At 41.2% G+C, this 144,179-nt stretch overlaps 1 protein-coding gene across 1 annotated transcript; it reads left to right on the top strand.

Annotated features, from left to right (window-relative positions):
* The first annotated feature begins 74,017 nt into the window (after nt 1-74,017).
* On the top strand, nt 74,018-132,495 carry LOC127574658 (receptor-interacting serine/threonine-protein kinase 2-like). Its single transcript, XM_052023875.1, is given in 12 exon segments — nt 74,018-76,062; nt 98,125-98,173; nt 98,175-98,279; nt 99,352-99,507; nt 102,996-103,153; nt 110,476-110,525; nt 111,811-111,972; nt 118,887-118,972; nt 119,847-119,927; nt 122,910-123,072; nt 124,479-124,679; nt 126,151-132,495. Coding segments are annotated over 12 exon segments (1,761 nt in total). The 5' UTR covers nt 74,018-75,871; the 3' UTR covers nt 126,510-132,495.
* Nucleotides 132,496-144,179: the final 11,684 nt, after the last annotated feature.

Here is a 144,179-nt window from a genome sequence, read left to right as displayed (position 1 = left end):
CTGTAGGCATGTTGTCTATGTGTCTTTTTCTGATGATGTTTGTCCCCCTGGGCTGAGCCACGTCCTTCCATAGAGGTTGGTATTGCCTGACTTGATGTGGTCCGTTAAAATAAAACTGTGATTGAATTGATTTGTCACTGAGCTCTCTACCTTTGTTACATCAGCAATCCAGGCATCCCAATTCTGATTTACAGAGCAGCATGTCAATGCACGGCCACAAAATATGGCAAGAACTCCCAATTGTGGATTATTGTAGGAAAGGGTCTTTATGGGTAAAGTGTATACACAGATCTATGGTCAAAGGACTGGAAGGATACAGGGTAGATCATCCCAGCTCCTTGGGGCAGTTAGAAATACAAAGAAAGTGAACACCTAGGTTACAAAGGGGAGCCTGTCACCAACACATACTGCATATGATAACAGACACTATACCTGTCAGTACTTGTGTGATGCTGGTAGTTAAAGCCATCTTCTTAAATCTTGGTCTTTCCAATACCTGTCAGGTGATGTCTGCTTCTATTTATACTCAACGTAATTTTAGATTTGTGATTGATATTCTGTTTTCATGGCCATCAATATACATGTAACAAACTAATGGGAAAGACAGAAGTTTTTTTTCATAAACGGGAGCTCTCCCAAAGTTCAGGATGTTATCTTGTGGCCTGGTGTACTATTCTATATAGTTCTATTTATATAGTCTTCATGAATATGAGAATTTTGAATGTGAATATCAGATATTAGATGTTTAATTGTTAACCTTTAAAGGGTGTGGCAAAGTGGTGGTTAAACTTCTGGATCATTGATCCGGGCATGGGTTTGAATCCGACCATTACATTCAAGCATATGAATACACCTGGAGTTAATGAGAAAGGCAATAACCATGAAACTACTGGATTCCCGTAAAAACCTTTCTGTCTTGTTATTGTCCTTCAGGTAAGGAAATATAACATCCTTACCCAGTTCAAGTTAAAGTTCATGTTTGTTTTTTGTCGTAGGCATGTATACACAGGGTTTAAATGTCATGAAAATTTTCTTTTTGCAACAGCAGAACAGTACGTTACAAGATGAGGATAAACATAAGTTAACATAAATTAAATTAACATAAACTGGACATCACTTACACGTGCAAAATAAACAACAAAATAAACATAATGACACTAGTGAAAGATTGAGATAGAGATAAAATATATAGTCTGAGGTGGTGTTAAAGTTTTTCAGCTCAGTTCAAGAACCTGATGGCAGTGGGGAAGAAGCTGTTGTTGAACCTTGAAATGTGGGTCTTCAGGTTCCGGTACCTCCTGACTGATGGCAGCATTGAGAAGAGGGTGGCCAATATGTGATTTTGGACCCAGCAATGTGATTTACTTTTAACTGACTTCAATTCAAGCACAATTAGGGATAGACAATAAATCCTAGCATTGGCAGCGACGTCTATATTCTGTGAAGAAATAAATTGGATACAATTGAGGATACAATTGAGCCTACTCAAACATTCTGAGGCAGAACAAAGATTGGATGGATGCCTGTCAAGTGATCAACCTTACTTACCTCTTCTGTCAATAGTGACTTACACCATACAATATCTCCACAGCCCTGCATGGTCAAATAAAATCAATAAAGTGGTGTCTACTAAGCACTACTAAGGTCAAACATTCATAAATTCATACATTACTAGCTCTTGTAAAACTTAGTCTCCAGGAAATCCCACAATGGAGCATCTGTTCTGTCAATCTAGCAAACTCTGGTCTGTTTCCTCCTCTATCTGCACTCCCACTCTTTTCCATATGGTATAATGTTGGCTAAGGTCATTTAAATGTTATCTTTTTCCAACTGTCAGAATGTCACATGATGTTGTGTTCGTAGTACCAATGGCTACTATGAGCCAGTTGGAGATATATGAAGCCTAAGGTTTTTGTTCCCAATGATACAAGCACTGTCATCACTTCATCAAACCAAGCAAGTCGTGTAGCAGATTTTTCAGATGTAGAAGCAAAATTTGTGATGTTTACTGATTCTGACTCTTGAAAATATTGTCAGAATAATAGTTGTTTCATTTTGTGTTCTCAATCTGGTAGGTGGTTTTGCAAAATATTACTCTGAGTGTGAATATGTTGCAGCTCTAAAGGCAGGAAGATGATGAGGAAGATGGATTAAGGAAGTGTCCAACATTTCAACAGCTGCTCCTACGGGATAGCACCAAACATTCACTGCAAATATTCTGAGAGAAAGCCTGCACAGAGTCTCCCCTTTGGCTGCAAATCTCATCTTCCTTATCTGATTATTTTCTAATGCAGAGGGAATATAACCACAGAAGTCCTGGCAGTATGCATAAAACCAGCAATGCAGGGGCATAAAGCTGTGCCTAAGGTACCATAGAACCATAGAACCATAGAACCATACAGCACAAAACAGGCCCTTCGGCCCACCATGTTGTGCCGTTCATCAAACCACCCTCACACTACCTAACCCTTTCCTCCTGCATATCCCCCCATCCCACACTCCTCCATATGCCTATCCAACAAGTTCTTGAACCTGTCCAATGTATCTGCCTCCACCACCACCCCAGGCAGTGTATTCCATGCACCAACCACTCTCTGGGTGAAAAACCTCCCCCTGACATCTCCCCTGAACCTTAAAGCCATGTCCTTTCATCTTGAGCATTGGTGCCCTGGAAAGGAGGTGCTGACTGTCTACTCTATCTATTCCTCTCTATATTTTATATGCCTTCTATCATGTCTCCTCTCATCCTCCTCCTTTCCAGTGAATAAAGCCCTAGCACCTTAAGTCTCTCCTCATATTCAATACTCTCTAATCCAGGCAGCATCCTGGTAAATCTCCTCTGCACCATCTCCAATGCCTCCACATCCTTCCTATAATGTGGCGACCAGAACTGAACACAGTATTCTAAGTGTGGCCTAACTAGAGTTTTGTAAAGCTGCATCATTACTTCGCGGCTCTTAAACTCAATCCCGCAATTTATGAAAGCCAACATCCCATTGGCCTTCTTAACTGCTCTTTCCACCTGTGAGGCAACTTTCAATGAACTGTGAATATGAACCCCCAGATCCCTCTGCTCCTCCACACTGCCAAGTACCTTGCCATTTACCCTGTACTCTGCCCTGGAGTTTGTCCTTCCAAAGTGTACCACCTCACACTTCTCCAGATTGAACTCCATCTGCCACTTGTCAGCCCAGCTCTGCATCCTATCAATATCCCTCTGTAAGCTCTGACAGCCCTCCACACTATCCACAACACCGCCTAACTTAGTGTCGTCTGCAAACTTACTAACCCAGCCCTCCACCCCCTCATCTAAATCATCTATAAATATCACAAAAAGTAGAGGTCCCAGAACTGATCCCTGCGGGACACCACTAGTCACTGCCTTCCAATCCGAGGGCACTCCTTCCACCACAACCCTCTGCTTTCTACATGCAAGCCAATTCCTAATCCACACAGCCAAGCTTCCTTGGATCCCTTGGCCTCTGACCTTCTGAAGAAGCCTACCATGAGGAACCTTATCAAACGCCTTACAAAAATCCATGTAAACCACATCCACCGCACTGCCCTCATCAATCTTCCTGGTCACCTCCTCAAAGAACTCTATCAGGCTTGTGAGGCAAGATCTTCCCTTCACAAAGCCATGCTGGCTGTCCCTAATCAGTCCATTATTCTCTAGGTGTTCATAAATCCTATCCCTTAGAATCCTTTCTAACAGCTTACCCACCACAGATGTGAGACTCACCGGTCTATAATTCCCTGGCCTATCCCTATTACATTTTTTGAACAAGGGGACAACATTCTCAACCCTCCAATCCTCTGGCACCATCCCCATGGACAACAAGGACTCAAAGATCCTTACCAGCGGTTCAACAATCTCCTCCCTAGCCTCTTGAAGCAGCCTGGGGAAAATCCCATCAGGCCCCGGAGATTTATCTGTCTTAATATTATTTAACAACTTCAACGCATCCTCTCTCTTGATATCTACAACCTCGAGAACATTACCCCTACCAGCACTCCCTTCTGCGTCATCAAGACCCCTCTCCCTGGTGAATACCGAAGAGAAGTACTCATTCAGAACTTCTCCCACTTCCGCCGCCTCCAGGCAAATTCTTCCACCTTTGTCCTTAATCGGACCTACCTTTACCCTAGCCATCCTCCTACCCTTCACGTACTTGAAAAAGGCCTTGGGATTTTCCTTAACCCTACTAGCCAACGCCTTTTCATGTTCCCTTCTAGCTCTCCTCAGCCCTTTCTTAAGTTCCTTCCTCGCTACCCTATATTCCTCATGGGCCCTGTCTGAACCTTGCTGCTTATACCTCACGTATGCTATCTTCTTCTCCCTAACAAGTTGTTCCACCTCTCTCATCACCCACGGTTCCTTCACCCTGCCATTCCTTCTCTGCCTCACCAGGACGTATTTATCCCTAACATCCTGCATAAGATCCCTGAACATCGACTACATCTCCATGGTACATTTTCCTTCAAAAAGGACATCCCAATTTACACTCCCAAGTTCTCTCCTTATAGCCACATAGTTCGCCCTTCCCCAATTAAAAATCCTCTTGTCCTCTCTGCACCTGTCCCTGTCCATGACAATTTTAAAGGTTATGGAGCAATGGTCACTGTCCCCCAAATGCTCACCCACCAATAGATCCTTCACCTGTCCCGGTTCATTTCCTAAAACTAGATCTAACATGGCATTCCCTCTAGTCGGCCTGTCGACATACTGCGTCAGGAATCCCTCCTGGACACATTTAACAAATTCCGTCCCATCTAAACCTTTGGCACTAAGCAGGTTCCAGTCTATATTTGGGAAGTTGAAGTCTCCCATTATAACAACCCTGTTATTTTTGCTTCTCTCCAAACACTGCCTGCCAATCTGCTCCTCTATATCTCTACTGCTACCGGGGGGCCTATAGAATACTCCTAGTAGAGTAACTGTTCCTTTCTTGTTCCTTAATTCCACCCATACGGACTCTAGAGATGATCCTTCTACAACATCCATCTTTTCCACAGCCGTAACAGTGTCCCTGACCAGCATCACCACCCCTCCTCCTCTTCTCCCCCCTTCCCTATCCCTCTTAAAACACCGAAAACCAGGAATATTCAATATCCACTCCTCTCCTGACTTCAGCCACGTCTCAGTAATAGCCACAATATCATAGTCCGCCATACTTATCCAAGCCCTCAGTTCATCCCCCTTATTCCTGACACTTCTTGCATTTAAGTAAACACACTTCAATCCATCTACCTTACTACTTTTACAGCCTGTATTCTGCTTCTCCTTCCCCAAAGCCTCTCTACCTGTTTGATCTAACTTTTCCCCATCCCGTTCTTCCTCTAACCTACTCCTCCGGTTCCCTTCCCCCTCACAAACTAGTTTAAACCATCCCGAACCACCCTACCAAATCTCACCGCAAGGATATTGGCCCCCTTCTGGTTCGGGTGTAACCCATCCTCTCTGTACAGGTCCCACCTTCCCGAGAAGAGATCCCAATGATCCAGAAATCTAAAACCCTCCCTCCTGCACCAGCTTCTCAGCCACGCATTTATCTGCCACCTCCTCCTATTCCTGCCTTCACTATCACGTGGCACTGGCAGCAATCCCGAGATTGCTACCCTTGGGGTCCTGTTCCTCAATTTTCTGCCTAGCTCCCTGAACTCACTCTTCAGGACCTCATCCCCCTTCCTACCTATGTCATTGGTGCCAACATGGACCACAACTTCTGGCTGCTCTCCCTCCCGCTCAAGAATCCTGTGGACCCGATCAGTGACATCCCAGACCCTGGCACCTGGGAGGCAACATACCATCCGGGATTCACGCTCACTGCCACAGAACCTCCTATCTGTTTCCCTGACTATCGAGTCCCCTATCACTACCGCATGTCTCTTTCCCACCCTTCCCTTCTGAGCAGCAGTACCAGTCCCAGTGCCAGAGACCTGGTAACTGCAGCTAGGCCCCTGCAGGTCATCCCCCTCAACAGCTTCCAAGGCAGAAAACTTGTTACTGAGGGGAACAGCCTCCGGGGTTCCCTGCTCTATCTGCCTGCCTGACTTCTTCTTCCTCTTCCCTCCCCTGACAGTCACCATTGTACTAACAATGAGTCTCCATGTCTGTGTGTAATGTGATGTCCCATTGCATTTTCTGTGAAATAATGCCTTATTACATTTTATCATTATTAGGCAAGTTTTTAGTAAAATGAGATGTGTTCATTACATTGTAAAACAAATGCAGTGAACCAAAAATAGAATTTATGATTGCATTTTATATGGCTATTTTGAAACTAAGTTTTATTTTAATACTTATCTGCAGCAGTAAATTTTAGTTACTGAAAGAAAACACTGAATAAAGAATTTTTTGACTGAGCATTTTGTTAGTTTACTTGGCTACCCCTCAGATGGTTAACAAAGTGATATATTATTAAGTCTAATTAATCAAGTTCCGTTGCTCCACTGTCAATTATTTTCACTCATCTTTACCACTGTGAAGCTGACAAGGCATTTTCACAGCATAGGACATGGCTGACATGGATATCCTGCCATCACGATGAATATTGCAAGGAAGTCTAGAGATACTAGTCTGACAGCAAGCTAATAATGAAACCTCGCAGGATGCTTGCATTCTTATTTCTTCTATATACGCACTACCTGGGAGGAGCACAAGGTAAGATATTGCATATCATATGCAGTGCCCCAGTGTAAAGATAAACATCACTGTGAAACACAGGAACTACATGTACTCATCAAGCAATTAACTGAATGCACCACATGTATAGTTGTGATTTGGACAGGAGGTATAATGCATTCCCTACATAGAGGAACTGACAATACAGACTTGCATCCTACTTGATGTTAATGTAGCATTTTAATTCCCCAGCTAACCTTCATCATTTACGTGCAATGTTTAATGATGCACTAAATCCAATTCCAGCAACAAAAAGTTCAATGATACTAATATCAAGGACAGGACACTACCTCTGCTGCATCACTGTCACAGAAGGGATAGCATGCAGTGAGTTTCTGAGCATGGCACATTTGCAAATAAATTAGTTAGCAAGCCAGTAACAATGTTGTGAACAACACCATCCAGCGTTTTCATTCCAGAAGTATTCCCACTAACAATAATAAAAAGCTATGAAATTTAAACACACCCAATAGAATGGCTCTCTCTTCAGGTACTGAACAATATTCTACATCCCATGTTATTCTTTAATAGGTTCATGTTTTCAACTCATTTGCAGGGAGGTTATGCTGGATCTTTCTAGAACATTGACCACAATCTAAATATTGTGCCCAATTCTGGTTTTCATACCTGAGGAAGTATATGAAGGTCCTGCAGGGGTTGTACAAAATATGTACTGGGGTGAGGGAGTTTATCTACAGTGCTAGACTGAGTAAAGTGGAGTTGTTCTTCATGGAGCAAAGAGATTGAGAGATTTGAGAGAAGTGGCCAAGATCATGGTGGGTTTGGACAGAGCTAAATTCAACATTAAACAAAATGATTGCCCACCAGCAAAATTTATAAAGGTCCTGGAAGGTTTGACACAGGATTAGTTCTTCCCTCTGCTGGTGGGAATTTTTTTTGGATTTTTGTTATGCTTGGTTAATGATTGTATAGTCTACAGAGAGTCATTTAGCTGCTGGGGAAGTATCAGCAAGATTCCTCCCTATAGACTACTCTGCTTTAGCAAGTTAGTCCCTTAAGTGGGTGGCCTGGAGGGGCTTCTTTTGGAAAACAACCTTAACTGGGAAAATGAAAGGAAGCCATGTGAACAAAGCTAAGCTGTTAGAAAAATGTGAGGTGGGAAGGAAAGCTTCATAGCTGGTCTGCAGGCAATATTAGGAAGCAACACTCCTACATCAACATCAGTAAGGTGAATCCATGAAATTCTTTCTCACTACAACAGTGATTGTGGTTGAAATCTGCCAATGTCTTGCCACATCGGTAATGCCAATTTTAAAGGACAATTAGAACAGAATTGTGCATCTGCATTTGGATTATCTTTCTCCTTCTGGGCTCCTGCTGGAGATATAAGTACTCTGCTGTGCACTGTAGCAGAGGAGATATCACTGGAACTCATGATAGGCAGAAACAATTAAATCTCAGTCTCACTTTCCAGAGACAAGCAGGCAGAGTGTGCACAAGATTTTGCTCACATTGCTGTTTCCCCATGGTGTATGTGCCATTAGCTACAGACACACTTATCGTCTTGAATGTGCCTTGCTGAACTCAGCAATTTCCATAACCAAAAATTATTACACTCTCTCATAATCACAGGAGACACATAATGCAGTCAAATGTATGTTATTCAGGCAGCAACACAATTACTTTATTGTTTGCTCTCAGTGCAACATGTGCTTCACCCGCAACAGCTAAACAAAGGGTGACTATTAGGGTTGACAGTAATGCACTCTTGGCATGGCTCATGGCTTTGGCTCAGAAGTGAGATATACCTGCACAGCAAGCCCACAATGAAAGTCGTGCTCCCACAAGCAATATTTCTATTTCTTGAACTGATCAGAGCAGCACAGCAAATTTCATTTAATGGTTTACAGTAGTACGCTGCATGCAGCACAATCTTACCATTTTGAGGAGACAGTCCTTGCTATCAGGGAGGAAGCGTTGGGCAGCAGGTTCCTGGATGGTGGGAAGAAAAGAAGTGAAAAGACAGATGTTGCATCTGCATAGGAACCTCTTCCCTTCCCACCACCCAGGGATCCAAGCAGTCCTTCCAGGTAAAACAGCGATTCACTTGCACTTCTTCCAATCCAGTGTGCTGCATTCAATGTTCAGTCTTCACAACATGGCCTCCTCTACAATGGGGATAAACAAACATTGATTGGGTGATCACTTTGTGGAACACTTGCATTAAATCCCCAGAAGTGGCCCTGAGCTTTTGGTTGCCTACCACTAATTCACCATCCCATTCTCACTCTGACCATTTTTCTGTGGCCTCCTCCACTGTTACAAAAAGGACCAATGCAAGTGTGAAGAACAAACTTTATCATCCATCCTGAAACTTTTCAGTCTTCCAGATTCAATACCAATTTCAACTTTAGGTAGCTTACTTTTTTTTGGTGTGTAGCAGAACTGGAAATTTCAGCTTGTCTCAGCCTGGCCTGCTGGGCATGTCCTATAGCCTCACTATTAACAACACATTACAAAAAGAAGCATATTGCGTTTGTAGCTGCTCCCATTAACCCATTTGATCCCATCCTATCAGAAACATTCCCTTTGATTCACCCATCCATCCCTCTGAAAACTAACCTCCTTTACTGATGAAGGATCTCAGATCTGAAGCATTAACTGCTTCCCTTCACACAGATACTACCTGACCTGCTCTGTGTTTCCCACATTTTGATTTCAGATTTCATATTTTCAGGCTGGACTCTCCATGATCAAATACTTTATGGGTGTTAGCAGTAACTTCAGTACAGCTCCTCTCTGACCAACAGTGTCACAATCCATACTATTTCTCTGTTATTGACCAACAAATTGCCGTTCCTCTGTGACTGACCATCACATCATTCTATCATGAACACCACCAAAATAAGTACTCAAAAAGGAACATTCCAATTCAGTTTTATAGCCTTATTCATTACATATAACTTATAAAAATGTACTAAGTAGCTTCATTTCCAGAGATCCTGTCTTTTGCATGTCTTTGCCTAACTTAATGCTCCTACAAGTTACTTCTCCAGTGGAGGTGGTGTGAAAGATGGAAGGCATATGACCAGTTCAAGGAACAGCAGATGATCTTGCTGGGTGACTTCAGCAGCAAGCCAGCTTCGGGCTGTCATATCCCACTCATTGAAGTAGTTGGTATCGATATTGGTATCGGTATTGGTTTTTTATTGTCACTTGTACTGAGGTACAGTGAAAAACTTGTCTTGTATACCGTTCATACAGATCAATTCATTACACAGTGCATTGAGGGAGGACAGGGTAAAAACAGTAAGAGAATACAGAATAAATTGTGACAGCTACAGGGAAGTGCATTGCAGGTGTTATGGACTCAGTGAAAGTCCCTTTAAGATAGAGAGTGTGTGTGTATGTGTGTGTGGGGCGTGCTTACGTCAATAGAAGATAAAGGACGTAATGACGTTGTTGAAGAAGTAAGAAGAAGAAGAAGGAGAGAGAGAGAAGGGAGAGAGACACCAGCCTGCTTGTTTTCTCTATCGATGGATGAGAAACAATAACTGTGTTTGCCACTGAAATCCATGTATGGAAGTTGGAAGTAATCCGGTGGAGTTCACTTTGTTGCTGACCTGTAGAAGGAAACAGGTATTTGTATGTGGACGACCACGGTTCGGATGCTTTTCGGGGTGAGGAAGTCACTACCGAGTAAACACTGAAGTGTCGTTTGGGTTCCATCGTGGAACATTTGGATTTCGTATGTACTCTCTCTATGTTTTTCTACATCTACATCTTATCTTCAGACAACGGTGGTTGTTGAAGAAGCCCTTGCTCATGTTTCACCTTATGGTTTGCGGAACTGAACTTTAAGAACCATTCCGGAACTGGAAGTTTTGGACTTTGTCACACACACACACGAAGAGTTTAGTTTTGGGGTTAACGTTCGAGGTTTAACATTTTTGAATTCTAACATACTAACATTTTTACTTTTATTTTACGTATTATCATAAGTAGTGATTAATAAAATAGTTTTTAACACTGAATCATGCTCAGTGTGTTTCTTTTGTTGCTGGTTCGTGACACAGGTCGACAATAAGGGTGCAAGGTCATAACAAGGTAGTTTGTGATGTCAAAAGTCCATCTTACCATATAAGGGAACAGTTCAATAGTCTTGTAACAGCAGGATAGAAGCTGTCCTTGAGCCTGAAGGTATGTGCCCTCAGGCTCCTGTATCTTCCGCCTGTTTGGAGAGGGGAGGAGACAGAATGAACCGAGTGGGTGGGGTCTTTGATTATTCTGGCTGCTTCACCAAGGCAGTGAGAGGTATAGACAGAAACCAGCCCCCCCTTCACGAAGCTGGTTTCTGTGATGTGCTGAGCTGTGTCCACAGCTCTCCGCAGTTTCTTGTGGTCCCAAGCAGAGCAGTTGCCATACCAATCCGTGATGCATCCAGATAGGATGTTTTCTATGGTGCATCGATAAAAGTTGGTGAGTGTCAAAAGGGACATGCCAAATTTATTTAGCCTCCTGAGGAAGTAGAGGCGCTGGTGAGCTTTCTTGGCCACAGTGTCTACGTGGTTGGACCAGGACAGGCTATTGATGATATTTACTCCAAGGAACTGGAAGCTCTCAACCCTCTCGCCATCAACACCATTGATGTAGACAGGTGCATGCACACTGCCCCCCCTTTTTGAAATCAATGACCAGCTCTTTTGTTTTGCTGACATTGAGGGAAAAGGTTGTTGTCATGACACCATGCCACTAGGCTCTCTATTTCCTTCCTGTACTCTGACTCATCATTATTTGAGATGCGCCCCACTATGGTGGTATCATCTGCAAACTCGTAGATGGAGTTAGAGCAGAATCTGGCCATGCAGCCATGAGTGTATAGGGAGTAGAGTAGAGGGCTGAGGACGCAGCCTTGTGGGGCACCAATGTTGACAATAATCTTGCTGGAGGTGTTGCTGCCTATCCCACTGATTGTGGTCTGTTGGTCAAAAAGTCAAGGATCCAGTTACGAGGAAGGTGTTGAGTCCTAGTCTCGGGGTTTGGTGATGAGTTAGCTTGGAATTATAGTATTGAGGGCGGAGCTGTAGTCAATAAACAATGGTCTAACGTAGGTGCCTTTACTGTCCAAATGCTCCAGAGATGAGTGTAGGGCCAGGGAGATGGTGTCCACTGTAGACCTGTTTCGGCAGTAGGTGAATTGCAATGGGTCAAGGTTTTCCGGAAGGCTTGAGTTAACGTGTGCCAAGACCAGCCTCTCGAAGCACTTCATGATGGTGGATGTCAGAGCCACTGGTCGGTAGTCATTATGGCAAATGAGCTTGTTTTTTAGGTACTGGGATGATAGTGGTCTTCTTAAAACAGGTGGGAACCTCAGATTGAAGCAGGGAGAGGTTAAATATGTCTGCAAATGCCCCCGCCAGCTGATCAGCACAAGATCTGAGCAGTCGGCCAGGGACACCATCTGGGCCAGATGCTTTCCTTGGGTTCACTCTCCAGAAGACTGATATTACGTCCTCGATGGTGACCACAGGTTCAGGTTCATTGGAGGCTGTTGGAGTGGGTGATGGCAAACCAATCCCCTTCTGTTCAAAACGCACATAGGATGTGTTAAGCTCATCAAGAAGGGATGCACTGCTGTTGACGATGCTGCCCAACTTCGTTTTGTAGCCTGTTATAGTATGTAAGCCCTGCCACAACTGATGGCTGGTCTGAGACTATATTTTGAAATTGTATTGTCTCTTGGCATCTCTGAAAGCTTTCTGGAGGTCGTATCTCAATTTCTTGTGAAGGTCAGTGTCACCTGATTGGAATGCAGCAGTCCTCGACTTCAGTAGGGAGTGGATATCCCGGTTCATCATGGTTTCCAGTTTGGGAACACCCGGATTGTCCTCTTTGGTACACAGTCCTCAACACACTTGTTGTGTGGCTGTGATAAGGCTGTGATGGTGGTGACATACTCATCAAGGCTGGCAGCTGAGTCTTTGAACATGGACCAGTCCACCAACTCAAAGCAGTTGCGTAGAAGCTCATCTATTTCCTCGGATCAGCACTACATGACTCTCTGTACTGGATCCTCCCGTTTCAGTTTCTGTTTGTATGCAGGGAGGAGAAGCACAGCCTGGTGGTCTGATTTCCCAAAGTGAGGGAGAGAGTGGTGGCTCAGAAGACATCGTTGATGGTCGTATAGCAGTGGTCAAGGACGTTAGGGCCTCTGGTGGAGCAGGAGATGTGCTGGTAGTACTTTGGTATCACACGCTTGAGGTTGGCCTGGTTGAAGTCACCTGAAATAAAGAAGAAGCCCTCAGGGTATCCTGTTTCAAGGCTGTTGACCACAGAGCATAGCTCATTGAGTGAAGGTTTCATGTCCATCTGTGGTGGGATGTAGACTGCCATCAGGATAGCTGAAGTGAACTCCTGTGGCAGGTAGAATGGTTGACACTTCACCGTTAAATATTCCAGGCTGAGTGAGCAGGAGCTCACCAGGACCGTCATGTCCGAGCACCATGAGTTATTGATTAAGAAGCAGACCCCTCTGCCTCTAACTTTGCCTGAGGATGCCATACAGTCCATTCAGTGGATTGAGAAGCCCTCAGGTTGTATGGCACAGTCAGGTGAAGTAGGTGTAAGCCACGTTTCGGTGAGACATAGCACACAGCAGTCCCTCAGTTCTCTTTGGTAAGTCATTCTTGCCCTTAGTTCATCAGCTGTGTTCTCAATGGCCTGGACGTTAGCTAGTAGTATGCTGGGGAGGGGGTGCCTTGTACCCATGCTGTTTCAGCCTCACCTGCAGCCCAGCCCTCTTACCGCGCTTCCGAGGTAAGTGGCTGCGACTCATCGGTACTGAAGTGGAGCCACCTGGTAAGTGATCGCTTAAGGACAGACCTGAAAGACCTGGAGTGGATCACCTGGACTGGAAGGTAAGTGATTTTATTCTGGGCGGACCTTGAAGACCTGGAGCGGATTTACCTGAACTGGAAGATAAGACACTGCTTGTGAATAGACTTGGAAGACCTGGAATGTATTCAGCTGGCCTGTGAGGTAAGTTGTTGTTCCCATACAGGTCTGAAGGTCCTGAAGAGGAGTGGTCTGCTCAGCAGATAAGTGGGGGCGTCTACGGTGTCCTTGGTGTCAGGAGTCAGCCCTGTGTGTGGTCGGGCTTCCAATCTGGAGGGATCCTGGTGTCAGGCCCTGGCATCGGGCATCCTAACAGGTCAGGCCCCTTGTCGGGTTGGGCCTTAGGACGCAGCATCCACTGGTCGGCCCCCGTGTTGGATTGGACCTCGGGACTCGGCCTTCGCTGGTCAAGCCCCATGTCGGGTCGGGCCTCAGGACTCGGCCTCCACTGGTCAGACCCCATGTCGAGTTTGGCCTCGGGACTCGACCTCCACTGGTCGGGCCTCAAGATGGGTCAGGACACGGCGGTCAGCGTCGGATACTCCCATTAGTTGGTTCTTCACTCCCGTCCTCGGGTCTCAGTGTCGGGTGCTCCAGTGGGGTCCGGGAGTTGGTTCTCAGTGGTGGGGGCTCCATGAGGTCGGCTTTTCACCCTGCGCAGGCTTCCACATGAGTGGGCCTGTCCTAGGCCTCACTGGTCATTTCCATCTGGGTCCGAGAGTCAGGTCAGTTTATCAGTCAATCCTGGAGGTTGGAAGATCGCCAGCCCTGTAAGAAGATTTAAAAGAATATTATTAGTCATACTGTAGTATGAAAGGCCAGGGGTCCGATGACAGTGATGACTCTACTGATCCCCATGCTCGGATGATAGCATTGCCCATCAGGTCGGAAGCTACACCACTGTCAATCAAGGGTCCGGCTCCACCCCACTCATTAAATAGCACACCTGAGGATTGGCTCATAACCCACCTTTGTTCTTGACCCTGAATCATTGGCTTGTTTCACCTGAGCGGGCTCCACCCCGCTACAGCCCTATAAAAGATGGTACACGTGGGGTCTCTTCCTCTTTTCCGATTGCTGCTGGGGTTGAGACCTCAGGTGAGAGGGTACACTTCCACAGGGGCTAGGAGCATCCTGAGTAGATTCCCAGTAGCGTAGAGCTGTTGTTTGTCCCGATTCAGGGGGTCCAGACAACGTATTTGTTCGTTCCCTGATCATTTGTACTAGTTCGTTGTGTGTGTGTGTGTGTGTGTGTGTGTGTGTGTGTGTGTGTGTGTGTGTGTGTGTGTGTGTGAGAGTGTGTGTGCACTTCACCCCTGTTGCGACTCCCCCCACGTTTCGTGATCACCCTGGTGCGAGTGCGCAAGGGTGCATTTGTTCCTTCATATTCTATTCCCACGTCGGTCTTTGTGAATAAAATCCTCCTTTTAAAGCACAAAGTCTGTGTGTCCAGATACCTTTATCTTTAAGATACCAAAAGAACCTTTCTCATAACACATACTTAATGACATAGAATTTAGATTTAAAAGGGTAGAATGATTATAGTAAAAGTAATGAGTAGATCTGCAGAGAGCAGCTTGCAACGAGTCACCATGCTCCAGTGCCATCTTGCAATAGTTCCTGTTGGAAAGTAGTCGCTGCACACATGGACAAATGAGCATTCAAGACACCTGCACTGGAGCAGGAGCTATAGGCAATAGCTTCAGCTGGCCCTCTTTTCTACCTAGACTCTATATATCTCTCCAATGAGTTACCTTGGCACCTGTTTACCTACCAATTATATTTTTATTTACATACGTCAAATACTTTTTTAGTACAGTCTTGAAATCCATTCCCTATTTAGTTTACTTTATCAACTCAGATAACATAATTTATTATGATATTTACTTATTATTTGATATGATTAGAAATTTGTAATTCATTAACCAGATTATTTTTAAGTATTTCTTTATCTATTTACCCCTTTACTTTGGAATACTCAGTACTCCTCCTCGGAACTTACTGTTCTGTTACTTCCACGAATGTGAAGTCACTTTCTCAAATTCTTTCATTCAAGATTCTACAGTTCTGCCAATTTTGCTGTGATGGTTCATTTTAACTCTCCTTCGGCTTCTCTTGCCGTGAGCCATGCTTTCTTTGTTTCTGAATATCATTACCCCTTCTTGATAAGAGGAAAGATCTGAATTTATTCAAAAAGTCCATGAGTTTGATCGTCTTGATTCAAAAAATTATCACTACATAAGACTATTAGGGATAATTGCTTGTAATTGCTTTAGATAAATTAATTGCTATGGTTTCTCATGATAAAACAGCCAGTTGCATGTATAAGTAATTGGAAGTGCAAACCAGCAGTAACGAAAACAGCAGCATTGGTGGTGTTGATTGCACCATTTAATTGTGAATTTGTCTAAATTATGTTCACACTTTAAAATTTATTCAAATTAATGCACAAACTTACTCTTTCAAATTTGCTCGTACTGCATCTTTAAAAATACATGAGATGATTCCTAAGGTACTTAGTGTTATTTGCCTCATTCATTTCTTGTGGTAATAAATTCCAGATTCCAACAGTCCTTCAGTAAAGAAGGAAATAAATTCCATTGCAGTTTCGTCCAGTGGCATTTAAGAGGCATTTAGATAGACACATGAACAAGAAGAAAATGGAGTGATATGGATCATGTGCAGGCAGATGCGATTAGTTTCATTTGGCATCGTAGTCAGCACAGACATTGTGGGCTGAAGGGCATTTTCTGTGCTGTACTGTTCTATGTTCTATCTTATATGTTCTAATGTAACATATGTATGCATGAGGCTACAAGCCAAGACCTAATTCTGGTGGACGTGAGTCTCTGCAGTAAAAATTCCACTTCTATCTTCCCCCTCCAACATTAAGTTGAGATGCTTAATGGCCCAAAAGGCAATGTCATTACCATGATTGAGACAGGGTCAAGATTGTATCTATAGGACAGAGATAAGTTCCATCCTGCTTTACAATTGTGGTGGGGCAGAAGACAAAGCAAATCCTCCAACTTCATCTTACTGTCTTGTTTTAACAACTTCTGCTGGTTTCTCTTTCTATAATTATTTCGCTCCAAGTCAACAATACGGCTGCCTGTCAGGTAGGAAAACAACAGTGGAGAAGAGGTTAGAAGTCAGACATCTTAGTAAATGTGTTAAAAATAAAAATGTTTTTGCAACGAAAGTACATGGCTTCCTTGAATGATTTTAGTGAATGAAACCACTTCCTGGGATTGAGTCAGTCAATTTTCTCTGGATCCAATCCTGAAGCAATTGAGAATAGCGGGGGTGGAGATGGATTTGGCTCGGGTGTGAGAATCTTAAAATTTTTGCCTGTTCACCCACTTGACTTAAAGTCAACTCAAGTTGAGTTTATTGTCATATGCACAAGTACAGTGATGTACAGGTACAATTAAAAACTTGCTTGCAGTAGCATCACAGACACGTTGTGTAAAACAAGACATTAGTGCCAAAAAAAAACACAATCAGAGACAAGTTCATCTTAGTGCAAAAGGTGGTCCTTAGTGTTCCGTTGCCTTGGAAGTTAAAATTCCACTTATTTGTGCCTTCTTACTGAACTTCAGTTTGTAATTTTCTTTATCAGTGGCATGAATGCACTTCCCTTTATCAGCTTTTCTAGTGAATCATTAAAATTGGGTGACAGACAGTCTAAATACCACATGCAACAAGATATAGGGCTCACACATAAAGGTTTAAGTGAAAGTCCACAGCCTGGCCATATCCACTCCCAAAGGTGGCGGATTATTAAGCAACTTACTGGTGGAAGAGGTTCTACAAATATTCCCATTCTCGATAATGACAGCCAAACATTTACATGCAAAACTCAAGCCAAAATGCCTGTAGCCTTCTTTGACCAGAAAGGTAGACTAGAGCTGTGTTCTCGGACTTCCTCTGAGCTTGCTACTTTGCAATAAACCCCACAGCAATGTACTGTATGTTGTCCTCCTGGTCTGTACACTAGGGCAAAGAAGATGAAAAAATGTAACCACTGAAGAAAAACTGGATAAGACACTGAGTCTGACTAAATCTTATTTTTTTTTCATTTGGTGTTATGCTCATAGCTCCCAGATTGAGATCCACCTGCATTATTGATTATCATCATGATCATTGCCATTATGTAATGTAGAGAGATTAGAAACTACTTAGCTGCACACTAAAATAAAAACTGGAAGTGCTAGAAATACTCAGCATGCCAGGCAGCATTTATGGAGAGAGAAAAAGACTAATTTTTCAGGCCAATGACCTGAAACAAATCTGTTTTGTGCCTGTCTACATTAATATATCTCATGCCTTGTGTGAAGAATATTTAACAGTGCCATGAGAATGTAAAGTAAAACTAATTGAAAAACCACCAAACGTGTATCTAAAATATTGGGGTTAAAATAATAGTTGTTGAAATGGGATTGACAACTGTTTCACAAAGCATCTATTGGAGAACAGTAGCAGTAACAATGGTTGTGGTGATTATCTTTGCATGAAACCTTCAGAGGTATTTCTCACAGTAATGTTGGGAGAAATACTGTCTTTAAAACATGCCCATGACAGTTACAATGACACCTGTCAGGAAACTGAAACAATGGATTTACATCTTTGGTAGAGACTAGCAATAGTAAAAACAGCTGTTATGGATTTGAATGGAAATTGTTTATCTTTTCATGAAAAATGGGAATTTATGTAATCGGTTCTTAAATTCAGTGTCCTTAAATTTTCCTAAAAAAGTTTAATCATGTCAGGAATACTGGGCTGCATTTCACATGCAAACATATGAACGAATGAATTAGGAACACCAGGAGGTCACTCAGTGCCTTAAGTCTGCTCCACCATTTAATGGGACCTCAACTCCTCATCTCTGTCTATCCATGGTAATCTTTCACTGCCTTCCTTATCAAGTATTTATTTTTCTCTGCCTTAAAAATATTCATATACTCTGCTTCCACCATCCATTGAGGAAAAGAATTCCAAAGACTCTCAACCCTCTGAGAGAAAAAGATCTGCCTCAGGTTAGTCTAAAATGGACCTTATTTTTAAAGCTAGTTCTAGATACAGCCACAAACAAGAAGCATCCTCTCCACATCCATCGTGTCAAGACCCCTCTGGATTTTACAAGTTTTAATTTAGTTCCTTCTCATTCTTCTAAACACTTGCAGGTATATGCCTAGACTGCCCAATCTTTCCTCAAAAGACAATCTACCCATTTCAGCTGCTGGTCTAGTAAACTTTCTCTGGACTACTTCCAATGCATTACCATCCTTCCTAAAATAAGGAGACCAATATTGTAAACAGTACTCCAGATGAGGTCTCACCAGTGTCCTTTATAACTGAAGCATAACCTCACTACTTCTATATTCAAGTCCCTTACCAACAAACAATGATATTCTTTTAACTTCCTTAATTACACGCTGTACCTGTATGCCAGCCTTTTATGCATTGGAATACCAAGATCCCTCTGCACCTCAGAGATCTGCAATCTCTCAATGATTAGATAATGCTTCTTTTTCCTGCCAAAATGTAAAATCACACATTTTCCCACACAATACTCCATCTGCCAGATCTTTACCTACTCACTGAACTTCTCTTTTTTGTTCCTTGTGTCTCTACACAACTTACTTTCTGATCTGTCTTTATATCATCAGCAAATTTAGCATCCATTCCTTGGTGGCTTGAAGCAAGCCATTTATATATGTTATAAGAATTTGTAAGCACAACAGCAATCTCTGTGGCAGACCATTTATTACATCTTGCCAACCAGAAATGAACCATTTAAATCTACTTTCTATTTCTCAAATAGTGCTATACCTTTGTGCATTAGTCAAGTGAATTTTTATCTAAAGCCAGGTCACTAAAGGCAACCAGAAAATTTAATATGCATTCCAGCAAATTCAGTCCAATTTCTCAATTTCTGAATGGGTAGGATGCACACATCTATATAAGCTTCCAAGCATGTACAGTGACATTAAGCAGCATTCAACATGCTTGAGAAACAAAGGACTGCAGATGCTGGAATCTCGATGAAAAACACAATGATGTTGGAGGAACTCAGGAGGCCAGGCAGCATCCGTGGAGAAAAGCAGGCGGTCAACATTTCGGGTCAGGACACTTCTTGAGGACAGAAGATAGGTAAAGGGGAAGTCCAATATTTAAGAGGGAAAAGCAGAGCAGTGATAGGTGGACAAAAGAGGGGAGGCGGGGTGGGCACAAGGTGGTGATAGGTAGATGCAGGTAAGAGATAGTGATAGGCAGGTGCAGGGGAGGAGGGGAGAGCAGATCCACCAGTGGATGGGTCAAAGGTAAGGAGGAATAAAAGGGGGGGCAGGGTGTAAAAAAGAGAGATAGGGTGGGAAAGGGAAGAAAAGAAGAGGCATGGTTGGGGGTTTGGTGTGGAGGGTGGTGATGTGGAGATGACAAAATGGGAGAATTCAATGTTCATGCCATTAGGCTGCAAGATTCTAAGTCAGAAAATGAGGTGCTGGTCCTCCAGTTTGCACTTGGAATTTTCCTGGCAGTGGAAGAGGCCGAGGACTGACATATCAGTGATAGTGTGGGAGAGGGAGTTGAAGTGACTGGCGACAGGGAGATGCAGATCACGTTTAAGGACCGAAGACAGGTGTTCTGCGAAACGGTAACCTAGTCTGCATTTGGTCTCACTAGGGAGTCATGGAGAGAGCGGTCCCTGCAAAGAGCAGAAAGGGGTGGGGAGGGGAAGATTTCCTTGGTGGTGGGGTCCTGTTGGAGATGGCGGAAGTGGCAGAGAATGATGTGTTGCATACGTAGGCTGGTGAGATGAAATGTGAGGACAAAGGGGACCCTATCCCTGTTGGGTTTGGGAGGGTTGGGGGTGAGAGCAGAGGTGCAGGAAATGGCATAAATACGGATGTGAGCTCTCTCGACCAAAGTAAAGGGGAAGCCATGGTTGGTAAAGAAGTTGGACATCTCAGATGTCCTGGAGTGGAAAGCCTCTTCCTGGGAGCAGATGTGGCAGAGGCAGAGAAATTGAGAAAAAGGGATAGCGTCCTTGCAAGAGACAGGGTGAGAGGAGCTGTAATCGAGGTAGCTGTGGTGTCAGTGGGTTTGTAGAAGATGTCGGTGGATCAGGAATCTCCTGAGATGGAGATGCAAAGTTTGAGGAAGGAGAGAGAGGTGTCAGAGATAGTTCAACTGAATTGGAGAGCAGGGTGAAAATTTGTGGCAAAATTTATGAAACTATCGAGTTCTGCATGGGTGCAAGAGGTGGCACCAATGCAGTCATCAATATAGCGGAGAAGGTGTTGAGGAATGGGGCCGGACTAGGCTTGGAACAGAGGCTGTTCAACATAGCCAACGAAGAGGCAGGCATAGCTGGGACCCATGCGAATGCCCATAGCAACACCCTTGATCTGTAGAAAGTGAGAGGAATCGAAAGTGAAGTGTATTTAGAGTGAGGACAAGTTCAGCCAGGTGGAGGAGAGTGTTAATGGAAGAGGACTGGTTCTGTCTCTGGTCAAGAAAGAAGCAGAGGGCAGTGAAGCCGTCATGATGGGGGATGGAGGTATGTAGGGACTGTACGTCCATGGTGAAGATGAGGTTGTGCATGCCAGAGAACTTAAAGCTATGGAAGAGTTGAAGAGCATGTGATGTGTCATGGACATAGGTGGGAAGGGACTGGACCGGGGGGACAGGATAGTGTCCAGGTATGAGGATCCGAGCTCCACGGGGCAGGAGCATGCGGAGACAATAGGTCTACTGGGACAGTCCACCTTATGGATTTTGGAGTGGAGATAGAAGTGGGCTGTTGTAGGTTGCAAGACTATCATGTTGATAGCTGTGAGGTGGATATCTCCCGAGGTAGAGGTCAATGATGGTGCAGGAGATAATGTCCTGGTGGTCCTCGATGGGGTCATGGTCCAGGAGTAAGTAGAAGGAAGTGTCCGACAGTTGATGTCTGGCCTCTGCAAGGTAGCGGTCAGTATGCCAGACTACCACGGCACCACCTTTGTTGGCTGGTTTGATGACTATGTCAGGGTTGGTATGGAGGAAGTGGAGGGTGGAGTGTTCAGAACGGGTGAGGTTGGAGTGGCTGAGGAGAGCAGAGAAGTCAAGACAGTTGATGTCGTGCCATTAGTTGGCTATGAATAAGTCCAGGGAAGGTAACAGGCCCGGTGGGTGAGTCCAGGTGGAAGAAGAGGGCTGGAGGCAGGAGAACGGGTCATAAGAAGGGGGAGAGGACTTCTTACTAAAGAGGAAGGCACAGACGGGGAAGTGAAAGTGGCAGAAAAATAGATCAGCACCGTGCCGGGCTTGGATCTGTTCTCCCCTCCTTCCCCGCACCTGCCTATCACTATCTCTTACCTGCATCTACCTATCACCACCCTGTGCCCACTCTGCCTCCCCTCTTTTATCCACCTATCACTGCTCTGCTTTTCCTTCCTATATATTGGGCTTCCCCTTTTCCTATTTTCAGTCCTGAAGAAGGGTCCTGACCCGAAACGTTGACCGCCTGCTTTTCTCCACGGATGCTGCCTGGCCTGCTGAGTTCCTCCAGCATCATCGTGTTTTTCATTCAACATACTTAACTATGAAAGCAAATAGAATTCTTTCCAGCTTTTTGTTGGTACCAGCTTTCAGTCTTTTTATTCATTTTGATTAGCGACAAGGTTAAAGTGACAACATAATATTCTTTAATTGCACTGTCTGATGTGCAAGTACCTAATTATTTTATTGTCAAATGCAGAATTCTAAATAAGGCTAGATGCCTGTTTGTTTAGCCATTGTCTGACAAACAAGGTGTTTCATACAAATGTTATTTATATGTTGATGATTTCAGTATAATTTGGTGGGTTTTGAACAACAATAATGGCTTTCCTCCTTCACAGTCTGCTGCTTTATCAAAATCTGCATTCAAGTCTAGTCAAACTCTTCATTGAACCACATTGTCTGAGCTGCTTCTATTGTGAAATAAAAACAGACAATGCTGGAAACGCATCAAGTAGCATCTATAGAAATAGAAACAGTGTTAACATTTCAGGTTGAAGACCCTTGCCATGAACTGGGAAAGAGAAAATATTAGTTTGAATTTGCAGAGAGGGTTGGGGAAGGGTGGAAAAGACAAAAAGGAATATCTGATAATTTGAGGCCAGAGTTACTGTGGTGATAAACTGTTGATGAAGCCATCTGATTCTGTAGCGATTCAGTTTAAGCTTTGAGCTGAATCAATTTATCCTTCAATAATCATGGCTATAATTGCTAGAATATATAGTTATTGTTGATTGAGTCCATTAGGAAACAAATTTGAAAGTAATAAAGTGAAGGACAGTTCAAGATCCAGGGTAATTTTGCTGTTATCTGTGAATCATCTATATGGATGATTAGCATCTTCCTGCTTGCGAAAATTTAGGAGTATACAACATCAGAAAGAACTTTTCATTTATATAACTCATTTTATATTGCCAGGTCCTCTCTAAACATTTCTATGGTAATTATTACTTTCAAAGTGCAGTCACTTGATTAGCAGGCAGATGCAGCAGTCAATTCCTCTACAGTAAAATAAATTATTAACCATTTATTAAGAACAGGAAATGCTGGAAACACTCAGCAAGTAAGACAACACCTGCTGAGTGTTTTCCAGCATTTTCTGTTTTAATTTCAGATTTCCAGAATCAGCAGTTTTTAATTTTTATGAAATGACTTCCTGCACTGTAGAAAAATTAAGATCCTTTTGGTGATATGCTTGAGGAAATATTGCTGATCCTTATATCGTAAGAACCCCATGCTCCCCTTTAACCAATGCTTCACAGCCACCGGATCAGGCAGATGGAGGACAAATTTTGTTTCAAGCTATTCTACACTTCTGTAGTTTGTGTTGAATTGATACTTTGGTAATCTGGACCTTTAATCAGTAATTAAAAGAATTATGTACCAGACTCCATTTTGATATAGAACATCAGCTGCAAAACACCAGAGTAAATTGGACCATCATTGTGAAAGTATCCATGCTGTAGGCCTTGCTGGAAAGACCATTATATATTAGGCAGTCTATATGGTGTAGGAAATTCTGTTAATGTAGATTATCGCAGAATGGTTGGTTGTGAAGATATGGATGCATATTCATTTCATGCCAAATATCAGCTTAAAATGGACCTGGCTTTTCTCAAATCATCAGTAAAAATCATCAAGTTCTTCTTGTTACTTTCCAGTGGTCATTCTGAAATTGATGATGTCTGAGATTTGGAAGTAATTCAGCCTCTGAGAAGAAAATTACATGTGGCACGGAATGACTGAATGAAAGTTGAAGACAACTTATTACATTACAAAGGAAGACATTTTCCCACATTTATTATTCAGTTTTCGGACAATTATTTCTTTTCCAAAAGCTATTTTTTCTCTCAGTAGGCATAAAAAAAATCATTATAATCAGAAATGTAATGGAGTTTCAAAGTTGGTTGTAATCCAGGGGAAAAAAATTAGGTGTAAATGAAATGCAAAAATTGCAGATGCTGGAAATCTGAAATAAAAGGAAAAGAAAATGCTGGAAACACTCAGCAGGTCAAGCATATGCAATTAGGTCCACCCTTGCCCCTTTTCCAGTAGAACTATCTAATGCTAACTCAGGAAGCTCCCTTAGATGTACTTTAAAAATTCTACCCCCTCTAAGCCTTTTATACTAAAGCAATCTCTGAATCTCTCACTGAAGCTTTTCCTTCCTCTTTTTTACACTCCCAAGTCTCCACCAGGGCTTTTATTCTCTCATCAATTTGAATACTTAGCCTTCGTCCCCATGAGGACAAACTCATGTCTTTGCTGGATATTGACCATATCAGCATGGGGTATTGCAGGATTAGGGTGGGTGTTTGAAAGGTAACTGCAAAGTGTGCAGAGTGGCAGAGATGGGAGGATGCACATTGTCTTTCTGAGAGAGAAAAGGCTGTAGTATGGGGAGCTACCACTACTAGCCTCACAGATGGTACTTCAGTGGTCTTAATAATCTGTCAGAGAAATATTACTCGGCTGATTGACACTCTGCAGGCTGCTTTGTATTCTGTCATAAAGACAAGAATTTGACTATGCATGGCAGCATTTAGACACTTAGTGGCTACCACATAGTCTGCATTGGAAGCTGAGACATCAGCCATTGGGTGCAGCATCATATTTGAGTCCGAAAGTTTGAGGTTGGAGATGGCTCCAAGAACAGGCTCCAAGCTCTGCACAAATCCCTATACCAAATAGCTTCCTGATGCTTCCACCACATCTGACATCACACATAGGATTTCTTGCAGACTTTCCAATGCACCAAACACTTGGTGTGTAGATCTATCAGTCTTACTCTAATGAGAGGTCAGTGACCCAAAATGTTTGCACTGTTTCTCAGATGATGCCTGACCTGCTGAGTATTTCCAGCATTCTCCACTTTTATATCACCCTCTATCTGCAGCCAGGTCCACTGAAGTTCTCGTCTCTGTCCTCTGCAGTAGAATTCCTATATCCTCATCCTTCACATGTACTATTCCTACTTCTCTGATTAGTGTGCCAGTGCTTAGAATCTCACCACTTATTAAAGAAACACAGTGTCTGAATCTGCATTGTAGTATGAAAGAGAAATCAATTTATAGGTTATCTCTGTCATCACTATATTAATTATCTTTATTTGCTGTTGAGCCTGTTTGGATTCATTAAGTACCTGTAAAGAAAAAGATACATAGGTGATATTGCGCTGATGAGAGTGGAGAAACAATAGATGCTTACATAAACCTTCTGACTGAATGCAGCTTGTAAGTCAGAAGAGATTATGGGATGCAAGAGAAGTGGTTGTAAAATGAGGATGCCTTCAATGGCTTCAGTACAGCTCTGGCCATACACTCAGTAATGGGGACTCCTATAATCGCTAGTGCTACCACTTACATGGATGCTTTGAATATTCAGGCAAGCCTCTCCAGTCTGAGTAGTTTCTGTAGTCTTTGATTATATGCCATCTTGTTCTGCAAAACGTGGACAATGTGTGTTGTGCAATATATTTGGGTCAAATAACTGTAATGGTTACATAACTGGCAGCATAAGGATCATCTTGACTTCTATCCTGATGCAAAGTCTTGACCCGAAACAGTGCCTTTCCCTCTGCCTCCACAGATGCTGCCTGACCAGCTGAGTTCCTTCAGCAGTTTGTTTTTCGCAGCATGTGCAAGTTATGAGAGTGTGGATAAAGCTTGCAGCATTGCTAAGTGTGTATAGGTGGAGTAGAATATAAGTATGTTAGGTGTGAATTCTGAATGATAGAAATTATTCTTAACTGAGTTACGTAGATGTAGTGAATTCTGAGACTAATGGTATGATTGGTAGGATGTGGCCTTTTGGAATATGTTTACTGCCCTTGACCACTTATGTGACGTTCTTGAACATATTACTTTGTTGCATGCAGTTCTTCAGGACTTGACTCTTGTCATTGACTCCAGGGCAACCAGTTCCCATTATCTTCTTCAGTGTGTACCTGAACAGCCTGCAACCCCCTGACATTCAGAGCATATCACTTACTATGCACCCCTCCCATCAAGGCCTCCAGAACAGCATCTCTAAATTTTGAAGGGCAGCTTCACCAATTTTGTGCCATTCCTTAGCTTCCCAGGTCATACTTACTTGTAAATTGTCTGCCAGCATCTTTTGTGGCCACATGGTACCTCCCCTTTAAGTGATCCAGATTAGGTATAAACAATTCTAACTGGCTTTAGCTGCAGCACTAATGATATTGATGCCAAAATTATTACAATTAGCAAGCAGAAAAATAGTTGGCATGCTGCCACCTTTGCAATCAATGGGCGTTGGTTAATCTCAGAACACAATTCCTGTATCTATTTTTGGGGACTATCAAATTTTGTCCCCAGTGAAACTTAAAAGTGCTTAAAAGGATCGTTGCTCTTTGAGAAATAAATTTCACTATAGAAGCCCTATGCCCATTAGAATAATGGAAATCAATGCACTCTTTGTCAGAAGGGAAATCAAATTTATTTATGAATCTCATCTACTCCTGGTCCTGTTTAAGTAAACAAACAATAAAATGCTACAGAGCTGTATGGTTTCTCAAATGTTTCATTTTGTAAATGAAACCTACAGTATCTTGAATTCTGCAATAATAATATAACAGTTTCAGTCAAGTACATGGTGAATTTGTGTTATAATTTTATTACATTGTGAGGAATTATTTGCAAGTTCACATAGCAAGTAATTGGTATCAGGAATTCTTTTATTCTTTTGTTCCACTGCTACCAATAACATTGCTGTGCCACTGTCTCAAATTACTTTAAAACTACCCTGCACTGGATAAGTGACCAGTATAGAATATATACTTCGGTTATAACTTTAATCATAAGAATGGATTCTCTGACATGGATACCTCTGGAATGGAAAATCTGTGATGAAGGCCTTTTTGCCAAATGATTGGACTGGTTGGCTCCCTATATCTTCTTGGTTTGTCTTCATTGCCCTCTCAGTGTATTCACACACAGATGGAGTGGGCTATTGCAGCAATTTAACAGAGATTTCCTTTCCTTTGCTGTACCTCCTGCATTCAAGTCTTCAGAACTTATTCATTTAAAGAGGAATCTTTCCCTGCATTATCTTCTTTGTATTGCATCCTTGACCAAAGAATATCACCATTCTGAGGCAAGTATTGATCTTTAAGCGTAACAGCAAACTGCAGTTACTGGAAAACTAAAGAAGCATTGACCTGAAAGGTTTGTCTTTCCACAGGTGCTTCCTGACCTGCTGCATGTTTCTGTCTTTTCCTTATTTTTTTTTCAGATCTTTAAGATGGGGCTGTCCAGAACCCGTGTGCACAGTTTTGGAATAAGGGGTTGGATGTCCATTTAAGATGATGCGGAGGAATTTTTCTTCTCTCCCATGGTCATGAACTCTTTGGAATTCCCTATTCCAGGGAACTGCGGAGGCAGAGTTATTGAATATGTTCAGGCCAGATAAAGAGGGAAAGTGGTGTTGAGGTCTGGATTGGATCAACTATGATACTGAATGGCAGAACAGGATTGAGGAGATGATTAGCCTGCTCATGCTTTTGTTTCCTATTTTTCTATGTTCTTTATTTTGTTCTAATAGATTTACATCTGGGCAGGCAATTTCTTCTACCAAATCATCACCCATACAAGAAAAATAAATATTTAACCACTCGGCTTTAACTGCCTCATAAAAACCATGCTCTGTGGCGGTGCCCCGACTTCCTCTAAACTTAGAATCCCCTGGAGACGTACTAGGTGCCCAGCCATGAGCTCAAAGAGCAGGAGACTGCCTACTGATTATCACTTAGCCTCCTCTCTAAGCCAAGTAATCTTAATCCTCTGTTGAACTGTAGTTGGAAGGAGGACGGAGAGCAGTAGGGGTACAGGATGTACTCTAGCTGCAGGACTTCAATGCCCATCACCAAGGGTGGTTGGGGTAGACACTTGCCCAGATATGTCCTTCCACCAAAAGTGGGTGAGATCCGATCCAGTTAATTGCCTTCTAATCAGTGTATATTAATCATCAGCAAAGTGAGGGAAAAACTTCATTGACAAAACTGTCAAGCAACACCTGCCAATAATGTGCTCACCAATTCACCATAGAACCATAGAACCATACAACACAAAACAGGCCCTTTGGCCCACCATGTTGTGCCGTCCACCAAACCACCCTCACACTATCTAACCCTTTCCTCCCGCATATCCCTCTATCTCACATTCCTCCATATGCCTATCCAACAAACTCTTGAACCTGTCCAATGTATCTGCCTCCACCACCACCCCAGGTAGTGCATTCCATGCACCAACCACTCTCTGGGTGAAAAACCTCCCCCTGACATCTCCCCTGAACCTCCCACCCATAACCCTAAAGCAATGCCCTCTTGTCTTGAGCATTGGTGCCCTGGGAAGGAGGCGCTGACTGTCTACTCTATCTATTCCTCTCTATATTTTATATACCTCTATCATGTCTCCTCTCATCCTCCTCCTTTCCAGTGAATAAAGCCCTAGCACCTTAAGTCTCTCCTCATATTCCATACGCTCTAATCCAGGCAGCATCCTGGTAAATCTCCTCTGCATCCTCTCCAACACCTCCACATCCAGAGTTTTGTAAAGCTGCATCATCACTTCGTGGCTCTTAAACTCAATCCTGCGATTTAAGAAAGCTAACATCCCATTGGCCTTCTTAACTGCTCTATCCACCTGTGAGACAACTTTCAGTGAACTGTGAATATGAACCCCCAGATCCCTCTGCTCCTCTACACTGCCAAGTACCTTACCATTTACCCTGTACTCTGCCCTGGAGTTTGTCCTTCCAAAGTGTACCATCTCACACTTCTCCGGATTGAACTCCATCTGCCACTTGTCAGCCCAGCTCTGCACCCTATCAATATCCCTCTGTAAGCTCCAACAGCCCTCCACACTATCCACAACACTGCCGATCCTAGTGTCGTCCACAAACTTACTAACCCAGCCTTCCACCCCCTCATCTAAGTCATCTATAAATATCACAAAAAGTAGAGGTCCCAGAACTGATCCCTGCGGGACACCGCTAGTTACTGCCCTCCAATCCGAGGGCACTCCTTCCACCACAACCCTCTGCTTTCTACAGGCAAGTCCATTCCTAATCCATACAGCCAAGCTTCCCTGGATCCCTTGGTCTCTGACCTTCTGAAGAAGCCTACCATGAGGAACCTTATCAAACGCCTTACTAAAATCCATATAGACCACATCCACCGCACTACCCTCATCAATCTTCCTCGTCACCTCCTTAAAGAACTCTATCAGGCTTGTGAGGCAAGATCTTCCCTTCACAAAGCCATGCTGGCTGTCCCTAATCAGTCCATGATTCTCTAGGTGTTCATAGATCCTATCCCTTAGAATCCTTTCTAACAGTTTACCCACCACAGACGTGAGACTCACCGGTCTGTAATTCCCTGGATTATCCCTACTACCTTTTTTGAACAAGGGGACAACATTCGCCACCCTCCAATCCTCCGGCACCGTCCCCGTGGGCAACGAGGACTCAAAGATCCTTACCAGCGGTTCAACAATCTCCTCCCTCGCCTCTCGAAGCAGCCTGGGGAAAATCCTGTCAGGCCCCAGAGATTTATCTGTCTTGATATTATTTAACAACTTCAACACATCCTCTCTCTTGATATCTACAACCTCGAGAACATTACCCCTACCAGCACTCCCTTCCGCTTCATCAAGACTCCTCTCCCTGGTGAATACTGAAGAGAAGTACTCATTGAGAACTTCTCCCACTTCCGCCGCCTCCAGGCACATTTTCCCACCTTTGTCTTTAATCGGACCTACCTTTACCCTAGCCATCCTCCTGCCCTTCACGTACTTGAAAAAGGCCTTGGGATTTTCCTTAACCCTACTAGCCAACGCCTTTTCATGTCCCCTTCTAGCTCTCCTCAGCCCTTTCTTAAGTTCCTTCCTCGCTACTCTATATTCCTCACGGGCCCTTCTGAACCTTGCTGCTTATACCTTATGTATGCTACCTTCTTGTCCCTGACTAGTTGTTCCACCTCTCTTGTCACCCACGGTTCCTTCACCCTGCCATTCCTTCTCTGCCTCACCGGGACATATTTATCCCTAACATCCTGCATAAGATCCCTGAACATTGACCACATCTCCATGGTACATTTCCCTTCAAAAAGGACATCCCAATTTACACTTCCAAGTTCTCTCCTTATAACCTCATAGTTCGCCCTTCCCCAATTAAATATATTCTTGTCCTCTCCTGTCCCTGTCCATGACAATTTTAAAGGTTATGGAGCAATGGTCACTGTCCCAGGAACATGATCACTCAGTTCCTGACCTCATTCTGGCTTTGGTCTGAATAAGGAGGAAAAGCTTAATTTCAAATGTGTGATGACAGTCATAGTCCTTTATGTCAAGGTAGCATTTAACTGAGTCTGCTGAGCAGAAGTCCGGGTAAAACAGATGTGAATGGGAACCAAAGGGAAAAATTTCCACTGGTTGGAACCATACTTTGCATAAGAGATGTTGGTTGTGTTTGCTGGAGGTCAATCATCGCACCCCCCAAGAAATTCCAGCAGGATTTCCTAAGGAAGTTTTAGATACTGAACCATCTTCAGCTGCTTTATCAATAACCTTCATTCCACAATAAGAATGGAAGTGGGGCTATTTGCTGATGATTGTACAGTATTCAGTTCCATTTGCAACTCCTAAGATAATGGAGCAGTCGATGCTTGTGTGAAGTACGACAATAGCAACCTTTGCAGAGGGGCTAATAAATGGCAAGTAATATTCAAGCCAGGTAATGGCTATCTCCAACAAAAGTGAGTCGAACAATCTCCCCTCCTTGTTCAATGTCATTACCTTTGCGAAACCTCTCACTAACAACGTCCTGAGGGTCACCAGTAACCAGATCATTAACTGACCAGGAGGTTTCAAAGGATGTGTATTTTGTGGCAAGTAACTAACCCCAAAATCTTCACAACATGAACAAGACACAAGTCAAAGGAATACTCTTCATTTGCCTGAATGATTGCAGCTCCAGCAACTGCCATGTTGTTTGCCACCAGTACAAAGCAGCTCCTGTCGTGGATTAAACCGAGATTCGAGATTGACCAGGAGATGCAGAAGATTCTTCAAGAAGTTAAAACTTTATTTGCAAACAAAAGCTGTGACACTCAGAGAGCTAGTCACTGAGTGCCCCTGAACAAAGGCTTACAGCTCTTTTTATGGCCCCTTCTTAGTGTACTTGGCATAATCAATCATGTCAGTTTCAGCAGCAGTGATATCAAGTTACAGACCCCCACTTCTCATCCCCCTGCATTCCACCAGTTATGTTCACAAGTGTTCCTCTAGTATACTCACACCATGCTTGTACTTTGCTACAGTTATCTTCCAGTCTAATTACTACATGCAATTACTACATGCCTTAGTACCAACATCAGTACCAGGCACTGCTCTAATTACAATATACCTTTCCTACCCTAATTACAACATACTCTGATTATTTCTGCAATTCAGACATCGGTACCAGACACAGGGTCACGCTAAGGTTGTCATGCTTGGTCACCCGTGAGTTATCTGACCCTTTCCGTGCGTGGACTTTCCCTTCGATGAAGAAGGAGCCGGCGGCATCTTAGGCACAGAACAGATTATGGATAAACATGTGTGCAGCCTCTATTTTCTGTATATTCTATACTCCATGACTGCAGCCTACAAACTACTCTAAACACTCACTCCATCCACCAAAGCCTCACCATAGCTGCACTGAACATCACCCACAAAATGCATTGCAACAACTCCTCAAGACTTCTTTGACATCACTTCCCAAATCCAAAACCTCTACCACCTGCAGGATAAGGGCAGTAGGCTCATGGGAACAACAAACAATCTGCTGGAGGAACTTGGTGGGTCAAGCAGCATCTGTAGGGGGAAAAATTGTCAATGTTTTGGGACAAAACCCTGCATCAGGACTGGGAACTCAGTTTCCCTTCCATAACATACTCCATCACAACTTGGAAATATATCAGTTTTCCTTCATTATTGCTGGATTTAAATCCTTGAACCCCCAAGCAAAAATGCTGAGAAGATTTGCCCCAGGGGTGCGAGAAGGTGACCCACCATCAAGTTTTCAATGGCAATAAGGAATGGATAATAAATTCAGGCCCATATTCTGCAAACAAATAAAAAATATCCTAAAACTAATATTGCCAAAGAAATGTTAAATAAATATTTAACAGGTTACTTTCCAGGCTTCCTCTGGTCCTCAATTCTCTTCTGGTGAGAAACTCTCTCCATCATCACGGCATAACGTACATATCTTAAAGCAAACCCTGCCAGCTTTGGACAGATATGTATGTTGTCAGAGGAGGAAAGCAGATAAAAATAATTATGTACTAGCTGCTGGTGACTCCTTGAGAAATTATAACAGACCAAACTAATACCATTGGCTAAAATCACTCCACTATTAATTATAAGTTTATTATTTTACAGATATCAGCACAGACTAGCAACATCTGCAAGATGACTGGCAAGCAGTGTGTCCAGCACAATATTGATATGTTCTATGTCCTTGTGATCACAGCATACCACCAAAACTACTGTTCCTGAAAGTGAATGCAAGAGTTACTGATTTTTTTGTGTGTGCTGTTAAATGTAGTAACATAGCAGACCAAGCTATCAGTACTGGTGCAAATGACAAAAAATGTTGTGAATTAATTTTTTAACCAAATTGCACATAATTAAATCTATTACAACATTAAAATTGACACATTGTCTGAAAATGAACTATTTTCATCAGCAGGCCAGAGGATGGCAGAGGCCTGTGCTTCAACTGATTTGTGATGTTATCATGGGTAAGTGCAACAATAACTCTCTGGCAGTTGGAAAATGTCCTTTAAAGAAGCAAAACTCGACAGTTCAACTGTTATACCCATGTGACTGCATTTTTTATCCAAAACATTAACTTAATTTTTAGATGAGCAGCATATAAAAGAGCTCTGCTTGTACCTCTGCCAGAACATCATCCTGACACTTTGTTAATTCAGTCATCCAAGGACAGATACAATGACGAGCTGCATTTGTCCCTGTACTTAATGGTGAATGACTGAATGGGCTGTTTATATGATACTACCCTAAAACAAAGTTTTAATTTTCAACACCAAAAAATAAATTAAGGATGCAATGTAAAACATTGGAGAATAAGGGTTCAGCTTTCTACATGTTGATGGCACACTCAAACCAAAAGACCTAAACTACAGGTGTAACACATCCATTTTCTATACGAGTTATTCCAAATTTCTCGGAAAGGTATACACCATGGAAACAGGCCCTTTGGCCCATCAAGTCTGTGCCTATCATCAAGTGCCAATTTGCACTAATTCAACACTTGACCCATTTTATTCTCTCTACATTCCCATCAATTCTTTACCAAGATTTTACCACTCACCTACACATTTGGGACAATTTACAGTGGCCAATTAACCTTCAAATTTGCACATCCTTGGGACATGTGAGGAAGCCGGTGCACCCAGAGGAAACTCACTTGGTCATATGCAAATTCCACACTGATAGCACTGGAGGTCAGGATTGAACCCAGATCATTGGAGCAGTGAGACCGCAGCTCTTTTAATCGCAACACTGAGCTGCCCCATTTCTGTAAACTTTCTCCTAATCTCCATTCATAACTTTGATAAGAGCTTACTGGAATCCCAGCAAAATAATACAAGCAACTGAAAACAATTATTTTATTAATTCCTCAGCAGTCTCCTATATGATCGGGAGGTACTGAGCAAACTGCAGGATCAATCGCTTTATATGTGCTATTAGAAGACTGGTGTAGAAAATAGTATGTGGAGAAGATGGAGAAGGAAGACAAAGACATGAGGAACATTGGTAAAGGGGGAGCTGTGAGGAAAAGTGGTGAGGAGAATGTTGAACAGATGAGGTAAGGGGAGGTGAGAGGGAGGTGAGAAGAGAAAGGAGAAGCAGAGGAAGAGAATGGAAAGGAATAGGAAAAGAAAGGGGGGGTTGATATATTAAGAATGATGAAGGAAAGTAGAGTGGGAAAAGGGATCTTTCTAATATCCCATTTCTGTTAGTTTTTCCACTCTGACTCCACATGCTCTTGTCGAAGTCTCCTCCTCCCTTTTCCTGTCCTACTCTTCAACTTCTGCTTATCATTCAGATCCCCTCTCTCCTACATTTTCTTCTTACCCCTTCTACTCTCATTCATTCCTTTCTAGTGATACCTACCAGTGAAAAAAGCTTTGACACTTCTGGTAAAGACATAATTGGGCTTCATTGTGATGTTACTAGTTGTTCAATATTGTTCAATAGGTTGTCAATCTGTGTTCAACCCAAGGAAGAATTCAGTGAGATATCAGGGAGCTACCTTCAATGTGGAACTACATATCTGCATGGATCAATGTTTTCAAGTGAGGGAAGGAGGAAATTAGGCATGGAAGGGTTGAAAATAAACCTTGTGCAAGGGTAATGACAATTTCAAGGTGTCCATCTAACATATTAGATTTAAAAGCCATCCAGATGATTTGCCAAGATTAAAGTGAAATGTAGGTCACCTAGAGCATACAGAATGTTATTATTGAAGGATCAGCTTGTGCCAAATCTGCTCCTACCAAGCCAAAGAGCGTATGTAATTTAGGTAAATGGATCTGATCCATCAAAATAATGAATTGCAATTAAATGACAGTGTGTAGATACGTGACCTAAACTGGTTCCAGGTTAATATTTGTTCAAAAATGAACCCCATAAATGAACACACACTGGGGGTAATTTTGACTCGGATGAGCACAGGTGTCTAAAGTCTGTTTGACGAATTCATCCACGAGAGTAATTTTCTGTGCACATCTTTTCACTCTGCCCATTATATTGTCTTTTGCTAGTTCAGCATTCTCTCCAAATTGTTGCTATTTCACTCCTGCCTTTTTCTTCTTGGTTTTCATTTCAGGCTGCTTCAATCCCTCCTCTTCTCTGTAATGCTCTCAGCTTCAAATTAATGATTCCAGAGTCTAACCTGTAAAATCTCTCAGGTTCTTCTCCCTGCCAAGCTATCTCAGAGATTAAAAAAACAAGCCACTACATGGTCTCAACTATCCCTTTGCCTCCACAGATGCTGCCTGACCTGCTGAGTTACTCCAGCAGCTTGTTTTATGCTCCAGATCCCAGCATCTGCAGTTTCTTGCATCTCAGAGAATACTTCCCAGTGTGATTGGTAATGGAAACAATATGTTGTTTCATCCCTTATTCAGATTTTGATCAACCAGTGATGAATTTCCAGAGATTTTATTCAGATGTTTCAAATTTGTAATTGTCTTTACCATCTATCTAAGTTATATCGTGGCTCCACATTAAGAGAAAAAGTTGCTAAAGTATTCATGTTGTGGAAAAAAGAAATTGTGTTCATGGAAGGTGTTTGTTGAAGATGTCGCTTATAGTTCCAGAGTTCCATTTATGTGCCTCTGAGCCAAACAAATGGAACATGCTGGCAATTCGAGTGAGACTTTTGCAGCAATAAAATGTCAACCTACAGGATTCTGACCTTGCCAGTGTTGAATAATTGCTTAGCTAGTACTTCCTTTGTACTATGAATATGTCAGTAGCATAACAAAGTACAGATCTTATTCAGACCAGAATGAAGCAAAATCAGCTTTTGAAATATTTATTTGGAATAACACATCTTCCTGTTCCTCCACACTGCACCACTGATTCCTTAACCATTGCTGTCAGCAATACTGTGTTGAACATTAAAAAAGAAAATTGCTCATGTCAAATAATCATTGTTGAAAGTAATGTTGTTGAAGAAGATGTTAAATTATAGGAAACACAAAGTTATTATAATTGTAAGGCTACCTTTTAAGTTTTTTCCTGTACAAGTTAAAATGACAAGAATTTGTATTATTTAAATAATTGTTGTTTCTGAGGAAAGGAACATACTTTGATTGATTAAACACCTAACACTACAATCATTACCTGATAAAATCTGAAGCATAATGTTTAATTTACATTATTTTGCAGCTAATGCACAGGAAGGTCAAGTAAAAATATTTGTAATTGTGAATGGAATCAAGAAGTATCTTCTGTTGCTGATGCAATAATAACCAATAATATGCAATATAAAGTGGCCTATCCCATTGAAATGTCTGAAAATGTTACTTCTGAAGTGAAGTAAACGAGGACAAAAACAACAACATTGTACTGCAAATAGTTTGATGACCTTTCATTTTGGCTAATGGATTTCTGATGCATTCAGTGTTTCTTGTATTGTATTGTGATATCACATGACTCACTCAGATCAAGTAACAGTCCAACCTTAACTGAAACTGCAAGCATGGAACAATGATGTTACAGTGATTAAGCATGTGGCATTGATCTTAGGTGATAAAGCCCACCATCTTTAAAATAAATTATTCCCATAATTCGATGGACTCCAGAATTATATTCCTGAACTTTAAGCAGTCTATCTTAAAGCACGAAGAGAGCACACCTGAAAGATTTCTTTGTTTTCTGCTTTTATTTTTGTCACCTTACTACGTATCCCTAAATGTTATTTGGCACCCTGATGTGTGAACACACACACACACACACACACACACACACACACACACACACACACACACACACACACACACACACACACACACACACACACACACACACACCTTGTTTTGCTGCTGGTGTAATTGGTTCTTTCACACATAGTTAGAACTATTACAGACCTCACAGCCACGTTTCACAGCTTGCATACTCTGCTAGCTATTCAACCATGACACTCACATGAACCCAAACACTTGGCGTAACACTCTTCCTTGCAGTATGTGGTCATGCAAAGCTGGAAGTGGCAGCAGTCAACCAGCAGGGGGCAGATGTAATTGCAAACCCTTACTCTAATCAGGAGATTATGTTTGCTGAAATTGAAGTGGCTCCTGTTAAATCTGCAACTCCTGTAAAGGATGAAGCTATGAAGGACGACAGTATCCTCATGCCTAACACTCTTCCTCAAATCACATCACCTTCCCATAATTTCCACTAATTTACAGTTGCAGATGGTGTCATGTCGCCTTCCCCTTCCTACTTTCCCCATCCTCTCTCCCTTCTCCTTAACCCTACCCTTATAATTTTTTCTTTTTCAGACAGGTAAGAAGTGGCACCTGTTCAGGCACTGATGAAAGAACAAAGAAACAATGAAGGTGAAAACTATCATCATTCAAAGTTACACTTGCAGCCACTAGTTCAGATAATAATGTCTAATTTTCCAGTACATCAGAGGCAGGAAGTGCACCCGGTGAGACACCAGAAACTAATGGTTAACAGGACGAAAGGGTGGCAGAGAAGGCAGATACCCCAAAACAAGTTTTACTGCAGGACTTCAACGGAGCGGTTGATATAAGTTGCCTGAAGGACATGCAGAATGAAGTGATTGAACCATTGGGAAGCTGCCCAATTCCAAGGGCATTTTGGACAAGTAATATGCATTTGACAGGGATCTCTGCACCAACATGGAGTGCCTGAAAAGTGACATGGTGCAGTCAATGATTTCTTGCAGTGGGGAAGCCTAAAAACCTGTGAAACTGTGCTCATTCCACGTGCTGCTCACTGTCAAGACAGAATGAAATGTAACTAGCTCTTTTTTCAAACAGAGAGTGTCAATGATCTCTCTTATATAACAGTGGATTGCAAACTATGAGATATTACACACTTCTCCGTCTCCAGAATGGGGAGAGCCCAATCATAAAGGTACATTTTCAATCTAATCTTTGTTCTAGTCTAAGGTATCTGCCGTGGCTGGAGCATAGGACTGATTTCAGTGAGAATCTCCTCACTGAAGCATGGTTATCTTAAACTCTGTTTATAGAAGATAGAACAGTATAGCACAGGAACAGGCCCTTTGGCTCACCATGATGCCAATCTAAACTAATCCCATCTGCCTGCACATAATCCATATCCCCCTATTCCCTGCCTGTTCATGTGCCTGTCTAAATGCTTCTTAAATATTGCTACTGAATCTGCTACTACTACCTCCCTTGGCAGCATGTTCTAGGCACCCACCACTTTCTGTGAAAAGAACTTACCTCACAACTCTGCTTTAAACTTTCCCCCTCTCACCTTAAACCTATACCCTCTCGTACTTGACACTTCTACCTCGGGAAAAAGTACTCTGACTTCTACTCTATACATCATAATTTTATATATCTCAGGGTCCTTACTGGTTTATATGATAGACTTGTTCCCTGAATGTCCTTGATGAATATGACCTCCTTATTCCCTTACTTCTTCCATCCTCTTCCAGGAGACTAATTTGCTCTGCATGCCCTCCACTCATTCACCTAGTCACATTTCAGCATTTACAACAACATTCCTGTATAATTTAACAATTCTAAAAAAGTCTGGAAAGGGCTTCTCAGAGCAGTACCTCTGAGTGTGGATTTTGGTGAGTAAGGGGGTGATTTCATTTTCATTTTAAACGTTAATTTGCTGAATTTAGTTAAATTCTCTTAACCTTGTAGTTTTAATTAATAGTGATATAAAGAGATAAACAAAGAGGCTTTAGTCTCCTTGGTAATTGGGTAATGAGCTAGAACTGGTTACGTTGTAGCTGAAGATCAGGATCAAGTTTACAGAAATGGGGCGGAACTGTGGTACGTTCAGTAGAGCTACTGCTTCACAGCTCCAGTGACCTGGATTCAATTCTAGCCTCCATTACCCCTTTGATGGCATGGGTTTCCTCCAGGTGCTCCAGTTTCCTCCCACATCCCAAGACATGTGAGTTAGTGGATTAATTGGCCACTGTAAATTGTCCCTAGTGTGTAGGTGATTGGGGAGAATTGATGGGAATATTTGAAGAATAAAATGGAATTAGTGTAGGATTAGAGAAAATGGGTGCTTTATGGCTGGTACACAGTCAGCGATGAATGACTCTAAGAAATTGATAACAGGTGATTTCTAAGTGGAAAAATAAGTCTGTGAGCTAAAAAGGCAGTACCCGCTGAATGCAGTGTGCATGGAGTGTTAAGTTTGTTGAGGTGATGGTGATAAAATTAGATGTTAATTAAAATAAATAAATTACTTTACAACAAGCATAGCAGAGTAGGTGATTTGTTTTAACTGGGACTCGATATGAACTATTAGGATCCTCATCAAGCAAATATGCAGTAACAGCCTGTAGCTCAAGGAACTTCTGTTCATAGTTGATGAGCTGGACTCTGGGACTCAGACACTGTGATGCATTTGGGAGAAGGAAAGTTACTTTGAAAACTTTATTCTGGGAGCAAACTATGCCTATTAGATTATATACTGTAGAAATGGTCAGTCAAGAGAGACAGGAAGGTTGACTACCAGTGTGGCAGATATGGAGATCTATAAGGTAGCTTTGGGAGAAGCATCAGGCCTTGCACTAATCCAACAGATAAAAGGTATTTACAGCCTGTGTGGCTGACAGCAGACTGCAGTGTGGATGAGAAAACTGATTACATCTCCATGGTACAGGTGAATGATATTGTTCTCTGCAGCTGCAAGCATGAGTTCATAAGGTTGTGTTGCCTGCCCGATGCCAGGGTTAAGAACATCTTCCTGGACCTGGAAAAGAACCTGGAGAAAGATCCAATTTTTGTGGTTAATTTAGGAAGCAATGACATAGATAGGATGGAGAAAAAAGGTTTAGCTGAAAGAATATGTGCAGCTGGGCTCCAAGTTAGAAAGCAGAATAATAGAAGTTATAATCTCTGCATTAATTTCTAAGCCATGAATCCATTGGCTTTGGGTATATAAGATCAGGTAACTGAATGTACGTTTTGAAGGTTGCTGTGGGAGAAATGTGGGTATCAATTGATGGTGAACTGGCAACAGAATTGGGAAAGAAGGCACTTTTCCATTGGGATAGACTCCACTTGAATTAGGCTGGTGACAAGTATCCTAATGAATTGAATAACTAGGGCTGCAGATAAAGCTTTAAAGTGGGGTTTGGGGGGTGTGAGGCAAGGGGATTGGTGGGGGTGGGCAACTTAGAAAGTTAAGAAGAATGACAAACTTATAATGCAGGGTAGCAAAATAAGAAATGAGAACTAGGGTCTGTCAGGAAGGGACGACGTATACAAATGTAAGAGTCAAGGCAAGGAAAAATGATAAACGGAAAAAATTTAAGGCTCTTTATCTGAATGCATGCAGCACTCAAAACAACACAGGTGAATTAATGGTGCAAATAAAAATAAATGGGTGCAATCTAAAATCCATTACAGAGATGAAGTTGCCATGTGACCAAGGATTTGAAATAAATATTCCGGACACATAACCTTTGGAAGAGGGTGCCAATATAGAAAAAGAAGGGTAGTCCTGATATTAAATAATGGGATGAAGATAGCAGTGAAGAAGGTTTTTAGCTCAGAAAATCAAAAAATTGAATTAATTTTGGTGGAGCCAAGAAACAGCAAGGAACAATAACCATTGATGTGGGGTAAACTAGTGGTAATGAAGGGTATAGTATAAATCAGGTACTTGGAGATGCATATTACAAGGGTAAATCAATTACCATGGAGGGTAGAAGAGGGATGGGTTTTAATCATGTAGTCTAGGCAAATCAAATTGGCAGTAATACTGTGGAGGATGAACTTGTGGAAGGTATAAAAGATGGATTTCTAGATCTATATGTTGAGGAGTCAATGAGTGAAAAGGTTATTAAACTGGCATTTTGCAAATAGTAATCATAATATGATAAAATTTTATATTAAAATTGAGAATTATTTAATTCAATCCAGCACTAAGGTCTAAATCAGAATAAAATATGAAGGCATGAGTGGTAGATTGGAAAGCAAAACTTAATTGTATGACAGTACAGAAATGAGACGAAATTCCATCACCCAGAGTGTGGTGAGTCATCGGAATTGTCTTCCCAAGAGGGCTGTGGAGGCTCAGTCACTGAGTACATTCAAGACAGGTTCATATATTTTCCAATATTAAGGGAATCACTGGAAAGTGGTGCTGAGATAAAATACAAGCCATGACCTTACCGAATGGGAGAGTAGACACAAGAGGCTGAATGGCTTACTCCTTCTGTTTTCCATGTTCTTTGTTGTTATGATAAAATACTTGCATAATCATTGCAATTACCACAGAAATTAAATGTAACTAGTTGATGAAACCTTTAAATAATGTTGGTAGCTTGTCCCTCCTGCTGTTGAATGTTTGCTTGCCTGTGCAAGGAACATAAGGAATATTGAAGGCATAGAAGGCTATGGACCTAATGTGGGTAAATGGGGGGAGGTACAACTGACGGCATGGACATGATGGGCCAAAAGTCCTGTTTCTGTGCTGTATAACTCTAAGACTATTACCAGGAACTTTAAACTCAAATGGCGGTGCTGGCTCAAATCAGCATTGCACACTTACATTATGATCTACCTACTCTGCCTACTTCCTGCTGACTTTATCTATCTTCTTATCAAGACAGTGTCCTATATGACTGTGTGGTTGATTGGTTCTGAACAATAATTAATGCTCTTTAGCTGTTACTTTTTTAATGAATGTGTCATGTGATGATTTGTTCTCTGACCTGCAGCATTGCTTATGGACAATTCCAGAGAGGCACTTTGTAAGGGACTCCTGAATAACGAGGACATTCCTTGTTTTAACCTTCTCGTGTTTTATGTGTATTTGAGTTGACATCTGCAAATGGATAGCATTTGATGTTTAGAATCCATGGAAAGCGCATACCCAACAACTTGTGTCACAAATGTCCGTATATGAATTTGGAATAAATACTGGTGCTGAGAAATATATACTAGGCTCCAATTTCCCAGTTAACTCTTTCATATTAGTAAAAAATTTTGCCCTTTACAATTGCAGATAACCAGGAACTAAACCTCATTATTTAAAACATACTGCCTCTAGCTGTTGCAACACTCTAACTTTGAGGCTGAGTAACCAAGAAGAATGAAGCAAATCCTGGGATAAAATCAATTAAATATAAATGGTAATAAAAACAGAAAACATTGGAAACACCCAGCAGATCAGATAGCATCTATGCAAAGAAACATGTTTTAGGTCTAGTACTCTTCATCAGCACTGGTTAGCTCTGTTTCTCTTTTCACAGATACTTCCTGGCCTCCTGACCTGCTGAATGTTTCCATCATTTTCTGTTTTTATTTCACATTTCAGGTATTTGAAGTTTTTAAAAAAATTTCAAGATGGTCTGGGCAGTGGCACATCTGGTAGAGCTGCTACCTCACAGCTCCAGGCACCCAAGTTTGATCCTAACCTCCAGTGCTGTCTATGCGGAGTTTGCACATTCCCTCTGTTACCATATGGATTTCCTCCAGGTGCTTCAGTTTCTTGCCTCATCCCAAAAATGTGCAGGTTGGTAGGTTCATTTGCACTGTAAATTGCTCCTAGTATGTGAATGTGTGGTAAAATCTGGGAGAGAATAAAATAGGTTAGGGTAGGATTAGTGTAAAAATGGGTGCTTGATAGTCAGCGTGGACTGGATGGGTCAAAGGGTCTAGTTCCATGCTGTATCTTTCTCTATGACTCTATATACTGGTAAATGGCTGGAGATATATTCAAAATAGATATGCACTGTTGGGTTTTGGATTACGTCACTCCATGAGTTTTTGTAATTTTAATCCACACTGCCAGCCATCTGCTGCTCTGTATGCAGCAAATGATTCAATTGGTTTTATGCTGTAATGAGAGCAAAGGAGCTACTTAAAGATCAAGCAAAGAGCCTTTTAAATATTATTCTATCAAAACTATTTTGTGTTTAATTTTAGAATACTGCTTGTTTTCATTCTGATCTTTTGTGTTGCCTCATTTTGGATCAGTTTTTCAATCAAAGTTCTTCAGCAAAGATATCTGACAGATGGTAAATAGCAATACTTTATTTATTCTAACTTGCTAATTTAATTGTAATGAAGCTTCTGAAGTGTTTAGTGGTGGAATAATGGGCAGAGAACCAATTAAAATATAAAGCACACCTTATTATTTAATCAATGTGATTAATTATTACATTATAATACATCCGGCCATGTTTAAAATGACCATCAGGAAATAAAGTTGAGTTATAGCGATTTTACCAGGCGGACTTGAAAATTAGCATTTTCATGGTATGAAGACTAACATAGAGCAGTAGTGTTGATTATATCAGGAAATTGCATGGAATTAATTCTTTATCTACCACTTGAAACAGAAAGGCACTTTACTATGCATGATAACACATAAAGGTTTTTTTTATGTAATGTCTCATAAACAGCATACAGTTGAAGAGCTGAGGGACTGGTCGACAAAGGAACTCTCATAACTTTTTAACTAGTATTTAAATGAGAACTTGAAATGCGTGGCTCGGAAAGCTACAGGCTGAGTGCTGGAAGATGGCATTAGGACAGTATAGATAAGTACTGGATGGCTGACATGGACACCATGCTGTATAATTCTATTATCTATTTAATGTGGAACGATGTTTCAAATCCTGAAGTATATTTTGGAATTGCAAATTATATCCTCGACTATAAGCAACTGGAGAGAAATTGTAAATGGAGGAGAATGTCCACTTAAGAACCTGCAGATATACTCAGATCTGCTGGTTTTTAAGCAGTTAACAGGACGGCAGCTCAGGACGTCCGCAAGAAGGTTGTGGTGCAGCCATTATTCCAGGTATGTGCAAGCCTTGGGATACTTGGGCTGCACCATTGAATTCCTCATGAAGTCCCATGGGGCTGCACCATTGAATTCCTCATGAAGTCCCATAGGGCTATCAGATTTTCCCAATCTTAGGTTAGGAGATCTGCTCACTGAATCTAAGCCAGGTCAACTTGATGCAATTACTGAAAACCCACTGAAGTGAAGGGGAAGAAACAGTTGCTGTAACTATGGGTCTCAGACCCCACTTGGAGTACTGTCCTCAGTTCTGGTCACCTCACTACAGGAAGGATGTGGAAGCCATAGAAAGGGTGCAGAGGAGATTTACAAGGATGCTGCCTGGATTGCAGAGCATGCCTTATGAAAGCAGGTTGAGGGAACTCGGCCTTTTCTCCTTGGAGCGACAGAGGATGAGGGGAGACCTGACAGAGGTATATAAGATGATGAGAGGCATTGATCAGGTAGATAGTCAGAGGCTTTTTCCCAGAGCTGAAATGGTTGCCACAAGAGGACATAGGTTTAAGGTGCTGGGGAGTAGGTATAGGGGAGATGTCAGGGGTAAGTTTTTTACTCAGAGAGTGGTGAGTGTGTGGAATGGGCTGCCGGTAACAATGGTGGAGGTGGATGAGATAGGGTCTTTTAAGAGACTTTTGGATAGGTACATGGAGCTGTGAAAAATAGAGGACTATGGGCAAGCCTAGTAATTTCTAAGGTAGGGACATGTTCGGCACAGCTTTGTGGGCCGAAGGGCCTGAATTGTGCTGTAGGTTTTCTAAAACAGTGAATAGAATCATAGTATTTGAGTTAATTCAATTAGTTATATATACTTATATTTTAGTGTGTTTGAGAATATTTTAAATGCTATAATCTTATAAAAATAAATACAATTTTAATTATTACTTTTGTGCTGCTATTTTTGAGTGCCTATGAATTATGTGCTTGGGGACCTGGCCCCTCTGGCTATCAAAGCCATTCTGAGGACACAGCTGGTACCTTGGCATAGTGAGCTGGATTATCCTAGTAGATCCACAACTCAGTGTGGCACGGCTGATAGCTTCAACTGACATATGGAAGGAACAACATTGTCCAAGAGCAGATAATCAGTGAGCTCAGAGGTTTACCAGTCAGCAGAATAGCTGGTCAGCTTCTTCCATAGGCTACCACACAAATCATAAAAAATTAATTGAATAACCACCTTTAGACCAACATAGATTCTTGTGCCTGTGGTATAATCCTGTATCAAGAACATATATCAGAATTTGGTTGGTGGCCACAACCAAAATGTGTACTTTTTGACTCTAAAGTGAGATAGTGTTCTTTTGTGGTTCTGTTTTCACATTGTCGCCATTAAAAATGGCAGAAAGGTGTGACATTTTCTATTCATTGACAGGATGTGGACATTGCTGGCATTTAATGCACAATCCTAACTGCCTTGAGAAGGTGGCAGAGAGTCACCATCTTATACTGCTGTCTGTCTTGTAATGAATGTTCACATATGCAGTTGTTAGATAGGGACTTTCAATAACATTGTAGGGCAATGCATTTCCAAGTCAGATTGGTTTGTGAAGTGAAGATGAATGTGGCAGTGAGCCTTTTTGTTTTTGTTCCAAATGATGGAGGTCACCAGTTTTGTAGTTTCTGGCTATGGAACCTTGGCAAGTGCTGTAGTGTATGTAGCATTTGAAAAGTAGCATGTAAATTGGTAAATGGTTTATTATTGTCACATGTACCGAGGTATAGTAAAAAACTTTGTTCTGCATGCCATCCATACAGATCATTTAATTACAACAGTGCATTGAGGTAGTACAAAGGAAAACAATTACAGAGAAATTTACAGATACAGAGAAAGTGCAGTGCAGGCAGACAATAAGGTGCAAGACCATAACAAAGTAGATTGTGAGGTCAAGAGTCCACCTTATTGTACTAGGGGACTGTTCAATAGTCTTATAACAGCAGGATAGGAGCTGTCCTTGAGCCTAGTGGTACGTGCTTTCAGACTTTTGTATCTTCTGCCCGATGGGATGGGGGAGAAGAGAGAATATCCACGGTGCGTGGGGTCTTTGATTATGTTGGCTGCTTTACCAAGGCAGTGAGAAGTGTAGACAGACATGGAGGGGAGGCTGGTTTCTGTGATGTGCCGAGTCCTCAGCTCTCTGCAGCTTCTTGCAGAGCAGTTGCCATACCAAGCTATGATGCATTCAGATAGGATATTTTCTATGATTCATCTATAAAAACTGGTGAGGGTGAAAAGAGACATGCAAAATTTCTTTAACCTGCTGAGGAAGTAGAGGTGTTGGTGCACTTTCTTGGCCATGGCATCTATGTGGTTGGACCAGGACAGGCTATTGATGATGTTCACTCCTAGGAACTTGAAGCTCTCAACCCTCTTGACCTCAGCACCATTGATGTAGACAGGTGCACGTGCACCACCCCCCTTCCTGAAGTCAATGACCAGCTCTTTTTGTTTTGCTGGCATTGAGGGAAAGGTCATTTTCATGACACCATGTCACTAGGCTCTCTATCTCATTCCTGTACTCCAAGTCATCGTTATTTGAGTTTCCATTAGACCATAAGACACAGGAACAGGCCATTCGGCTCATCAAGTCTTCTCTGCCATTCGATCATGGCTGATTTATTTTTCCCTCTCAACCCCATTGTCCTGCCTTCTCCCCGTAACCATTAATGCATTTACTAATCAAATAGCTATCAACCTCCGCTTTAAATATACCCAGTGATTTTGCCTCCACAGCTGTCTGTGGCAATGAATTCTACAAATTCACAACCCTCTGGCTAAAGAAATTGCTCCTCATCTCTGTTCTAAAGGGACATCCTTCTATTCTGAGGCTATGCCCTCTGGTCCTAGACTCTCCCACTACTGGAAACATCCTCTCCATGTCCACTCTATCCAGGCCTCTCAATATTTGGTAGGTTTCAATAAGATCCTCCCTCATCCTTCTAAACTCCAATGAGTACAGGTCCAGAGCCATCAAATGCTCCTCATACGTTAACCCTTTTATTCCCGGGATCATTTTTGTAAACCTCCTCTGGACCCTCTCCAATGCCAACACATCTATCCTTAGATATGGGGCCCAAAACTGCTCAAAATACTCCAAATATAGTCTGACCAACACCTTATAAAGCCTCAGCATTACATCCTTGCTTTTTTATTCTAGTCCTCTCAAAATGAATGCTCACTATGGTGGTGTCATCTGCAAACATAGATAGATTTAGAGTAGAATCTGGCCACAGAGTTGTGAATGTACTGAGAGTAAAGTAGGGGGCTGAGGATGCAGCCTTCTTAGGGCACTAGTGTTGAAGATAAGCGTGGTGGAGGTGTTGCTGCCTATCCTTACTGTTAGTCAGGAAGTCAAGAATCCAATTACAAAGGGAGGTTTGAGTCCCAGGTCTAGGAGCTTGGAGAAAAGTTTGCTTGGAATTATAGTATTGAAGGTGGAGCTGTAGTCAATAAAGAATAGTCTGATGAAGTGTCTTTACTGTCTAGATGCTTCAGAGATAAGCATAGAGCCAGGGAGGTGGTATCTGGTGTAGACCTGTTTCAGTGGTAGGTGAATTACAGTGAATCTATGTTGTCCGGGATGCTGGAATTGAAGTGTAAAAGTCAAGGCACCTCATGTTGGTGGATGTCATAGCCACTAGGCAGTAGTCATTAAGACACGTTAACTTATTTTTCTTAGGTACCAGGATGATAGTGGTCTTCTTAAAGCAGGTGAGAACCTCAGAATGGAGTAGGAAGATGTTAAAAATGTCTGCAAATACTTCCACCAGCTGTTCTGCGCAAGATCTGAGGACACAGCCATGGCCTCCATCCAGGATAGATGCCTTCCATGGGTTCACTCTCCGGAAGACTGATCTGGCATCTACAATGGTGACTGTGGGTACAGGCACTCATACACTCCAAAGTATAAGTACGTGTATCTAAACTAATCGAACCTCCTACACATTGCATACTGTAGCCTTGGTGCAAAGTGGTGGAGGGAAGGTATGTTTAGAATGGTGATTTGGGGTTTTGATTAGAGTGTGGTTAAAGCTATACTGATCGAGACAAATGCAGTGTATTCCATTACACTCCTGACTTCTGCCTTGTTGATGGTAAAATGGACTTGGGAAGTCAGGAAGTGAACCACTCATCCAGCATAAAAAATCTGACTGCTTTTGTAGCCACTGCATTTATGTGGCTGGTTCAGTCAATGGCAACATCACAGCCCTCACCCCCCACCCCACAGTACGTTGTTAGTGGAAAATGTACTGACGAATGAGAACAATTAGATTCTTTCTTGTTGGGAATGGTCATTACCTGGTTCATGAGTGATAAGAATGTTACTTGCCACTTTCAGGCCATGTCTTAATGTTGCCCTGGTCATTATACATGTTAGCATGGAATGCCTCATTATCTAAGCAGGCATGACCACTCAGTGTTTTTGGTTATGTTTAGGTCAAGGCTCTAATGAAAACTGGACCTGAATACTCTTGGCAGACATCAAATTCAGCATTATTGAGCAAATTATTGGTAAGTAAGTGATACTTGATAGCGTTGTTAGTGACACCTTTCATCACTTTGCTAAAGACTGAAAGCAGACTGATGAGATAGTAATTAGCTGGATGCAGTTTTCCTACTTTTTATGGACTGGATGTACCTGGGCAATCTTCCACATGCTGTTTAATGCCAGTGTTATATCTGAGGTGGAGCAGCTAGCTTTGGAGCAATGATTTTAGCACTACAGCCAGGAAAACATTGGAACCAATTGCCATTGCTCTATACATCCAGTGTACTCAACTGGATCTTGGTATCAAGTTGAGTGATTTAAATTCACTGAGAACTAGTCTTTCTAATACTTGGGACCTCAGGAGTAAACTCATATCGTTCACTCAGCACTTCTGGTGGTTCAAATGCCTTAAGCCTTGTCTTTTACACTTCAATGGTAGTTTCTGCCAATAATGAGGATAAGGGTTCTTCTCCCATTTCTTGTCTACCACTAACCACAACTGGATGCGACAGGGACTGTAGACCTCTCATTTGATCCACTGGTTGCAGGATTGCTTACCTTAGCCTTTTAGGCGATGGTAAGAGAACCAACATGGCCAATGCAAATTACTCCTAATGTGGGTGGGTGATAGAGGAATCAGAGCAGAGAGAGAAAGAGTAAGTTACGTGAAAGTAAGTCAGGGAGATCGGATTGATGGCATTGTTCCAAGAGCTGACATAGATTCAATGAATGATGGCTTTCTTCTACATCATAAGAAAATATGAGAAATATGATTGGGCAACCATTAAATACTCTCTGGCAACTCTCCCTTGTGCCCACCCAGCCTGTCTCCCCATCTCCCTGTACTCACAGGCCTATTCTATACCTCCATCACAAGTCCTACTCTTGCCAACTACTGCCTCACCTAATGATTGCAAGTACAATCCACTCAACCTTGCTGAAAACCGACTCCCCTCCCCCTATCAGTCCCTGGATCAACCTATTACAGCAGCTGATCCTAAATCCCCCTCCATCCAATGACCTAACACTTGCACCCATAACTTAGTTATTATTCTTTGTTTAGCATCCAGAAGCACAGTTGGGCGACAGTTAATGCTGCTATCTCTTATCTCCAGGAACCTGGGTTTAATCTTGACCTTTGTGTGGAGTTTGCATGTTCCCTCTGTATCTGCATGGGTTTCCTTCTACATCTCAAAAATGCACTAGTAGGTCAATTGACTACAGTGAGTTACTCCTTAGTGCAGGTTAAAGGCAAAAAATAAATAAAAAGGGGAGTTGCTAGGTATGCTTGAAAAAGAATAAGGTGCTGGAATACAGGGAGGGAGAAGTGGGACTGGTAGGGTTGCTCCTGTGTATTGGAATGAATGTGATGGAGTAAATAGCTTCCTTCTGTGCCATTATAAGACAAAGTCATGTTGCATTATCTCTCAGTTTTAGGTATGCCTGTTGCTTTTCGTGAAATGTTCTTTTATTTTATTAATTAACCCAGAGTAGGTCTCCTGGATTGATGGTAATGATAGAGTGTGTACTGGGCCACAAGTTTAGACTTTGTCAGAATATGATTATGCTGCTGCTGATGGCCCACAATACCTCACAGAATTCCAGTTTAGAGCTTCCAGATCAGCTCCTAATCCAACCTTTTAGCAGAATGCAGGCGCCAAACAACATGATGGAGGGAGGCCACAGATGCAAAGACAGGATTTAGTCTCCCAAAGGTCTATGCAACTGTCACTCATACCAATAGATGGATAGATGAACGTATGAAGCTTGGTGAGGCTTAGGTCAACCAGTCTTCTCCCTCATGTTGGTTCTCTTACCATCCCCCACAGCTCCAGTCTGCTGGTGATATGCATCAGAATTCAGTCAACTTGGTCAATAATGCTGCTCCCAACCCACTCCATGGGAACAACATTGAGATCTCATGCCTAGAGTCAATTCTGTGTCATTTTAGTGCATCTTCTAAGTGGGTTCAAACTGAGAGGTACTGATTCAGGAGGGGAACTTGAGCCTGTTGGGCCTGATGCCATGAGCCCACTTGGATGTCAAAATCTATATTGAAGACTCCAAACATCACTCCCTCTGCACTACATGCCCTTTCCAAGCAATATATTTTCCTGCTTAAAACATCTAATTCCTTGTTATAAATTTGGTGGCAGTAATGTGAACTCTGCCAATTGTTTCTCTTCGTGTCTTTAGCTGCACTCTGACAACATCCATAAAAATTCTCTGAAGAAGAGTCACCATTGAATTGCTCTACACATCAGACCTTTTATTAACCAGGCTGGTATCAGCCAGTTCCTTTAATCTTGCTGTAGGACATCGAGAGCAACAGCACATAGACCTTTGACTCAAAACTCTAATTTCAAGATCTGCTCCAGACACTTGAGTGTATAATGCAGGTAGGTTCATCGGTACAACATAGGTATAATTCCACAATGTCACAATGTCATCTTTGGGATGAAAGATTAAACGAAGTCCCCATCTGGCCTGTCAGGAGGATGTAATAGATTCCATGACACTTTCAGACAAGAATATTTACACTCTCCCCCTGCCCTGCATGTAGTCTGACCAATATTTATTCCTCCACTATCACCTAAATCAGACAAGGATTGATATTGAATCATTGGTGCATTGGGGCTGCAGTGAGTTGAGCATTGTCTCTGAGGGCAGTGGCACAGTTAATGTGATGTGGCCTTTGGTTACACTTATTAACCTTGAATATTCAAGAAGGAAATATTCCATGCAGGGCCCTATGGCTGGACTTTGTTACTGACCACGACAGCTATGTGTTTCCAATGCATCTCCATTGTGTAAGACTACAGGACACATTTCCTTCTTTTGACTGCAGTCTCCAATACAATAATGGAAAAGATGGATACTTAGATTCTCCCACTCTCAGCCATTTTCCTCTCCTTCCCTGCTCAGTTTATGCTCACAAAGAACTCTAAGGGCTGGCACAGTGGTTGCCTTATAGCTCCAGCCAACCAGGCTCAATCCTGACCTCTGACTTTGTCCACATGGAGTTTGCACGTTCTCTATATGAATGCATGGGTTTCCTCCGATTACTCTAGTTTCTTTCCACATCCCAAAGATATGTAATTGGCCACTGTAAATTGTCCCTCAGGATTGGGATTGTTATGTGAGTTGACACAGTCTAAATGGCTAAAATAGCCTCCTTTAATTTTGCAAGAAAATGTAGAAATACGGCCTCAGCCACAATGTGCTGTCCCATTAAAAATTGCAGGATGATTCTAACCAGTGTTATCAGGGTTTGATTTTGGGCCCATCTGCTGATGTATGCAGGCAATTCAACATGCTTAAACCTAGCTACAAACTGAAATCAAGATAATAGGCAGATAACACAAAGGTACTGCTCTGCCAGCACAGCATCCAATGGGTGCAGGGTAATTGCACATGCCATGCTCAATTTCATTGCCTATTCAGTTTCATTACCACATAATTCTTTTTGGGATCCTTTGTACATTTCACTTGGTCCAGTTGATAGTTATAGATACTAATGTGAAAATTAACTTCAAAAGTGAAGCTGTTTAATAAACTATCCCATTGCAAAGCAATCTATTTATTTGCATTATTTTTGCTGATGTGTTTTTACTTGATTCTAAAATAGTCTATCAATCTTAAAGTTATTTTAATTGATATTGATCAACAAAATCAAATTAAAAAGGAAAGTTCTCCCACTGTTAATAAAGTAGCTCTGCATAAGTCAAGTTTTCATCACAGGAATTTGGCACATTGTCTCAAAAATCATTGTTCTTTAAAAAAAACCTTCTTTCAAGTCTACTTTGATCAACATAATTCATATCCTGGCACATCATCTCTGATCACCTTTTAAATGTGCTGCTAAATAACATTGATGCAGAAATATGCTTAGAAATCTATTGTGCTGAAATGAAGATTGGGTTGCTAACTGGAAGCTAAAGGCTTTACTGGATGTCCTAAATTTTACACAAACTCCTTAATGCAAATGTATAATTATTGTTCAATCACTTTTTACTTGTCCTTCATCAGCATTCAGTTCTGAAGCTTTGTAAGGTCAGGGCAGATCTGCCTGATTAAATGCATTGTTGTAGCATCAGTAGATGTTAGGATCTCACAAATATGCTGTTCGAGCCATTGATGGAAGTGTTATGGATATTCATTTAAACAAATAGCTTTTAGTTATTCATTTCATGTGGCTAAACATACTGGAACACGGGCCAATTCATTACGAGAAAGGTTCCAGTCTTCCTAACAACACACTCAAAATGCTGGAAGAACTCAGCAGGTCAGACAGCATCTATGGAGGGAGATAAACAGTCAATGTTTTGGGCCGAGACCCTTCTTGTGTCTCCAGTCTTCCTTATTTAGCTTTTTTGTGTCCTGCCATCTTCTTGATCTTAAAAATCTTCCACGCAATATCATAAGGCACTTCCCCTATACATTACAATCAACTCTGCAATCATTGAGATCTTGGCAGAATTTCAACAAATCCCCAGAGGTTTATCAGTTATACTTCCATACAATCTACAGAAACTAGCAAAGAATACAGTAGATAATAACAGATAAAGGTATAAACTATAACTTTGGACCAGTAACTGATATACACCACAAAGAACATGAAAATGTGGGATATAGTCTTTTTTAAAATTACATTTAGATTTAACATGTCATATTCCACAAATCTTCTGTCAAAAATACTAGAGATGGGCATCTTTAAGGGCTGAGAAGATTGACAAGAACTGGCACTAGGGTCATTATTATCCCCTTTTCACTGGGAAGAAACCCATAGTACAGAATCAACACCACTTTTGAAATGTTTCCTTTCCACTGACTTCAAAATCAGAAGAGGTTTAAAATGAATGACCATTCCCTATTGTCAATAGTTAGTAGAGCCTGCTGCCAGCCTTGACAGTGATATTTTCTACAAGAAATGCAGTGAAGTTGTGTTGGGAGTATTTTACATAGTAATCTCTGGCAAGGTCAACCATTCACAAGCCCAGTTTGAATTCTTGGAAGAAAGGGAAGAAAATGATCCACTAAGGAATTTCATCCATAAACCTTCAACTTCATTTTGGTTAACTGGAGCTTTGGATACTGTCCAAACTGGACTTACCTATACTACAACATGGTCAGGTGATAGAAAAACAGAAAAGATAAATATTAGAGAAATATTTGGGTCTGAAGCCAATGGTCTTGAAAATCTGCAATCTTCCCACCAAATGCAAATATAGGGCAGAGACTCTTTCTTCTGCAACAAAGGGTGCCAATTTTAAGGAAGACAAAAACAGAGGGAGATGACCTTTCTACATCCGAGGACTTCAATGCAACCTAATGTATTATCAGCATACATTTGTCTGGTGGAATAAGATGCATCCGTTGATTCAATGGCACATGTAAATATAATCTGATGAGCCATCAAGGATACCAGTAACATTCTTCTTGGAGGCAGGAGTCAATAACCTCTTCACTCTTCCTCTCCAACTCACTTAGATTTATTTGGCAGCTACACTGGATATATATACACAAACAAGGCACAAAGTATTTGCAAGCAATTGAGGGAAAATTATAAATGCCATGATTAGTAGATTGTTAGAGTGTGTATTTGAGTAAGCTGATGTAAGCCCAGATGCCGGGTACAAGTCACAGCTGAATGGTTAAAACTGGATTTTGCCTTGACATGAATGAAATTCACACCCAATTTTACCAGGCCAGCTCAATATCATTGTCATACTTACCTTCAAATAGATTTTAGAATAGATGCAAGAAAAATACTCATGTTGTAAGTGGAAAATTTTATTGGTGTATAATTTAAAGGCACAGAAAACATTAAAGGACAGTGGCACAATAAGGAGGTAAAAATTGGAAAATTTTGTCTTACTATTGCTAAATGAAAAGAGGAGAAACTAAAGGTCCACCTGCAAGTCTGCAGGCACGTGAACAAATAGGGTTCTGCAAGCAAGTTTTTTTTTGTTCATTCAAGGGATGTGGGCTTTGCAAGCTGCACCAGCATTTAATTGTCCATCCCTCACTGACCTTGAGAAGATATTAGCCTTCTTGAGCCGCTGCAGTCCTTGAGCTTTGGGTATACCATAATGCTGTTAGGGAGAGAGTTCCAGGATTTTAACCCAGCAATGGTGAAGGAACAGCGATAAATTTCCAAGCAAGGATGGATGGTGGCTTGGAGGGAAACTTCCAGGTGGTAGTGTTCCCATGCTTTGCTGCCCTTGTCCTTCTGGTTTGGAAGGTGCAGTCTAAGGAGTCCTGGTGATGCTACAGTGCATCTTGTAGATGGTAAAAACTGCTGCTACTGTGCATCGGTGGTGGAGTTGGTGAATGAATGGTTGTGAAGAAATAGTTTAAAGACCTACCTTAAAATGGTGATAGTGACAATAGATAGCTGGTTGTATGGAGGATTCCACTCTATGCTCCTGCAAAACATAAACCAAGATTGCCTAAAAGGAAATTCAAATGTCAGGCTACACATGATCATTATTGCCACTGAATGTCCCAGCGATGTCTCAGCTGAATAACCTTTGAAATAGCTGCTTTGACAATGAAGACATTACTCATTCGTCTTTTCTAGGAGTGTCAAGGTCTATAGAAATGATGACAACCTATGAATTCAAACAATGAGGGAACACTGGCACTTCTACTTCCATGCTGTGTTAGTGAAAGCACCACAGTCTATGAATAATGTTCTCCCAACAGACAAGACCCTGGAGAAAGTGGACCACTTCCCATACCTCCAGAGTTAACCTTCAGCAAAGGCAGACATGGATGATGAAATTCATCACTGTCATTAATGCACCAACATGACCTTTGGTCAACTGAGGAAAAGAACATTCTGGTATTAGGTAATGAACCAGGTCAGGTGACAGATCTCTCGGTTGGTGAGCATTTGGGGGACAGTGACCACTGCTCCATAACCTTTGGCATTGTCATGGACAAGGATAGGAGCAAAGAGGACAGGAAGATATTTAATTGGGGAAAGGAAAATTATGAGGCTATAAGGCGAGAACTTGAGAGTGTGAATTGGGATGACATTTTTGAAGGGAAATGTGCTATGGAGTTGTGGTCGATGTTCAGGGATCTCTTGCAGGATGTCAGGGATAAATTTGTCCCGGTGAGGCAGAGAAAGAATGGCAGGGTGAAGGAACCATGGGTGACAAGAGAGGTGGAACAACTAGTTAGGAAGAAGAAGGCAGCATACATAAGGTGTAAGCAGCAAGGATCAGATAGGGCTCGTGAGGAATATAGAGTAGCAAGGAAGGAGCTTAAGAAGGGGCTGAGGAGAACAAGAAGGGGACATGAGAAGCCCTTGGCGAGTAGGGTTAAGGAAAATCCTAAGGTTTTTTTCACATGTGAAGAGCAGAAGGCAGGACCGATTAGAGACAAAGGTGGGAAGATGTGCCTGGAAGCTGTGGAAGTGGGTGAGGTTCTCAATGAATACTTCTCTTCAGTATTCACCAAAGAGAGGGGCCTTGATGACACTGAGGACAGTGTTGGTAAGATTAATGTTCTAGAGCATGTCGATATCAAGAGACAGGATGTATTGGAGCTCTTAGAAAACAGGTAAGTCCCCGGGTCCTGATGGAATATTCCCCAGGCTGCTCCGCGAGGCGAGGGAGGAGATTGCTGAACCGTTGGCTAGGATCTTTGAGTCCTCGTTGTCCATGGGAATGGTACCAGAGGATTGGAGGGTGGCAAATGTTGTCCCTTTATTCAAAAAAGGTAGTAGGGATAGTCCAGGGAATTACAGACCAGTGAACCTGTTGTGGGCAAGCTGTTTGGAAGGATTCTAAGAGATAGGATCTATGAGCATTTAGAGAATCATGGCCTGATTAGGGACAGCCAGCATGGCTTTGTGAAGGGAAGATCATGTCTCACAATCCTGATAGGGTTCTTTAAGGAGGTGACCAGGAAGATTGACATGGGTAGTGCAGTAGATGTGGTCTACATGGGTTTTAGTAAGGCATTTGACAAGGTTCCGCATGGTAGGCTGCTTCAGAAGGACAGAGGGCGTGGGATCCAGGAAGGCTTGGCCGTGTGGATTCAGAATTGGCTTGCCTGTAGAAAGCAGAGGGTTGTGGTAGAGGGAGTGCATTTGGATTGGAGGGCTGTGACTAGTGGTGTCCCACAAGGATCATTCTGCGACCTCTACTTTTTGTGATATTTATTAATGACTTGGATGAGGGGGAAGAAGGGTGGGTTAGCAAGTTTACAGACAACACAAAGGTTGGTGGTGTTGTGGATAGTGTGGAGGATTGTCGAAGATTGCAGAGGGATATTGATAGGATGCAGAGCTGTGCTGAGAAGTAGCAGATGGAGTTCAATCCGGAGAAGTGAGAGGTGGTAAATTTTGGAAGGACAAACTCTAAGGTGGAGTACATGGTCAATGGCAGGATTCTGGGTAGTGTGGAGGAGCAGAGGGATCTGGGGGTTCATATCCACAGATCACTGAAAGTTGCCTCACAGGTGGATAGGGTAGTTAAGAAAGCTTATGGGATGTTAGCTTTCATAAGTCGTGGGATCGAGTTTAAGAGCCACGAGGTAATGATGCAGCTCTACAAAACTCTGGTTAGACCAACTTGGAGTACTGTGTCCAGTTCTGGTCACCTCATTATAGGAAGGATGTGGAAGTGTTGGAAAGGGTGCAGAGGAGATTTACCAGGATGCTGCCTGGTTTAGAGAGTATGGATTATGAGGAGAGACTAAGGGAGCTAGGGCTTTACTCATTGGAGAGAAGGAGAATGAGGGGAAACATGATAGAGGTATACAAAATATTAAGAGGAATAGATAGAGTAGACAGCCAGCGCCTCTTTCCCAGGGCACCAATGCTCAATACAAGAGGGCATGGCTTCAAAGTAATGGGTGGGAAGTTCAAGGGAGATATCAGAGGGAGGTTTTTCACCCAGAGAGTGGTTGGTGCATGGAATGCGCTGCCTGGGGTAGTGGTGGAGGCAGATATGTTGGTCAAATTCAGGAGATTGTTAGGTAAGCATATGGAGGAATTTAAAATAGGGGGATATGTAGGAGGAAGGGGTTAGATAGTCTTAGGTGCAGTTTAACGGTCGGCACAACATGGTGGGCTGAAGGGCCTGTATTTTGCTGTATTGTTCTATGGTTCTATTGTTCTATGATTCTAATATTAAGACCTTATTCCTGTTCTCCAGGCAGCGGTGATTCCTGCTGTCTGATATGCTTCTGAGACCTGGAGTACTTAAAACCAGGTACTGTTAAAATACCACCTCCATCGCAACATCCCCCAAATTCACTCAAAGAATAACTGTCAGTATGCTCTCCAAGGCCACTGTTTCTAGCATTAAGGCCCCGGTTACAGTCAGCTACAGTGGGCAATTATTTGCATGCCCAGCATCAGACTTCCAAAACAAACATTGTTTCTAACTCTATCTTGGGAGGAGATTGCCAGCTGGCGAGAGCAAAAGATTCAAGGATGTGCTCAAGGCATCTTTGAAGAAATGCAACATCCCACTGGCTCCTGGGAATCTCTTCCCAATGACAGCTTAAAATGGAGAAGCATTTGGGATGGCATTGAAAACTTCAAGTCCATGCATTAGAAGCACACAGAATCCCAGTATGAGCAGCAGAAGGAGCACACCACCTCATAAACTAACCACCAGTCTGCCTCCTCAGTCACCCACCGCCCCATCTGTGGCAGTCGGCAGTTCCTTCGTTAGCCTCATTAATTACCTCAGAACCCAGAAAAGTGGAGTGAAAGCAAGTCACTCTTAATCTTGAGGGACTGCAAAGGAAGACAATTCCCTAAGAAGCTACTAACACTCTTCTTATGCAGTGCTCCAACATAAAGGATGACTTAAATAATAAAAAGTGTCCGGGTGCTATTTTCTCAGAGGAAATGACCAAATTAATGATCATTGTAAACTTCAATTTGCAGAAAGACTTCTAAAAGGGTATGTTTACGTCATATTGGGTTGACAGTCAGATATGATTATGGATAGATTATTCAATCACTCAATGCCAACAAGAAATGCCTAAAATAACTACAGAAAGTGCTGGAAACACTTGGAAGTTTCTGCCTTCATTTCAGATGTCCAGTATCTAAAATTTTTTTGATTTAAGAGATGTATGAAGTTCTGTTTGGAATATTGGGATCAAAATTTCATGTTGTAATCTTTGGCGGGGTCTCCCACATACCTTGTGAATACCATCCTGTCCTAATGCCACTAACACAGCACAAATAACTTAGTACGTTTTTGTGTCTAAAACGTTTTAGTAGCATCCAGCACTATAAATTTTCCAAATAAAGTTTCAAATCCATCATTCTTATTTTAGTAGAGGCCACAATAATGGTTAAGCTGATGGCTTCCAGCCAACAGTTCCCATCCAGTCAAACATCCAGGCAAAAGGCACTTGACCTATGACCAGCAGAAATGATTAGGTAGAGGATCAGCAAAACATGCTTATTAATCTCATCTCAGTATTTTCCTGAGGTTGAATGATGTGTTCACTCAGTATGTATATGAGTGAATGCTAGATGATCTCTCTGATTTTCATAATACATTATACTCTGGGAACAGGCAAAATCCAGAACAAGCAGCTCACTTAGTTGTTCAATCTACACTTGTAAGTCATCACTGCTCCCTACTGGTTTCTGGCATATCAACAACGAAGACTCAATTTTAAACATCTCCTATCTTTGCAGTACAGAATTGAATATTATATTTCTTAAATAAAGAAATATTTGTAAACTTGAAATCAACTTTAGACATTTAACATTTTAGAATAATTTTGCAGATCGATGCTTAACATGATAAACTAAAAACACCTGCGATAGCTACAATACTGTATACAAAGGATTTGCATAATCCCGGTCAGAATCTTTCAACTCTTTTTATATGGTAATTTTCTAGTTACAATCCACCTGTTTAAGATTCAGTACAAACTGTAATTTGACAGATGATTTCATGATCAACATTTTATTTATGTTTTATTTCACAGTTTTTTGCATTAATAATTTATGCAGTGAAAAGAAAAAATCAGATTATACATGTGAAAGATATTTGTTTCAGCACTTTGGCTTTAATTCCATCACCATTTTCAGCTCATCACAAGCTGACACTGCATAGAGTTTTACCCTCTTATTTGACCTCAGCTTCACATTTAGTCCACACTTAATTTGTAACTAAGATTCTCTATTTCCACTTGTGCAGGATCAAGCTCTTCCAATCATACATTACCTGACATTTATCTTATTCAGTAACAGGTAACGGAATTCCTAAGATCTCACTTGTGAGGATCACCTCTTGTTTCAAGCTTCTGAACAGCTTCTCTTCTTTATCACAGCCCCCCTGCCCCACACAAAAATGTTCATCCAACACTTTGCAACTTAAGTTCTATCCAAATTCACCCAAGTCTTTGCTGCAATTCATTGTTCCGTTGATTTGATTTTGGAGTTCTCTTTGTCGTTAAATGCTCTTTTTCTTTGCAAATGGTCTTTTAGGGTCTTGCTCAATAAAATGGTACCACACTGTTATGGGTAAGGAGCATCAAGGAAACAAATGCCTTTAGGCCACACAGGACAAAGAACAAATTGGTTTTCATATCAATCTTAGGAAATTGAAAGGTTTCCTTCAGACGTACAACCATTAATTTTGGGCTATTGATGCACTGCCCTGTGTGTAGAATATACAAGTATTTAATTAGTGTCCAGATTGATATTCAAATTAATTTGATATTAAGCCTGAACATGTGTGAGGAATTTAAAGGTCAAACCTTCTCTTTCAGACGGTTCATGTAAAACACCTATCCCAAGCTGAAGCAGTCAATCCATTATTCCCAGATTCATCTTCTTCAATAAAATAAATGAAGTTTGCTGAGTCCCACTGAACATTGACTGTCATTCAGACTCATAGAAAACCAGCTTGATCTGCATTTGATTTTGGCAGACCAGTAACTGTGCCATCACTGTGCTATGCTGCTTTGCTGAAAGCTGTGAGGCTGTTTCCAGTAAACAGCCCAGGGCCTACTGCGAGCATTCACAGTTTGGATCATCGTTTCAGATGACAATCCCCAGGCTATTACATGCTGCTGCCTTCTTACATTACAATGCCATTAAAGATAATTGTCACTTTTCCCATCTGCCTTAGGCAATTAGTGAAGTTTCTTTCCTCAGTGATCACACGCGATTGTACACAAGTGCTTTATCTGTTGCAAATGTAAATGTGGATATTTCTGTTGGCACATCAGTGATTATGAAGAAAGGCTCATGCTGTAAAGCAGGTAAGTGACCGAAAGAATTTTAGTGGCATAATGACAGAGTATTGATGTTTATGCCATAAAGAGCTGGATGACGCTCATGGCTGTAATTTCTTCACCCCTGCCCCTATGGCAAGTCGCCAATCTCAGCAAGACCATCTGGAAAGATGTTGTGTAGAAGAGAGACAATTCTCCACAGGGAGAGATGAGAAATCAGAAGACCAGTCAACCTGTATCACATTTCTGCAGTGTCAAATGGGCTATGAGGGAACAGCATCAACAGAGGGACAGGAACAGCTTGACTACTCTTCAGCTCAGCAGTTGACATATGGAGATTTGAAAAACTTCAAAAAAAATCATTCACAAAGTTAAGGGAGAGAGAAATAAATTACAATGTTAGACAGTTTTGACAAATTTTCTCAGAGTAATATTAAATTTGCTGTTATTCTGTGTGCATTACATTTATTCTTTACTAAATAATTACCTAGAAATTCATACCACATCATTAGCACTTGATATGTTATGCATTAACGTCACTGCATTCTACTCTGCCTCTGAAATTCTTTCCTTTGAATTCAAGATGATTCTACTATACGGCATGTCTGATGCTAAACAGCGGATGAATTTTTAGACAAATATTGGTAAATGTTCCTTTACAAGTTATATATCAACCTGCCACATTGACAGGTGTCCTACAATAGGACACCTGTCTAGAATAGGATCCTATAATAGGATCATATCTTAACATGATGCTTTAAGGTAGAAAAAGGCTTTTAAAAGTTTTGCATAATATCAAGATTCTAAAAAAGCAAACCAAAGAATGATATGTTAAAATCTTGATCAAAAGGGGTGGGTTTTTAAAGAGGAGAAAGAGGCAAAGAGATTTAAAGAGGAAGTTCCAGAACAGTAGGTCTAAACAACCTAAGGCTTCTTGGTCAATGCTTAGGTGAAGGGAGAGGGCATGCACAATAGGCCAGTGTTGGTGGACTACTGACAGCCAGGAGAGAAATATAATTGTTGATTCTAGAGACAAGATTATATATCTAAACTGAGTAGGATGAGGGCAGGTGAGAGGAGGCTTGTGTGGAATATAAGTGTGAATTATTCATGGAAATAAAAAAAAAGTTGGAAATTTAAAATAAAAACAGAAAATTCAGGAAATACTCAGCAGGGAACATTTGTGGAACAAGAAACAGGCTTAATGTTTCAGGTTGTAGTCCCTTCGTTACATCCAGGCAAGGGAGAAAACAGGTGAGTGTTAAATTTCAGAGAGCATGGAGGAGGCAAGGACAAGACAATAGAAACATAGAAAACCTACAGCACAATACAGGCCCTTCGGCCCACAAAGTTGTGCCGAACATGTCCCTACCTTAGAAATTACTAGGCTTACACATAACACATAGGCTTATTTTTCTCAGCTCCATGTACCTATCCAAAAGTCTCTTAAAAGACCCTATCGTATCCGCCTCCACCACCGTTTTCCGGCAGCCCAGGCTAATAGGGTGAGGCTAGGGTTATCATTGGCAATAAGCTTTTGACGAAGCCATCTGGGTGACAGGTTAATGAAAGCAGTTAGAGACAGAGAAACCAAACAAAGGGATAGGTTAGAACTGGAGAAAATGCTCATCAGATCAGACAGTATCAATGGAAAGCAAAAAATTGTGTTGATTTTACGGAGAGCTAACCTAAAGCAGTCTTGCCAATTCTGATTTACCTGAAATTGTTAAATTAAGTATTTCCATATTTTCTTATGGCATATAAAAGGCCTTAGATGATGCCACTAAGGAGTTAGCACTCTGGGCATATTCATTGCTTTAGTTTTGAGCATTTAGCAGCCTGGGACAATGGAATCTAATGCATTTTATTAATGCATCATCTCTTCATAGCACATGCTAATCATCCCACTCACATCTTAGCCCAGAGAAATGTATAATGTGCAATAGGATTGGAGATCATAACTATGCTGTAGGATGTCAAATTCATGAATTTTGATAAACGTAAAAGTTTACATCAGTAGTTTTGTATCTGAGATAATCTCATCAACTGTTCAAGACAACTGAGTTGGGCATCTATTTCCCACTCTCACGCCTTCTCCTCCTGGACAAAGCAAGAACAGTGTACCTCTGATCCTTACCTTATAGCCCACAAGTATCTATGTTCTTCACAATTTCTGCCAGCTCCAGAGTTCCATCAGCAGACACATATTCCCCTCTTCCCTTTCAGCATTTCAAAGGGATTACTCCCTTTGTGACTCCCTAGACCACTGTTCCATCTCCCCCATCACCCCTTGCCATTTGGCACTTTCCCATACATTCGCAGGCAGTACAACACCTGTCCTTTCACCCCTTTCCCTTCCATCATCCAGAGATGCAAACAGTCTTTCCAGGTGAAGCAACGATTCATTTGCACTTCTTCCAATCTAATGTAATCCGTTCACAATGTGGCCTCTTCTACATTAGAGGAACCTAACACAGACTGAGTAATCACTTTGCGCAGCACCTGCACTCAGCCCACAGGAGTGATCACCAGCTTCCGGTTGCCTGTCAGTTTAATTCACCATCCCACTCCCACTCTTAGCTCCCTGTCTGTGGCCTCCTGCACTGTTACAATGAGACCCAACGCAAGCTTGAGAAGCAACATCTCATCTTCCTTCTGGGCCCATCGTAACCTGCAGGATTCAATATCAAATTCTCCAACTCTTTTGTTTGTACAGGAACTGGCCATTATTGCCTTCCATCCTTTTGTCCACCCCTTTGTTTTTGTTTTGTGCGGCTTGCTGAGCATGTCACACATTACACAAAGAAGATTAATCTGATTTTAACCCCATTCTTTCACCTTAACAGAGAAATTACCTTTGTTTTACCATCGCTCTCCCCCACCTTCTCTGATACCTAGACTAACTTTCTCAGTTCTGGACCTGAAATGATAACTGTTTCTCTTTCCACAGATGCTGCCTGACCTGCTGAGTTTTTTCCAGCACATTCTGTTTTATTTTAAACTAGAATTACTAGATGAGAAGGCAGCAATAGAAATTCTACAGTGAAGACTTTACTCGTAGTTCATTCTATCACCATTCAGTGGCGGGCTAGCTACATTACATTATCAGAAGCTTTGTTGTACACACAGGAGAGTAACTATTTATGTTTAATTAAATTAAACCCTGTTCATCATTCATGGGACAACCATGTTTTCATGCGTTCTGCTGGACTGGAACCACACTAATGCTGCCTATGCAAAATCCTCCAAGTGCACTGGCAGCATAAGTGAACCAACATCAGTATGCTCTCCCAGGCCAGCAGCTTGTAGCAATGAAGTCCCAAGTATACTCAATTGACAGGCTGCATCATTTACATGCCTTACATCAGATTTTCAAAATAGATATGACAAGAAATTACCAGGAGAAAAGAGGAAATGATTCAAAGCCCTTCTTAAAGCCCCCTTGAAATATATAACGTCTCTTTTAAATTCTGGGAATTCCTGGACCACACCATTAAAAATTGAGAAGCAGCATTTGGGGTGCTCTGAGAATCACAAGTCCATGAGCAAAGATCACACAAAAGCCTAGTGTAAACTACCATTCACAACCTTCTGCTCTAAGCTCGGCACAGCAATTTCTCCACCCAAGATTGCAAGAAAAATGCAGAGAGTTGTGGACACAACTCAGTCCATCACTCCATGGACTCTGCCTTGGGAAAGCAGCCAGCATAATCAAACAGCCCTCCCACCTTGGACATTCTCTATTCTGGTCTGTCGGCCCTTCCATCGGCAGAAGATACAAAAGCTTGAAAGCACGCACCACCAGGCTCAAGGACAGCTTCTATCCCACTGTTATAAGACTCTTGAACAGACATTTTGTATGTTAAAGGTGAACTCTTGACCTCACAATCTACCTTGTCATGGCCCTTGCACCTTATTGTGTACCTGCACTGCAGTTATTGTGTAACTGTAACACTTTATTCTGCATTCTGTTATTAGTTTTTCCCTTTGTACTACGTTGATGCACTTATGTTTTGGAAATTATCTGTATGCATGACATGCAAAACAAAGTTTATCTCTGAATTTCTGTACGTGTGACAATAATAAACCAATTACCAATTAAATGTGGCAGAATTTGCAAGTTCAACATCAGCCTCATCAGCCACCTCAGAATGCACAGAACTGAAGTTGATACAAGTCACCCTTGATTCTAATGGACTACCGAAAAAGATTATAAGTTCTGAACTCTTTGCCTTCTTAATTGTTTGCTGCACTTTTGTGGATAATTTCATTTGCCACTTTCTATCCCAGTCATTTAATGGGTCTGTATTTCTTTGAAGTCTGCTTGACTCCTCTTGCAATTTACTTAGCAGCCTTGCTTTGTATCATCAGTAAATGTGCACATTACACCCACTACTCCCTGCTTCTGAGTCATTGATACATTTGCTTTTTGCCCCATTAATTTCTCCAATAGCTTTTCTTTAGTAATATTGAATATTTTATATGCCGAACTCTCATTAGATCTGTGACTCCTCACACTTTCCAATATGTTCTTTGTGCTTACTGCTGAGTCATTGGAGGAGCAAAGAACTTTTCACAACTATGTCGTGTGCTTTATAATTCGTGGAATAGCTTCATGGATTAAGAAACTGAGTCCCTCACTGCAAGGTATGCAGCTTCCCACATGTTCTTGCAGGCAGATAGAATGTCTAAACAGGACCAATTTACATGCTGCTTGCCTCCTATTTCTTTCTCTTTCATCTTCCACCTCCTACTTCTCCTCTCCTTCTTCTTGCTCCTCCAGCTGCTGCAAACAGAAAAAGGTAGTAACCTCATAATAGACAGGTATGTTGTCGATGATAATGACCTCTGAACCCTGAGGGGTTCATAAAGTGGAAATACATTTTAAGACTCGATGATAGTCTCCACTTCCGACTGCATGGTTGCATTGTAATTACACTCATTAGTACATCCAGCAGCTCAGACTTAAAACAGGATACCAGGAGCCACCCATCTACCCAACATGGTGACTGAGAAATGCTGATTCACCTCAGAAAGAAAACATCATGTGCTATAGGTGCATGTAGTGGCTATGAAGATTTTTTTTGCCAATAATCACCCATTCTGAACATTCAGGAAGTAATATCCTTTACAGCTGATTGATGAAGAGCTTCAGGCTCAAAAATGGATCATGGGGAGAAACTTAGATTAGGGACAGCCAGCATGGCTTTGTGAAGGGAAGATCATGTCTCACAAGCCTGATAGGGTTCTTTGAGGAGGTGACCAGGAAGATTGATGAGGGTAGTGCAGTAGATGTGGTCTACATGGATTTTAGTAAGGCGTTTGACAAGGTTCCACATGGTAGGCTTCTTCAGAAGGTCAGAGGGCATGGGATCCAGGAAGGCTTGGCCGTGTGGATTCAGAATTGGCTTGCCTGTAGAAAGCAGAGGGTTGTGGTGGAGGGAGTGCATTCAGATTGGAGGGCTGTGACTAGTGGTGTCCCACAGGGATCGGTTCTGGGACCTCTACTTTTCGTGATATTTATTAATGACTTGGATGAGGGGGTAGAAGGGTGGGTTAGCAAGTTTACAGACAACACAAAGGTTGGTGGTGTTGTGGATAGTGTGGAGGACTGTCGAAGCTTGCAGAGGGATATTGATAGGATGCAAAGCTGGGCTGAGAAGTGGCAGATGGAGTTCAATCCAGAGAAGTATGAGGTGGTACACTTTGGAAGGACAAACTCCAAGGCGGAGTACAAGGTCAATGGCAGGATTCTGGGTAGTGTGGAGAAGCAGAGGGATCTGGGGGTTCATATCCACAGATCACTGAAAGTTGCCTCACAGATGGATAGGGTAGTTAAGAAAGCTTATGGGATGTTAGCTTTCATAAGTCATGGATCAAGTTTAAGAGCCGCGAGGTAATGATGCAGCTCTACAAATCTCTGGTTAGACCACACTTGGAGTACTGTGTCCAGTTCTGGTCACCTCATTATAGGAAGGATGTGGAAGTGTTGGAAAGGGTGCAGAGGAGATTTACCAGGATGCTGCCTGGATTGGAGAGTATGGATTATGAGGAGAGACCAAGGGAGCTAGGGCTTTACTCATTGGAGAGAAGGAGGATGAGGGGAGACATGATAGAGGTATACAAAATATTAAGAGGAATAGATAGAGTAGACAGCCAGCACCTCTTTCCCAGGGCACCAATACTTAATAATAGAGGGCATGGCTTTAAAGTAATGGGTGGGAAGTTCAAGGGAGATACCAGAGGGAGGTTTTTCACCCTGATAGTGGTTAGTGCGTGGAATGCACTGCCTGGGGTAGTGGTGGAGGCAGCTACGTTGGTCGTTCAAGAGATTGTTAGATAAGCATATGGAGGAATTTAAAATAGGGGGATATGTGGGAGTAAGGGGATAGTCTTAGGCGCGGTTTAAAGGTCAGCACAACATGGTGGGCCAAAGGGCCTGTATTTTGCTGTATTATTCTATGGTTCTATGGTAGTCCTTGAGTCATCTGAAAACCTGCAATCTAGGCAAATCCATGCACCTACAACACAGCATACTGCAAATTGGGTCACGGTCTGCATTAACTGCCCCTGCCTGGAGTGAATGTAATTAACAAGTGCAGCGTGACTGCACCTTTTGTTTATCAGTGCTGTTGGTCTTTATGCGAATCCCAGGAACAGAACCACCAGTCTCCTGCTATGTTTTTCACTAGTGATTAGCTAGCCTTAGTCCAAACACCAGACAGACAACCCAACTTTTAATACCTTTGATGATCAATGCAGAGCAAAGTACCTAACCCCTAAGTAAGCTATTTCCGTAACAACCACATTCATGTTCGCTACCTATCCCACCTCCACCATCACTTTGAAGGGTCTCATGCATTATGGTTAATTTGTCTGTCCTCTCAGCAGTTCTTGTCCACATCAAGTTGGGAGCAATATCCATGACATAGAATGGCAGTCTTGAGGCCTCAGTTCTGCTTAGGGTTTCTTTAACCTTGATCTCAATGGCCATTCTTCAAAAAGCTAAAAACAGCAGATACTGGAAATCTGAAATAGAATCAGTTCTGATGGAAGGTCATCGATCTGAAATGTTAATTCCGTTTCTCTCTCCAAAGATGTTGCCCGACCTGCTAAGTAGTTCCAGTATTTACGTTTTTTTTATTTCTGTGGGAAAATCATCTCTTGGATTCCACATCAGGTTGGACCTGGCACAGAATTCAAGACCCCTTTGTTTCCAATGCAGACTGTAAAGCCACAGTTGAAAGGTGAAGTGAAAGAAAAAAAGTTTTCTTTTATTTCCATTCAGTTCAAAATTCTTAATTATTTACATATTTTGGCCTTTTTAAATTTTAATAAGTTTAGAACTTTTTAATTACATACATAATTTTTACAAGTTCTTTATTAAAGGGCCATAAAGCTAGTGGTGGTACTTTGGCAACCGTGAAAGCTTTAGAGAAAGTATTGCGATGGGGACTTCTTCATTGCATTATGGGGGCCCCTTCATGTCATTCCAATCAAGCCTGGGACACATTGGGCAAAAAAAAGTAAGCCTCCTTGTGTTCAGACCAGGTAAGTACAGGTACAGGGAGACAAGAAGCAGAAATTCAAGCTGGTGAGCCTAGGATGGTGAGATTTGGCCCATAAATTTTCCTTTTACAGTCTACTGTAAATTGCTATGAGCCTTTCATAACATCTCCATCAAAACCAATTCACATATCCTCAATCCCAAATGAGTAATTAGGCAATTAAAGTATTATCATTCATTTCAACACACCCAAGGGATTGTTTTCACAGAAGGTTCAAGACTTAGACAAATTAATATGCTTTGTTCATTACTGTCAACAGATTAAGGGAAGGATGTTTGTATTTTTAATAAAGCTTTTGGATTTATATTTAATTTCATTGGCTGTTGCATCATCTTAGTTGTGGCTCTGATATTGAATGAAAGGATGTTTTCTTCTGGAGAACTATAATTAATTTTTGTCAAATGAAGAGTTTTGCTTTGTTCTGTTTTAAAAACTGTTCAGTCAATATTTGACACAGAATAAAGGGACACAACTGATTTTAAAAACCTATTAATCCTGTTTGTATTTGAAAACTCTCTGGAAATGACTTGTACTCGTTGTCTGGATTTACTTATGTGGAAATTTAGCACACCCAAAAGAATGGAATAGCAGAATTTGCCACCAACTATTCCTTTTCTGAGGCCAGGCTTGGCTAGTTAGTGGTATGGAACTATTTGTACTTGGGCTGTGACTGGTTGGTGGATGGGGAGGTGGGGGAATAGAGGAAAGCGAGCCCATCATTTGATGTGGTATTACTGGGGTGGTCCACGGATAGTAATAAGATGTGGGAGACCAGTACTTAGTGTCGATGCTGGGAAAACACTGGCATTTGGCATCAGGAGGGTTTGGGGAAAACCAACATCTGGATTTGGAACAGAATGGGAGAAAGATTTGGTGTATGGTGATGAGAAGCACCAGGGGAAGACTGGCATAGTGGTGCATGGGATTAGGTTTGGTACCAGGACCAGTAACATATCAATGGGAGTGCCTTGGTCCTTTTCAGTGGTGTGGTTGAGGGAGATTGTGAAGTTGGGCAGCAAACATTTGGGAAGGGGCTAGAGACTGAGGGATTGATAACGAAGGTGCATCTCTCTCTGTGCACCTCTCTCTCTCTCTCTCCGTGAATAATAAAGGGAAATAATCAACCTCCAATCCAATGTCATGCAACAGACAGCAACGTCATCCCAGAAAAGTCCAACCTTCCAAGAAAATCTGTATGTGTCCCTAGGTGGAAATTGCATTGTACACAGGGTGACTAACCATAATAAGAGCCAGGTCAAATTTTCTTTGTGATACAAAACAATGGTTATTATCATCTTTCGTTCTGGTGAGAGTAAAAAAAATACAATTGCATGACAATGAAGAAAAATAAAACAGCATTTCATCTTGAATTTCTCAACATAAACCACCTCAACCATTTTGAATGCTCAGCAGCTTCAACATAGCTCAAGCTCCATTGGGTAGAAGATACAGGAGCCTGAGGGCACATATCACCAGACTTAAGGACAGCTTCTACCCCACTGTGATAAGACTATTGAACTGTTCCTTTATATAATGAGATGGACTATGACCTCACGATCTACCTTGTTGTGACCTTGCACCTTATTGCACTGCACTTTCTCTGTAGCTGTGCCACTTTACTCTGTACTGTTATTGTTCTTACCTGTACTACATCAATGCACTCTGTACTAACTCAGTGTAACTGCACTGTGTAATGAATTGACCTGTACGATCGGTTTGTAAGACAAGCTTTTCACTGCACCTCGGTACAAGTGACAATAATAAACCAATACCAATAACCTGTGATTGAACCAGGAAAAATGGGTGTAAACAATACTTGAGATACAACACTGAACTATACAAGAAGTAAAGGAATCATCATGTTGTTTTTAATATATTGCTGGCAATATGCATTGGAGATCATGAAATAATTATGTTATTACCTTTAAACTTCTCAAAGAAAGTGAAATTATGCTTTTGATACAATCACCCTATTTTTAAAAGAATAGCAGAAAATCCTGGAGATATACATCAGGTCAATCAGCAGCTGTTAAGAGAAAAGAAAACAGGTTTAGCTATTTTGGGTATATTCTCCTCATCATGTATATCCTTCATCATGGCTTTTTTGATAAAAGATCTATCAAAAAATATCATGACTGGCTGTGAATCACGACAGTGAAATCTGATGCTCTTATTCAGCCAGGATTCCATGTCCTGGGCCATGTCAAGAGTACCCAGCACCAAGGTGTGCTTGATCCTTATCAGGGCTTAAAGGTACACTAATGGAAATAAAGAGAAGTTGGACACTATTCAGGGCTGAAGCTAAATTTTGAGATTTGAGATAGGATCCAATTCTGTTAGATTATTACTCAAGAGATGATGGGATTACAGAATGTGATTCTGCCTTGAAGCCTGAAGCTTGTCATGAACTCTCAAGATTACCCATTCCACATTAGAGACACATATTTCTGGAATCCCTCAGTATATCAGATAGCATCTACCAAGAGAACAGGAATTAAAAGTTTAGGTGCAACTCTTCAATAGAACCAGAAATACTAACAAGGTGAGAAGCATTTTAAAAAGGCTTGGAAGACAAAGGCAAAAAAAGGCACACAAGACAAAATCATAAACAAGTATACTTCCCATGAAATTGATGAAGTACAGTGAAGTTTGAAGTGATAAGAAAAAAAAAGGAATGTTTGAAAATAATATTACCTAACAGTGAATAGAAAGAAGCACAACAAAAGAAAGAAAGGGTACCAGGAACACGTGTACAGCTGAGGTGAAAGGGATAAGGGCGAAGTCAAAACCAAACCAGCAATGGAAGCTGTCAATAAAGTCAAATGCTCCATACAAAAACAGATTGACACTAAGGATGTAGACTATCTTGTGAACATAATGTCTGAAAATGGTTTCCTTCCTCCTCAGAAATATTGACTCATTACCCAAATTGTCAGCACTTGCTGCTGAAAAGAAAGTGAACGTTGATGGCTATACAACCGATGTGGAATGTGGGACAAGCGCGTTCATTTTTTGTTGGAAGTATGCCTACCACATTGGATACATGACCCAGTGGTATAGAAAGTGAGTACTAGAAGTATTACAGACTTTAAATAAATATACAATGAATCTGTTCAACATAATGCAAGCAAAATTCTAGGGCAAGGTTTTTAATAACTTCAGACTTTAATTATAGCTCACACTTCATTATCATGAAGTTCTAGCCCTCTTAGCACCCTCCTCCTGCTCATAGCCCCACCATTCTTTCACACATTCTCTCCACTTTCACTCACCCTCTGAATGAAGGGAGAAGGGTACTGGGGCAACCGTAAGGGGAGGGAGATGGAGGGAATAAAAGCAGGTGGTGTGAAAGAGGGGGACAGAGGAAGGCAGTTCGGGGGTGGGGAAAAGGATTCAAAAATGGAATGTATTAGGAGATCAGGGTGGGGTGGTGAGGGAAAAGAGAGAGACGAGAGTGAGTGTGTGTGCACATGCTCTAAGTCCAAGCCTCGTCCCCAGTCACCTTGGACAAACTTGCCAGTGGACCACAGCCTTGTTTTCTCAAGTCCACATAGCAACTGGTGCGTAACGATCATTCCTTGGTAAAGGAATTCACATACAAGTATCTTCTACTTCTCAGGACAGTAGTGGGGAGCAAAAGCATTCTCAATCCTGTGGTGTTGCTTCAGAAGCACATGTAGCTCTATGAGTGCACTAGCATTTTGGGTGCTGTTTGAGACAAACTAAACTTTGAATCCTTTTTGTTAAACAACAAATTCTTTGACTGGGCCAGTTGCATCTGCTGCGACTTATTGCCTTTTTCCCCATCACTGTTGCTATTGAGACTTTGCACTATCACGGGGAAAACGTTTGGCCCTTTTTTTTCTTTCTAAGCCTCCAATTGTCTTAAGATCACTTCAGTCACTTAACCATCTACAATTTGTGTTAAGTACTTTACAAGTAATTGCTTTCTTTCTCTTCTGTTGCATTTTTTATCCTTCTTTCATTTGTTTCTCTCTTTTTAAAATCCTGTTGATCTAATCCATATAATAAATATCCAGTAGCCCAATTGTTCTCCAAATTATCAACCACTTTGCAATAGTTTTGATCAGTAAACAGAAATTGGGTAAAATTTTCCACCCAACCATTCAAACTGCAGTATGTTCTGGAATTCCACACTCCTGAGTCCCTCTGCACAACAGCATGCTGCAATCTTTCACCATTTAAATAATAATCTGATCTTCTATTTTTCCTTCCAAAGTGGATGACCTCGCATTTACCAACATTGTACTCCATTTGCCAGACCCTTGCCCACTCACTTAAACTGTCTATATCTCTGTAGAATCTCAGCATCCTCTGCTACATCTATTTCTTGGTTTATTGCCTGTGCCACTGTAATGTTATTATTTGGTGGCCTATAGACAACTCCCACCAGTGATTTTTTTCCCTTTACTATTCCTAAAGGCAGGCACGGTAGTGTAGTGGTTAGCGCAATACTATTACAACACCAGCGACCTGGGTTCAATTCCAGCCACCATCTGTAAGGAGTTTGTATGTTCTCCCCGTGACTGCGTGGGTTTCCTCTGGGTGCTCCCACATTCCAAAGACGTATGGGTTAGGAAGTTGTGGGCATGCTATGTTGGCGCCGGAAGCGTGGCGACACTTGCGGGCTGCCCCCAGAACACTCTACGCAAAAAGATGCATTTCACTGTGTGTTTCGATGTACACGTGACTAATAAAGATATCTTGTCTTGTCTTATATTGTCAAATGCCAAAGTCTGGAATTTCCAACTAATAGGTTAGGTGGAAGGTGGAGACCAGGAAACTCCATCCGTGCCAAAGAACAGATCTTTATCCATGTTCTGGCTGGGGGGAGAGGGAATGAGAGCAGAAGGCTCTCATATACTTGCATTTACCTCACAGAAAACTGACTGCACCCTTTGAAGCCAACCAGAAACCCACCCTGTCTCATTTAGGTAAAGTCAAGTTCATGGGGCTAGCACATCTATGTTATCTATAGAAATTCATAAGTGGTACAAACAGGCTAAATGAAAGTACAGCATTGCTTGAAATTAGAAGTAAAATCAAACACCACCAGGAATCTCAGAAATGCACAAAATTCTAACAGGACTGAACAGTCGAAATGCATGAAGAATACTCCTGACGGCAGGAATCGAAGGATAAGGGGTATGCCATTTGGGTCTGAGATAAAAAGAAGTTTCTTCTCCCACAGAGTGGTGAGCCTGTAGAATCGTCTACCACAGAAAGCAGTTGAAACCAAGATCATTAAATATAGCACTTAGGGCCAAAGAGGTCAAGGATGTGAGGAGAAAGCAGGAGCAAAATATTTAATATGGATGATCAGTCATTATCATATTGAATGTTGAAGCAGGATCTGAAGGTAGGCTGAATACCCTACTGTTGTTCCAGTTTTCCTATTTTCTATGTGAGATATTCAGCAGGCAAAAATTGCTGGAAGATATACAGGTCAACATTTCAGGTTGATGAACTTTTTCCACAAATCCTTCATGGTATTCATCCTCCAGACGAGTAGTAATCTTAACCCCTTTTGCCTACTTTGATCCTTTTTCTTTCAACACTTACCTAACCAATTCTGAACCGTTAAGTGATCTTCATTCCAAACGTTCCAGTTCTTCATTTCACAGTCTCATAATCCTCTATGGAAAAAGTGAATCTATTTTCTACTTGCGAATTGTCTCAATACCCTTCCTATATTCTGAAGTCTACACAACATGACAGCTGAACTGTTACCAAACTTTTATAAAGATTCATCACTGCAACTCTACTCCGTTACCAAAATATACCATTCCAGATTTATGCACTTGTAATTGCAGATTCAACCCCCTTTTGAAAAGTCTTTGGTCCTGTGAATAATTTACTATCCCTTCTTGTTCAGCATCAATCACAGATTAAGAATAAACAACCAATCACTGCATATTCCCATACCGAGCAATTACTTTCACCACAATTTAGGCATATTTGGAATTGGTTTATTATTTTCACTTGTACCAAGTGAAGCTTGTCTTGCATATTGTTCATACAGATCAATACAATCACGGTGTATCAAGGTAATACAAAGTAAAATACAGAATGCAGAGTAAAGTATCACAGCTACAGAGAAAGTGCAGTGCAGATAGACAATAAGGTGCAAGGTCATAACGAGGTGGATTGTAGGGTCAAGAGTCCACTTTATCATACTAAAGAACTGTTCAACAGTCTTATAACCGCGGGATAGAAGCTGTCCTTGAGCCTGGTGGTATGTGCTTTCAGGCTTTTGTATCTTCTGCCCGATAGGAGAAGAGAGAATGTTCAGGGTGGGTGGGGTCTCTTGAGTATGCTGGCTGCTTTACTGAGACAGCGAGGTGTAGACAGAGTCAATGGAGGAAAGGCTGGTTTCCGTGATGTGCTGAGCTGTGTCCGCAACACTCTGCAGTTTCTTGTGGCCCTGGGCAGAGCAGTTGCCATACCAAGCTATGATGCATCCACATAGGATGCTTTCTATGGTGCATTGATAAAAGTTGGTGAGTGTCAAAGGGGATGTGCCAAATTTCTTTAGCCTCCTGAAGAAGTAGAGGTGTCTACATGCTTGGCTATTGGCAATGTTCACTCCTAGGAACTTGAAGCTCTGAACCCTCTTGACCTCAGCACCATTGATGTAGACAGGTGCATGTACACTGCCCCCTTTTCTGAAGTCAATGACCAGCTCTTTTGTTTTGCTGACATTGAGGGAAAGGTCCTTGTCATGTTACTAGGCTCTCTATCTCCTTCCTGTATCTTGACTCATGATATGGTGGTATCATCTGCAAACTTGTAGATGGAGTTAGAGCAGAATCTTGCCACGCAGTCATGGGTGTTAGTGAAGCTGCTTCAAGGTTTCACCAGCCAATGCTGTCTGTCCAGAGAAGGTCACTTCCCCTTGTTAAAGCGCTGGTTTTCAAGATGACTGGGAAGCTTCTTTTTGATGTGACTGTCACATGAAATGAGTTAAATTGACTTATCGACCATTAACAGTACTATGAAAATATAGAGAGTAGAAAATAGATTCACACATTTTGTATAGAGGATTATGAAACTATCAAATTCCGATGGCGGGTCACAAAACTTGGATCCAACTTCCATTGTCCGTATGTGCATACTTAAAGCAGTGGACACCTTCAACTCCCACCTTTGAAAATTCGCCCTCAGCTGATTCAGGATTGCTTTCCCGGGAAACGGTGGCTTGGTAACAATTGCAAAGTGCTGGAATTTCGCCCGACAGTCATCAAGAGAAATATCCCCGCTGAAATAGCACCGTCCTTTATCATTTCTACGTAAACTTTCTATGATTATGACTCATGTAGAAAGTTATTAAGTGTGTTCGAACTTGATTGGGAAAAGAGAGAAAGTAAGATTTTCCTTTACTGCGCCAACCACTGGTCAGGTTTATTTGAACAGCTAGCGAGAACATTTACCTTTTGCTTTAAAGTTCTTCCTCTCCCATCCCACCCCCCGAGAAATATTCACTGGAAGCACCAAAACGTTCTCTGGTTTCCCGTAGAAGGAGTGGTTTCTAGTGCGCTGCGGGCTACGCAGGGACTGGCCGTGAAAAGGCGGAAGAGTGTTGTATTTGGGGAATTCCTGTTCGCAAAGTTCCTAAGTGGAGCTCCTTTCTGGTGAACCATTAACCCTTTGGGCTGCACTGGCGATAACATTCTGCTTCAGACACCGCAAGTTAGAGTTTCCTCTGAGCTGGCGCCCGCTGTGTTGTGTAGGAGAGACGTGGAGCTGTCGGAGGGGGGAGAAGTGTTGTCTTCTCTCTGAGCCTGGTCACTCCTCGAAGGATGAGCACAGGCTGGAGGCACCGGCTGCAGTGACGGAGGCGAAGATCCGCGTCTCTCTGAAGTCATGGAGTGCTCAGGGGGGAGCAGCTTCTCTCCCATCTCGTCCATCCTAGACGTGGTTCCTTACCAGAAGCTGGTGGACCTTCACTATATCAGCAGAGGAGGCTACGGCGTGGTGTACAGAGCGCGGCACAGCGACTGGAGGATCAATGTGGCTGTCAAGTGTTTACAGTTTGACACTCCAATGGAGGAAGGGTATGATCAAACAGTGCTAATTGTGTATGCAAGAGGAGGAAAGATGTCAGTTAGTACGTGACACATTCCTGGTTTCAGAATACACTGGTATTTTGCTTAGTGCACAGGATGTGTGCCGGAGTTGTGCTTTTTAGTTAGCCAGATTGCGCTAACGGAAACAGGCTGGGGGGAGGGGGCATTATTAATAATATAGAGAGATGTGCAGAGGATTGCTGTGCTAGAAACTTTGTGCAAACCCATTTTTTCTGCATGCTGCGCCAAGAACCTGGATGTCAAAGCATGGAAGTAGGCCCTTCGGCCCACTGATTCTCTGCCAACCACCAAGTACCCATTTAAGATAAGATCTTCATTAGTCGCAGGTACATTGAAACACACAGTGAAATACATCTTTTGCGTAAAGTGTTCTGGGGGCAGCCCGCAAGTGTCGCCACGCTTCCGGCGCCAACATAGCATGCCCACAACTCCTAACCTGTACGTCTTTGGAATGTGGGAGGAAACCGGAGCACCCAGAGGAAACCCATGCAGACATAGGGAGAACGTACAAACTCCTTACAGGCAGCGGCCGGAATTGAACCGGGGTTGCTGGCGCTGAAATAGCATTGTGCTAACCACTAAACTACCGTGCCTGCCCCTAATCCCATTTTATTTGCCCCAGGTTTTCATCAACTCACACATACCCCCCCCCCCCCCAATTCACCACTCACCTACACAGTAGGGGTAATTTGCAGTGACCAATTAACCTACTGACCCCACATCTTTGGGATGTTGTGGGGAAACCCATGTAGTCACAGGGTGAATGTGCAGACTCCATGCAGACGGGATTGAACCTGTGTTGCTGTAGCTGTGAGGCAGCAGCTGTATGAACCTGGCACCAGCCCCTGCACGCTGCCATGCTGGGAATGAGTCCAGCAACAAAGCATGCAATTGCTCGGTGGTGGAGAGGCTGCACTGTGAGGGCTGTGTTGGGCAGGCTGGGGTGAGCATAGAAGAGCTCAACACTCTGATGTGGGGCCAAAGACTAGACCCTGGCAAGCATTGCTAGGGACTGGCTGCACCTGTTCCACTGTCTAGAGATCACCAGTATTCTAGTCTCCTTCATCATTGCTTGTTGGATGTGATGGAAACTGCTGAATCATCTTCTCCTCATTTGGCTGCACAGCCTTCCCCAGCCTGCTGATTTCTCTATAATAACAAGGTCAATCATTGAGCTGGCTCTAATTTTGTGATTAAGTATCTGGGCTCCAAATTGTCTTTAAGTAAAGATAGATCCAAGGAGGTACACCTCTGGAAAAAGATAACAGCTTCATGTAGCAGAGACATGCTTAATTCATTCCAATTTGTAGCATGGTTCAGAGTTTTCTGTAGCCTTTTGACCTGCCTGAAATGGAGACTAGTTAGTGTTTCGTCATAGAGCTTCTCTAGGGTTAGGAGGGCTTCACTGGACATCTTCAGTTATCAAATTGGCAATCATACAAAATAATTAAATCAATTTTGCTGATATATTAGTTTCCTGTATAAGATAGTGGGTGGACATGAGAATTTAAAGAAATTCTAGCTGCCATTTATTATCATACTGCTCTGAAATAACTAAGGTCCATGTGGACTTGAAGATGAACTGTGTGGCACAATGCTTAATGTACAATGCAATTCATTATTCTGAGCTCCACTAAGTTCTCCATGCTTCTGATATGCTGATTTACAGAGAAACTTTGAGCAATGGCATTCAGCTGAAACATAGACATCATTTCCACGATTTTGATGCATGTATACATGGATTGTAGCCAGCACAGGCCACATGTGGCAGGACAAACTTTCAGAAGTGGTGAGGTTTATTTCATCATTAATTAATGAGGATCTTTCAGAATGGACTCAGGTTTTTTAAGTCCAGTGTTGAGAGCCCATCTTGGCAGTACTGAGGCACAGCAGTATAGGTGCTGCTGCTTCATAGCTCCAATGACCCAGCTTCGATCTTGACCTCTGGTGCTGTTAGTATGGAGTTTGCACATTCTCCCTGTGAAGAAGTGGGTTTCCCCTGGACACTCTGGTTTCCTCCCACATCCCCAAGTTGTGCTGTTCGTTAGGCTAGTTGGCCGAAGTAAATTAATTTTAGTGTAGGTGAGTGGTGGGAGAAATGGGAGGAGTTGATGGGTATGTGAGAGAGAATAGTTGCAGAGAAATAAGTGGGGGAATGGGATTAGTCTGAAAGCTGGTACAAAACCAGTGGGATAAATAGCCTATGTTGTGAGAAATATGGTTGGATAACCCTTATAAAATATACTTGCTCTTTGTGGCAACTCTCCCTTGCACCCACCCAACTTTCCTCGGCATCACCCTGTGCTCTCCCTTTCATAAATAGCAGGGTTACACGTGTTTCCTCTGAGTCTGTTGGAATTGTTCCAGAATACATGTATAGAATTTTGGAAAATGACAACCACTACCTCCATAGCCACCTCATTCAAAATGGTTATTAGCACAGGGGATTTACTGCCTTTCCGTCCCGTTGATTCCTGCAAAACTTATTTTTAACAATGATAATTTCATTAAGCTCCTCATTCTCTATAGACCTAAGGTTTCTGCTATTTTTTAAAGATGTCTCTGTGCTTCCATGAAGACTAGCACAAAATATTTAATTAATTTCTCTGCCATTTCAATATTCTCCAATATGTCTCCTGTGTCAATCTGTAAGGGACTTTTATTAATATTTGATAATTTTTTCTCTTTGCATATCCCAAAAAGACTCAATTTTTGTTTCTTGCATGGCTACATTGTGTTCTACTTTCCTTTTCATTATACTTATCAATGCCTTGGTTCTCTTTTGCTACTTATGAGTTTTCTCCGATCCTCAGAGTTGCTGTTTTTTCCTGAAAAATTATGAACCTTTTTCTTTAATCAACTATCTTTGACTTGATAGCCACAGCTGTACCACTTTTCCTGTAGTGTTCCTGTGCCTTAAAGGTATATATGATGCTTGCAAACTCTGTATTCTTTAAATTTTCGCCACTTCCTTTACTGTCACATTTTTGATTGTAGTTTCCTAATCGACCATAGTCTGACTTTACCTTTGTTAGTTTGTTCTGTTCAAATTTAAGACCCTGGATTCAACTTGAATTAAATCCCTTTTTTTACTGTAGAATCCTCCACATACATGTTTAGTGTTCCCTAAGGCCACTTACAACCTGATCATCAATTTACCCTTTGTTGGTTCCTGAACAGACTGACGTAGAAACCACCTGTTCATGAATTCAGTCTCCACACTATCTGCTCAGGGGTCTATCTGGATTAACTCCCCATGATTATTGCAATATTCTTGTCACATGCTATTCTAATGTCCTGATTTAACTTTTTATTCGATGCTCTGCATTACCATTTATTCTGTTTTGGGATATATACTACTTGCACTAATGTTTACTGCCCCTTGTATTTTTTTCAGCTTCATCCAAACTGATTCTATAACATGATTTGAAATTAAAACCATTCTTTCAACTGTCTTTACCCATTTTTTGATATCAGGGCTACCCTGTCCTCCTTTTCACATTGCTTACCCTCTTCTGCAAGTTAAGTATCCTGGAAAAGTTAATGCCCAGCCTAGGTCACTTTGCAAACACATCACTGCAATGGCTATTAGATTGTACCCATTTATCTCTATCTGTGCCCTTAATTCACCTCTCCTGTTACAAGTGCTGCATGCTTTCAGATAAAGAGTCCTCAGTTTTATCTTTCCACCACTTTTCCATGCTCTAATACAATTTGGAGATATATTCTTGTGTTTATGTGCACTGTCCCTACCAGACAGATCATTATCCATTTTGCTACTCTGTACTATTGCTTTCTCCTTTTTCTTTAGCTTTTTAAATTTTGGTTTTGATATTCATTTATTATTGTCACTTGTACCGAGGTACAGTGAAAAACTTATCTTGCATACCGTTTGTACAGATCAATTCATTGCACAGTGCATTGAGGTAGTACAGGGTAAAACAATAACAGAATACAGAGTAAAGTGTCACAGCTACAGAGGAAGTGCAGTGCAGGTAGACAATAAGGTGCAAGGTCATAACAAGGTAGATTGTGAGGTCAAGAGTCCATCTTATCATATAAGGGAACTGTCTTCTCACAGTGGGATAGAAGCTGTCCTTGAGCCTGGTGATATGTGCCCTCAGGCTCCTGTATCTTCTGCCTGATGGGAGAGGGGAGAAGAGAGAATGTCCCGGGTGGATGGGATCTTTGATTATGCTGGCTGCTTCACCAAGGCAACAAGAGTTATAGACAGAGTCTATGGAGGGAAGGCTAGTTTCCATGATGTGCTGGGCTGTGTCCACAACTGTCTGCAGTTTCTTGCGGTCATGGGCAGAGCAGTTACCATACCAAGCTGTGATGCATCCAGATAGGATGCTTTCTATGGTGCATCGATAAAAGTTGGTGAGTGTCAAAGGGGATATGCCAAATTTATTTAGCCTCCTGAGGAAGTAGAGGCAGTGGTGAGCTTTCGTGGCCGTGGCGTCTACATCATTGAACCAGGACAGGCAATTGGTGATGTTCACTCCAAGGAACTTGAAGCTCTCAACCCTCTTGACCTCAGCACCATTGATGTAGACAGGTGAATATACACCGCCCCCCCTTCCTGAAGTCAATGACCAATGTTTTGCTGACATTGAGGGAAAGATTGTTGTCATGACACCATGACACTAAGCTCTCTATCTCCTTCCTGTACTCCGACTCATCGTTATTTGAGATATGGCCCACTACTGTGGTATCATCTGCAAACTTGTAGATGGAGTTAGAGCAGAATCCATGCAGTCATGAGTACATAGGGAGTAGAGTAGAGGGCTGAGGACACAGCCTTGTGAGACACCAGTGTTGAGAATAATCGTGCCGGAGATGTTGCTGCCTATCCTCACTGATTGCGGTCTGTTGGTCAGAAAATCAAGGATCCAGTTACAGAGGGAGGTGTTGAGTCCCAGATCTCAGAGTTTGGTGATGAGTTTGCTTGGAGTTATAGTATTGAAGACAGAGCTGTAGTCAATAAACAATAGTCTAATGTAGGTGTCTTTACTGTCCAGATGCTCCAGAGATGAGCGTAGGGCCAGGGAGATGGCATCCACTGTAGACCTGTTTCAGTGATAGGCGAATTGCAGTGGGTCGAGGTTATCTGGGAGGCTGGAGTTGATGGGTGCCATGACCACCCTCTCAAAGCACTTCATGATGGTGGATGTCAGAGCCACTGGTTGGTAGTCATTAAGGCATGTTACCTTGTTTTTCTTAGGTACCGGGATGATAATGGTCTTCTTAAAACAGGTGGGAACCTCAGATTGAAGCAGGGAGAGGTTAAATATGTCTGCAAATACCCCCGCCAGCTGATCAGCACAATATCTGAGGACAGGGCCAGGGACACCATCTGGGCCAGATGATTTCCTCAGGTTTACTTTCCGGAAGATTGATCTTATGTCCTCAACGGTGACCACGGGTTTCAGGTGCATTGGAGGCTGTCAGGGTGGGTGGTGACAAACCATCGTCTTCTGTTCGAAACGTGCATAGAATGCATTAAGTTCATTGGGAAGGGATGTGCTGTTGTTGGTGATGCTGCTCAACTTCATTTTGTAGCCTGTTATAGCATGTAAGCCTGCCACAAAACTGATGGCTGGTCTGAGACTATAATTTGTACTGGTATTGTCTCTTGGCATCTCTGATAGCTTTCCAGAGGTCATATCTCAATTTCTTTTAAAGGTCAGGGTAACTTGATATGGATGCTGCAGTCCTTGACTTCAGATAGGGAGTGGATCTCCCGGTTCATCCATGGTTTCCAGTTTGGGAACACCCAGGTTGTCCTCTTTGGTACACAGTCCTCAACACACTTGCTGATAAAGCCCGTGACAGTGGTGACATACTCATTTCGGCTGGCAGCTGAGTCTTTGAATGTGAACCAATCCACTGACTCAAAGCAGTCACGTAGAAGCTCATCTATTTCCTCAGACCAGCACTGTATGACTTTCTGTGCTGGATTCTCCCTTTTCAGCTTCTGTTTGTATACAGGGAGATGGAGCACAGCCTGGTGGTCTGATTTACCAAAGTGAGGGCGAGGGGTGGCTCGGAAGGGCATCTTTGATGGTTGTATAGCAATGGTCAAGGGTGTTGGGTCACTGGTGGGACAGGAGATGTGCTGGTAGTATTTTGGTAACACACTCGTGAGGTTGGCCTGGGTTGGTCACTGGCAATGATGAAGGGGCCTGAGGATATCCTGTTTAATGCTGCAATAATGCTGTTGATCACAGAGCATTGAGTGCAGGCTTCATGTCTGTCTGGGATGGGATGTAGACTGCTGTTAGGAAAGCTGAAGTGAAACTCCCGTAGCAGGTAGAATGGTCGACACTTCACCATTAGATATTCCAGGCTGGGAGAGCAGGAACTCACCAGGACCATCACATTCAAGCATTTCTCCTCACAGTACCCTCTCTTCCACCAAATCTGCACTTATTCAAAACTCTCCTTAAAAACCTACCTTTCTAACCAAGATGTCGGTTACCTGTCCCAATCTCCTTGTATGCTTTGGTGTAAAAATTTGTTTCATAAGCCTCTTGCAAAGTACTTTGGGACAACATAAAGCTGGCAGTGATAGCAATAATAATGGCCATCTACAGTCAGCATAAGGCTGCACTGTAACTGTTGAATTATTGAGCATTTTTATTCTTACAGCTGTTTAAATTGTATTGTGTCATGTATGATTTTGTAACAGGTCGAAATGATGTGCTTAATGAACGTGTCACTACTTACAATATATGTGGTGCAATAATGCTGAGAACAATTGAAAAATAAGAAGAAATGCAGCAAACAAGGATAGAGTTTTGCTTTCTCATAAAGAGTGACATTATTGATGCGATTATGTAGACAAATATGTCTTGATTTAAATCATGGGGACCTGCTTTTTGATTTTTTTCATCAGAAGAACTTTAATTTGTTTTCAGGATTTGGGCTTTGCTGTCAAGCCAGCCATTAACAGCCTACCCCCAGCTGCCCTTGAGAATGCAGTGGTGAGTCACCTTTTTGAACACTGGTGAAAGTACTCCATAATGCTGTTAGGTAGGAAGTTGCAGGATTTTGACCAGTGATGATATAGGGCAGGCAATATATTTCCAGTTAGGATAGTGTGTGACCTAGATGGAAACGTGAAGGTGGTGGTTTTTTACCATACATTGAGGAGCTGTGAATATAACTGGTTATTATGCAATCATCAGTAAACAATCCAATTCTGATCTCTTTTCTTTCCTTTTTGTAATCCTGGTCAATTTTCCACATTGGCAGTGAATGGCATTATTTTAGTGGCACTGGAACATCTTGGCTAAAAGTACAATAGTTCTGGAGCACATGTCTTCAGTGCTATAGCTGGGATGTTGCCTAGTCCCATACTTTTATTGGGATCATGTGGTGTGAGTTGAATTGTCTGGAGGTTTCTGTGATGGTGGGGACCTTGGGTGGAAACCAAGATGGATCATCTATTCACTACTTTTGGTTGAACATGGTTGTGAATGCTTCAGAATTTTTAGCAAATTCATGTGGACCCTGGCTTTGTTGAGGATGAGGATATTCTTAGAGTCTCCTCCTGTCTGGTTGTTTAATTGTTCACCATCATTCATGACGAGATATGGTTGGACTGCAAAGTTTCTTTTGGATCTGCTGGCTGTGAGATCACTTTGCTCTGCTTATTGAATACTATTTTTGCTGTTCAGCGTGCAGGTAGTCTGGAATTGCAGCTTCCCTAGAAAAACCTCATTGTTTATAGGAATGCTTGGTGATGACCTTGGCATGCCCTTCTGCACTTCTCTTTGAAACAGAGTTGATCCCCTGACCTGATAGCAATGGTTGTATAAAGGATATGCAAATGATAAGGTGTCAGATTGTGGTGTTGTACATTTCTGCTGCTAATTATGGGTTACAGCACTTCATGGATACCCAGTTTTGAGCTGCCAGATCTGTTCTGAGTCTATCCCATTTAGCATGTTTGCAATGTCACAGAACAAAGTGGAGTGTGAAGGTGGGACTTTGCTCCACAAGGACTGTGCTGTGGCCACTTCTACCATTTCTATCATGAACAGAAGCACCTGCCACAGGTGCATTGATGAGGTCAACTAGATACATCCCCCATGTTGGTTCTCTTACTAACTGTCCTCCCATTATGAATTTTGGGACTCAGACTGATGAAGAGTACATAGAGTCATAGAGCAATACAGTGGGGATACAGGCCTTTCAGCCCAATGAGTCAACGCCAACCACATTGTCCACCTAGCTGGTCTCAATTTCCTGTGCTCGCCCCATATCCCTCGTCCCCTCCCTTTCTTGTACCTATCCAAGTGTTTCTTAAATGATACCATTGCACCTGCCTCAACTACTTCCTCTGTCAGTTCATTCCATATACTCACCACCCTCTACATGAAAAAGTTGTCCCTCAGGTCCCCTTTAAATCTTTCTCCTCTCAGCCTAAATCTATGCCCCCAAGTTTTGAACTCCCCTACCCTGGGAAAAAGACTGTCCACCTTATCTATTCCTCTCATAATTTTAAACAGTTCTATCAGGTTGCCCATCACTCTCCTATGTTCCAGGCAATAAAGACCTAGCTTGGCCAACCCTTCCCTATAACTCAGGCCCTCTAGTCCTCACAACACCCTCGTAAATCTTTTCTGACTCTTTCCAGTTTAACCACGTCTTTCCTATAACAGGGTGACGAAAACTGTACACAGTACTCCAAGTGCAGCCTCACCAATGACTTATACAACTGTAACATAATGTCCCAACTTCTATACTCAGTGCCCTGACTGATGAAGGCCAGCATGCTAAATGCCTTCATCACCCACTGAGCCATCAAACATAAGATATTATTTAATGAATTGTAAATAAACACCACAAAAATGCACTTAACAGCTCTCCCTGAATGTAAAATATCAAAATAAGTAATTTAATAAAATGCTAACTGGAAATACAAGTGCCCCTTCTAGTGTGTTCTGGTAAGTTCTCTGCATCTGAGGATGTTTTGATGCTAGTATATTGTTACCATATAAAGTGTTTCGGCTTTCTGGTGCTGGGAGGAAGACGTTAGGCTGAGCTGTTGCAAGGATATCTGGCAATGGCCTTGGGACCATCTTTCTGATCCACTTAGATTCAACAGAATAGTTTCCTGTTTGTTATAAATCATTTATATAGCCCACTTTTGCCCAATGTTAATGTTCTGCCATGGTTTTGTGATCAGGGTTGGCCCCTCAAATTCCAGACCTGAATGCTGTTATCACCAAAGACTTTGAGCCACAACCTATACATTTAAATAGCCGATTCTTATGTATAAAAAAACCCATCAACCTGATACTTTAGCTCTGTTTTCTACTCCAGCAATGCTCTCTGACCTCCTGAGAATTTCAAACATTTTCTGTTTTTATTTCTGATTTCAAGCAACTGTAGTGTTTTAGAAATCAAACATGTTTTAAATAAAAGCAGAAAATGTTTGAAATTCTCAGCAGGCCATTGATTTGAAACATTAACTCTGCTTCTCTCTCTGAAGTTGCTTCCTGACCTTCAGAGTATTTCTAGCATTTTCTCTTATTTCAGGTTTCTAGAATCTCCATTTTTTTTTGCTCTTCGGTGAAGCAGGGATCATATTGAGCATTGGACATATGGTACCAGGTCATAAGAGGCAAGGTCGGGCAGAAGTGTGTGTAAACCTGGGAGGGTGGGGTGAGGTGGTAAGGTAGGATCGAAGAATTGTTTAAGTATGTTGTCCTAGGTAGTCAAAGTGAAGAAAAATATTTTGTTATTCTGGTGGATAAGGCAAAGGATGAGATGGAGCTAAGCATTAGAACAGAACTGAAAAAAAGATTTGTGGCAGGAAAAGAAAAGGTATAGAATGTAAACATAATTATACATGGTAGTGGGTGGATGATGTAAAATGTCAAGTTAAGATTTTGAAAGAACATTGAATATCGGGGCTACTGATGATCACAGGTGGGTTAAACAAGGTGAAGTTTGAAGTCAGTTACTGCAAATGGGAGGAATCTATACATTTACTTGGTGAATCTTGTATACATATAACTTTAGTTCAGTTTACTCTGACTCCTAGCAAAGTGATATTTAAGCCAGTCTTTAAATGGTATGATTGTTGCATTAGGACTTACACATTATATTCTTTCAATGTATTTCCCAACATTTTACATGGAATTTGCATGGAAGTCCATCATCGGTCTCTAGCACCTGGAATTTTTTTCACCTATCATCAACATAGGATTAGTGTTGCCAGAAAGTGAATGCATATTGTATGACATTGTGACTGACATTCTAATATTTCTCTGAAAGATGTCTTTCTACATCTTTCCAACATCCTACAATCCTGCGTCAATAACCTCATAATCAAGTCTGGTGGGTATGCAAAATTATAATTGCAATGAAGGCCTTCAGTTTTTATTGAACATGAGTATGATGAAAATATCTCTCGGTTTTCAGTTTTGAGTGATCAGATATTATTACAAGCAGCCACAGCTTTCATCAAGTAGCTAGGACAAACACTGTATCAAAATATTATCCAGCATAAAATTGCTTGCTGTCATATCTCTTCCTTTTCCAATCCTTACCCCAAAAATTAAATACATTGACTTTAGGTTAAAAGTCTGCTGCTGTGAAAGTAAGAATGGGATACAACTTTATAACTGAGCTGCATTGTTCTTCTTGGTGGGTGGCTGTTGATAACTGTGTAGAAGTTTAGGAAATGTTTTCCTTTCTCTGTCTACATTTGTGACCTGACTTGTTGAGTATTTCCAGCATTTTCTGTTTGTATTATCTTGTGATGATATTGTACCCAGTCTAGGGTCCTAAACTTAAGTCAAGACCTTAAGCCTTATCTGTTATAAGTGTCCACTAGTACCCTCTCTTTAGGGAGATTATACTATATCATCTTATATTTCCAAACCTAATTTACTTAACTACTTTATTGTCTTTTCTGAAGGGTTTAGCTGTCAATAATCACTATTTTGAGTAGTGGATCCCCCCCTCCTAACCAAGGAGGAGACATTTCCAGCTTCCACAAATACTTCTGTATACTTTTATTTTAATTGGGACACATTTATTTTGAGGAGTCAATTCTAACAGATTATAATTCTACAAAGGATTTCCAAAACACAAGTACAATTCTTACAAACTAGAAAAACATACCAATGAGTTGCAGGTGAACAAGTCATCTGTCGCAGAAAGAAGGTTCTAGCAAGAGATCCTTCTGGGACACAGGCTGAGGAGTGGGTTCTGCTTCTTCATCTTTGCAACTCCTAACAACCTTTACTGCCTTCTAATATTTATATCATTTCTTAAACCAGTCATCTGGTAACAACCTCATCTGCAAGCAATGTTATTTCTCCTGATTAGGTAAACAGGATTAGTAAAGAGTACTAGTTAGGAATTTAAACTAGTTAATAATAAATACCTTAATCCTTGGTATCTGTTTCCTTCTGCTGATAAACACCATAATCCCCAGCCAGTTTCTTCTACTGTGCTAAAAAGCTGAGTTTATTAATAGGTATCCTGGGCCTGGACAGTGAATATCCATTACCCTCTAACATTTTATAGAATGCAAAAGCAAATGCTGAAATATAGTAATCATTCTGTTGACAATCATAGTTTCTGATTTCCACCTAGCAAGTGGCATTGCTAGTTGAGAGTAGAATGTCATTCATGTTCCATACAACTCCCAGTTAACGGTATTGCTTGGTTTGTTTTTGTTGATGCTGCCTGTGGTTGATTATATGTCAACTGAGATTATCAACTGAGATTATTTGTAGAATGTACTTTCTTCTAACTCGGTAACATGAGCTGTCAACTTTGATAGCTACGAAGAACGATGTAATATTGTCACTGAATCTGTTCAAAACATCTCCATCTTTTGATATGCAAGTGTATTGTTATAATTGCCTCACAACTGGTATTGTAAGCATTTTCATATTAGCTTGTCTATGATTTGTATGCAATAATAGATTAATAGGCTCTTTTGTGGAGAATTCCAGTTGTCATTTGCCTCCAGGTAGAATTCACTTAAAGCATGTTTGTACAAGATTTCATTTTGCTGATTTATTTCCATATTTTTGATTTGAAGGTGATGCCAGCCAGACATATAAGCAGTTTTTCAATCTTGGTTAAATTATGTTGTTTAAAGGAATCATCTTTAAGGCATTTTTCATCTTCTTCTCTATCTTCCTCATTATTTCTATGACTTCCTATCTATGTGGCTCAGCTACAAAAATAGTAAATTCATCGAGTCATTGAGAGGACTTAAAATGTTAATCAAAAGACTAGGAACCAATGCCCCATCAGAAATGATGCTTCACTTCAGTACTTGTGAATACTTCCTAATCTGAAATTGTGACGACTTATTGCTGAGGTCTTTAACTAGAGACCCGATTTGTCTACTCGTAGATGTTAAAGATCCAGTATGCTCAAAGACCAAGGTGTACTTACAGTCAACATGCCCCCTCATCAACTAATGAAAGAACATTTGTCTCATACTATTATTTGGTTCATAGCTTCTGCCAAATGACTGTTGCCCTTATCTACCGAACAATAGCTGCCAAATTATTTTCTAGGAAGAGCATTGAGATTTTTCACATTGATGACTGGAGTGCTGTATTAATGGAAGTCTATTGGTTCATCCAAGCAGAATGAAATTCAGGAGAATGAAGTGTAATTGCATACTAATCAGTGCGTGAGATGGAATTGTTGATAAAGCTTAATTTTGGCAAGATGCTTGTGCATTTGAAAGATGTGCCAAAGGAACTTTTGCTCCTTGCCTCTGAGATAACATGTCATTGATGGTAAAATTACCATAGGTTTATTACATCAAATCAGTATTTACATGTTTCATGACATTAAAGGAAATCTTTGGCCTATTAGTGTATGCTAGTTCTCAGTACAATCTCAGCATTCCCCACTTGTTTCCCTGCAATCCATTATCTCTCACATACCCATCAACTCCAGCCAGATTTGCCTACCACCCACTAACGCATTGAGGAATTTGTGGTAACTAATTAACCTATCAGTCAGCACTTTGGAATGTGGAAGGAAACCATTGCACCTAGAGAAGCTCTCAGAATCACAGGGAAAATGTTCATACTCTGCATAGGCAGCACCTGAGGTCAGGGTGGAACCCAGGTTACTGGAGCTGAAGCATTGTACTGTGTGTGATGTTGCCCCATCCAAAGTCTATCCAAAAAAGGAACTCACTAATGGCTATAAACAGCCTGGGCTTTTGGCCAGCAATAACATTCTTACATACCACGAGGCCAGGTGAATACCAAGGGCAAAAACAAAAAGGGAATGGACTTTCCACATTCCAGAGAATTATGCCACCTACTGGGAATGCACAGAGCAGTGATGCAACTGTTGCTGCACATAAAGTGATCAATCGCTAACCTGTATCTCATACTATGCTTTGAGGTTGGCTGGTGAAAACTTAAATATAAATAGTTGGACATCATTTCTTGTTCTTTCGGAAAACACCTATTACATTACTGCAACACAATTAAATGGCTTCATATGATTTATTATATCCAGAATACTGATATTGACCCTACCACACGGGCATGAGATAGTGAGGTGAGATGGCTAAAAATGAAAAATATCTTGAAAGAACCCATGTCCTGATGTTTAAATTTTGGGATATCTTTTTACCATACTACTTCTGGCCTAGAGAAGAATACAAGGCTACCACCAACCACTCCCCACTAACAAAGCCTCCCTATCCCCATCACCACCATCCACGTGCTTTGGCCCCTAATAGAAGACTTTGATAATTTGGTCTCTGCCATGATTGATCCTGCACCCTTACAGTCTTGTTCACCATTCCCTTTTTTTGATGGCTTATTTCCTATGATTTTATGTCTGTGGTTTCATCAGGGGCCATTCACACCCTTCCTCCAGTGGTGTTGGTAGATGTTTTGGAGCCCATGAAAGGCCACACCATAAGCTGCTCCAGGCTCTGTTATTTCATCACCCTGGTGTCAGCTGCAGACCTTCTTCCCATTACAAGAAATAGGATACCAAATAGGCCCCAGTGATCTCACCATGAGCTCCAATGAGCTATCTATAAATTTTGGAATAGTATTTCAGGTTGATTTCTATTGGCATTGAAACTGATAAATAGACAGAGATTGTTGTGAACCATTCAGACAGTGCTCTGATGAAACTGTCTGTTTCTGTCTGCCTGACATGCCAAGCATTACTAGTATTTTCTGTTTGTATTTCCTCCTTCCTTTCTCCACATTTATACAGTTCTTGAGCTGAAGAAGCATATTGCTGTATTACTTTCTGATCATTTGTGCCACAACTAAATCTAGTGTTCGAGGTGAAATAAGTCCTCTAAACAGACATTGCATGAGGGTATAGTCATTTTTTGGAGCATGTCTTGAGTGTTTTAAATAGTATAGAATTTAAGACTGAGCCTATTTGTTTCACTATGAATAGCTATTTGTTCTCTCTCTTGCAATCCTGGAGGCAATGATCCTTGCAGGACGTGAATACATGCCCTATCAGACTGACCAAATTTGTGTAAAAGATCAGCACTGTAAGATTCAGACAGAGATATTTGGGAACACAGCATTTGTTGAGTTTTTCCTCCATTAACTTTGGAATAACAACAAGAACTTGCATTTACATAATGCTTTTACGATCACAAGGTACTTCATACCAATGTCATCAAGTGAAATTTGACAGTGCAACAAATACAGGCCCTTCTCAGGTTACGAATGCCTAACTTACGGACACCCATACGTAACGAGCTCCCATAAATATTAATAAATTCAAACAAAACCATAGAGTCATAGAGTAATACAGCACGGAAACAGGCCCTTTGGCGCAACTGATCCATGCGAACCACAGCATCCTCCCTGCTAGTCCCACATGCCCACGTTTAGTCCCATAACCCTCCAAGCTCCTCCCTTTCATGCACCTATCCAAATGGCTCTTAAATGTTGCAATTGTACCCACCTCAACTACTTCCTCAGGCATCTCATTCCAGGTACTCACTACCCTCTGTGTAAAGAAGTTACCTCTCGGGTCTCTTTTAAATCATTCCCTTACCTTGTATCTGTGCCCTCTAGTTATGGACTCCCCGACTGTGGGGAAAAGACTATGACCATACACCTTATCCATACGCTTCATGATTTTATAAACTTCTATGAAGTCACCCCTCATATGACTTGTATAACTTCAGCATAATGTCCCTACTCCAAAATTCAGTGCCCCAACTGATGAAGGCCAGCATACTAAATGCCTTCTTCACCACCCTGTCTACTTGCATGGCTGCTTTTAGTGAACTGTGCACTTGTACTCCCAGGTCCCCCTGTTCTGCAACACTCATCAGTGCCCTGCCTTTTACTGTATAAGTCCTGCCCTGGTTTGAATGTCCAAAATGCATCACCTCATACTTATCTACGTTGAAATCCATTTGCCATTCCTCAGCCCATCTCCCTACTGATCAAGATCTCTTTGGCAATTCATTGTAACCTGCTTCACTATCAAGACCCCCTAATTTAGTATCATCGGCAAACTTGCTAATCATGCCATGTATGTTCACATCCAAATCATTTACATACATAATGAATAACGGAGGTCCCAACACTGACTCCTGGGGCACCCCACTAGTCACAGGCCTCCAGTCGGAGAATCGACCTTCAACCATCACCCTCTGCTTCCTATCATTGAGCCAATTCTGAATCCACTTCGCTAGTTCCCCCTGAATCCCATGTTACATAACATTCCAGATCAGCCTGCCATGTGGGACCTTGTCAAGGGCCTTACTAAAGTCCATGTAGACAACATCCACTGCCCTACCTTCATCTGAACCCTTAGTTACCTCTTCAAAAAACTCCAAAATGTTCTCAGACCTGACCTCCCATGCACAAAACCATGTTGACTATTCATGATCAGGCCTTGACTATCCAAGTGATGGTAAATCTTGTCCTTCAGAATTCCCTCCAGTAACTTCCCTACAACTGAAGTCAAGCTGACCGCCCTGTAGTTCATTGGCCTGTCCTTGCTAGCCTTCTTAAACAATGAAACGACATTAATCACCCTCCAGTCTTCTGGAACTTCACCAGAGGCTAACGATGAAGTAAATATCTCTACATGGGCCCCTGTGATTTCTTCCCTGGCCTCCCACGAAGTCCGGGAGTGCACTTGGTCAGGCCCTGGGGACGTGCCCACCTTACTGCACTTCAAGGCTGCAAATACCTCCTTCCTCATAATATGCATATGATCCAAGACCTCACTACTTTTTACCCTCATTTCCCTAGCATCCATGATTTTCTCCTTAGTAAATACCGAGGAGAAATGAGCATTAAAAATCTTGGGCCATCTCCTGTGGCTCCACACATTGGCAGCCCTGATGGTCTTTCAGAGGACCTCATCTCTCCCTAGTCACCCTTTTACTGTTAATATAACTGAAGAACTTTTGGGATTAATTCTGCCTGCTAGATCCAACTCATGACCTCTTTTTGCCCTCCTGATTTCCATCTTAAGCCTGGTCTTAAAACTTTTTATATTTGTCGAGAGATTCATTTGTACCCAGCTGCCTAAATGCAATGTACGCTTCCTTTTTCCTGACCAGAGCCTCAATATATCTCACCAGCTAGGGTTCCTTAAACATGGTATGTCTAGCCTTCACCCTAAAAGGAACATGCCAGCCTGGGACTCTTGATATGACCCTTTTAAAAGCCTCTTCCTTGCCAACTGTTCATTTGCCTTTAAATAGAGTCACCTTGTCAACCTCAGCTAGATCCTGCCTAATGCCCTCAAAGTTTGCCCTGCTCCTGTGGACCTGTTCTATCTTTTTCCATAACTATTTTAAAACTAATTGAATTTTGGTCACTGTACCCCAAAGTGCTTCCCAACTACCACTTCAGTTACTTGGCCCACCTCGTTTCCAAAGAGGAGGTCCAGTATTGCTCCTCCCGAGTAAGTTCCTCTATATATTGCGTGAGGAAATTATCTTGGATGCCCTGCACAAATTCCACCCCATCCAGGCCCTTTACACTCTGGGTGGCCCAGTCAATACCAGGAAAATTGAAATCTCCCACTAGCACTACCCTACTATTCTCACAACTACGTGCAATTTCTTGACATATCTGCTCCTCAAGTTGCTGGGCGGGTCTATAATGTAGCCCTATCAAGGTGACCATCCCCTTCTTATTTCTAAGTTCTACCCATATGGCCTTGTTAGATGATTCCTCAAGAACGTCCTTTCTAAGCACTGCTGTTATGTCCTCCCTCATCAAAAAGGCAACACCCCACCACTCATACCTGTTCTTCTGTTTATGCCTAAAACATCGGTATCCCTGAACATTGAGCTGCCAGTCCTGCCCTCCTCTCAGCCACGTTTTTGTTATGACCACAATATCCCAGTCCCTAGAGGTGATCCACACCCTCAGTTCATCCGCCTTTCCTGTTAAGGTACGAGCATTGAAATAGGACCACTGCTTTAAAGTGCATCTATCTGTCCTTTTACAGTGAATATGACTATTCTGATTGCTTACACTCTCTGGTTGTTGCACCTACCCCTGTTTTCTCACTGACTTCACAAGATCACAAGATCACAAGACAAGGGAGCAGAAGTAGGCCATTCGGCCCATTGAGTCGACTGCAAAGAAAAGGAAAAAAAAAAGAAATGAGAAATTTGGGGGGGGGCAAAAGAAACTTCTCTCTCATTATAATACTGTGGAGATATGGTTGCTGTATCAAGTGATTTTGTGTATTTTCCAACTTATGGACTTCACTCTAGAGTGCCACCCCCTGCCAGTCTAGTTTAAACCGGTCTTGGAAGAAAAATACTTGTTTTACAGTAATCAGACACCATTGAAAAACACGATGATGCTGGAGGAACTCAGCAGGCCAGGTAGCATCCGTGCAGAAAAGCAGGCGGTCAACATTTTGGGTCAGGACGCTCCTTCATGACTGAAGATAGGAAAAGGGGAAGCCCAATATATAGGAGGGAAAAGCAGAGCAGTGATAGGTGGACAAGGGTAGCTGAAGAAGGGTCCTGACCCGAAACATTGGCCACCTGCTTTTCTCTACGGATGCTGCCTGGCCTGCTGAGTTCCTTCAAAAACATCATGTTTTTCATCTCGATTCCAGTATCTGCAGTCCTTGTTTCTGGAGTCAGACATATTGTCTGTTAAGAACACAGGCTGCCAGTTCCACAGTGGGAGTCCACTTAAGAGAGTTGCTTTGGAAATTAACAAGCAATCGCTTTTATTGATACTTGTGCAACAATATTCCATTAAACAATGTAACATCCACTGATACTTCAAGCCCATCAAAGTCATTCTGTACCATTGTAACTAGGCATGGGAAGACAATAAATAAATGTTCATGTAATTGGCCTTCACAACACCATTCATTATAATACTGTGGAGATATGGTTGCTGTATCAAGTGATTTTTGTGTATTTTCCAACTTATGGACAAAATCAACAGAACTGATTCATAACCCAGGAATGGCCTGTAAAGAGATCTGAGAGCAGAGGAGGACAGTTTTAGGAAGTATTTAGGGAAGGTGAAGTAGAGAGGCTTTGAAATCTGAAAGCATAGCTGCCAATTTTGGAGCAATTAAAATTGGAGATGTTCACAAAGTTGGAACTGGAAGAGTCTACATACTCAAAAGATTGAGGTTAGTGTAGTTTGCTGAGATGGAGAGCAGTGATGTTGTGGAGGGATTTGGAGTGAATGAAGTCATCATTTGTTTTTTGGACTTTTCTTTATTGGCAGAGTTGTTTTAAGATTGTTATTCCGTTCGGGGGAGAAAGATTTCAATTTCCATTGAGTAAAATTATCAGTTATGGATTCTAAATTGCTGTTTTACTCCTTACTTAAATTTCACAATGCAAATCAAGTCCAGAATCAGAAATTTTCTTCAGTTTTGAGAAGTTCAGAATAAATTGTTTTTTAACACTTAGCAAGTTTTGCAGGAACCACAGACTGTGGAAATTCCCTTTACTTCCCCAATGCAATTTCTGTTGTGATCTTTCATCCATAGAGTCATAGAGAGATGCACCACAGAAACAGGTCCTTTGACCATCAGGTACCCATTTACTCCAATCCTACATTAATCCCCATTTTTTATTCTTTCCACATTCTCATAAACTCTTCCCTTATTCTACCACTTACCTATGCACTAGGGGCAGTTTACAGTCGCAAATTAACCTACTAATCCACACATCTTTGGGATGCAGGAGGAAACCGGACCACCCAAAGGAAACCCACACAGTTAATGTGCAAACTCCACAAAGACAGGACCCAAGGTCAGGATTGAATCCGGATCTCAGGTGGTGTGACACAGCAGTTCCACTATTCAGAATTCCCTATGGTTCCACATTGGGGCACAACTCCTGCATTCCCTTTCACCTCTATTAAGTAATATCCCACCATGAGCTGGAAGTCTGTTCCCTTCAGTAATGCCCAGAAATTCATCTATCATATCAATGGGTGTAATATTATTTAATGAGTATCGTTAAGCAAGTGTTTATTAAGAGATGGTCTTGTCTGTTTCCAAAGCGTACCTACTAAGTGTCTTCCTACTGTAAGACTGTAGTCTGTTCTGTTCACTGACAGCAGTGTTTGTTTAAGCAGCTATCCTTGTAATTTTAATTACTGTTTGTAGGCTGCATTTGAAAGAATTTTGAAGGCTAGTTCTTGTTTGGTTCAAAAATTACAACACCTTAAACTTTTATATTATCTGACTATGGTTGCATATGGTTAGAAGTATGGAATGCTCAGCTGATTGCTCAATGGATAAATATCATGTGATGTGAGTCTGAGTATTGAGTTCAAGAAGATCTCAGGATCAATCCCTGATTTGGGCTGGCACATCTGCAGGACCTTTTGACATTGATATCCTCAATCTGCAACAATAGTAACATCAATTTAGATCGTGCAACCAACATAAAATGTCCCAAGGCATTTAACTGAAGTGATATCAGCAAATATTTGACCACAATGCACATTAAGAAATCTTAGGCCATTTGACAAATGATTGAGTGATTGAAATAGTAGATTTGCAAATTAAAGCGTGCAGTGATCTCAGATTGTCAAAATGGTAATGACAATGTGAGCCCATGGAGGGACGAGAAAGCAAGGATATGAAATTTTAAAACTCAGCTGTTTCTTGACCAATCTAAGGTAGAACTGTATGCTCTGGAATGATGTCTGCATATGGGCTGCTTAAGTTGGGAGGCTTTTCAGGAGAGGCTTTTATAGTTCAGTCTGCAAATAAAAAGGACAAGGATGAGGTTTCAGCAGCTGAAAGTGAAGTTAGGGTCACATTAATTAACAGTAATGGAGGCAGAAGTATTATACATGGCAGAGAAGTTCAGCCTCAAATAGTTGTCAGAGAGAGGGTGGAGTCAATATTCATTGCTTGATGTTGAACAAGTTTGCCACTCAGTGGATTTTCCTTTAGACCAAGTAATTGTGCCCGCCCCTCCCCTCCCCACCCCCCCCCCCCCACACACACACACACACACACACACACACACACACACACACACACACACACACACACACACACCCCTTGCCCTTTGATTATGATTCCTGACACCTCCACTGCTCATCCATTTCATACTCTGAATCCCCAGCAACTAGCAGCCAATAATGCCTCTCAGCTGCCGGTAACTGATACCCCCCCAAAACACTGATCCCAATAAATCCTTAAATCAGACTCATAACCTCCCCATTTTCCTTTGTACACTCCCCTATTTTGGAGGCCTGGTGCACTATAGAGCTTTGCAGAGCTTTGTCCTCAAAGGGACATAAGCTGGCTTGCAGCACATTATTCATTTAACACATCTTTCCAAACATCAGAATGTTTAAGTCTCTTTTCCTCCCCAAGTCAACCAAAATCTTTATTGTAAGTAGTAAGATCCATATGTAGCAGTGCCTTGGGTGGTGTTTGTTCCATTTCATCTACATAATTTTTAAAATGTATTCTCATTGTATGATTGTAATAAACGTGCACAAGTTATATATATAGAGTTGTAATTATTTCCAATTTCTTGAATCCCACATTTTTTTAAATACTTGGTGTTGGGTAGGATATTTCTTAAGTGGTTACAGATGGGTAAATATTAATGTTAAAAGGGACCTGGACATCTTTGTACTCGTGTCACTGAAAGCCAACATCCACATACGGTAAAACAGTAGGAGAGCAAATGATATGTTGGCTTTTATTGCAAGAGGATTTGAAAACTGGAGTAAAGGTGTCATACTGCAATTGTATAGGGCCCCATTAAGACTGTACCTAAAATGTACAAAATACTGTTTTCTTTTTCCATCTTCAAAAAATAGGTAATGCAGCAAAGATCCAATAGCCTGTTTCCTAGGATGCTGCGTTTCACATCGGAGGAGTGTTTGATTAGACAAGGCCTGCATTCTCTAGAGTTTGGATAAATGAATGGTGACCTCTTTGAAGCTTACACAATTCTTACATGACACGATGGGGTAAATGCTGTTTCCCCTGGCTGGTGAGGCATCTACAGCTGACACAAGAAGACATTTCTTCAGTCAAGCAGTGGTGAATCTTTGTAATTCTCTGCCCTGAAGCACTCTGGAGGCTCAGTCATTTCAAACCAGAGAGTGATAGATTTAAAGGAATCTGGGGATAGTGCAGGAAAATGGACTGAAGTAAAATATTAGCCATGATCTTGATGAATGACAGAGTAGGTTCAAAGGACAGGTAGTATAATCTTATTCCAATTTCTTGCATTCTTATATAAAATATATTAGCAGAGTATTTTAAATTGTTCTAATCACTGTATATGCAAAAGATATGTTAAGTAAAGCATCTTTAAAAAATATTATTTCCCATGCCAAACACACAAATTTTCGTTATAACCTCCAGCTGTATCACAGACATCTTTGTGCTGGAATGGAATGTTAGTGCAAGAATTGTATTTCAGTCCCCTGACTTCTCCCCTTCACTCATAGTTGTCCTTTAGGTGACAAAGAAACAGCTTCTATGAATGGTTACATTATTTCTTTCTCTTTCTTTTTTTTCCCCCCAAAGTGAAAGGAACACACTGTTGAAGGAAGCAGAGGTCTTGCACAGAGCCAGATTTTTCCCACGTAATCCAAATTTATGGTATTTGCAATGAACCTGAATTCCTGGGCATTGTGACAGAATACATGAGCAATGGATCTTTGGACCAGCTCCTACATCAGGTAATGTGCTCAATATAAGGTGGTTTTTCCTGCATATTGGTACATTCTTGCATGACTTGCATTTATACAGTTCTTTTTCTTGTGAATTTAGGATATCACAAAGCACCTTCAGTGTAGTCATTGTAATGATTGTTGAAACATTGAAAATACAAATTCCTGAAATATCTACAGGTTAGACCATTAATCAATGGAGAAACTTTAGCTTTAAAATGGCCAATACCTCTATTATGGTAAATAGGTTATGAATAGATCTAAATCATTTACTTGTTAGTTTCTAGATTTTCAGATGTCCAGTTAATTAAAATGATTGGCCAAATTATTTAAGTAATCCAATAATTTTTCTCCCCAGATTATTTGTCATCTTCTTTGAGATTCTACAGACTTTAAGTTCTTAGCATAATTTTCCCATTGGGCTTTGAACATAGGTTCCAGAAATATGTTTGGTACATTGGTTGCTGTTCGACCTTTCAAAACCAACACATGGTACTTAAATTGCAACAATGCAACATTATTAGCTTCCATGACTCTTATGCTTTAAATTATGACTATTCCACATTAAGCCAGAAGATTGTTGGTTATAGCTTTATTCTACCATCCCCCCACCGCATCACTCCTATTTTCTGAGCTCTGGTAATACTATTATGATGAGTGCCTATTTTTACTTTGTAGGTTCCTCATAGACAAATGCACTTCCACCTCCTGGAATCTTTCCAGGTGGCTGTTTTGAATCAAGCATTGGTTGAAGTTTGCACAGACCACCCCGCCCCCCCCCCCCCCCCCACCATTGAAAATGGCAGGGATAAAAATGTGCTTTAAATTGTTTGTGTCCCAGCAACAGAAAACATAGTGGAGACAGTGTAATCACTCATCAGCTGGAGTCTAAAATAACTGGTTGCTCTATGTTCATAGCTAAACTGTTTCATCACACAATTTTCACATGCTAGATTAACTGTTAAAATGCTGAACAACTTCCTTGTTGAACCATCTTAAATTCGGTAGAGGTATCAGGCTCATAATAATTTATTGACCAGATGAGTTCTTTTCTGAAAACAGACCTATATTTTCTAAATAGAAAGAAACTTATCCTGTATTTCCTTGGACGTTACGACTTCGAATACTATATGAAATTGCCCTTGGAGTAAATTTCCTGCACAACATGAATCCTCCATTGCTGCATCATGACCTGAAGGCACAAAATATTCTGCTGGATGGTGAATTCCATGTGAAGGTAAGAAATAGTATGCAGCATTTGAATTCAGTTATTCCATTACTTCAGTTTGTTATGATTACTCAAAATTAGACAATCCAACAGTTTTCAACAGTACATTGTTGCCAACATTGGCAGAAATTAATATCCCCTGTGGAGATGTTTTGAATTATTAGTTTGTTTCTGGATGTTATTGTAATTTTTTGGTTTAGAATCACTAAATGGATTCTGCTTTCTTGCTGGCTAGCGAAGATTGAAAGTTTATTCAATTCAGTTAATATATTCAAAAATTACTGTAACAGACTAATTAAATAGAGAACTGTGAACTTTGACTTAGAAATGCTATGGTGACTCTTGTTGGTGTAGTTGTTTCATGGACACCAGCTGCCATTGAGGGAGCATATGACCCATGTCGTAGCCACCAAGATCTTTTGACCATGAGGCCTTCAGAGATTATCCTATCTACCCACTTCATGCACTTTCCAATGTTGCTTGATTACAATAATAATAATACTGGGTCCTATAACTTTTTCCTGAAGAATTCTCTAAATGTCCTATGAACATGTTAGTAATGTACATAATTCAAACAGTTAACTATGTCACAATTCTGAAGTGCTAATGTGTGACAGGCATGGCTTACAAACTCTTTTGATATAATTTTGAATGAAAATCTCGTCTACCTCAAAATGATTTATTACGTGGGATTTGGAACCAAATAGATAAGTGAATAGTAAGTAACTTACTGTAATCTAATCCGAACTATTCCTGATTGTTGTTTTTATTCATTCATGGGATGTGGACATCCCTGGCAATGCCAGCATTATTGTCCATCCCTAACCATCCCTGATCTATAGAGACAGCTCAGAGGTCAACCATACAGATGCTACTGTAGAGTAGATAATAGGGCCAGGCGATGCAAGGATGACAGATTTTTCCCCCAAGGGAAATTAGTGAACCAGACAGCATTTTTCAAACAACAGTCCAGTAATTTCATGGCCACTATTACTGATAATAGTTACTTTTATTTCAAATGTATTTAATTACTTGAATTTAAATTCCATTTACCATAATGAAATTTGAAGTCGTGCCTCTGAATGCTCATAACTGGTACAAAACTAACATGGTTTTCATATGCGCTTGTATTTAACAGTAATTTACAAAGCCATGTGAATTTAACAGAGATAATAAGTGAATAGTGTGCTCTTTATGATGAGCACCCTGGTGACCCTTAAACCCATTATGAGCTTGGTGTGACTCTCAATGTTGTGGCATATGCTGACGAGGTTGCACAGCCTGCTGTGCCTTATCTGAGAAGTTCATTAAATGGATGTGTTCCATGCATTGGTGCTCCAGGTTATTCCTCATTATATGTGAGTTTACAGTTCCTAGAATTATGGTGCATCGTCCCCTGTGTGCCTATGGTATGCCCTTTGGACAGCTCTCCCTATAATTTCAAGTGTGAACTGATGGCCTTGAAGACCCAGAGAAAGGTCTTCTCCCAGTAGAACCAGCTTCATTCTGCTGCCCACAGCCAATTGAGGAAGCAATCTGGGATTGCCATCTGTGGGGTACAGGTGAAAGCACTGCCTTAGAGGTTGTTGTGCCAGGTGATTTTATGCTCACTTGAGAGGCAACCACAATGTTCTGATCCTGCACAGTGGGCAACGGGTCAGGGGACTGGTAGGCGATGATATGATTGTTGTGGATTGAAAATTGTTTATCATATAGAAAACAGAGTTGGAATAATAAGTTTTCAAGTTACAAGGATATAACTACCTGACCTTTAGGTTATTTACAATTTATGCTATTAACCTGAGGAAGGGGTAAAATGTAAGGTGTACACATTTACAGGTGCACGAAAATAGGTAGAATGGTAAGGTGTAATGAGGATATTGTGATTCTGCAGTGGAATATAAATAGATTGAGTGGTTGAAAATTTGACTAATGGAGTTTAATTTGGGGAAAGCAATGCATTTTGATGGGAGGAATCAAGATTATCCAATGGAGAGAGGACTGCAAATGAATGAAATACAAAGAGATCCTGTTCTTGTGCATGAATCACAATGAAGTAGCAGGCAAGTGCAGCAAGTAGTTTAAGATGACCTTTATTGCAAAGGGGTTGGAATTTATAAACAGGGAATTTGTTACAGTGTTACAGAATGCACAGTTATGGACTTCTTGCCTAGAAAGGATATGGTCACATTGGAGGCAGTCCAAAAGACGTTCGCCAGACTAATTCGTGGGATGTGAGGATTGTCCTCTTGGGAGGCTAAGCAAATTGGGTTTGTATTCCTTGGAGTTTAGTAAAATGAGGGATGATTTTATTGAAATGTAGCAAGATTCCAAGGGGGCATAACAGGGTAGATGTCGAGATATTTTTACCAGTAGGAGTGAACAAGGAATATGTTTCCTGTACAATGCGGACTCTCCATCAACCTTTGCTGTTGTTATTTGAATTGCTGCCATCTGTGCTTGCTGGGAAGTGTGGATTCAAAGACTGACATCCTTGTGGGATTGGTGTGGAGAATAGTGTGAGATATTCCATTAAATTCTGTTTTGTGCCTTGTTTATATACAAAAATATAGGTTGTGTATAACTGCATAATTTAGACAAACTCATTCAATACTTTTTAAAAAATGATTGCAGAAAACATCATGATTTTTGCAATAGAGACTTGTGGCCATCAGTCCATGTTTACGTGGGATTCTGATTTAAAGGCATTCAGTCAGAATCTCACTGATGATAGCTTTGCTCCATCAGCTCCTCAGCCAAGCACATGCACCAAGTGTGTGAACCTGTGGTTCCTCTCATACTGAGCAGAATTGCTATTGCAGCACCCATTTAGCACAGGAGAAATACCAAAAATCAAGTGGTGTAGCTATATGGTGGATATGTAATTCAAAACTTATCTCCGATAACTATGACAGAACCTGGTCATTTCAAACAATTGTCAGAGACAGATTGTAATCAGTTACTAAGGAATGGAGTTTATAATGGGCACGAAAAATGTTCGGATGATGGGAAGGTTGGAGAGATCAAGTATTATGTTTTTGAGAGGTAGAGTGTTCACAACAAATTTGGGAGAGAGAGGAGAGAGAGAGAGAGAGACTACATCCAGAGATAATTAACATTACTAACTACCTTTAAAAACAATAAAAATGCAGGTGGTGGCATTCTGAGAGATGTTCAACAGATCAGCAGCATTTATTGATAAACAGTTACTGCTTCAGGGCAATGACCTTTCATCAGAAGATCAGCTATCTTAACCATTTTTGATTATTTTTATGTCATGAAATTATTTCCAAATGCAATTCAATCAAGTAGCTGTTTTAATTCATTCAATATAATTTCGGATATTCAGACATGCCAATGTGTGCACAATCCTTGTCACATTGGAAGTTAACAATGTGATTGCTATCTGTTTGAACAGATGATTGATTTATGTAGTCATTAAAGTTTTAACATGGTTGTTTAACCGAGATTAGTCATGGGTATTACTGTTTGTTAAGATTGCAGACTTTGGACTTTCAAAATGGCGCCGCTTAACTATGAGTAAATCGTCAGGCCTTAAATCCCCCACAGCCGGAGGGACAGTTATCTACATGGCCCCTGAGCAGTATGAGCCAAACAAAGTGAAACGTGCAGATGTAAAACATGACATGTACAGGTAAATAGAACCAAAGACTTGTGAATAGTTTCTCAACATTATCACTTGCATAAGATAGCAAGTAATGAAATTTGACATACTAACCTGTTGCCTAGGTCAAGCAAACACATTTTGTCAAACCTATTTAATGCATGCAGTTTTGCAATGTTGCACTTAACCATTGTTTTGCTATCTCTGTATTCAGTATTCTAATGCATTTCTTCTATTTTCATGAAGAATCCACTGGTGTGTAATATGCTCTGTGCAGGCACATATGGTCTACTATTCACACATACTAACCATTTGAAGTGTGAAATGAGTACTTTACATCTGTATTTACCGAGGAGAAGGATTTGGAAGGTAGTGAAAGCAGAGCGGGGCATGCTAATGTGCTGGGATATTTTGAGATTAAGGAGGAGGAGGTAGTGCTGGGTCTTCTGAAAAGCATTAAATTGGATAGGTCCCCAGGGCCTGATAGTGTATAACCCGGATAGCAAGTGAGGAGATTGCTGGGGCTTTGATGAAGATCTTTGTGTCCTCACTAGCAACAGATGAGGTTCCAGAGGACTGGAGAGCAGCAAATGTTGTGCCTTTGTTCAAGAAGGGAAATAGGGATAACTCAGGTAATTGTAGGCCAGTTAGCCTCACGTCAGTGATAGGAGAGCTATTGGAGAGAATACTGAGGAATAGGATTTATGCATGGCCTGCTTAGGGACAGTCAGCATGGCTTTGTGTGGGGTAGTCATGCCATTTCAGACTTGATTGAGTTTTTTGAGGAGGTAATAAAGGTGCTTGATGAGGGTAAGGCAGTGGACTTTATCTACATGGACTTCAGTAAGGCATTTGATGAGGTCCCTCATGGTAGGTTGATTCAGAAATAAGATGCATGGGATCCAGGGTGAATTGCAAGTTTGGATTTGGAACTGGTTTGCCTATAGAAGGCAGAGAGTAGGGGTGGAAGGCTGTTATTCTGGCTGAGGTCTGTGACCAGTGGTGCTCCACAAGGCTCAGTGCCAGGACCTCTGTTTGTGATATATATCAATGATCAGTGGAGTTGTGGGCAGTGTAATGAACAATCAAAGAATACAGTGGGATACAGATCCGTTACCGATATGTGCAGAGAAGTGGCAGATGGATTTTAATGCAGTCAAGTGTGAGGTATTGTACTCTGGGAGGTCACGTGAAAGGAGAAAGTATTCAGTTAATAATAGGCCCCTTAATAGTATTACAGAGGGATCTTGGGGTCCAAGTCCATAGTTCACTGAAAGTGGCAATGAAAGTCGATAAGGTGGCAAAGAAGGCGTATGGCATGCTTGCCTTCATTGGTAGGGGTGTTGAGTAAGGAATTCATGCTGCAGCTAAATAAAACATTAGTCAGACCACACTTGGATTATTGTATGCCGTTCTGATCACCCATTATTGGAAGGATATGAAGACTGTGGAAAAGGTGCAGAAGAGGTTCACCAGGATGTTGCCTGGATTAGAGGGGTATGAGCTATAAGGAAAGGTTGGACAAACCTGAGTTGTTCTCCATAGAGCATCGGAGGCTCAGGGGAGGCCTGATAGAGGTTTTTAAAATTATGAGAGGCATAGATAGGGGAGATGGTCAGAATCTTTTCCCCAGAGTAGATATGTCAAATACCAGAGGACATGCATTTAAGGTTAGATAGGGGAAGTTTTATTTTAAATGAGAGATTGGTAGCTGCCTGGAATGGCATACCAGGGGTAGTAGTGGAAGTACATTTAGTACCTCAGCCACTTGATCTGACTCCAAGCACAAATTCCCTCCTTTATCCTAGAGTAGACCTACCTCTCCTTAGTCATCCTCTTTTTCTTAATTCAAGTATAAAATGCCTTGAGATTCTTCTTGATCCTGCTCGCAAAGGACATTTCATGGCCCCTTTTTGCTTTTATAATCACCTGCTTGAGCACTTTCCTGCTATCTTTATAATTCCAAAGGGCCCAGTCTGATTTTAGCATCCTAAACCTTACATATGCTTCCTTTTTCTTCCTCACTGAATTTAGGACCCCTCAGGTCATCCAAGGTTTCCCTTACCTTACCATTCTTGTCTTTACTCCTTACCAGAACATGCTAATCCTGAACTTTGATCAGCTGGTCTCTAAACAATCCCACATGTCAGACATGGACTTGTCCGACAGCAGCTGCTCCCAATCAGCACCCCTTAGCTCCCGTCTTATCCTCTCGTAATTTGCCCTCCTCCAGTTTAGTACCTTCCCGCAAGATCTGATTTTATCCTTACTCAGAACTACAACATGACAGTGCTTTGATATCCTACCTTCCTTTTTGTACCAGCCAATCAGGTAGTTGGTCCTTCACTGCAACGAAATGCTCCCTTAACCATACAGTGTGAAGAAGCTATGCCAGTTCCACATCACAGATCTTGGGGGCAGTAATGCCTCCACTCATCTGGGTTATCTGCAGAGGGTCTCAGACCATGCATTTTCTGGCATAATTGCGTTTAGCCAGATGCTTGCTCCTTAGAAGTATAGAGCTGTCATCTAATATCTTTGAGTATCATCTAGATATTTGATGTTTTAAATCCTCTAAGACAGGTGCCATTGCTGTTGTTTGGGGCAAATTAAATTCCTAATTTTTGATTCCAGCCTGATTCCTCCTGTAGAGGTTTAGGGACATCCAAGCCATCCCCTCTACAGGACGTGAGTCATTATAGATAAAATCCAAAGAGTAGTTTGGATTTAATATCAGTCTTCTTCCAGTGCTTGGGAAACTCGAGAGCTAAATGAAGTCAGATATGATGATTCAGTATTTTTCCAGTACTTTCACATTCAGGAGAAGAAAGGCCTGCTTGCCTTAACCCTGGCCCAACATGCAAATGTGCTTTAAACCATTTCTTCAGTTCAGCCAACAGTTCCATCCACATATCCTTTGCAATCTCTGTTACCCTCCCTACTATTGGCCCACACCCCATACACCTTTGCCTCTTCCCACAACCTGCCATCTTCCTAAGTACCACACTCAAAGCCCTCCTTTCCTCCCCACTACCATATCCACGTTTTTACATTGCCAGGGACCAATCGCAATGCTTGCGATCTCTGTCCCCTCCTCAGAATCAGCTGATGCCCCCTCCATCTCCTCCCACATCCTCTTCATGGACACGTTCCAAACGTTCCCATTTTGGCCACATTTTCCATTTGCCAAAGCCCAATCGATATGAACCTTGGCCACAGCTTTATAATGCTGTTTTTCCCATCAAACAGCCAGGCTAGAGACAAGTGAGAAGTGTATGAGGTTTACATTTGAATATGGTAAGACCTCCATGCCACTGTCTTATTTACATTTCCTAGCTTCAGACTGGAATTCTCTGCTCTTGTATCATCCAATAAACAGAAAAAGGTGAAATTGCTAATATTGTGGGTTGTTCCGTACTTCAACAGATGTGGTCTTAGTGGAAAAGTGAACTGGCAAAAGTAGGTATTATTGACCCAAGTGCAACGAAGGTCATGAATTCCATGAAGGGGAGAACATGAAAAATCAATTAGTCTGATCAAACTGCCATCACCGCCACCTATACAGAGATAATGAACATACTTGCTAAAGAAGTTGGATATATATTCTTTGGTGTTTAGAAGATTGAGAAGTGATCTTATTGAGACATTTAAGATCATAAGGGGGCATGACAGGATAAAAGTAGAAACATCTCAACTGGTGGAGAGACTCAAATAAGGGGTCATAGTGGTTAGTAAATAAGGGGGCAGTCATTTAAAACCGAGATACATAGGAGTTCCTTGCAGTGGGTGGTGAATCTCTGGAGTTCTATACTCAGAGGTTGTGGAGACTAGATCACTGGAGATTTTAAAGAAGAGGAAGATAATTTTTTGAAAGATCGAGGAATTCAGGGCTATTGTAACTGGAGTAGAAGGGAATTTGGAATCTGGAGCAGATTAGCCATGATCGTGTAAATTGACTTGAGGGGCAAAATGGTCTATTCCTTCTCCTATTTGCTTGTGTTCTTACATACATCTCCTCAGCCTCTTTAGAAGGGTAAACAAATTAAGTGAGAAGTATCTATCTGATATCTTGGGGTGCTTAAGTAAATTCTAAACAAATGCAGTAGCCCAATTTTCATCAGACTGGATGATGCTTGATTTGACCCACAGCCCGTGCGGGCCTCTTGTGCTTTCTTTGCAGCTACATTTGCAGTTTCTGATTCCAATTATTTGAGGCCTGTCTCGCACAGCCATCCCACAAATTGACTGTGCCTCAGATGGCAGATCTTGAGCCTACACTCCCAGAATGCTCCGATGGCTCTTTGAGAGCTCATTACTGTCAAAGGCCTTTGAACCATTTTAAATGTCTCAGAGCAATTGGAAGACAAGTCATGATGTGGAAGTCTGTGGTGGATGTGACAAGTATGTTACTATTATCAAGCTTACACAGTGATCAAGTGCTCCTGGATATTAGGAGATGTACCCTGAATGACTGGAAGAATGAGCAGAAGGATCAGAGAGCAGAAGGGGATAATTCAGCAAGAGGCAATAATCTCTCATGCTGTTCAAGAAGTTCCCAGACAGCCTCGCTGAGGAACAGTGGACTTGCAGAAGGACATTCTCACTGAAATCTGCCACCAGCTGCAACCAAAATTGCAACAGGTAGAGCAAGGACTGCTTTACCAGTAGCTAGCGATATAACTGTGGCAAGGTAATTATTTAAATCTATGCATCTGACTCCTTCCAGGATGGCGCTGCAGATATTTCTAGCGTTACACAGTTCACCATATTTATGTAGATTCAGAGTCGGCTCCAACCGTGATGCAAGGTTTCGACCCAAAACATCAACAGTTCCTTTCATTCCACAATGCTGCTTGGCTCGCTGAGGTCCTCCAGTGGATTCTTTGTTGCTCTTTTTTTCCAGCATCTGCATTCTATTGTGCTCCAGCTCCATTACCTTCTTACTTACCAGAAACCGGTATGTGGAGCAAGCATGTGGCTTTACTAGGATTGCAGGCTTCCCCTTGGTGCAGGGGTGACTCTGTCCTCAAGTGCACTGCTTTGCAGAAACTTTGTGCCTATTCCGACATGGACTGGAGACAAAAGAGATTTCACACCCTGAGCATCCAATTAATATGCAACCACTTGAAATCAACCACTCAGGTTAATGTCAATGTCTTCTCCACAATCATGTTGTCTGCATTGTGTGGCAGTATATTTCCTCTGCTACATTTGAATCACCTTGACAAAGCAAGAATTATCTTTGTAATATGTAATTAATTAATAATAATAAATAATAAACTGCAATATGATGGCTGTGGTGTGCAACCCATCTACACTTGACTTCCTTCATACAACGAACGCAATGCTGACGCACAGATTGTGGTAGATCAAATCACTGGCTGAGCAAAGGGTTTGAGTCCCCACAGGAGATCTGCCACACTTATCGGGATAGGCGTCTGCTCCATGCTGCACAATGCTGCGACGCTGAGGGTACAGCCCCTGCCACACAAATACAAGCCGAGAGTTGATGAGGAGGAAGTAGACAGAGGAGGGAGACAATGTGAAAAGCCACCTGCGCCCAGTCTGATTTTGAAGAACCCATCCAAATGCCAATCTACTCTAGCAGCTGACTTTCTGTGGTGGCAGCCTCCGCTCCCATTGCAGTGCTTGAACATTCACTGCCTGTTGCTTCCCCTACAGTGGAAACTGTAGCATCTGGTATTAGATGCTGCAACATGATTGAGTTCACTAGTGCTTCCATAAAGGAAGGTATATGCTCCACACACAGCCATGTGCCAACTTCCCGGCTGAGGTGGGCATTGCCCGTCAGCCACCCTCCTTAACCACCCCCACCAAAATCTGCCCCAGCATCCCTTTCCCTCCGGTGTCTGTGGCATCCTTTCTCCCCTCCTTTGAATCCAAGCTTGATTCCCTGATGTCTCGCCACATACAGATATTACCTTTATGCTACCTTCAGAATTACTCAAAGTGTTGGCATTTAAACAGACAGCTACAAGTGGGATATTGAGTGAGAATAGATCTTCATTCTCCCCGTGTGCTTGCTTTGCTGCACTGCTTGGCTAGTTTCAGTTCTCTGTTATCTGAAACTAAAATGAAACATGATAATGCACGGAATGTGTAATGAGTGCTTGCTTCCATCATCTATAACTTGGGAGTGTCAGAGAGGGCGAAGTGGGTGAGAATTATTTTATTGTCCATGGTTTAATCCCTGCCCCAGACCCTGACCTCAACTCTATGTCCCAATGATGACCAGGACTGTCTCATCCAGCCAGGATAGGCCAATGAGGCATACCTGGTCCTCTTTGGTTAGCAAGAGTGAGGGAAGTGTGTCAGTATTTATCATGCAGTTGGGTGATATACTGTCATACTTAAATAGTCTGCAATGGGTGCAGGCTGTCAGTTGCAAATGTGAGTTTTACTCAGTACTAAATGCGTGAGGGTGCAATGCTGCTTCAGATCAGAGTAATAAGCATCGAAGGCAAATGAATGGAGTGTGTTAATTGCTCAGTGTCAGAATCAAGTGTTGTAGTTGCTAAAATCTAGCACGTGAATAAGTGTTCACCGATCTTGACCACTCGTGAAGTTATTCAACATCTGGCACTGAAACTACATTCTTGAGCCATAATTCTGGCATTGCCCTCCATAACTACCTTCTCCCTCTGCTTTGTGAGAGAATGTTGGAGATTTCCTTCTATTTCCCAAAAGATACAGGACATGTCTCCTACCCAATTCATCCAACAAAAGCTCAATCTGAAAATCTTGGAGCCTACTCTTTGCTACCTTTGCTCTTTTCCAGATCACGTTCAATTATAGAATGCCTTCCAGAAGTGCTCCATCCACCTCAGTTTTAGGAGATATCTGTCAGCTTCAATGAATGCAGACTAGCTCTAATGTGTGGTATTCTGAAAATTTAGCCACTGAATGGCATGGTTAGAGCTAATTTGACATACTGCCTGTATTATATTAATTGGAATGTGTTGATTAAATTTATTGCAGTTCCCTGTACCTATTTTCCAGGGCTAGAGATATAGCACCACCATCCATCCGCCCTGATATCATGACTTACCTGGAAGTAGCCTCTTCAGAATTTGAGTTTCCTTTTGTTGAAGAACTGGAAGTTGTTGTGTTCCCTGTTCTCTCGTACCTGAATCGTTATGCTAAATTATTCTCACTTTTCCAAGATACAAAGTAGTTTTGAAGTGAATTATTTGTGAAAGTATTCCACTGTTAGGGTTCATGTTGCTTCAAGCAGATCTCAGAGTGAAACTTGAAATCTCACAATAGGGTGTGGTTTGTCATGTTAATAGGTTATAAATGATATGTATAAATGCATTTTGTTTCCTTTATAGCTACGCAATAATAATGTGGGAAGTCCTCTCAAGAAAACAGCCGTTTGAAGGTAAGTTTCTCTCGTGGTTTTAATTTCAGACCTTATGTTGATGTTATGCTGTGTTTTCTAAAAAAAATGGAAATGATACATTCTAACTCATCCATTTCAAAGCCAAACATTTTTCTTGTATAAACATTTATTTGTCAGATATGGCTGAATACTAAAACACTTCTGAGAGTCTGGGTTCAAGTTCAATTCCAGACTGCAGCCCTCTCTTAGTGCTGTAACAAAGTGCCATCTTTTGGGAAAGATCTTTATTTAAGGCTCTATTGTGCTCCCAGATGAAGATAAACATCCTAATCTATTATTTGAAAATGCCAGTGGAGTTCCTTCAGTGATAAGGCTAATGCTTGCCCTCTTCAGCTTCAGCAATACAGATTAAGTTATAGTTGACTTAAATGCTCTTTGTGGCATCTTGTAGGATATAAATGAAAAGTACTGAGATTGATGGAAATCTGAAGTGAAAACAGAAAAGTGTTGTAAACAATCTGCAGAGAAGGAACAGATATGGAGATGGAAATTGGAGATATTACAGTTCATGCCTGATCTACTGAGCACTTGCAAAATTTTCTGTTTTTATTGCTCTGCATAAATCAGTTGCCTATTTCCTTATAACAGCAACTTCTGGCCAATGCCAAGGTTTAAAAGAGAAGTGTTTTAAAACAATATGAAGGTATTGCATCAATTCCAGTCATTCTGTGTCTGTTTCTGAAAAAAATGTTCCTGATTATAAAGGGTTGCACATTGGGCCAAAAGAAAAAAGTGATCCCAAAAACATTTTATATTTATTCAAGGGATGTGGTCTTTGCAAGCTGAGCCAGCATTTAATTGCCCGTCCCTAGTTTCCCTTAAGGTGGTGGTGAGCTGCCTTTTTGAACTGCCGCAGTCCTTTAGTGTCGTGGGCATACCCACACCTATCAGGCACAATGGCAGATTCAAATTGTTTCCAATGATATTAGTTCAATTTAATACTCTGTATTTCAGAATAATTTATCTTGGTAAATATAATCTTTTCCTTCAACTAAATTAAATTGTTTATCATCTTAAATGAAACTGACTGCATGAAATAACACTTGTCTGGTTAGCACAGTAACAAACTTAGAGTACAGTACAGAATCTTTATAGCTTTTTTTTTCATGAAGTTCTCTTGTATGTTTCATACTTTCAAGTAAGTTTTCAAGTAAGATGTTTCTCTTTAGTTAAAATCTTAAATTGCAGCATTTTAATTGCTAGGAATTAGGTTTTGTTTATCTTGTAGATCAGTTTCTCATTTGCATCCTCTATTCTTTTGCAGATGCTACAAACCCAATACAGGTCATGTTTAGTGTACTGCAAGGTACAAGACCTGACACCAGTGAGGAGAGTTTACCATTGGAGATCCCCAACCGTGAAATTCTGATTGAGCTGATGAGAAGTGGCTGGTCTCAAAACCCGAACGAACGACCTTCTTTTATTAGTAAGTTGTTCTAAATGTGATACATATGGAATGAAAGGATAGCTGCAGTAACCCAAAGAACTTAAAATGGTCTATGGTGGATCCTATATTTGTTTTTATAACTTGCAGTAATTATTCCTTGATTCAATAATGTCATGATTACAATGGTTAATTCAGTGGGATTGATTTGTTTGAACTAGCTGACGAAGGTTGGATCACTGGTCACTTGATTGGAGCTCACAACTCTCTTTGCTGACAGAAACCGAAAGCAAATCCTTCAAAAGCTACTTCCCTAGCACTATATCACAAGCCCAATACACTCTAATTGTAACACCAGCTGGTACAGTCGGATCACAAGCTGAACTGCCTCGTTATCGTCTCCCACTCAATGACCCACACTTTAATTCTCTTTTAAAACTTCCTCATTCCAGTTCCCCTTCTGCTGTCTGTATGGCCATTCTTTAACCACTGGCCCAACTTAACACCCTGCAAAATGTTCGGAGGTTTGCATCAAGATCCTTCAATCCATAACGTCATTTTGGATAAACTGTTTGGCATCTTGAGCCTATCATAAACCTGAGCCACGTACAGTAACTTCCCCACACACCAAAGCTTCTACGGCATATTACACTTAATAAATCAACATGATAACATAGTTCCAACATTAGTTTTCGACGTCTTTCCGCTTCCACCATTTCTGCCTCTTTTGTATTAAAAAAGAATGTGAAAATCTTTCAAAATACAAATATTATTCCCTCACTCTGTTCTCCTTGCCAGTCCTTTGCATAAAATAATAATTAACCCTCAGTATTTCAACCATCAATCAAATTATCCTCACTTCGGCAACATTTTTACTGACTGGTTCAGTGAACTCAAGCTCACCTTGCAAATTAACTTTTCTGCCACAGCTATTCTCATTGATCTTGGCATCAGACAGAAAATGAGCCCCTCTCACTGTATGAACCTCCTTGCTAGATACCAGTCCTAATGAGAAGAGGAGAAGCAACTTCCTTCTGCAATATCTTCTTGAATATAACTGTACATTCATAACTAGCCATTTCTCCTTGCAGATATTAAAAATGGCCAGACAATTCCTCCTTTACCGACATCATGAAACTATGGATTTAAAAATTCATTCAGTCAAAGCATTGTGTCTGCTGGCTGATGGAAGTAGATACATTTGATCATCATTTTAATCATGTTTTGTTGTTTATTTTGAAAACTGGGTCGTAGATTGTCTACATCATTCAAGCAGATCAATAAGTTCCTAGAGCTATCACTAAAGAAAGTTATGGAAATAGTGGATTTGTCTAATAGCACTAAAATGTCAGAAATATTTAGACTGAATTGCTTTTAAGCATTTGATTAGTGGCTGTAATGTTTAATGCAGCATTATGGTTCTCCACACAGGCATCCAAAGGTCTGGGCCACTAATTCAGATGTAAAAGTTTGATTCCCACCATAGTAGCAAGGGTGTTTAAATTAATTTATTTACTTTAATCTGGAATATTAAAAAACCCTATCTTGGTAAAACAGAAGACACAAAGTTACTAGATGGTTGTAAAAATCAATTTGGTTCACTGAGGTCCTTCAGGGAAGCACATGTGCTGCCCTTGCATGATCTGACCCAAATGCACTAATGTGATCCAGACATACCAATGTGGTTGAATCATACTCTCCTTCTTGGTTCAGGAGTAATTAAGGATGTACAACAAATGCTGGTCTTGTCAGTGATGTCCACATCTCATGAATGAATAAATGTTTAAACAATTGAGTTGGGGCATAGACTTTACAAAAGTTGGTGATCTAACATGCAGTGTCAAATGTGCTAATGAAGGAGGGTGTCATAAGAAATACTATCAAGGTTCCCCCATCCCCTGCCCCCCCTCAGAAATCCTTGCAAGTTCTTTAATGATAGAAGAAACACAATTGTCTTCCTGTAATATCTCCAAATATATGGAGTTGCTTGCCTTGGACTGAAGGAAGAAAATGATCAAATGTCCAAACTGACCTTTTGATGCCAGGACAGTTAGTAACCATGGGAAAAATGGAGGAGGACTTTGAGGGAGGAATTGGCCAGCTTTGAATTTCATGGATCTGGTGAATCCAGACTATCACCTTATCAACAAGGTCACATTAAATTTCAGCTCTTTCATTAAACAGCAATGCTGGATGCAAAAGAGTAAAATGAAAATGGTAGGCAAATAAGATGTATGATATATCACAAGATCCACAAGACAAGGGAGCAGAAATAGGACATTCGGCCCATCGAGTCTTCTCCAAAGAAAGGGAAAAAAGAAAAAGAAATGAGAAATTGGCAGGGGGGGATCTATTTTAACCCCAATTTCCAGCCTTATCCACATATCCCTTGACACCCCGACTAATTAGATATCTATCCATCTCTTCCTTAAACACCTCCAATGATCTGGCCTCCACTGCTGTACGTGGCAAGGAATTCCACAAATTCACCACCCTCTGGCTAAAGAAATTTCTCCTCATCTCTGTTTTAAACCTGTACCCTCTAATTCTAAGATTGTGCCCTCTGGTCCTGGACTCACCCACCAAGGGAAACAGCTTGGCCACATCTACTCTGTCCAGTCCTTTCAACATTTTAAATGTTTCTATGAGGTCCTGTCTCATTCTTCTGTACTCCAGTGAGTACAGTCCAAGAGCCAACAAACGCTCATCATACGTAAGCCCTTTCATTCTGGGAATCATCCTCATAAATCTCCTCTGAACCATCTCCAACATCAGCACATCCTTCCTAAGATATAGGGCCCAAAACTGTGCACAGTATTCCAAATGAGGCCTCACTAGTGCCCCGTAGAGCCTCATCAACACTTCTGACTTTTGTACACTATACCTCTTGAAATGAATGCCAACATAGCATTCGCTTTCTTTACCACCGATTGGACCTGGTGGTTAACCTTTAAGGTATCCTGCACAAGTACCCCCAAGTCCCTTTGTACTTCTGTACTTTGAATTTTCTTTCTTTCTAGATAATAATCTGCCCGCTTATTTCTGTTTCCAAAGTGTACAACTGCACATTTCTCAACATTGAATCTCATCTGCCATTTCCTTGCCCATTCTCCTGAACTATCTAGGTGTCTCTGCAACCTGCCTGTCTCCTCAATACTTTCTACTCCTCCACCTATCTTGGTGTCATCCGCAAGCTTAGCCGCAAAACCATTTACTCCATCATCCAAATCGTTAATGTACAAGGTAAAAAGAAGTGGCCCCAACACCGACCCCTGCGGAACACCACTAGTAACCGGTAGCCAACCAGAACAAGATCCTTTTATTTCCACCCTTTGCTTCCTGCCAACCAGCCAATGCTCCACCCATTCTGTTATCCTACCTGTAATTCCATGACCTCTCATCTTATTAATCAGTCTCTTATGCGGCACCTTTTGGAAGTCTAAATACACAACATCTACCGCCTCTCCCTTATCCACCCTACCTGTGATTTCTTCAAAAAACTCCAATAGGTTGGTCAGGCAGGATCTTCCCTTCATGAAACCATGTTGGCTAAGACCTATCTTGCCTTGCACTTCTAGGTATTCCATAACCTCATCCTTGAGGATCGATTCCAATAACTTTCCCACCACCGACGTCAGACGTCATAAACTTCCTTTATGCTGCCTCCCACCTTTCTTATACAGCGGAACTACATTTGCGACCCTCCAGTCCTCCGGAACCATGCTGGAGTCTATCGATTCCTGGAAAATTATCACCAATGCCTCCGCTATCTCTAAAGCCACCTCCTTCAGAACCCGGGGATGGACCTCATCCAGTCCGGGAGACTTATCAGTCGTTAGCCCATTTAGTTTTCATAGCACCTTCTCTCTAGTAATCTTAACTGAACTCAGTTCCATTCCGTGAGACCCCTGACTAACTGATATATTGCTGATGTCCTCCACAGTGAAGACCAATGCAAAATACTCCTTTAGTTCTTCTGCCATCTCTTTATCATCCATTATAATCTCTCCCACACCATTATCAATTGGTCCTATATCAACCCGTGTCTCTCTTTTACTCCTTATATATTTAAAAAAACGCAGTATCCTTTCGAATGTTATCCGCCAACTTCCTTTCATAATTCATCTTTTCTTTCCTAACGACCTTCTTAGTCTCTTTCTGCAGGTTTTTAAAAGTTTCCCAGTCTTCTGTTTTCCCACTAATTTTTGCTTCCTTGTATGCCCTCCCTTTTGCTTTTATTTTAGCCTTCACCTCTCTCGTTATCCACATTTGTGCCTTTTTTTCCATTCAAAACCTTTTTTTCTTGGAATATATCTATCCTGCATTTTCCTTATTACTTGTAGAAATTCCTTCCATTTCTGCTCCACTGTCCCTCCAGCTAGCTTACTCTTCCAATCAATTTGGGCCAACTCCTCTCTCATACCACTGTAATTTCCTTTGTTCCACTGAAGTATCGATACACCAGTTATCAGCTTCTCCTTCTCAAATTTGAAACTGAACTCAATCATATTGTGATCCTTAGTTCCCAATGGTTCCTTTACCTTTAGTTCCCTAATCACCTCAGGTTCATTACACAGCACCCAATCCAAAATAGCTCATCAACAAGTTGCTCCAAAAAACCATCCTGTCGACATTCCACAAACTCACTCTCCTGAGATCTACTGCCTTGCTGGATTTCCCAGTCCACCTTCATGTTAAAATCCCCCATAATTATCTTCACATTGTCACTCTGGCTCGCTTTTTCTATTTCAAACTGCAACTTATCTTCCACTTCCTGACTGCTATTAGGGGGCCTTTATATAACTGCTACTATCGTCCTTTTACCCTTGCTATTTCTTAGCTCCACCCATAAGGATTCCACCTCTTCTGACCCAATGTCCTTCCTTTCTATTGATTTTATATCATTACTAACCATCATAGCCACATCTCCCCCTCTGCCAACCCGCCTATCCTTCCTATACACTGTGTACCCCTGGACATTCAGTTCCCAATCACATCTGTCATAAAGCCATGACTCGGTGATTGCCACAATGTCGTATTTATTAACCTGTAGTTGTGCCACTAGGTCATCTAATTTATTCCTAATGCTATGTGCATTTAAATATAGTACATTTAGGCCAGTATCTGCTATTGATTTTGTTGTACTTCTATTGTTTATCCTGATTTTTCACCTGCCTGTCCTTCTTAGCATCCTCACTACACACTATCTTGGACACGTTTCTATATACCTCATCCTCTATCCTAACATCCTGTATCCTAACATCCCGATTTGTTGTACTTCTATTATTCAACAAATTATCCTGACTTCTCACCTGCCTGTCCTTCTTGCCATCCTCACTGCACACTGCCTTGGACTTGTTTCTATAAACCTCCTCCCTTACCCTAACATCTTGTATCCTAACATCCTGGTTTCCATCCCCCTGCCAGATTAGTTTAAACCCTCCCCAACAGCTAAATTAAACATTCCCGCCAGGATATTGGACCCTTTGGAGTTTAGGTGTAACCCATCCTTAGTGAATAGGTCATGCCTCCCCCAAAAAAGGTCCCAATGATCCAGAAATCTGAAGCCCTGCCCCCTGCACCAGTCACTCAGCCACACATTCATCTGCCAGATCTTTCTATTCTTTCTACCGTTGGCACGTGGCACAGGTAGTAATCCTGAAATTACCACCCTTGATGTCCTACTTCTCAACTTTCTCCCTAACTCCTTGTATTCCTCCTTCAGGACCTCTTCTCTTTTTCTACCTATGTCATTGGTACCTACATGTACCAAGACTTCTGGCTGATCACCCTCTCCCCTCAGAATATTCTGGACCCGCTCCATGACATCCCGTACCCTGGCACCATTTTTGCATTTAACTACCCTGTGGGTAGTTTATTCTTGTGGATATTTTTGTTGTTTGCCACATCCAGTAGGAAATGTCAGAAGATTAAGCAATGGAGCACTGTGTTACAGAGAAGTGCCCTGCTCCACTTTCTAACCTTTCTCTGGAATTCAGCAGTAGCATTGAATCAAACAGCAACGATATCTGAATAAACCTCCACTGTCCATTAGCTAACAAATACAAATCCACTCACTTGTCCCACCAGTGCTTTGTCTCATGGTCTAGCAAAGCCTCAATCTCAAAGTGAGTAATTCACTGGGAAAACAGTGATGGTAAAATTGTTATGACCAACTGTTTCCTCTCCAGGCACATTCAATGAACACAACACAAATTACACTCAGAATTTAGTGAGTTTTCATAAATGTGATTTTGCAATTAACCTATCTGTAAATCAATGATCATAAGCTCTTTTTAAAGTGCCCTGTAAAATATTATTTGAAATATTTGTGTCAGTTTGATACAGTTGTACTTATATAGCTAAAATTAGATTTATCATAAAATTTGAAAGATTCTGGTGTCTCATCTGAGTAACCCAATTTTAAGTAACTGGAAACTTAGTTTAAATAATTACTATACGGGCCACTCATTTGCTTCTTTGGTGGACAGAAATTAGTTTTCAGTAAATCACAGAAGTAATATTTAGAAGTGTTTAAACAATGCCTATTGCATCCTTGTTCCCATATTTTTGTTTTTACACAAAACAACTCCACTTCAATTGCTTCTCTAAAGCCTTACAAAGGGATGTAATTCACCAAAACTTATCATAGTGATTGATTTGACCTGGGAGATGTCTTATGGGCAAGTCAGGCTTTTGGGCAGTTTTTTTTAAAAACTGGTGCAAAGGCTCCCAGAAAATATTTCCATTGGAAGTAACTTTTGCTTGAAATTCTAAAATGTTTGGTGTTAGTTTGGCTGATTGTATGAATTATGTTGAAAGAAACCAAAGCAACCTTACAGAATTTCCAGTCCTATGCCTGTGTCATAATGTACAATAAGGAAGATATGGAGTAGGTAGAGAGAGATAAATTTTGAAGACAAAATCATTGAAACAATATCTATTTGTTTGCACAGAGTGTCTCATAGAATTGGAACCCGTGGTGCGAACATTTAATGAACTGACTCTACTTGAAGATGTTTTATATCTGAAACGAGCCAAAGTAAGTGCACCTAAATTTGATTCCACTGGTTAACATATGATGTATGTGATAATCATTGTAAAAACTGATTAATACTTCCCTGACCAGGTTTTAGGGAAGCATTAATCAGTTTTTACAATGATGATCAAATACATCTCAATCAGCTGGGCAGTGCCATATTTTGATTAAATCAATGCATTGCAAGACACAGAGTGATGTAAATATAGTCTCCTGATTGGTGGAAAAGAGGCAGATGGAGGCCTATTGAGAAATCTGGGAATAGGAAAAGATCTGAGAAACAGTCATTTGTCATAGCTTTATAAGCAAATGATTCCATCAAAACTTGGAATCAACTTTTTTGCACAAGGAATTGGAAAACTGAAAATATAGATTTGAACAAAACCAAGTGAATGCTGAATAACACAACCAAAACAGTGATGAACCACTTAGATGAAGTCATATCTAAATAAACCTATTCAGACAACATTTAATTTTGTATTTAATACTGACAGAAGTGCAGAGAATTGCATAGCAGTGATACCTGCTGCTCGATATGTTAACATGTGAAGAAAGACTAGAAAAAAAACTGTTATTTTGACTTTGAAGAAAGATACCCTTCAGGTGATTTTGTAGAGGAACATTACATAGTAAATAGCATAGGAAAGGGAAATCTAGAAAATCACTTTAGACCAATTCAAAGAGTAGAACTAGAGGGTATGCGTTTAAAATGGAAAGAGCAAAATTTAGGAATGTTATTAGGAAGAGCAATGGACTGCAGTAAGTTAAGAGCAGTTGTGTACATACTTATAACTGTGAATGAAAAATAATCATGTAATATATGAGCAGATAAATCTAAATGCAAATTAAAATGTCTTATTATTTATTATAATTGTAGGGGAATTGTGCCTCAGACTTTTTCTCAGCATCATATGAAAAGCTAAATGGAGATTTGAAGACACTTAATATACCAATGCAGGTAATAAATAAATGCTCTACACCAAGTATGTGTTTTAAAAAGAAATTGCATTAAGCTTAAACAATGGATAGTGGGAGTTGGGAGGTAGAAGAGAAAAACATCACATGGCAGATTGTAATTAAAAGAAACTGTGGTTTTGCTTGTTTGTCTTATCCTTGGCTAAGACTAAAGGTTAAAATTATCGTATAGATTTTTGCTGGAGTTATCTTATAAGCCATTTTCATACCTTGAGTATAAGCCAGGATGTTTACAGTGAAAACAGCATTATAAACCCAGTGGCCAAACTTTTGTTGCCACAGCTAGGTCAAAGTCTGCCATTGTTGAGAACAAAGTCATGTTGAACATGGGGGAAAATGTGCTCAAATCTCAGTGTACCTCAGCAGGGAACTTCTTCATTGGGATTGCAAATTTACAACATTCACTGAAATTTTAATATATACGAGATATCTGACAAATGCAGGAACAAGACTGACAAAACTGATCGTCAAAATATATTAGAATTACAACAATTTGAAAGGGAATCAGTGGAACATAAATGAGTTGTTGCATTGGCAGGAAAGCGAAGGCAGCAAATGTACATAATTTGCTGGAATATGTCGACAGCCTTTACAGAAGATGATTTCAAAGAAAGTGGGTTGTGTACTGGTGGGGAAGTTGAAAATTTATTCAGCCAATATCACAATACTGAACCTATTCTTCAAACCAAAGGGTTGCAAGGTGACCAGGTACAAAATTTGGATTGTTAGATTTAGTTCTAAGCTGTAAATGATCCATCTGTGATATTGGCTCAGTTTATTTGTCTCCATTATCTCAACCTGACCTGCTGGGCATATCCAACAGCCCTGCATTTCAAAACATTTTACAGTCCTTGTCTGTATTATCTCTGTCCAACTGCCACTATTAACCCATTGATCACTGCTTATCACCGCATCAACCTTGGCCTTGCCCTATTATAGATATTCCTTTTGTCATATCAATCCTCACCTCCACCTTCTCTGCATTTTAAAGATATCCTACTTTTCTCTTTCCCAGTCCTAGCAAAGGGTCTTCAACCTGAAACATAACTCTCTTTTTACCCACATATGCTGCCCGATCTGCTGAGTGGTTACAGCATTTTCAATCACATTTCAATTGTTGGAGGCACAGGACAGAAAAATAAGAAGTAGTTAGCTCCAGGAAAGTCAAGATCATGCTTGCATACATAATGGAGATGTTAAGCAAAGTATTTCCCCAAGTTTAAAAACCAGCATACTTAGCATGCTGTATTGGAGAAAGTACATTTAATTGGTGTCTCACAGGAAAGGGCATGTTGTTACTGTTTGATGGAACAAGAAATCTCAGTATTATGTAAGAGAAACATGAAGGTGTTACATAAAGTCATGGAATTATACAGCACAGGAGCAGGCCCTTCAGCCCAACTCATCCATGCTGACCAAGTTGTCTACTTGAGCTAGTCCAATTTCCCTGCATTTGGCCCACATTTCTCAAAACTTTTCCTATCTATGTACCTGTCTAAATGTCTTTTAAACATTGTAATTGCACTTGCCTCTACCGCTTCCTCTGCCAGCGTGTTCTATATACCCAACATCCTGTGTGAAAAAGTTACCCTTCAGATCCCCCCACCCCCCTCCCCTCAGCTTAAACCTATGCCTTCTAGTTTTAGAACTTCCCTGGCCTGGAGAGAAAGAAATTTTTTTCATTCACCTTTCTTATGTCCTTCATGATTTTATAAACTTCTATAAAGGTCACCCTTCAGCCTCCTACGCTCCAGGGGAAAAAAAACTCCCAGCTTATCCAGTCTCTCCTTATAGCTCAAGCTCTCCAGTCCTGGAAACATCCTCACCAATCTTTTCTGCACCCTTTCCAGCTTAATGACATCCTTCCTATACCCTGACGACCAGAACTGCACACAATATTCCAAGTGCAGTCTCATCAACATCTTGTACAGCAAAAACATACATCCCATGACACTGTTGCTCTAAAGGTGAAGGGGTAATGGTGAACTAAGTGATTGGCAGTGAAAGAACTTGTAAATTATTGTAAATAAAGATGTGATACAGAGGCTGGTTAGAACAAGAGGGGACTTGTTATTGTTGGAAAGCAAAATAGTAAGATGAGGGAAACTGCCAATGCAATTGTAGGCTGTACCTCAGGTGGGAAAAAAAACCTGATGGTAGCCTCAATCTTCAATGATAAAGAATACTTAAAACACCACTATTTCAGCCTTTTTATATTATGCACAGCAACATTAGGCACTATTATCTGTCTCATTGATCATTCCCACACCTCACAATGAAATGGAGCCACTCACAACACAGGACTTGATCAGAGAAGGCAGTTATGTAGAAGGTGCCTGTTTAAGTGCATTTTCTCTTGCCTCTATGGCAGCTTTTATGCAGTGTTCTATGGTGGTCACAGGAAGTGTGTTTTTTAAGGTCTGAAGTGTGGCAAAGACATGGCATTTGGGAGTTTATTTTAGCATTGGGAACCATCTAGGTCCTGTTTTAGCACACTAATCTGGCTTTAAGCTAGCCCAACATTGCTTCTAATGTATTGTTGGCCAATTTCATATTTTTGAGGGAATACAATTGATCCTTAGTGCTATATGCAGCATATATTAATGCTTTTGCTTTGTGGTAAACCTTAGTGAACATTAGGACTTATAGGATAACAGTTTATTTAAAATTAAACATTTCTATATCATCTTTTGTTTCCTGTGCTTCCAATTGCATCTTTTTATGAATATGCATTCTAGAGCAATAAAGAAGCCAATGAGGTGAACTGTAATTCTGGTTGCCAGAGGATTGTTTAACTTGACCATGGTCAAAGAGATACCAGAGGCACCAGTGTTATCATAATAGTTATAACTGTCTGATATTGTTTGGAACCTACTCAATCTTGTAACTTGTTTTACAATACTTTGCTAACTATAAATCACTTATTTTAATTCACCTTCTTTGAATGGATTCTGTTGTGCTACAGGCAGTGAATACAGAGCCACATAGCTTATCTTCCCAACAGGAAAATGTCTCCTTTCAGCAATCATTGGCACCACACAACCAGCTATCACCAACAGCTTCCTTATTAACTCCATGCAACCCAATTTCTTCATCAATAGAAGATAGAGTTGACATACACGATATAAGTAAGTGTAAATGATTTTTGAAGCTGTATGGCTGGTATTTGATTCAATAGATGAAACAGATGCACCCATGAAAGGTGCTTGTCATAGAAATGAGAAAAAAAGGAAGAGACAGCAATTGGACAAGTCTAGGAGAGGTGGGAGATCAGTGTAGGGTGAGAGCAGAAGAAGGTTCCACATAGTAAATAGAATTGATGGTGGCATGTAAAGGGGAGAAGGACTGTGAAGAGGTAATGGAGAGAGAAATAAAACGAAGAGAGAAAAATGATCTTTGATAAAATGATGAATTTGAGTGCCATTTTGAAAGCAGAATAGCTGGTGCCAGGGCCAATCTGCAGGAAAGGCTTGAATCACAGATGACTAGTTAGAGATCTGAAAGGAGCTAGAAAATGTGGTAGTATATTCTGTATCAAATATAAAGAGGAACAAGGGTGTGGTGAGGATGTAGTTTGCAAGACAGGGGTGAATTCCAGAAGTGGCATTCAGTTAACTAAAGGCTTCACCAATGGCAGTAGGAAGGACGAAGTGGGGATACACAGAGAGATTGGGAAGGTAGGGTTGTCAGCCCTTTTCAATGCAGATCAGAAGAATGCCCTGGAGAGATGCAAAGTTGAGGACACAACTTTACATTTGAGATGTTGGTAGGTCAGCTTACCAAGGAGAGATGCAGTGAGTGAATTAACTTTGAAGATATGATATGAGCTGATTTGTTTGAGAATTGAATACTCCTCAAGAAAAGCATTGTAGTCAAGTCTGAGAGTGAGAAATTCATGAATGAGAGTCGCAGATGTGAAGGTAGATGTTGTAGCAGAGTTGGCCTTTATGATGTGGAGAATCTCAACCTGGGATTGAAAGGCCCTTTTACATTGAGAACCATTGAATTAAACCTGTGAGTAATCTGAAAAGTTCATAATGTAAATATTTAATAACCTTGTACGATGAGAGAGATACGATGTTATTATTATACCAGAAAAAGCCCAGATACATCATCTATTTTATGAGGACCATGTGTGAGATTCATTTAACTTGCATGCCGGAAAGTTAGAGTAAGATATGGATAAGATAATAAATTAGATCGAGTAAGTTAGAGTAAGACAATTAGAGTAAGATAATAAATTCAGTTAATGCAAGATGGTACAAATCTTGGTCAGTAAAATTGGTTGCCTTTTAAATGCAAATTTACTTTCTCCTATCTTTTGGGTTCATTAGTCCTTAGTGTTGTTCACAAATAGCTCATGCTTTAAACACTATTAGACTCTTTCCAATATTTATTCAATTCACTTTTTGTGAACTTACTCAGTTTTTACAAAATGATATTCGTTTTCAAAATATTATACTTGACAATGAATACAATGTTTAATCAGTGCTGCTAGTGTTTAACCCCTCCTGATCTCTCTCTCTCTGCATAGATAGTACAGACGGAAATGTACTGTCTAGTATGAAGTGTCAAGAAGAATTGTACCCACCACCTTTAGCTGGCCTCAGAGACGAAGGCAGTTTGTCTCAGACTGCTATATGTCAACCAGATAACAACTTTGCTCCACGAAGTGGAATTCCTGAAAGTGAATCAGACTACGGGCTAGGACTAGTAACATTACAACCTTCCTCTGGTGAGTACTGTTATATTGTGATCAACTATGACTGAAGTCCAAATTTTTATACTTGGAAAATTCTAGCCAGGTAGAAACATTTTGTCATTTGCTGATATTCATGGGTCTAGAGTACTGAAGCTTCATCAGAAAATGGAAGCAAAAAATCCATGAATAATTGGAAATGTTGGAAATGCTATCAAGAAGGGGTTAGGGTTGGGTGTGGGTAGATGGTGTAAAATCAGGCAATTTGGAGAGATTCCTATCCCCGATATCTAAATAAGTTTTGCAGTGAAAGAGAGTATAGTCTGATGTGACTAATAATCTGAAATGACATATGTGGCATTTTCTTTGATTCAGATCTAAGTATGTAGTGAAACGTTCATTTGATGAATGTTAAGCAAGGCTAGCAACATTTTCATTGATACAACTGCCATCCGAATTGATCCCAGATTTTTACCATCCACTAACTAACTAGAAATTGATTGTTTTTGAAATCTTGGCACAATTCTACCAAGTACTCCTGCTGCAGTGGAAATTACCTTTCCAGTATCTTAAATCCCAACATCAAAGTCATTTCATTTCACAGGTGGAATGAAAAACTTACTTACAGCAGCACCACAGGCACATAGCATCATATAAGCAGCATTCACAGCATATTTGTGTCTTACCAGGTTGGGTGCCTACTCATCTAGAGGTGAGATTTAACAATGGAGATTGGTTGCCGGATAAAAGGATTGTTCCCCAAGATGAAGAAAATATTCAACATGCAACCATAACTGCAGATTTTTTTTCTTGCTTTAAGGAAACCAAAGTCCTTTAAAGTGAACAATCGCTTCCTTCCATGTCATTACTAAAGCTGAAAGGCAGCAACATAAAGGCACTACTGATTTCTATTCCAATTTGTTTCATTTAAGGAACCCACTCGTTGATCCAACACCAAATCGATAGGAATTTCTGCAGGGGGCAAATAGAACACAGATTTGGTATTCCCATTTCCATCTGAAATGTTATCCCTGATCTCCCATAATCTTTGTTGATCTTCATACTTCGGTCACTGTTCCCTCTGCCCTCAGACACCAGGCTATTCTAAAGTTACAAGGCATTTTAAGTAAAATCTCTATCTGGCATACTCGGGACTTTGGTGATGCCAGACAGGGAGATTTTCCAAACTGTTAGATGTTATTACTACTAATACCCCAACACACTTGAGTCACTCTTTTTTAATGGCTGTTAGGGTTAGAGTAGTGAACCCAGAGAGTCTCAAGGGAGTGTAGGAAGTGGGGCCCTGATGAACCAGATGCTACACTGTCAGGATTTCTGAATAATAGGGTAGCAGATTCAGATTTTTACCGTAGTCAGAGGTATAACTTCAAACAAAAATGGTCAAACAGTGCTTGTTGTTGTTTGTATCAAATACATTGGTAATTAATTGCTCAATCCTTTGCTGTTAGTGCTGGACTCCAGTTACTGATGAAAGTTGCATATGCAGGTTTCCTCACAGAATCAATCCATCAAGGTGTGGCTGACCAGTGGATTCAAAGCAAAAGAGAGGATATTATTAACCAGATGACAGAAGCATGTCTAAATCAAACACTGGATGCCCTGATTTCTCGTGACCTAATAATGAAGGAGGACTATGAGCTCATCAGCACCAAACCCACAAGAACAGCCAAAGTCCGACAACTCCTGGACACTAGTGACAACCAAGGAGAAGACTTTGCCAAAGTCATTGTTCAGAAGTTAAAGGACAATAAGCAAATGGGTCTTCAACCTTATCCAGAACTATGTATGTTATCCAGTCCAGTCTCTCTTATAAGCCTGATGCCAACCCACCTCAAAAGCAAGTGACTATTATTCAGATTTGTTTATTTGGATCTACTGTTACCTTGGTCCTATAAGCTATGATGTCATAGTTGTTTCATCTTCAGTGTTCTTTGCATTGAACTATGGGTTGCACCTAGTGACATTACAATATTTTACAAGTTGAAATAATTTTCTTATAAACCAGGCAGAGTGAATTTTATCATGAACAGATCCCATTTGTCTGCCCTTCACAGTTGTTGGTTCTCCAACAAGTAGAGAATTTTTTATTTTAGTCTTTTACCCAGATGTTACATTGTATGGAACTCTGAAATAGTGTCACACCTTTATGAGTGGAGGCTGTTCTTAATTATGCATTTCTGAAAAAAATCCATTGATTGCCTCATTAGGATGACACTACAACTCAAGTGATGTTTACAGCTGAATTTTTAGAAATAAATTTTAGCAGGACTTAAATGGAAGAGTTGTTTTGACTCGATTTGCCAAAGCATCATAAATGTGCATAGCGCCAATTGCAGATTTGGAGTTTTGCAAAAAGCTTAGAAAGTAAGTAACAAAAGGTCAACAATATCTCAAAGATGTTGGAAATTTTTTGGAAATCCTCAAAAGGCAGCTCAATCCTTTAACAACTTTTGTTAAGCTTGAAGGAGTGAGAAGTGATTAAAATGAATGCAGATAAGATTAAAACACAAGGATGAATCTACAGGAAAACAAAAGCACCTGGGTCTTCCCGGCTCTGAACCTCCAGATATAACTGTGGACATGTGGTGGATAGGAGGGTGCTGATTTTATTGTTACTTAAGTATGACATTCCCATAGGCACTGCAGCAGGAACTTCCTCCAGGCTTCAACCACAGCTATCGTTACGGTCACTGAATATGCTATTTGATGCAAAATGGTTGCTGGAGATGTTCCTGCAGCAAGTGGCATTCCTCTGCATTCAGCTTTATGATCAGAATCCTATGAAGACAACCTTTTCCTTTTCCAGTAGCAACAGGCACCATGTCAAGTATGGCAGACAAGGTAACTGGTCATTATTGTTATTGAAATGCTAACATTGTTTATTCCTCAATAGATACTGCCTGACCTGCTGAGTATTTCCAGCACTGTGTTTCTATTTAAGGTAGACTGACTATTGTCCATTCTGTAGATCCAACTGAAAAAGTTTGGCATACCATAACTCCAGTGGTTTGTATCGCCCACCAAAGCAGACCACATGGACCTTAAAATCTAGAGCACACCTTTTCTTAGTGAAAGCTAGATAAACAATAACAGGATTCAGGTGGTCAGAACAAAGCACTTTTATTCTTTTCTCAACTACTGGGATTTATCATACTGGTTTATGGGTTCAAACCTATTATTTATTAATGAAAACTATATTTCTCTCCAAGTGCCTCAACTACATAAATATGAGTCTATCTTCCAGCTGGAAAACATAGTACTACAATAAGGGACTAAGAAGAAGGAGTAAGCCATTTGTCTGCCTGTTAAAAGCTAATGCTTTCTCTGCCATTCAATAAGATCTGTCTGCAAGATGGAAAAACCTGTCCAAGCCTTGGCTTTTAATAGGCAGATAATTTGATCTGCAAGATTGCAAGAAGAGACAAAATCTGGGTGTAGTTTAATTAATATAATTCTGAGAGGTAGACAGAATAATAGTTGCACTGTATTCCAGCCAATTATTTCCATGTCTGTCTCTCAGAAACCTCACATAACTGCCAACCAAATTCATTACCTCAGACTGAAGACCAGTGTCCAGGTTATAACAATCCAGACACAAATGTAACAAGTTATTTCCTTGGAGTAGAGACCACCAATGACTACATTTAGCCATTGGCTACTCTAGCTAGTTAAAAGCTTGACAGAAGGTTGAGGATCAGACTCATGGAAAAAAACATTCTATCAGGTCACACTGAACTGAAGTGATCGCTATAATTTTCTGTTGTGTGAACCTGTTCTAATTAATAAAAATAGTCTCAGACAAAAGGATGTTTTTGTTTGCAGGATAAAAATAGAAAGCATATACCATAAACAATGATGTTGGGTCCACATTGTTCTTTATGAACAGAAGTCCTAACTACACTAATGATCTGCCAAAGTGAGATGCATTCAACTCTGCCTCCTGAGGTACTGGTGACATGTACATCTTGTACACTCTTGTATCCTTCTGATGGTCTCAGTCCTCAATGAGGAAATGCTAATTGAGAATTCCAACACTCACACTCATTGTAATGCTGCTTGAGCCAAAAAAAAGGTTTTGCACAAACGTTTAAGAAGCTACTTCTAAAAGTGAAGAAAGATGCAGAGCTTTCATTTTGTACTTTAATTATGTCCTCAACAGTGGTGTACGTAATGAGGCCCACTCCTTCATATACCACCGTTTGACTATTTGTCTAGGGATTCCCATTTATCATTTGCCTTCCTAATTGCTTGCTGTACCTGTTGTTTCTACCAAACTGCATGACCTCATGTTTTTCCACATTTTATTCCATCTGCTACGCCCTTGCTAATTCACTTTTCATGTCTTTTTTCCTGCAAAACCCATCTGCATCCTCCTGCCATCACCACCTAGCTTTGTATAATCAACAAAACCTAACAAGACCTAATGAGCCTCTTGGCTCTCTCATCCAAATCATTAATATAGATTTTGAACAGCTGGCTCCAACGCCTGCAACATTCCAACAGGCACAGCCTCAGAAATGAAGTGATCTGTTTACTCTTAATCTGTTTTCTGTCTGTTAACCAATCCTCAGTCTGTGCCAGAATATTAGCTCCAATCCCATGTGCTCTGCTTAATAACAGATTGTGTGACACCTTATCTAGGACCTCTCAAGGTCCAACTACGCCATTTCTACCATTTCTCCTGTTCGCTACAACCTTAAACAGATTTACTAAATGTGATTTGCCTTTCATAAATCCATGTTGATACTGCCCAATTCCATTATTATTTTCCAAGTGTCCCACTACCAGTTTTAAATAATAGATTCCAGGATTTTCCTTATAACTGATGTCAGGTTAATTAATCAATAGATTCCCGTTTTTCTTCTCCTTCCTTTCTTATTGGTGGAGTTACATTTACCATCTTCCAATTTCCAAAAACCATTCCAGGATCTGTGGAATTTTGGAAGATGACAGCCAGCGCAACCTGAATCTCCATAACTGCCATCTTCAAAATCTTGAGATACAGGTCATCAGGTTCTGGGTATTTATTTCCTTTCAGTCTTGTTAATTTCTCCAGTACCACTCTTTTACTAAAGTCAGTTTCTCTCAATCTTCATTCATTCTCCAAGTTCCAAGACGTTTTCTTTATTTCCATGAATAAAATCACAGAATACTTTGTGCTTCCACTGCCCTCTGAGGAAGAGAGTTCCAATGAAGCATGACCATCTGAGTGAAAAATATTCATCTCAACTCTCTCTTAAATGGGGAAACTTTTTTTTAAACAGTGACCTACAGTTCAAGATTCCCCCAGAAGCAGAAAAATCTTCTCCATCTCCAACATGTCAAGAACCCTCAGGATCCTGTATGTTTCAACGAGGTGCCTCCTTACTCTTCTAAACTCCAGTAGATCCAAGTCTATCCTTTTAACCTTTCCTCAAAAGACAATCTGCGCATTCCATGTATTCATCCAGTAATCATTCTTTCACCCGATTCCAGTGTATTAACATCCTTCATTAAATAAGGAGACCAACACATACACGGCCTCAGCAATGTCCTATAACATTGTATTCACTTCCCAAGCAATAAGTGATAACATTCTGACCACTTTCCTCTTGGGTTTTTGAGACTTAAAGTGATATTATTTTCTTCAAACTGTGTATTAATTCTTAATGTTGGCTATTACTGGTTTACGGTCATATTTTTTAATGTACTTTCCCAATCTACCATAGGCACTCCACCCAGTATATTATTTAATTTGTTCAGATTTTAGAACCTGGTTTCAAATTGAATTAAATCACTTTCAATTTTTATATAAATTTCTATTGTGTTATAATCACCATTCCTTGAAGGCCACTTAACTACCTTTTCTCATCACACATTACCAGGCTGAAAATAAACAATTCTCTTGTTTGTTCCTTTACTTATTGATCTAGAAAACCATCTTGTATTTCCTCCTTGAATTCATCTTGCATAGTATTAATGTTAATTAGATGTAGATTAAAGAGCCCGCACGACTGTGTTACCCTTTTTTTAATTCACCTATAGTTTACTGATTTATACTATGCACTCTATTATCACTACTGTTTGGGAGCCGATATACAATTCCATCCAATCTGCGTAGAAATGTAAATTTAGGGAAGACAAGTATGGCCAAGATACTGGAGAATATCATTATAATGTTAGATGGCATACATGATGGGCTTTCGTTTGTTTAGGTGACCCATTCCCATTGTCATAACAGTGGGCAATGCAGAAGGCCTCAGAACTTTGTTGTGACCCAGGGAGGGTTACATATTTTCCGAGTCAATATTTTGGGAAGTGCTAGTGTCCCTGGGACCAATTGACTTCAAAGTATTGCCAACAATGGCAGCTGGGGAGTGGGTAAGAGATGTGCCAAGTGGAAGTTTAGGAGGAAAGTTCAACCTAGGTGAGCATTGGGGGCTTTATGATGATCAAGGCCTCGGACCGGGGTAATGAACTCAGGAAGAGGATGATTGGTTGAGGGTTGGGAAGGGGATCAGAGTATTGGAATGTGTGGTGGATCTCAGGGAATGGGATCTGGACTTCGTGACCTGAGGCCAGGGAGGGTGGGTGCGGTTGGGAGTCAAAGACGGTATTGTGATTGGCAGCTGAGGGAGGCAGGGTTGCAGTTGAGAGTTGAAGGGGGTCAGAGGTATGACCAGAAGCTGGGGAAAGATGTGATTGGCAATCTGGGGCTGGTGATGATGGGAATCAAACAGGTAGAGGATGGAGGTCAGTTCCACGTCAGGTGGGGCTGGTTACAAAGGTAAGCAGAGGGACTTAGCTTGGTGGAAAGGACTCCCACCAATCACCGATTAACAACTACTCCCAGAACTAGGTAATTCAGTTTCCTGCACAATATAAAATTACATTATATCATTCTGGTCACATGATCAGCAAGAGGGTGAAATGTGACTGGATGTACTCAGTCAAATTTTCAGCGAAATATTAAGTGTCGCAAAATTATCGCAGCTGCCAGTCAAATACTAGTCAAATTTGGATTACATTTGCACTGGGAAATCCAATATCTATGCCATGGAATTTATTAATGAGAAATCTGTAACATTAGCATTTTAAAATTTGATCCTCTACTTAGCTTCCTTTAGTCTGGAAAATGAACAGTAAAGGCCAATCATCCGCAACATTAATACTGAACTGTTAATCAGCCTTGCAGAGCGCACCACTGCATTAACATTGTTAGTATGTTTTCATCATAAGTAGTGATAGAAGTAATACAAGAGCTGCTAATTCCTTTGTGAATCTGCAGGAGTTTGCTTTATGAACTGGTTAAATATGATTTGCTGAGCATTTTATTTGTATATTAAAATATTCTTCAAGAAAAAAGTGATGCCTGAATGGAATAGTTATATTTGGATACAGCACATTGAATGGAAGTGATGCTTTTTGCTGCTTGAATGGAATTCCCTGCCACCTATATTTTCATGCTCTTCAGAAGTTCCCTCCTGATCTCATCAGTTGGACTTGCACACCAAAAACAGATGAAAATTAGAAAGCTTTATTGCATCTTTGAATTTTGTATTCTGTGCTTTGTTAACCTCCAGTTTTTAATTTAGTAGGTGAAATTCCTATGTCTTGATACTATTTCATGATTTTTTTATAAAAGGTGTTCCTGCTTTGGAGCTTAATGCAGTAATTGTAAAATACTCTATTTTTCCATAATGTGCTTGTGTTGACTTACATAAAATTAAAATATAAATTCTGTGTAGAATTTACAAATGGTTTGTTGTTTGGTTACTTGAAAAATATTGTTACTTGCTGACATGATTTGCAATGCTGACCTACTGTTGTGTTCCTTTCAAATCCACCAAGAATAATCAATTACTAGAAACCTGAGAGCTATGTATCATTTTGTAAGTGTTACAAGCAGTATGTTATGCAATATGGATTCCTGTGGCCTAATCTGTAGAAATTCTGAATTCTGGCATAGTTACAGTACAGAATAGCTTATTGTTTCCTGTCAGATATTTCCTTTTTTTTGTTGTACTTGATTTAAATGTACATACTTAAAAGTCTGCATCAATGCAGCTATAAATCAAAGTCTGTATGTTAAATTGGTAGCTACGTTAATTCTTAGTCAGTTTCAGTTTAAAACAGCAGTTTCAAACATTTTAATGGAAATATCCTACTATTTTTAAGGATTTTTCTTAAAAATAAACTGCTAAACTTCATGATAAGTTCAGTAAAACATCCAATGGGAACATTTTCAGTTATTTTCCTTTTAAATAATTGTGGGTACAGATATTTTGGTAAACTCAAAAAGAAATCAAAGTTGAACAGTAGTCTTAATTTTAACCTTTTAAACTGTTAAAATACTTAAAATTGACTACCAAGTCAATAAAGTTGCATGCTAATGTGTAGAAATTCACATCACAAAATTCCATTTTATCAGTATTGTGATTGAAAGTGAAATACAGCAAAGACCATTTCTGAGTTAGTTTTTGTCACTCTGGTAATTTGATTCGTTGCTTCCAAGAATGATTCACCGTGGGTTTACCTGACATGATTTTGCATCAGTCATGCAATTACTAGTGTTCTCCTGTAACCATCCCTTGGATAATTTTGAGGCATTGATGTCTAGTTCTCTCTAGCTTCTTGCTTTATACATGGCAATCATGAGGTGCAGCATTTTTTTTATCCGTCTGCATAAGAAGCTGGTAAAGTCAAACCCCTAACCTTAGCAGGATCCACAGTGGTCAATAGCAAGCAAGTATTCTTAAACTGAAAGAATGGTGTAGAGGTTTTCCTCTGGATGACCAGTTGATATATAATGTGAGTGACAGTGAGAACCTTTAAAAAGGTAAGTTTCATTGATTAGTTAATTGAAGGGCACTTTAACCGATGAAAGAAAAGTAAGGTTAAGTGGAGTGGCAATTGTGAGAGTGGGGAATTGAGGCTTCGGTGAAGAGGCACAGTTAAGATTATTTTCCTGTCCATCCTTAACACTTGACCCAGTGTAGGCAGGATGGCCGTGGAATGCTCCTGCTGCAAGATGTGGGAAGTCAGGGAATCTCACGGTCTCCCTGATGACTACATCCATGGGAAGTGCACCCAGCTGCAGCTCCTGACAGACTGAGTCAAGGAACTGGAGCTGGAGCTAGAGTTGGATGTACTTGGGATCATTTGGGATGCTGAGAGCATTATAGATGAGACTTTTACTGAGGTGGTTACACCCAAGATACAGGCTTCAGACAGATGGGTGACCACCACAATATGCAAGGAGAGAAGCAGACAGTGCAGGGTTGCCCTGTGGCCATTCCCCTCACTAATAGGTATACCTTTTTGAATATTGTTTGGGAGGGGGGGGGGGGAGGATTTTTCAGGGCCCAGCAGGGAAAGGGTGCAGTCAGACAGGGTGATGGTGATAGGAGACTGACAGGAGATTCTGTGGCCACAGAAGAGACACCAGGATGGTGTGTTGCCTACCTAAGGTCAAGGATATCTCTGTGTGGTTGCAGAACATTCTCGAGGGGGAGGGCAAACAGCCAAAGGTCGTTGTGCACATTGGTACAAACAACATAGTAGAACAAGGGATGAGGTCCTGGAGAGTGAGCATAGAGAATTAGAAATAGAAATGTAAGCCAGAGAATTTGTGGCCGGTGAAGGGGGTAGGGATTCAGGTTCTTGGGCCATTGGGACCTCTTCTGGGGTTGAGGCAACCTGTACAAGAGGGACCAATATCCTTGCAAGGAAATTTGCTAGTGCTGCGCAGGAGGGTTTAAACTAGATTGGCAGGGGGGTGGGACTGAGCAGGAGCAAGTCATGGGATAAAGCAGTAGCCAGCAAGAGCAAGTTTCATAATCAGGATAGCCAGGGGCTCAGTAAAGGCAGGGAAAGGAATACCCAGATAAACTGCATTTGTTTCAATGCACGAGACTTTACAGGCAAGGTGGATGAACTCAGAGCGTGGAGTGGCTCTGAGGACTAGGATGTTATAGCCATAACAGAAACACGATTGAGAGAAGGGCAGGACCGACAGCTCAATGTTCCAGGATACAGATGCTACAGGCTCAATGCAAGGTACAGGTAAGCGAGGGGCGGGGGGGGGGGGGGGGGGGGGGGGGGGGGGAGGGGCGCGGATGTTGCCTTTTTGATAAAGGAGGACATAACAGCAGTGCTTAAAGATGATGTTCTTGGGGAATCATCCAGTGAAGCCATGTGGGTAGAACTTAGAAACAAGAAGGGGAGGGTCACTCTAGTGGGGCTGGATTATCGACCCTGCCTGCCCACCCCCCCAATAGTCAGCGGGAACTTGAGATTGCTCATAGTTGTAATAATAATAAGGTTGTATTAGTGGGAGATTTTAATTCCCCCGTTACTGACTGGGCCACCCAGGGTTTTAAGGTCTGGATGGGCTGGAATTTGTGAAATGTGTCCAGGAGAGTTTCCTGAGTCAATATATAGAGGGACCTACTCAGGACCATGCAAGGCTGGACCTTCTCTTAGTGAACGAGGCAGGGCAGATAACTGAAGTGGCAGTCAGGGAGCACTTTGGCTGTAGTGACCATAATTCTATTATTTTAAAGTAGTGATGGAAAAGTTAGGGTCCTAAACTTGAGCAGAGCTAACATTGGGGGAATTAGGCAGGATCTAGCAGAGGTTGATTGGGTGAGCCTGTTTGGAGGGAAAGGAATGAATGTCAAGTGAGAGGCTTCTTAAGAGCCCAGGGGCAGCATGATGCTGTTAGGGTGAAGGGTAAACTTGGCAAGTTTAGAGGACCCTGGCTGACAAGCGATATTGAGGCTCTGCTCAAGAAAAAGGAGGAAGCATACTTTGAGTTTAGGAGGTCAGGGATGAGTGAATCCCTTGATGACAACAAAAAGATTAAGAATACACAAAAGGGAAGTCAGGAGGGGAAAGAGAGGGTATGAGATGGATCTGGCAGGATCCCAAGAGATTCTATAGATATATTAAAAGGGTGGCTAGGGAGAGAGTAGGTCCCCTTGGAGATCAGCAGGGCCAACTATGCCTCAAGCCACAGGAGATGGGTGGGATTTTTAATGAATATTTCTGTTCAGTGTTTACTGAGGAGAAAATCAAGAGATAAGGGAAACTCATATTACCAAGGAGCCAGGTATTTGCAACCTTGGACCATTAAAGTAGATAAATCTCCAGGGCCTGACCGAGTGCATCCTCAGACTTCGTGGGAGGCTAGAGAAGAAATTGCAGAGGCCCTTTTGGAGATACTTGCTTCATCATTAGCTACTGGTGAAGTTCCCAAAGACTGGAAGGTGGCTAATGTTATTCCATTGTTGAAGAAGGGTAACAGGGACTAGCCAGTGAGCTACAGGCCAGTCAGTTTGACATCAGTAGTGGAGAAGTTACTGGAGGGAATTCTGAGGGACAGGATCTACCAGCATTTGCACAGACAGAGTCTGATTAGGAGGAATCAGCATGGCTTTGTGTGTGGGAAGTTGTGTGTGATGAATGTTTTAGAGTATTTTGAAGAGGTAACCAAAAAGGTAGATGAGGGTAGGGCAGTAGACATTCTCTATTTGGACATTAGCAAAGCCTTCAACAAGGTCCCACATGGTAGGCTGGTCTGGAAGGTTAGGTCCCATGGAATCCAGGGAGAGCTGGTTAGGTGAATTCAAAATTGGCTCAGGTAGGAAGCAGAGGGTGGTGGTTGAAGGTTGTTTCTCGGAATGGAGGCCGGTGACTAGTGGTGTGCCACAGGGGTTGGTGTTGGGACCCTTTTTTTTCATTATTTGTATAAATGATTTGGATGTGAATGCACAAGGCTTGATCAGTAAGTTTGCGGATGACACAAAATTAGGCGTTGTTGATAGTGAATAAAGTTATTGTAGAATACAGGGGGATCTTGATCAGTTAGGGATGTGGGCTAAAGAGTGGCAAATGGAGTTGAATATAGATAAGTGTGAGGTGATGCAATTTGGAAAGTCAGTCCAGCGTAAGTCTTATACTATGAATGGTAGGGCACTGGGGAGTGTAATGGAACAGAGGGACCTAGGAGTACAAGTGCATAGTTTATTGAAAGCGGTGTCACAGGTATACAGGGTGGTAAAAAAGGTGTTTAGCATGCTGGCCTTCATCACTCAGGGCATTGAGTATAGGAGTTGGGACTTTATTTTGCAGATGTACATGTCATTGGTGAGGCCGCATTTGGAGTATTGTGTACAGTTTTGGTCACCCTGTTATAGGAAAGATGTGGTTAAACTGGAAAGAGTGCAGAAAAGAGTTACAAGGATGTTGCCAGGACTAGAGGGCCTGAGTTATAGGGAGAGGTTGGCCAGGCTAGATTTTTATTCCTTGGAATATAGGAGAATGAGGGCTGACTTCATAGAAGTGTTTAAAATTATGAGGCATAGATAAGGTGGACAGTAAGTCTTTTCCCCAGGGTAGGGGAGTCCAAAACTAGGGGGCATAAATTTAGAGTGGGGATGGGGGAGATTTAAAAGCAACCTGAGGGGCAACTTTTTCCACACAGAGGATGGTGAGTATATGGAATGAGCTGCCAAAGAAAGTGGTTGAGGCAGGTACAATAGTATCATTTAGAAGCACTTGGATAGGTACATGGAGGAGTGGAGCTTGGAGGGATATGGATGAAATGCAGGAAATTGGGACTAGCTGGGTGGACAATATGGTTGGCATGGACTAGCTGGGCCGAAGGGCCTGTGTCCATGTTGTATTGCTTTGACTCGATAATTGCTACCCATTTCAAACTTTGGAATAGGTGTAAGTGAATTTTCACTCCATTTTCTTTGATTTGACTACTCACTTGTACAAAATATTTCAATCTGTAGAATCGCTCAGTACAAAGAAATTGAAAGTTGGGGGAGTACAATTCATATCCATCTTTTCTAGAGTTAAAGGTCTCTAGTAGCAAAACAGTTTGGCAAAGTGTTTTGCACAATCCTTTTGATGAACTGAAATATATGGAAGGTAGAAAATTGGAGCCAGATGAGAGAAGATTGAAATAGATGAGAATAAACAAGATGACAGAATAGATGAGAATCCTGTTTAACAAAAAAACAAACAAGGCCAGGCTAAGGCAGAGTCCAGCATTGCTCTGCAGGTGAAAGTAAAGAGTCTTGATGATGAGGTCAGAAGCTTAATCTGGGAATGGAATGAGACGACAACTAATTTACTGAGAATGCAAACAGTTTTTTGTCAAGAGGATTGTTGGAAATGATGGCAGGGGCATGAAGTTGATGATAGGTGCTATCAATTAGCTTTTAGATCTTCCTAATATCCAGTGGAAGGAAACATTGCTGTTAAAATGTTAGACAGGCAGTTTTACTTTCTCTCTCTATGAAAGTTTTTCTAGTACTCCCCCACTGCTAATATTGCTGACCTCCAGTTATTTGGTTTGTCTTTACCGCATTAATAAATAATTTCTAATGTTTGGTATCTTCAGGACTTTCAGTGAAATTCAGTGAAACAGAAGTTAAATATGAAAATCAGCAATAGATGACTCTTGTAGCAGTCCCCTTTTAGGGCAATATGAAGTCTTCAAGCCCACATGACCAGAGAGATCACAGGTTTAGGACATCCTGTCAACAAAATCAATGTGGCTTTCTTTGCTTTACTGATCAGGAGTCTCCATCTACCTCTGATATTGTATCCTTCTCCAATACAGAAATGGAAGTAAAATATTGATCTAGCACTTCCTCATCTGCTATACTGTCAGAAAAGTAACAAAGAATCCAATTTCTGTTTGTGAGATTTCAAACTTAGTAAAATTAAGGAAGTGAAAACAGAAGGTTATTGCTGGAAGTTAAATATGAAAATCAGCGGGATTACAATATGCGATAGATATCTCTGAAGACCTGACTTTTTCTAAAATTTTAAATGTTAACATTGACTTTTCTTTTAACATATTTTTCTAAAAATTTAAATTTTAACATCAACTTTTCTTGCACAAATAATTTTCAGCAATTCTGTTTTTACTTCCTTAACTTTACTAAATTTGAACTCTCACACAACAAAAATTGGATTCTTTATTACTTTTCTGACAGTATAGCAGATGAGGAAGTACTAGATCAATATTTTACTTCCATTTCTGTATTGGAGAAGGATACAATATCAGAGGTAGATGGAGACTCCTGATCAGTGAAGCAAAGAAAGCCACATTGATTTTAACTCGTGTCACAGAAAACTGTATTAATGTCATATTTCAGGCCTTGATCTCAGCAGCAAGCTTGTTGGCAATGGTTTAAAAACACAGATTTGCTTAGAAATTTGGTTTCATCTAGTTTTGGTGCAGTAAACTCTTCTATTTTGCACTTACACCCATTCAAAGAAATAGCAGAGCTGGCCAAAAAGTATTTAAAACAGCATTAGGTTGATTTACATCCAGAAACGTATGCCAAAACAAGAACTGTGTGGTTCCCAGTGGGACCACATTGAATTGACTGTGCAATAATCAGAGTAGGGCATTGACTGCAAAAAACATTCTCATGGCAGCCTACAGTAGAAACGTATAGTACATCATAGCTATATTGGAAGTAGATGGTCTCCTCAGACTTACTGGCAGCAGTCTAGTTATGGTCAAGCCTTTCAACTTGTGCAATGGCCTGATTCAGTGTCCAAGGTCCACACTGTATGTAACCCTTGTACGTGGAGAAGAATTTTGTACAAGTTGGAACACCACTACCTACAGATTTTCAAAGTCGCACACCGTCTTGATGTGGAAATGTATTGCAGTCCCTTCTTATTTCTAGGATCCTGAAACATTCTACTTGTCAAATTGTGGTTGTCTCTTCCACAGGAGGATTACAGCATTTCAAGATGGAGGTTCACACCGCCTTTTCAATGGGCAATAAAGATTGACCAACATCCTCATTCCATTAAGAGATTTTACATGAGCATTATACCCAACTTGCCAGGAAGTGGCAGTAAAAATTTTGCCTTGCAAGCTTTGCTTTGACCTAAGAAAATGGCCCTGCAAGGACAAATATATGGGCCTCCTGCTCCAGAGTTTTTGAAAGAAAGAGGAAAAATAATTGTTACCCAGGTAAGAGTGCCCAGATGAATTTTCCAAAAAGCCACACAAAGACCCAGAAACTGCGTTATCATTATTGTGTATCACTTCAGGAAAATAAAGTTGATCTTCAGTTCTGTAATGTTGAAATATTGTTTATTTTTTTAAATATATGGAATGTTGCTCTTCACATGTTTCTAAGTATTGCAAAATTGGTGTTAGCCTAAACCTTATCTGTTGGAGATTCCATCTCATGGAAAAGCTCCCAATGCTTCTTGGACTTGAATAGCTGTTGAACAGAGACTTAAGCAAGGAGACGATGAGCAGGAGCACCCTTAGCAATCAACTAAAACACATTAGATAATGGACAGGTGCGCAGAGAGAATACATCCTTCAGATTAAGGATGCACCATCTATACACTTCAGAATGCAGCAAATTTGAATTCCTGTGCATGCCCCTACTTTTAATCAAAAATAGATTGCCTTTTGTGCATAAAAATGAATAAGTCATACATGCTGCATTTATTTAGAAATATTTTAATTTAATCTTCAGCTTTCAAATGCTGATGAATATACTCCCAAAATGTAATTACACAAGCTGAGCAGCCAGTTGCTTATTTCTAGTGTTTCCTGTTTAGGTTTCAGTCTTGTCACTTCTGCAATTTTGCCACTTTATTTATTATCGTTGATTTTGTGATAGAACTCAAACACTTAAAACTAAAACCAGATAGACTAGGTTCATTTTCAACAGAACAACTACTGTATATAATAGTTAAGTGATTAAATTCACTATTTTAGCACAAAATAAAACTACCCTCCTGCAAGCAGCTATTTGTGTCATTTACCATTGCGAATTTCTGGGGAGTTTCCAATACTCACATGAATGTTATTCACTCTAAGCCCTAAAAAGATTATGAGTAAGTAACTTTTTGCCAAATGCTGGCAGTGGCACTCTGAGTGATCCAGAATAAGCTGGAGGTTAAAATAGCCTCCTTTGGTCTGTTTTAGTGGTACATAGCCTTTGGAATTGCCTTGCAATTAAAGGCTAATTTTTGGGTGATCGCATTTAACTGAGCAGTTTAGGACAAAAATTATAAAATTATTAAATTGTTAAAAATGCGAGGGGGGAAGAGGGTCTTTTAATGCTTTTATTTAAATGTTATAGAAGTATTGGATATGGAGAACAAAAGTCCGCTTAGCTTGCAGCTGAAAGTCATGCATATAATTATATTTTCCAATTGGCAGGGAATTATGTGTAGGTTGAGAAACCAAATGCAGGAGTGTGGGTGGGGGCAGGCTGTCTGGAAGCATGAGGTCATGTCGGGGCATTTCCTGAAAAGTTTAATCAGAGGTGGAAAGTCTAATCCCTTTGGAAAAGCCAACCATCTCAGTTCATTGATCATCACCCTTGCTCAGACTACGGGAAGTTACAGGAATAAACCTCTGAGGTCATACTCAGAGGTTCACTGCTAGGAGTACGTACTGGAATTGTGCAAGGTGGCCAAGTCTCTAATTGTTAACTTAATTGGAGAACATGTTTTAAAAAATAACAACTCCAATCTCTATATTCTGGTTATAGGGCTTTCAGGTGGCTGTGGAATGGAGTTTTTACAGCATAGAAGGAGATTGTTCAGCCCATCGTATCTGTGTTACCCCTCTGAAAAACAATCAGTGCCATTCTCCTGCTTTATCCCATAGTTCAACAACTTTATTATCCTGTAGTGTCCATCAAATTTCTTTTTTAAATCATTGTCTCCACTCCAACTACCCTCATAGAAAGAGAGTTCCTTGCTGTTTGTTGGGTATAAATGGTCCTTTTCATATGACTGAAAGGTAAATCATTGTCCTTTTATCACTGTACCATCAGCTAATGACAGCAGCATGTCTTTGCCTTTTCCAAACATGTTCACAACTTTCAAAATTTCCCTCAACTCCCTTCGTCCCAATGAGAATAATGCTGGCTTCTTCAACCTAACCTTGCAGCTAAAATCTTTCATCACTGGAAGCATTCTGGTAAATGTCCACTGCATCCTCAAGGATCTTTACATCCTTCTCAAAGTATGGTAACCAGAATGGAATACCATAGTTTAGTTGTGGCCCAACCAAAATAAGGTTTGGAGAGTGTTCCTATTGTGGTACTCCTAACTATCTATGAAGCCCAAGCTCCTCTCTCATCATGTCCTGCCACTGAAAATCTATGCATGCAATCGTCCACGATCCCTCTGTTCCTGTACCATTTTCTGTTACCTCCCCAATCCTTTCTGCCAAAGTGGAATCTCACAAAATGGTACCTCACTCTTCCTTGTATTGAATTCTCTCCACCAGTTGCCCATTCATTATGCTAGTCTAGCTGCATCACATTCAATTGATAACTTCCTCACTTTTTCTCCCACTTCCAGTTTGAAAATGTACTCTGTATTCCACTATCCAGGTCATAAGTGGTTCTAAGTGCTAGAACCCTCAGGAACACCACAGTCTACAAAACTGAAAAACAACCATTTACCATAATCTCACTTTTTGCTGTCCAGCTACTTGTTGAAATGTGAGCTTGGCCATGACACTGAGCTCTCCTCCCATCGCCTCCACGCCTACTTCTTTGGCAAGGATTCCCCACCTCCCACAATGATGACTCCTTCTCCTGCCTCAAGCCCTCCTTCTGCTCCTCTTGGACACTCCACTCTGGCCTTCTGCTCACTCTGGATCTTTACATTTCTAACTGCTGACGGGACGTTAACCAGCTCAACTTCACCACTCCCCTCACCTATTCCAACCTCACTCCCTCTGAATGCACTGCTCTCCACACCAATCCCAACCTCACCATCAAACCCGAGACAAGGGCGGTGCTGTTGTAGTCTGCCGGACTGACCTCTACCTTGCCGAGGCCAGACAGCAGCTCTCAGACACACTTGAGCTTACCCCTCAATCAGGACCCTACTGAGAAACATCGGGTCACTGTCTCCCACATCATCACTGACCTCATTACCTCTGGAGGCCTCTCCTCTACAGCCTCCAACCTCACTGTTCCCCAACCCTACATTGCCTGTTCCTACCTCCTACCCAATATCTACAAACCTAACTGCCCTGGTAGGCCCATTGTTTCTGCCTGCTCCTGCCCCATTGAAATTGTGTCCTCATATCTCAGCTCCAACTCATCCCCCTTCCACCCCACCCTCAAATTCCCTTCCATCAACTTCCATCCCACCCTTAAAATTCACAGTCTGTCTCCGACACCTCTCTCCCCTTTCTTGATTTCTCTGTCTCCATCTCAGGAGACTGATTATCCACTGACATCTTCTGCAAACCCACTGACTCCTACAGTTACCTCAACGACATCTCTTCCCACCCTTTCACTTGCAAGGACGCAATTCTCTTCTCATTTCCTCTGTCTCCACCACATCCGTTCTCGTGATGAGGCTTTCCACTCCAGGAAATCCGAGATGTCCTCCTTTTATCAGAGGACGAGGCTCCGCCCCCTACTGCTATTGATGGAGCCCTCACCATCACCTCTTCTACTTCTAGCATATCTGCCTCACCCGTTCCCACCCCTAGACATAACAGGGATAAGCGTTCCCCTAGTCCTCACCTCCTACCCCACGACCATCCGCATCCAACATATCATTCTCCACAACTTCCGTCATCTCCAACGGGATGCCACTACCAGGCACATCTTCCACTCTCCGCAGGGATCGCTCTCTCCGTGACTCTCTTGTCTGCTCGTCCCTCCCCACTGATCTCCCTCCAGGCACTTATCCCTGCAACTGCACCAAGTGCTACACCTGCCCCTACACCTTCTCTCTTACCACCATTCAGGGCTCTAAGCAGTTCTTTCAAGTGAGGCAGGCCTTCATGTGAATCCAATCCATCGGTGTTATTTATTGTATCTGGTGTGGCCTCCTCTACATCGGTGAGACCGCAGGTTGGGGGGGTGGGGGGCGGCGGGTGGGAGGCAGGGGGGAGAAAGGAAAACATAAAATATATCACTTCATCATCGAGCACCTTCGCTCCATCTGCCATACCAGCTGGGATCTCTGGGTGACCAGCCAATTTAATTCCACTTCCCAATCCCACACCGACATGTCTGTCCACGGCCTCCACTACTGGCAAATTGAGGCCAGATGAAGATTAGAGGAACAGCACCTCATATTCTGCCTTGGTAGTTTCCATCCTAATGGCATGAACTCTGATTTCTCTAACTTCTGTTAATCACTTCCCTCCCCCCTTTTATCTTATCCTTATCCCACCGGTCCCCATCACCCCACCTCTCTCCACTCCCCCACTCTCTCCTCCTGCCCGTCCCCCACACATTCCTGCCACTGCTTCCCCTCCTCATCTCCATCCCTTTATTCCATGGTCCACTGTCCTTTCCAATCATACTCCATCTTCTTCAGCCCTTTGTCACTTCCGCCTATCACCTCCCAGCTTCTTACGTCATTTCCACTCTTCTCCTCATCACCTAGATCCACCTATCATCTGCCAGCTCTTGCTCCAACCCCTCCCCCTACCCTTTTATTCTGGGTGTCTCCCCTCTTTCTTTCCAGTCCTGATGAAGGGTC

This window comes from Pristis pectinata, chromosome 9 (genome assembly GCF_009764475.1).
Source record: "Pristis pectinata isolate sPriPec2 chromosome 9, sPriPec2.1.pri, whole genome shotgun sequence".
Classification (NCBI taxonomy): domain Eukaryota; kingdom Metazoa; phylum Chordata; class Chondrichthyes; order Rhinopristiformes; family Pristidae; genus Pristis; species Pristis pectinata.
The sequence above is the reverse complement of the archived record's forward strand: the minus strand, read 5'-3'. Positions and strand labels throughout refer to the sequence as shown.